The sequence below is a fragment of the Garra rufa genome, chromosome 2, assembly GCF_049309525.1.
Source record: "Garra rufa chromosome 2, GarRuf1.0, whole genome shotgun sequence".
Taxonomy (NCBI): Eukaryota; Metazoa; Chordata; class Actinopteri; order Cypriniformes; family Cyprinidae; genus Garra; species Garra rufa.
The window spans coordinates 38,581,938-38,688,106 of NC_133362.1; the positions used below are offsets into that span (position 1 = coordinate 38,581,938).

Consider the following 106,169-nt stretch of genomic DNA (forward strand, 5'->3'; position numbering starts at 1 on the left):
ATATACGTTTTTTCTATATTAAAATATAAATTTTCTATATTAAAATATAAATTTATATTTATATATATATATATATATATATATATTACATATACACACACACTCAATTATAAATGCATTTTGCATAATGTTTTCATGAGATTTGAATGCTATGCTGGAGGGAAATTTTTTTAGCAATAAATTCACAATTAAATTTTACACAACAGGGTTATTTTATTAACTAAAACCATAAAAAAATTGGAAATTATTTAGTTAACATGAAGTGCTACAATAACAAACTACATCAAACTAAAATTAATAAATAAAGGCAGAAAAAAAAACTATATAGAGAAAACAAAACTATTTTTAACAAAATTTATTATTATTTATTATTCATTTATAAATTCACAATTAAAATTCAGGGGTTATTTTTATAACTAAAACCAAAACCACAGAAAAATTAAAAAACAAACAAATAAAACATTACTTTAAAAAATTGTTAAATGTAAAAAAATAAAAAAAATAAAAATAAAACTAATGAATAAAAGTAGAAAAAAGTACTTATTTTTAAAGACTTTTTTATTTGCATAATGTTTTCATAAACCATAACAAACAAACAAACAAAAACAAACAAACAAACAAACAAACAAACAAACATTACCTGAAAAAATTGTACCTGAAAAGACATTTCACATTTTCTTTTAGTTTAACCTGAAGTGCTAAAATAACAAACTACATAAAACTAAAACTACTAAATAAAAGTAGAATAAAAACTATATAGACAAAATAAAATTATTTTTAAAAATATTGTTATTATATTTATTTATTTAGGCATTTATAATGTTTTCATGAGATTTGAATGCTATGTTGGAGGAAATATTTTCAGCAATAAATTCAGAACTAAATCTCACACAAAATGGTTATTTTTATTAACTAAAACCAAAACCATAAAAAAGTAAAAACAAACATTACTTGGAAAAAAAAATGTTAAAATGTAAAAGTAAAAAAAAACAAATTTGTAGTTTTAGTTGAACCTGAAGTGCTAAAATAACAAACTACATAAAACTAATAAATAAAAGTAGAAAAAAATATATATAGACAATACAAAATTATTTTTAACAAAATTATTTATTAATTTGCATAATGTTTTAATGAGATTTGAATGCTACACTAGGAGAAATATTTTCAGCAATAAATACAGAACTAAATTCCACACAGGGTTATTTTATTACCTAAAACCAAAACTATAAAAAATTTAAAATAAACAAAGAAAAGCTAAACTTACTTGAAAATATTTTTTATGTAAAAAAAACAACAACAACAACAACAACAACAACAAGGCAACATTTTACATTTTCATTTAGTTTAAGCTGAAGTTTTAAAATAAACTACATAAAACTAAAGCTAATAAATAAAATTAGAAAAAAAAACCTATATAGACAAAACTAAATTATTTGTAACAAAATTAGTATTTATTTATTTATTTATTTGCATAATGTTTTAATGAGATTTAAATGCTATGCTGGAAGAAATATTTTCAGCAATACATTCAAAAAACAGGGTTATTTTTATTAACTAAAACCAAAACCATAAAAAAATAAAAACAAACAAACAAACTAAAATTACTTGGAAAAAAAAGTTAAATGTAAACAAACAAACAAACAAAAAAAACACACATACACAAACGCAACATTTCGCATTTTCATTTAGTTTGAAGTGCAGAAATAAAACGATATAAAACTCAAACTAATAAATGAAAGTAGAAAAAAAAACTATATAGACAATAATAATATTTTTGTTAAAATCATTTTGTTTTAATTTATTTTTTCCCCATAATGTTTTAATGAGATTTGAACGCTATGCTGGGGGAAATATTTTCATCAATAAATTCAGAATTAAATTATACACAACAGGGTTATTTTTTATAACTAGAACTAAAACCATAACCATAAAAACAAAACAGAAAAAAAAACAAGCAAAAATTGAAAAAAAAAAAAAACAGTTAAATGAAAAAAGGGATTTAGTTTAACCTGAAGTGTTAAAATAAACTAAAAACTAAAACTACTCAATGGTATTTAAAAAATATATAAAAACTATAAAAAGACAAAACAAAACTACTTATATTAATTAAAAGTAAGTAAAAACAGGAATATAAAATAAACTCAATTTTAGGAAAAGCAATAGTATATAAATGATACTAAAATAACACTAGCTGACAATTTTTATGGATTTTATGATACCTTTATGGTGCTTTTCACAGCTTGACAGCCTGAATTACAATCAAGTATTGTCAACAATATGCTAAACTTCTCATTTTACATTTAATGGAAGAAAGAAAGTCATACTTGTTTAGAACGACATGAGAAAGGAAATAAAAACGTTGTAATTTTTTAGTGATCTCTCCCTTTAACACTCGCGCACATTCATATCTCTCGAAGCTTGCCGTATCCATTATTAAACATACTGTGTAGGTTTTCATTAAATTGTTGTATTCACCGCATGCTGTCTTTGATTTATTAGATTAGCACCTACAGCTAAACATAATTAACCCAGACACCGTTACAGCAGGCCCAATATTCACTAACGCAATTATGTCCAAAGCGTCTCCTCATTTATATAATACAACAGTAAGTTTAATGCAGTCTGACACAGGGCCGTGCAGAGACCTTTAAAGGGGCAGGTGCTCAAAGTATAAAAAGGGCACCTGGAACAAGCTTTAAAGAGCCCCTCGGGTCCATCACCTCATTGTAGGCATCCAGTTACTTACGTAACAAGTAACAAATGTCATTAATAAGACAAATAATGCATTATTCGAAGTTTTAATTGCATTTATGTTTAGTTCAGGACTCAAACAATAGAATTAGTAATATTTTTATCACTATAAAAGGGGCTCTCTAAATAGGGCTGTGCTCAAAACATCAGTGCAGCAATACTGTACTGTATATTGTGACACATTCCTTGCTGATATACTCTGTTAAACACAATAATAAAGAACAGCTGTTATATTAAAACCTGTGTGCTCACTATTGAAAATATATGTTGCCCCTGATGTACTGTATTGTAAGATTTTAGACGGTAGGATATTAAGGCATAAAATGGCATGATTTATAATTCAGATACAGGTTCACACAAAAACAAAATATCTTATACACCTTTATACCATTAAAAGAGATCAATCGAGCTTATCATTTATTATATTTATTTAAAACATAAATATTACTGTCTTCATTGTTTTTAGAAGGCACATTAACTTCTTTCATATTTACAACTCTATGTGACGGCTCCCGTCATTGAGCCTGTGAGATGTGATTGGCGGTTCTACTTGCGGCAATCTGCAGATTGAATGCACCTGCCGCTGCGCTCTGAGTGCTCCTTTAAAAGAGCGATCGTTGAGGCAAACAGAAATGGGGTTTTGGACTTTGGGTTGTATTAGGTTGGAGTCTGGTTAATTTCAGCACTTTTTACACTGCACCATCAGTACATTACAATGTTGCACTCAGGCACCTTGCGCTACACACTGATTCTGACGTATACAGGAATATTATTATGTTTCGTTGTTTCTTTTCAGTGAGTTATGTTTAAGTTGAATAAAGCCTTTTCCAATTCGACCTTATGTTTCCCGTGCGTCCCTCTTTTGTTGCTTCCCTCTGAGCCACGGGTTGTAACAAATTGGGGGCTCGTCCGGGATACTGGTGAGAGCGTGTTAATTAAGGGAATAGGACTGAATGTTTTGTCCGTGCCTCTTCATAAAGTGAAACTTCAGTCTGAGTTGATTCAAGGCAATGTGGTAGTAGGAGTACGGCCAGCGTTACCAATTGAAGGAGTTCATATCATTTTGGGAAACGGACTAGTAGGTGGGGGCGTGTTTGGGCTGACAGTTCACTGTTTCCGATAGTTACTGAAAATATGAATGAAATCGAACACGATGCCGCCTGTGTAGTAACTCGTGCAATGAAGCAGCGAGAGGATGAAATGATTTCTCAAGAGGAAATTCAGTCAAGTAAAATCTGCACTGATTTGTTTATTCCTGATTTGTCTGCACTGTCTTTTCCTGTTTCAGCAGAGGAACTTGGAAGTGAGCAGCGCAGCGATTCCTCTTTGGATGTACTGTTCCAGAGTGCTGTTACTCCAGCAGAAGTGGGTAACCTTGCTCGTGGTTATGTTGTCAGTGATGGAGTGTTGCTGAGGAAATGGATTCCTCATAAAGGTGACTTTGTTGGAGATCCTATTTTTCAGGTGGTGGTTCCTGATAATTTTCGACGTACAGTGATTGAAGTTGCACATGATCAAGCTGGTCATCAAGGTGTGCGAAAGACTTACGATCGCTTGTTGCGATATTTTTTTTGGCCGCGTCTAAAGCGGGATGTTTCTGCTTATATTAAGAGCTGTAAGACCTGCCAGCTTACAAGTAAGCCGAATCAAATGCTGAAACCTGTACCTTTGAAACCAATTCCAGTTGATTGTAAACCGTTTGAACATCTTATTGTCGACTGTGTGGGACCACTTCCTCGTTCTAAGTCGGGGAGTAACTATTTGTTTACTGTGATGTGTTTAAACACACGGTTTCCAGCAGCATATCCGTTACGGAATATTACTTCACGTTCCATTGTCAAAGCGCTAACTCAATTCATATCTATCTTTGGCATTCCAAAAATCATCCAAAGTGACCAAGGTTCAAACCTGACTTCCCATCTTTTTCAGCAAATTTTAAAACAACTGCGCATTAGACATAATCAATCTACTGCAAACCATGCGCAAAGCCAGGGTGCATTGGAAAGATTCCATCAATCCTTAAAATCGCTTCTTCGAGCATATTGCGTACAACTAGACAGAGACTGGGAAGAGGGTTTACCTTGGATGATGTTAGCTGCTCGCGAAGTAGTACAGGATAGTACGGGGTTTAGCCCTAATGATTTAGTCTTCGGCCATAAAGTTTGTGGACTGTTGTCTGTTTTCCAAGATATTGGTAAAACTGAGGAATCTCCAAAAAATTTGACATCCTATGTTTTGGGGTTTAAGAACCGACTGATTCAGGCAAGAGAACTTGCTAAAGTAAATCTTCAGAAATGTCAACAAAACATGAAGCGATTATATGATCGAGCAGTCGAACATAGAGTCTTTGACTCAGGAGATCAAGTTATGGTACTTCGGCCAATAGTATCTTCTCCTTTCGAGGCCAAATTTGAGGGTCCGTTTGTTGTGAAACGTAAAGTAAGTGATGAGAACTATGAAGTATTAACTTCTTCCCGAAAGAAGCCAGTTAAACTGTACCATGTGAACTTATTAAAACCTTATTATGAAAGCGAAAGTAAGTCCGTGTCAAATCAGATACCTGTCAATTCTGTGTTGTCATCTGCATCTGTGGGTGAGGGGAAGGTGAGTCTAGTGGGGGAGGAAGAGGAGACCATTTCACCTGATGACTGTGTGTTTCGTGGTCGTTTTAAAAATTCTGAATCTTTGCAGAACTTGGAATCTTTTCTCGAGTATTTGCCCCATGAAAAATGTCAGGAGTTGTGCCGGTTGTTGCGTAGCTTTCCTGAACTGTTCGGCGATGCGCCTTCGCGTACTGATTGGGTGCATCATGATCTCGATGTGGGGGACGCAAAGCCTATTAAACAGCGTTTTTATCGCGTTGCACCTGAAAAACGGGAAATAATGGAGAGGGAAATTCAGTATATGTTAGATCACGATATTGCCGTACCCTCGTCCTCTGAGTGGGCTTCCCCGTGTTTATTAGTGGGAAAGTCCGATGGTACGGTAAGATTTTGTACAGATTTTCGCAAAGTTAATAGTTTAACTAGACCAGATTGTTTCCCTCTGCCCCGCATCGAAGATTGCGTCGATCAGGTTGGGTCCGCTAAATTCGTCAGCAAGTTTGACTTGTTGAAGGGCTACTGGCAGGTGCCTTTAACAAAAAGAGCGCAAGAAATCTCTTCTTTTGTTACTCCGTCCGGCCTCTATTCTTATCAAGTCATGAGTTTCGGTCTTCGAAACGCGCCAGCTACTTTTCAACGCCTCATGAACCGAGTTATTTTGGGACTTGAGGGTTGTGCTGTTTATTTGGATGATTTGGTTGTTTTCAGCGACAGTTGGGAATCTCATATAAAACGTATTCGCGCAGTGTTGCAGCGCTTATCTGACGCCCGGCTTACAGTCAATCTAGAAAAATGTGAGTTCGCTAAAGCGACAGTGACGTATCTCGGTAAGGTGGTGGGGAATGGAAAAGTGCGTCCAGTGCAGGCTAAGGTTCAAGCCATTCAGGATTTTCACCCTCCGACGACCAAAAAAGAGCTCATGCGGTTCTTAGGCTTGGTAGGATACTACCGATCTTTTTGTTGTAATTTTTCCACTGTCGTGGCACCCCTTACAGATTTATTGAAGGGTACAACAAAATTCGTTTGGTCATCTAGCTGCCAATTGGCTTTCGAAAATGTTAAGATACTGCTGTGTTCCGCCCCTGTGCTCCTGGCTCCGTGTTTTGATAAACCTTTTACGTTGCATGTTGATGCCAGTAAGGTGGGTGCCGGAGCTGTTCTTCAGCAGATAGATGAAGACGCCGTTAACCACCCCGTTAGTTTTTTCTCGAGGAAATTTAATTCGTATCAGTGTCACTACTCTGTTGTTGAGAAGGAGGCCTTGGCTCTTATTTGGGCCTTGCAATATTTTGCTGTTTATCTTAATTCTAGCGCCCCAATTGTGATTTACACTGATCACAATCCGCTAACTTTCCTTAATTCTTTACAGTGTCCAAATCAAAGGTTGATCCGTTGGTCACTGTTCTTGCAGTCTTTTTGTTTGGATATTCGTCACATTCGTGGATCAGAAAACGTGGTAGCGGATGCGCTGTCACGCATTTCAAATGCATTATAATGCATTTTTTCTTTTCTGGTGTTCTGGGAGCTGTTTTTGGTGCTGTTTTCAGGTATACCATGTGACTTTTGTTTTATATTTTGTTGCAGGTCTCTTTGCAGAGTCCCTGTTTTATGGGGAGAGGTGTGACGGCTCCCGTCATTGAGCCTGTGAGATGTGATTGGCGGTTCTACTTGCGGCAATCTGCAGATTGAATGCACCTGCCGCTGCGCTCTGAGTGCTCCTTTAAAAGAGCGATCGTTGAGGCAAACAGAAATGGGGTTTTGGACTTTGGGTTGTATTAGGTTGGAGTCTGGTTAATTTCAGCACTTTTTACACTGCACCATCAGTACATTACAATGTTGCACTCAGGCACCTTGCACTACACACTGATTCTGACGTATACAGGAATATTATTATGTTTCGTTGTTTCTTTTCAGTGAGTTATGTTTAAGTTGAATAAAGCCTTTTCCAATTCGACCTTATGTTTCCGTGCATCCCTCTTTTGTTGCTTCCCTCTGAGCCACGGGTTGTAACATCTATGTGTTTGCTGCATAAAAACGTAGGTCGATAATTGCAATAATTTGACCATGAGCTGAAAAATGTGGAAATAAAAATTGATTCTCAGTCAGGAGGGGGCGCTTTAGGAGCGCTGAAATACTACGGTTTCCATAGGAACGGCTGAACACAAAGCAGCATTAACGCCGTTTTATCAGGCGTGAAATGAAAATGCCAACGACACGTTTCTGAGGACAGACCTTTCCCTTCAGATATATTTATATAAAGACATCAGTGCCGCGTTTTGACTTTGAAACGTGCAGCGTGCATATTTATTCATTGACATCATTGCCTTTTGAAGTTTAATCCAGCCCTATTGCGATTCTCTTCTTTCCGTCCCCAAATGTAAGACCTCCTAAATTATAATTAAGTCTTTTCTTATTCTATTTAACATATATAAAACTTTTTATGGCTTTAAATTTGATACAACCTAATTGAGGAGTTTTTAAGGACCTGCAGGAGCCCTCTACTTTACGATAGCCCATCGGGCAGTCCAGTTAACTATTTTGGTAGCCCGACTGAAAAACATAGTAGCCCCGGGACATCAGGCTAGCGATTTTGCGAGCCATGCATTACATAAACAAAGAAAAAAAAAAACAGACCCAAGATGCCCATGACGTCCTTTTCTCCCCCAAAATGCAAGAACGATTCACGAAGTGAAAATGCACTTTTGTTTACATGACGACATTAACATTATCGACAGCTATTTCAGAGCAGACTACACATGCACAAGCTATAAAAATAATAGAAATACTCGTGCATAATCTCTTTTCTTCACGTCATTCTTATAAGTAACATCAAATCTGGTGAAAACACCACTCACCAGCAGCCATGAACGTGTCTATACTTGGTGTTATAGACGTTTTTCCTGAACACGGAAGTAAGTCCGACTCTTAACTGAAAGAATGCTTTGCATTTCCGGTCTGCATTGTTTCTAGTCAAATTAGGGTATATTCCGAGCTAATAAACTAATGTTAAACCTATTAAAATGTTTTTAAAAAGCACATGGCTCCATAGTATGGCGCCATCACTTGGCAATGTCGCAATGAGCGTCATTTGTCAGTGCCTCACTTTAATGAGTGTGTAGATGACACGAAGAAGCGGACGTTAGCTACATTAAAAACAGATGGACGCTATTTGAATGGGTTCCTATGGAAACCGGAACAGAAAAGCATTCAATCTGACGTTAGAATTCGTAATGGCGGCGCTCCTCGTTTACTCAGGAAAAAGGTCTATAAACGTGATCGGATCGCCCTGAACTTCCGGGTGGGGTCATCACTTGAGGGTCTTTCTATTTACAGCTAAAACAATATTAATTAATTTTACTAATAGATCGATTGGGCAGGCTGTCGCGAATTCGTTATTTTTTATACATTTTTTTATTTTTATATTATTAAAAAATAAATAAAAATAAATAAAATCTTAACAAAAGGGCACTTTGATCACTAGTGGCCAAAAGGGCAGGTGCTCAAGCACCCTCCGCCTGGTCTGACATCACGACTAAAACATTTCCTCATAACAGTGCAGAGCTAATGACGGTGAACCCAGATAAGAGATCAAACTACAGCTTTTGAATTTGATTATCAGCACAGTGTGTATTTGCATCACGGCTCTTTCTTTGACGTGACGTCAAGCTGAGTCGCATGGTCTGGGATGTTGTACTAACAGAGGAGTCAGCCGTGTGATAACCTTTATCAAATTGCAAATATAACTCTATAAAAACAGCAGCACCAATCATTGTATTAACAGGATTTTGCTTTATGCTTTGTTATCCAGCAGATTTGATTTTCAAAATATTATTTTACTGATGTTATATACCAAAACAATATAATATTTATCCAACATTTTAATAGCTAAATGTAGTTTAGAATGCTTTTAATACATGCTTGAAATTACCAATGTATATAAATATGTACATGTAGGCATATAAAATTGTATGTATGCATTTTTTCAATAAATAAATACATTTTATTATTATAATAACCACAAAATAATAATCGTAGTAAGTTGTAACACAAAGTAAATTAAAGCATTTTCAGAACATTTACAGTACTAGTGATGCACTAATAATACAATTATGGCTGAAATAGATAAAACTATCATTATTTTCATGCTTTGGCTGAATACTGATAAATTATATTAAAATCCTGTGTAACGCACATTAAAACTAAAATCAATAGGTTATATCAATGCCACACTGCCAAATCAATGTCCAATACTACTGCTAACTACTACTACTAATAATAATTTTGTTATTTATTTATTTATTTATTTATGTGAATGAGTTGTACCACATAGTGAAGGAAAAGCATGTGAACGTCTTCAGTACTAGGGATGCACAAATAATATTATAATAATAATAATAATAATAATAATAATAATAATAATAATAATAATAATAATAATAATAATAATAATAATAATAATAATAATAATAATAATAATAATAATAATAATAATAATAATAATAATAATAATAATAATAATAACAACAACAACAACAACAACAACAACAATAATAATAATAATAATAATAATAATAATATTAAATTAAAAATAAATACAAACAAACAAACATACTTGGGCTAATGACGGTGAACCCAGATAATAATAATAATAATAATAATAATAATAATACTACATTATGTTATTTATTATTTATGTAGATGAGTTTGACCACATAGTGAAGGAAAATTGTGTGAACATTTTCAGTACTAGGGATGTACAAATATTAAAAATTATGGCTATAATAATAACAACAACAACAATAATAAAAAACAAACGCGAATAAATAAATACAAACAAACATTAATTGTTTTTGTTTTTTATTTGTATAATAATAAATAATAATAGTAATTATTATTATTATAATATTATTATTAGTTTTGCTATTTATTTAATAATACCAATAAAGCACAAATACTTAAAGCACAAGTATAATAAAAATAAATAATAATAATTATTATTATTATTATTATTATTATTATACAAATAAAATACAAACACAAACAAAAAATTAAACACAAACAAACAAAACACTAATTACGTTAAACCCAGGTAATAATAATAATAATAATAATAATATCGAAATAAAAATAATAAAATAACAAAACACAAATGAATGAATAAATACAAACTAACAAACAAACGTTACTTGTGCTAATGATGGTGAACCCAGATAGTAGTAATAATAATAACAATAATAATAATAATAATAATAATAATACATTTCTTATTTATCATCATTATTATTATTATTATTATTATTATTATTATTATTATTATATTATTTTATTTATAATATTATATTATTTTTAAGTTGTTTATTTATTAATTTACGTAGATGAGTTGGACTACATAGTGAAGGGAAATTTTGTGAACATTTTCAGTACTAGGGATGCACAAATATAATAATAATAATAATAATAATAATAATAATAATAAAAACAAACAAAATATTAAATACAAACACTTGGGCTAATGACAGTGAACAGAGATAATAATAATTATTCATTATTAATAATTAATAATGAATAATATTGTTATTATGTATTTATTTATTTATTGACCACACAGTAAAAGAAAACATGTCTTACACACTAGGGATGTACAAATATTAAAATAATGGGTAATGCAATAAAAAAAATAATATTTCCATGACAAATGATAAATGGCAGATTTAAAGGCAGATTTATTAAAAATATATAATATTTTGTTTAAAAAAAATTGCACTAAATTTAAAACCAATAGTTTTTGTCAATGTCAAACCAATGCTGTGATGTCCAAACGTTTGCATATATTTTAAAATGAATCTAATATGTTGTTCCAGATGTGGATTTGTAAGCTTGTACCTGAGGTGAGGGTTTTGCGTGTCTGCAGGTAGCTGATAGCCAGTCTCATGATGGAGGCTTTATCCAGATGTGAGCTGATGCTGTGTGGGAGAGGCAGCTGACGGGCCAGTTCATAAAACACCTCTGTCTCCTTACTGCGCCTGCAGCGTGCCGCATCTCGAGATTTCTCCTTACGCCGCTCTGAGCTGCACCTACAACATACAACAATATGGAAACGTTGGCTTGCTGTGTGATAAAATCTAAGAAAATAGTGAAATATATTGTGCAATATGCAAAAACTTTCACAGACAAAAAAAGCAGAGGACAAAAAGGCAAAGAAAAGCTTTTAAAGACTCAAATAAAGTAAACTATTCACTCTCAGAGACTGCTCTGACATTTTTTTGCGATTTACCCATAATAACTTTTTCTTCTGTTTGCTTTTCAGCTGACCTTGACATGCTTTGAACAACTCACCCTGATATTTTCTCATGCTGTATACAAATACAGACATGCTCAACCCATTTATCATTTCTTGTGAGGCTTCAGAGAATAACAGTCTCTTTGTGCCCTTGACAGTCTTTCTCATTCAACTCCAGTCACTCTTGGAGATTCAGACATCAGGCCCAAAAACTGAGCCAGTGGAGAAAGAGCCAGTGTCCGGCAGGTGCGAATGAATCCACACACACACACACACACACACACACACACACACACACACACACACACACACACACACACACACACACACACACACACACACACACACACACACACACACACACACACACACACACACACACACACACACACACACACACACACACACACACCCTTTCAGAAATACATTTGGCCTTAAAACAAAACAGTTATGTCTCTTGATCAACATAACAGTAGAATCATTCTGCTGGATTAGTGGTTAATACAGTAATAATGACACAGCAAAAGCAGCTCTTATTACATTGCTTGATTCATTCTAGTCAGCTCGAGCTGTCAGAAGCGGACGGGTCAATGCCAGATCTCAAGTGGGACATTCCTGGCTGGTTCAAGTGCTTATGGGAACGATCACTTATAGCTACATCCTGGATTTAATAAACAAAAATATTGTCCCAAATTAGAACACATCTGTTCTGTTCCATGACTAGACATTATTTACTGAAATCAGAAGTTCCCATTTATCTTGTTGGAAACTCTGACAACTCTGTGATTACAGATGTTCAGAAATTATCCATTCATCCATCAATCAGACTGTGGTCGGAAAAGACAGGTGTTTATTCCCCTAACGTGTGATAAATAAGGACAAAAATTACATTAGATTAGCAAAGATAACTAAGAATAAAAAAAGCTAGTTAATTTAGTTAATTTATTGTGACAATTCAAGGACAGTGGAATTCATTGCCAGAGCTTTCATGTGATGTAATAACGAAAAAAAAAATAATTAAATTTTAAACCAAAAAAAGCCTGAGAACAGTATGACAAAAGTGCTAGTTATACACAGAAAAACTTGCAATTCTGACTTTTTTCTGGCAATTCTTACTTTTTTTCCCCTCACAATTCTGACGATTTAGAATTATGTTATATAAAATGACAATTATGAGTTATAAAGTCAAAATAGTGGGATATAAATTAGAAACTGCGAGAAATAAAATTAAAACTGAGAGATAAAAACATGCATTCTGACCTTTTTTTCCTCGCAATTCTGACTTTTCCTCAAAAAAGACTGATATGTTATCATAATAAATATCTTGCGAGTTTATATCTCACAATTCTGAGAAAAAAAGTCAAAATTGTGAGTTTATATCTCAATTCTTAGAAGAAAAGTCACAATTGTGCAATTCTGAGAAAAAAAGTCACAATTGTGAGTTTATACTCGTAATTCTGAGAAAAACAGTCAACTGTGAGTTTATATTTTGCAATTCTGAGAAAAAGTCACAATTTTGAGTTTATATCTCACAATTCTGAGAAAAAGTAAAAAATTTGAGTTTATATCTCACAATTCTGAGAAAAAGTAAAAAATTTGAGTTTATATCTCACAATTCTGAGAAAAAAAAGTCAACTGTGAGTTTATATTTTGCAATTCTGAGAAAAAAAAAATCACAATTGTGAGTTTATACTCACAATTCTGAGAAAAAGTCACAATTGTGAGTTTATATCTCAATTCTGAGAAAAAGTCACAATTGTGAGTTTATATCTCACAATTCTGAGAAAAAGTCACAATTTTGAGTTTATATCTCAATTCTGAGAAAAAGTCACAATTTTGAGTTTATATCTCAATTCTGAGAAAAAAAAAGTCAACTGTGAGTTTATATTTTGCAATTCTGAGAAAAAAAAAATCACAATTGTGAGTTTATATACTCACAATTCTGAGAAAAAAAATCACAATTGTAAGTTTCTATTTTGCAATTCTGAGAAAAAAAAAGTCACAATTGTTAGTTGATTAAAAAATCTATTGTGAGTTTATATCTTGCAGTTGCAATTTATATTCACAATTCTGAGAAAAAGTCACAATTTTGAGTTTATATCTCACAATTCTAAGAAAAAAAGTCACAATTGTGAGTTTGTACTCTCAATTCTGAGAAAAAGTCACAATTGTGAGTTTGTACTCTCAATTCTGAGAAAAAGTCACAATTGTGAGTTTGTACTCTCAATTCTGAGAAAGTCACAATTGTGAGTTTATATCTCACAATTCTGAGAAAAAGTCACAATTGTGAGTTTGTACTCTCAATTCTGAGAAAAAGTCACAATTTTGAGTTTATATCTCACAATTTTGAGAAAAAAAGTCACAATTGTGAGTTTGTACTCTCAATTCTGAGAAAAAAGTCACAATTGTGAGTTTGTACTCTCAATTCTGAGAAAAAAAGTCACAATTGTGAGTTTATATCTCACAATTCTGAGAAAAAGTCACAATTGTGAGTTTGTACTCTCAATTCTGAGAAAAAGTCACAATTGTGAGTTTGTACTCTCAATTCTGAGAAAAAAAAAGTCACAATTGTGAGTTTATATCTCACAATTCTGAGAAAAACATTGCAATTCTCACTTAATTTAAAACAAAATTGTGAGATGTAAACTCGAAATTATGAGAAAAGTCACAATTACCGTTTTATTTGTTATTCAGTGGCAGAAACGGGCTTCCATAGGTTATGATGGTTTAAAAAAAAGACCAAAACTACTGTGGGATTAGCTTAATCTTGATAAATTATTGTCTTAAGAATGCTATGAATAATAAATCAAGCTATAAATCAATAGTCCCTGTTGTAGCTCCTATAGCATTTATTTGTTTTTCAAAAAAAAAAGACCTAATTTTGATCCTCTGGCAGTTCACAAGCAATGAAGCCCAACTTGCTCTTCATAATTTATCAGAAACAATACTCCAGTCCCTCTTCCTCTTGTCCTATTTAGAAGAAAATAAATAGGCACTGGGCAGGTTTCCATAGAGACCGTGTTGAGGAGGTTGACATCCATGTTTCCGGTCCTGCATCCAATAAGACTGCCGAGAACAAATGCGCAGATATGATGCAAACTGTGCCAATAGTTGTTTCAATTGCCAAAGATTTTTTTTATAGAAAGGTCTCTTCATAGTACTTTACAGGCTAAGATGAGCTATACTCAGATACTAAGCCAATGCTGGAAGAAGTGCTCACGATGCACCACTCAACATCTGTAATACAAAGATGCTTTCTAGCACAAGCGTGTCACACACAATCTCATACACAAAAGCAGTCAATACACTCAATCATTTCACCCCACACTCAAAGTAAATGCCGTGTGCGGCATTCACTCCTTTAGACTAGAAGTAGAGCTCTCTGGACGAGCACGGTAAGGTCTGAAGTGCAGACAGTCTACTGCATTGTTAATGCACGGAGCCAGAGGATACCGCAGGACGTTAAACAATGGAGATCTAGAGCTCACTCAGGGCCAGAAAACGTCTAGTGAACCCTCTGAACTCTTTGTAGCAGACGCGGATGTCTACAGCCTCTTATTTAACCCTACAAGACCAAACCACCACCACCAACAATGGAAAACAGGTAGTGACCTGAAGAATAGCTATTGTCAGAGGTTTTGTCACACCAGAGATTACATGTAACCAATCACCTCAAGAGTGCTGAACATGGCGAACGGTGATAGTTTCATTTTCTTAGTCATTTTACCAGATGTCAGGTTATGGAAAACTGACTCATTTTAATCTCAATAATAGTGCATGCAAACTTTAGGTACTTACACAGTGAGGGAAAAAAATATTTGATCCCCTGCTGATTTTGTAAGTTTGCCCACTTACAGAAAGACAGAATAACAACAACAACAAAAAAATCCAGAAATACGCATTTCAAAAAAGTTATAAATTGATTTGCATTTTAATGAGTAAAATAAGTATTCCATCCCCTATCAATCAGCAAGATTTCTGGCTCCCAGGTGTCTTTTATTCGTAAAAAGTTAGACACTCTTAAAGGAAGTGCTCCTAATCTCAGCTTGTTACCTGTATAAAAGGCACCTGTCCACAGAAGCAATCAATCAGATTCCAAACTCTCCATCATGGCCAAGACCAAAGTGCTGTCCAAGGATGTCAGGCACAAGACTGTAGACCTACACAAGGCTGGAATGGACTACAAGTCCATCGCCAAGCAGCTTGGTGAGAAGGTGACAACAGTTGGTGCGATTATTCGCAAATGGAAGAAACACAAAATAACTGTCTATCTCTCTTGGTCTGGGGCTCCATGCAAGATCTCACCTTGTGGAGTTTCAATGATCATGAGAACGGTGAGGAATCAGCCCAGAACGACACGGGAGGACCTTGTCAATGATCTCAAGGCACCTGGGACCACAGTCACCAAAAACACAACTGGAAACACACTACGCCATGAAGGACTGAAATCAGTCCTGCAGCACCCACAAGGTCCCCCTGCTCAAGAAAGCACATGTACAGGCCCATCTGAAGTTTGCCAATGAACATCTGAATGATTCAGAGGAGAACTGGGTGAAAGTGTTGTGGTCAGATGAGACCAAAATCGAGTTCTTTGGCATCAACTCAACTCGCCGTGTTTGGAGGAGGAGGAATGCTGCCTATGACCCCAAGAACACCATCCCCACTGTCAAAAATGGAGGTGGAAACATGCTTTGGGGGTGTTTTTCTGCTAAGGGGACAGGAAAACTGCACCGTATCAAAGGGACGATGGACGGGGCCATGTACTGCCATGGCCAGGGCATTGAAAATAGGTCATGCATGGGTATTTCAGCATGACAATTACCCTAAACACACGGCCAAGGCAACAAAGGAGTGGCTCAAGAAGTAGTACATTAAGGTCCTGGAGTTGCCTAGCCAGTCTCCAGACCTTAATTCCATAGAAAATCTGTGGAGGAGGCTGAAGGTTCGAGTTGCCAAATGTCAGCCTTGAAACCTTAATGATTTAGAGATGATCTGCAAAGATGAGTGGGACAAAATCTCTCCTGAGATGTGTGCAAACCTGGTGGCCAACTACAAGAAACGTCTGATGCTGATATACAAAATCTGCATGGAATCATTTTTTTTCCTCACTGTATGTAGCATTTGAGGTAAAGGAAGTACAAAGCTGTACCTAATAGCTTTTATACTCTAGTAACAGCTTTGTGCCTTTTCTTAAAAGAGCGTAGGATCTGAAGGAGAGGTGGTGTTTCCTTGCCACTGGAAGGATTTGCTGATATTTTCATTCTAAAATGTATTTTAGGAAATCAGCTTGCAATGTATTCAGTTGCCATGATAGTAACTTCACTCGTTCACTGCTGGAATTTGTCGTTCTTTCAGCTAAGGTGAAGAAATGCTCAAAGGAAATGAGCTCAAGTAAGTTGGTCCATTTATGAATGTAAGTGAGAGGTTTTGCTGTCATTGTAAATGTTAATTGCGAACCACATTTAGACTTGAATAGTACAAGAAACTTGAAAGAACAGCTCATACAAAAATAAAATCAGCTGTACATTTACTAACACGGCAAGCCATCAAAGATGCAGATGAGTTGTTTCTCCATCGGAACAGATTTGGAAAAATGTATCAATGCATCACTTGCTTACCAATGGATAGTGAATGGGTGCCATCAGAATTAGAGTCTAAACAGCTAATAAAAACGTATTTGAATATTTGTTTAGAACTGTTTTGGACTTTTTTTTGCATGCAAATGGTGCTTGATCTATGCATATTTATCTCCTGAAACAACCTTCTCCTCCACTGACGAAAGAAATATTAAGGATAAAGAACTTGTATTTCAGCTGAAAGCAAAGATTTGAAGTTAAAAAAAGTCTTAATGATGGATTTGTTTCTTACAAACATGCAGATTTTCACTTCACAAGATGTTTCCAATCGTTGTTTGGTGGTCTTTGAATGCAAATAACGGGAGATGGAAACACATTTGCCAAACAAATTCCTCCATGGGCATAAAAAAACTCATGTGACTTTGCGCTATGGGACCACATAACCTGACTAACCAGTGGGTCAATCAATGAGCAATACATTTATAACAATATTTATTAATCTTTATTAATATTAGTTAATAAAAATACAATCATTCATTGTTTGTCCATGTTAGTTCACAGTGTATTGAAGGAGTAGTACACTTTCAGAATAAAAATTTACAGATAATGTACTCACCCCCTTGTCATCCAATATGTCCATGTCTTTCTTTCTTCAGTCGTAAGGAAATTATGTTTTTTGAGGAAAACATTTCAGGATTTCTCTCCATATAATGGACTTTTATGGTGCCCCCGAGTTTGAACTTCCAAAATGCAGCTTCAAAGGGCTCTAAACGATCACAGCAAAGGAAAGAAGGGTCTTATCTAGCAAAATGATTGGTTATTTTCTAAAAAAAAAAAATACTATTTATATACTGTACTTTTTAACCTCAAATGCTCGTCTTGTCTAGCTCTGTGTGTACTCTGTGTAGAGATTAAAAAGTATTTTAGAAAATGACTGATCATTTCGCGAGATAAGACCCTTCTTATTCGGCTGGGATCATTTAGAGCCCTTTGAAGCTGCATTTAAAGCTACATTTTGGAGGTTCAAACTCAGGGGCACCATAGAAGTCCATTATATGGAGAGAAATCTTGAAATGTTTTCCTCAAAAAACATAATTTCTTTACCAATCAAGAAAGAAAGACATGAACATCTCGGATGACAAGGGGGTGAGTACATTATCTGTAAATTTTTGTTCTGAAAGTGAACTAGTCCTTTAACTGATGTTAACAAACAACTTTTGATTTTAAAAATGCATTAGTAAATGCTAAAATTAACAAACTTTTTCTTAGCAATACTCATTTAAAGTGTAATTGGGAATGATTTCAGCTATATCGCAAATGGTTGATGGATAAGACCTGTCAATAGGTAAAATAACACTAGTCTAGAAGACCAGGAGCAATCTAAACAATGTTAAAGAGGCATGATGCAACAAGTAACATGTCTGTTCACACTAAAAGCAAAAATGCTGCTCTTTGCAAATCAATCACAGACAAACTGAACATAAATGACATTGGTGACATGCATAAGAATGTTTAAATTATGTCTCAAATCCCTGCTTAAAATGCAGAGACAGTTATTAAGTAAATACAATTAAATCACAAATACTACAAATGTTTTGTTTAATTAATTATTTATAATGAAACAAAAAAAATGAAATCATTAATTAGAAATTAAGTATGCAAATGTTCGAGCATTTGTGACTTGAAAAGTCGAGCATTTATAGTATAGTATAGTATAGTATAGAAATGTTATTTGTTTTTTTAGAAAATGACAGATAGTTTTGCTAGATAAGACCCTTATTCCTCAGCTGGGATTGTGTAGAGCCCTTTGAAGCGGCATTTAAACTGCAATTTAGACCTTCAACCCATTGATGTGCACTATATGGAGAAAAATCCATAGTTTCTTTTCGACTGAAGAAAGACATGAACAATTTGGATGACATGGGGTGAGTAAATCATCAGGAAATGTTTATTCATAAGTGAACTAATCCTTTAAGACAAAATGTCAGCCTGAACAATTGGGCTCTATTTATTATAAACTAAACATTAGCAATGCATTTAAATTTTCAACAGGGTTATTTTCTATTTGAGATCACTTTGTAATATCACTTGCACCTTTGTACTTAAGCAAACAGTAACATCAATTCCAATCCAACTTGAACAACAAAATCAAACAAACAACCATCAGTTTGTTCAGTGAAACTCAAAGCAGAGTATCCAACAGAACTTGTGCAAAATTCACATGCTGTTGAACCGTCCCAACTGAGAATTCAAAATATTTAACGCAAGAGCGACAGACGTCAACCTGTCATGAGGACGTTATCTATTTCAGTTTGACAAATGAGCTCCTGTATGAGATTCCTGAAGTCATGCAGCTGAAGCTGAAATACGAGCTGCTTTTGGATCCTAACAAAGCCACGAATAAATAGATTAACCAACTTAACGGAGCTACCGACTTGAACTATGTTTAGCGGGAGAGCGGAACAGGTGGACCGATGGCCTCGCGCTCACAGATGTGGTTAATGATAAAACGGTCGCACGGCACGGGAGCAGCCATAAACAAACACGAAACCTGACTAAGCAGTCTTGACCTATTCAGGCATGCAAACAATGACACCCTACCTTATGACTGGAAGAATGCTCATTTGCCTTGCGTGAAATGCACTAAATTAAGCACTGTCCCCCCAGCTATTTCAGCCCCATAGTGAGCGGGCCTCTCTAGGAACTGACTACTGACCTTCACTGTCCAAAACAGCTTGTATGTCGCACAAGAAAACTGGGATTTTAACAGCAACCGACATAAATACTGATACATATGGAAGCCTGTTTCCACCATTGAATAAAAAGAAATTAAAAAGTCTAAATAAATTGAGAAATAAAAGTCAGAATTGCGAAAAAAAAAAAAATGCAATCCTGACTTTTTTTCTCAGAACTGTGAAATATAAACTCCCAACTGCGAGTTGTAAAGTCCAGTTCTGAGGGTAAAAAAACTGTTTTGTTCTCATAAGTTATCTCACAATTCTGACTTAACTAAAAAAAGTCACGATTGTGAGTTTATATCAGAACTCAGTAGAATTGCGACTCGGTTTCTCCAAACTGTGACTCGAAACTGCGTGATATAAAGTTGAAATTCTGAGAAAAAAAAAGGTCAGAATTGCGTAATATATACTCACAATTGCAAAAAATAAAGTCAGAATTGCGTGGGGAAAAAAACCCAATTCTGACTTTTTTTGTGACACATACTCTGAATTGCGAGTTGCAAAGTCCAATTCTGAGGGTAAAAAAGACTGGTCTGTTCTTAGATGTTTTTATCTCACAATTCTGACTTAACTTGGAGTTAAAAAAAGTCACAATTGTGAGTTTATATATTGCAATTCCATTTTTCTTTCTTCAGAATAGCGACTTTATTTCTCAGAATTGGAACTTTATTTCTCAGAACTGTGGCTTCGTTTCTCAAAATTGCTATTTTATTCCTCAGAATTGTGATGGATTGCAACAGATATAAACTCCCAATTGCAAAAAATAAAGTCAGAATTGCAAGAAAAAAAACAAAAACACAATAGGCTTTTTTTCTCAGAATTGACATATAAACTTGCAATTGCAAGCTGCTAAGTCCAATTCTGAAGGTAAATGTTTTCCAGAATACGATTCCGTTTCTCAAAACTGTGACTCTGTTTCTCAGAATTGCGACTTATATCACACAATTCTGACTTTTTTTTTTTTGTGACACAAAACTTGCAAGTTGCAAAGTCTAATTCTGAGGGCAAAAAAAGACTGGTTTGTTCTCAGAAGTTCTCACAACTCTGACTTAACTTGCAGTTCAAAGTCACAATTTTTTATATCTTGAGTTTATATCTTGCAATTTCTGACTCTTTTTTTCCTCAGAATTGCAACTTCATTTCTCAGAACTGTGGCTTTGTTTCTCAAAATTACAAAAGTCCAATTCTGAGGGTAAAAAAGACTGGTCTGTTCTTAGATGTTTTTATCTCACAATTTTGACTTAACTTGCAGCTAAAAAAAAGTCACAATTGTGCGCTTATATCTTGCAATTCCGATTTTCTTTCCTCAGAATTGCGACTTTATTTCTCAGAATTGCGGCTCCGTTTCTCAAAACTGTGACTGTGTTCCTCAGAATTGCGACTTATATCATGCAACCCTGACTTTTTTTCCAAAAAAAAAGACAAAAAAAGACTGGTTTGTTCTCAGAAGGTCAATTGTGAGTTTATATCTTGCAATTCCGAGCTTTTTTCCTCAGAATTGTGACACAAACTTGCAATTGCAAGTTGCAAAGTCCAATTCTGAGGGCAAAAAAAGTCGGTTTGTTCTCAGAAGGTCTCACAACTCTGACCTGCAGTTTAAAAAAGTCACAATTGTGAGTTTATATCTTGCAATTCTGACTTTTTTTCCTCAGAATTGCAACTTTATTTCTCAGAACTGTGACTTCGTTTCTCAAAACTGTGGCTTTGTTTCTCAAAATTTCAATTTTATTCATCAGAATTGCGATAGATTGCAACAGAATTGCAACTTTGTTTCTCAGAATTGCAACTTATATCTTGCAACTGTGACTTTTTTTTCTCAGAATTGTGTGATAAAAAGTCGAAATTCTTAGAAAAAAAGTCGGAATTGCAATTCTGAGAAACAAAGTCAGAACTCTGAGATGTAAACTTCAGAGATAGAATTGTGTGAAAGTCATAATTAGCTTTAATTTTTTACAGTGGCGGTAATGGGCTTCCATAGATACAGATAAATTAATCTAGTTGTAAAAAATATATACACACACATATATATATATATATATGTGTGTGTGTGTGTATATATTTTGTTATAACTAGATTAATTTATCTATTTATCTCAATAATAAAATATTTTTATCTATAATATCAAATAATACAAATATTAAACTAATTTTGTTTATTTATTTTACTTTGGTTTTATTTATTAAAAAATAATATAAAATTTATTTTTATGTAACTTTTCACCTTAATTATTATGCTTAAATGAAAAAACAATAGTGACTGTGATTTCTGACTTTCAGAAAAGGGAAATACAGCTTAATTTCATTTAAAATGTTATATTTGAAACATTATTTTTGTAAAATATAACCACTTGAATATATTGTAAAATATAATTTATTCTTGTGACGCAAAGCTGATTTTCACCAGACATTACAGTCTTCTGCGTCAAATGACACTTCAAAAATCATTCTAATATGATGATTTGCTGCTCAAGGAACATTTTTTCTTAATATCAATGTTAATAACAGCTGTGCTGCCTAATATTTCTGTGGAAATTTCTGTGTGATACATTTTTCAGGTTTCTTTAATTAATAGCAAAGTAAAAATAACAGCATTTATTTGAAATAGAAATCTTACACACTGTAAATGTCTTTACTGCTAAATAAGTCTTAATTTCTTGCTATATTATAATAAATAAATAACCCAATTTTTAAACAATATCTGTGCATATACTAACTGTAATTATATTAGAAAATTATATAATACACAAAATGATATTCAATATAATGATTATGATTTTAAATATAACTGCAGATGGTTATATATTATGATCATATTTGCAGAAATTACAATATAAATAGTACAACACATCTATATGGATTAAATGAGGAAATTAAATGAATGAGAATTAAATTCCTAAAACCTAAAAACGGTCAAGTATGTATTGAAATGGGAGAATAAATCACGGTGGCCTATCTATCAGGGTAAGCCGTAACACCAGTTTAAAGGAACAGCTTTCAAAGTGTGATGCGGGTCTTTATGTTCGGCCTTTTCTCAAGGAATTCCTAGAGTATGAGATAAATGAGCATCAATGCAGTTTTAGACTTGCACAATGAATCATCATGGTCCACATATTTGAGATCTGATGCATAATACTGATTCTCCCATGAGTGTAACAGCATATTATACAACCTTTACCTGAACCGTATCTTTGTCAGCATCAGAACATACCATTTTCAAACTCAAAGCTGCAAGACACTAATGGTGCATGAATGTAGCGAGACGTAACTTCAAATGATCCATATAAAGCACATAGCACGCATATGTTTCTGTGGCAATTGACAGTCAACAGAAATGACTGTTTTACACTGCACTACATCATTCACCTGGGAAAGAGTCAGGAATTCAACCAACAACAGGTTTAAAAAAAACTACAATACCAACAAATTTGCTAATTGTTTCATTTTAGCTCACTTCACTTAGCACACTTTTATTATTAGTTTTTTTTTTCCGTTTTAAATCTCTGTTTAGCTTTATTTTTATTACACTTTTAGTTTGACTAAATTTAGTAACTTTAAATATGAAATTTAGAAGTGGTGCATTGGCAAATGACTGAAATAATTTTATTTCTTTCAGTTTTTCCATCTAGTATTTAACTTTTATTTTATTCCAGGTTTATTTAAATAAACTACCGGACATTATTTTTTTATAGTTGTAGTTAACAATATGTTTAGTGCACAGACATAAATTAAAGTAAATTACTTAAATTTTAGCCTGTTTTTTTTTTTTTTTTTTTTCAAATTAAGTTTTCATATGACTTAAACAGGATAATAATTAACTAAAATGAAAACCAGAGAACATTTGTTACTTTAAACAAAATAAATGTTAAACACATAAATATTTTTTTCCTCAGCTAACATTTCTTAAATTAATTTAGATTAACCTGAAGTACTAAAATAACTAAAATGAAATAAGCAAATAACTAAACATTAATTAAAACAATAATTTTACAATTTAAAAAAAGTATTTGATAGATTAGAAATAAAAATGTATATATATTTTGCTATATTTTATACATATTTTTATTTGTAAAATGTAGGCATGAATTTTAGAATTTTGTAGTTATTTTTTTAATTATTATAATTTTTTTTTAATATATTTTGTTATATTTTATACGTTTTCATACGTCTTGAACAGGATAATAGTTGTTAACTAAAATGACCAGAAAAACTGAAAAAGTTTTTTTAGCTAACATTTCTCAATTTAATTTAGATTAACTTTTATATTATTAAAATAATAGTATTAAAATAACTAAAACAAAAACAAATAATTAAAAATTAAATAAACCAATATTTTAGAATTGTAAAATTGTGTAGTAATTTTTTTATAGATTATACATTTAAAATATACATTTTGTTATATTTTATATATAGGTTTTTAATAGTAAAATCTAGGCATGAATTTTAGAATATACAAATTAATTTAAATTATTAAAAATAAAATATATACTGTTATACTTTACACATTTTCATATGACTAGTAAAAGATCAAAATTTTGAACTAAAATGAAAAACAGAAAAAAACAGACATTACTTTGAACAAAATTACATTAACTGAAATAAAATGTATTAAAAATTATATATTTTTTTTCCTCAGCTAACATTTCCTAATTTCATTTAGAATAACCTGAAGTACTAAAATAACTAAAACAAAATGAACACATGACTAAAAATAAAAACTATATTTTAGAAGTTTGTAGTAAATGTTTTATAGATTAAAAAGTTTGTAAAATATATATTTTGTTATGTTATGTACATATATTTCATTAGTAAAATATGGGCATGGATTTTAACATTTTGTAGTCATTTTTTAATGATTAGAAATTAAGTTTTCATATGACTTATACGTGATAATAATTGTTAACTAAAACCAGAAAAACAAAAAACAATTGTTACTTTAAAGAAAATAACAATTTAATTTAGTAAAATAGCTAAAACAAAATATAAAAAATAACTATAAATGAAAACTATTTAGACATACTGAAAAAAACTATTAATTAATAAAAACTAATGAAAATGACAAAAAAAAACAATTACTACAACTAAATAAAATTAAAGAAAAAACTGGAAAAAAACTAAATTAAAATAAAATTCAAAATATTAAAACTACAATAGCATAATGATAGTTAGATAAAACTGCTTCATGATGTATATAGACCTTTTTTTAAAAATGGCAGGATGGAAAAAAAAAATCATAGAAATAGAAGCATAGAGCTTAGAAAATCAATAGAATAAATAGGGAGGAGCGACTTCGACATTGGAGAACTTGGACAAATCTTTCAGGTTTTAAATCAAATGAGGGTATAAAGATGACAGAATTTGTATTTATGGAGTGAAAGAAGAGCAGTTTGAGTGAATGTGAAAACAGGTATGTAGTAGGACAGGCCTCACCGCTCACTGATTTGGGACTGACAGGGTCATTACGCCTCCCCCTCCTCACTCGTCTCTCTGCTTGATTTGAATCATATTGTCAGTGGAGAATAGATGTGACTGCGTAGCCTCAGGTAGAAGCAGAAGTGTGGGCCGCAGCCATCTGCTGTCCTGTCACACAACTATTTTCACAGCAGCCAGATGCTAAAAGTCCAGACACAAACCCCCAGGCCCTCCACTGTTTGTGAACAGAGCAAACAGTTGATGGGGAACAGGGTGCAAGGTGCAGCGCTGCAAGCTTTTCACATCTCACCAGTTACATTTTGGAGGGAGAGTTTACCCTAGTCTCAAAAAAATGAAGGAACACAATGAAGGAACACAAAACACAGATTTTATTTTGCTCTTGAATCACATTCATACTTGTGTGTGCAATATAATCTGAACTTTATAATATTAAAGTTCATAGAACATATTGGTTCTAAGGAATAGCACTTATTGTGTATCATTTATGCTTAATTATGCATTAAACTGAAAACAAATATGCTTTTTTAAACTAATATATCTAAATAAATAAAGTTAATTAAATATTATTATTTTATTCTTACAGACTAAGAAAAAAAAAAAAGAACAGCATATTGGACACTAGACACATACTACTACTAATAATAACAATCTGTCAATCTAAATCTATAGATTATAAATTTATTTTTTTTATATTTTATACAATTCTGATTAGTAAAATGTTGGCATGAATTTTATGATTTTGTAGTAATTTTGTTTTATAGATTATACATTTAAAAAATATATATTTTGTAATATATTATACATGCATTTTATTAATAAGCAGATATGAGTTAGAATTTTGTTATATTTTGTACATATATTTATTAGCAAAATGTAGGCATTCATTTTAGAATTTAGTAGTCAGTTTTATAAATTATAAAAAAAAAATATATATATATATATATTTTGTTATATTTTATACATATTTTATTAGTAAAATGTAGACATGAATTTAGAATTTTAGTCAATTTATTTAACTACAAACTAAAATTACATTTTATACATCTATTTTTAAAATATTGGCAAAATTTTTGAATTTTGTAGTCAATTTTTTATAGATTATGAATATAAAAAATATTGTTATATTTCGTACATATATATTTATTAGTCAAACTTAGGCATTAATATATTATTTTTTAAATAATACACTTAAAAATATATTTTGTTATATTTTAGACATCTTTTATTAGTAAAATGTATGCATGCATTTTAGACTTTTGTAGTCATTTTTTATAATTATAAATTTAAAAAGTTGTTATATTTTAAACATTTTTAATAATAAAATGCAGACATGCATTTTAGAATTTTGTAGTTATTTTTTTTTATAGATTTTAAACTTAAATACATGTTATATTATATACATATTTAATTAGTAAAATGTAGGCATGAATTTTAGAATTTTGTAGTCAATTTATTTAGATTATAAATTAAAATAAAATGTTATACATCTATTTTTTTAAATATTGGCACAAATTTGAGAATTTTGTAGTTTTTTTATAGATTATAAATGTAAAAAAATATTTTGTACATATATATTTATTAGTAAAACTTAGGCATTAATATATTATTTTTTAAGTAACACATTTTTAAAAATATATTTTGTTATATTTTATACATATATTTTTATTAATAAAATGTAGAAATGAATTTCAGAATTTTTTTTATAGATTATAAAGAAGAAAAAACATTGTTATATATTGTACATATATATTTATTAGTAAAACGTAGGTATTAGTATTTGATTTTTATAAATACATTGTAAAAAATATATTTTGTTATATTTTATACATATACTTCATTAGTAAAATGTAGACATGAATTTTAGAAATGTGTACTCATTTTGTATTGATTATAAATTTAAAAATATATATTTTGTTATTTTTTTACATATATTTTATTAGTAAAATGTAGACATGAATTTGAGAAATTATAAATAAGATTCTAAATAAAAATATATTTTGTTATATTTTATTTGTAAAATGCATGAATTGTAGAATTTTGCAGTAATTTTTTAAAAAGAGATTATACATTTTTTAAAATATATTTTGTAATTTTTACATGCATTTTATAAGCAGATATGAGTTTTAGAATTTTGCAAAGTAGCCCATTTTTATTTAACTTCATTTATTTCAAATCTTACTAGGTTCAAATGTAAAAATCTTCCTGATGAAAGAGCTACTATCTTGTTTTGTTGCTGTTGTTTTAAGTTTCAAAATTGAATTCGTCTGGTTAAACTGGAACACAAAAAGGAGAGGTAGTTTTAGTTCTGGCTGCTCTCGGCTCACATTCACACTTGCACACATTCAGATCTTGCAACATCAGTGAAGACAATGTGACGTCAAACGGCAGATCTGTGATCTGGTCACTGCCAATTTTGACAAACTTGACCATTCGAAATGACAAGAGGTTAAGCAATTATTTGGATGAAGGATTGCATTTTGCTGTCTTTTTCAATTGGCTTCACATCAGTACAGATAAATAATACTCCAAGCACAGTACGTGTTGTAAACAAATTATCAATAAAAACCATGTGTCCGGCCACATGCAAATTCAGCTGAGGTCCACCACGGCGGACTGGCTTTGTTAATGTATAACGCAGCAGAGGTGAAGTGCAGGTGCAGCGGTTCAGACTTCCCGTGCCTGTGCGCTCATTCTAATGAGAAACACCAAAGCTTGCTTACAGTCTGTTTTCCTGTCGTTTTGGCATCTTGCTAAACACAAACAGAGAACAATGTGGTCCAGGCTAATCTCTGATCCTTTGGAACAGAACGTTCTCAAAACTCAAAACCAAACAACCATCGCCGGGACAACCCTCTCCAACAGAAGAGGACAGATCACAGCGATGGATGGAGTCCACGTCACGCTGACGGCAAAGAGGACACAGGGCGGACAGCGCAATACATACATGTACGCATTAACACACAGCACACAACACTCGCTCAGCTGTTCCAGCACATAGGATTCTTCAAAGACACCATTCAATTCAACTCATGCTTATTTTTACAGCACTTTTCACAATACAGATTGAATGCATTTATCTGTTCTCCATCACTCTGATGAAGTCCATAGGATTCAGAATCACCAATATTCATTCGTTTTCAATATTCAGATATATTAATAATCAGTAAATGACATAATTCAGTGGATTTATAAAAATAGCGTCCAATGTGCATCATTTTAAGCCTAAGGTTGAAAATATTTAGACTTTAAAAAGCTTTTTTAATATGTAAATTTACAGTGCCTGGATATGGATTTTTTCCCCCTTTGTTTCCGTTTTACTCTCCTTCTGGAGCACCTAGAGTTTTTTTTTTTTTTTAATACTAGATTCACTCTTGTACAATACTTTTAATATTTTTTGTATTCTATAAATATTTAGATTATGAAACAAAAAAATTAATTAATATAAATAAAATCAGTATAAATAAAAAAATATTAACGTAATATTGTTGCTCACTACGCATTACAGTGTCTAAAGCAATGAAAAAAAATGAAAATTAAATGAAAGGTTCAACAATAATAATAATAATAATAATAACAATAACAACTAACAATAAAAATAACAACAATATAGTTTTAAATAAAATAAATTAAATTAAAAATAAATGTTCTGTCTTAGAATTTAAATATTTTTGCATCTTTGTTATTGGACATTTACAGCATTTAAGTGAATAAATAATAATAATATTTTTTTTAAATAAAATAAATATTAAAAATATATTTTCTATCTCAGAATTTAAAGATTTGTGCATATTTCTGTTTGGACATTTACAGCATTTACAGCATTTAAGTGAATAAATAATAATAATAATAACAACAACAACAACAACAAAATACAATTAAAAATACATTTTCTATTTGCGTATTTGTTATTGGACATTTACAGCATTTAAGTGAATTAATAATAATAAAAGTAATAATAATAATAATAATAATAATAATACAATATTTTTTATAATAATTAAATATACATTTTCTTTTTCATAATTTAAACATTTCGCATATTTGTTATTGGACATTTACAGAATGTATAATAATAATAATAATAATAATAATAATAATATAAAATTGACTACAAAATTCTAAAATTCATGTCTACATTTTACTAAAAAAATATTATATTATATATAGAATATAACAAACACATAAATATATAATTTAATGCATAACCTACAAAAAACTAAAAACAAAATTCTAAAATTTGTCAACATTTTACTAGTAAAATGTATAAAATATAACAACATTTTTCAATGTATAATCTTTTGTATTTATTATTATTAATATCATTCTTATACACATAAATAATCTGTATAGTTATCTACATCTAAATATATAAGTTATAATTACAAAAATATATTTATAAATTAGAATTTTACCAAAACCTGATCATTTACGATGGCCTACACTTGATTTGATCAATCAACTAAATGTTGATAAGTGGACAATTTTGATTTTGCTCAAAAATTTGCTCTAATATTTGCTATAAATGACCATTTGTTTTCAAAGTTTCTCAGTCTGATTTATTTAGGTTGAACCATTTCAGGAAATCGAACTCTCAAAAATAAGCCCCATAAAAGCCTCAAACTGTTCCTATATTTAAAAGCTTTAATAATAACATATGAAGATTTTCATAAATATTGCTCTTTATCACCATATATTGTATTGTCATAGATTTTTACTGCATTTTACTTCTTCCATTTTGTTGCGGTATATTCTTGACTACATTGACTGACCATTGTAGCCGACAATATTAAAAAGCCAATCGAAATCATGCTTCCTCTGAAAAAATAAATCGAATCTAAAAGCAACATTGCTTGATATCAAATATACACACACAAAAACAAAAAAATGAGAGAACCGACAACTGGGATCACTGAGAAGATGCTCCATTTTTGCTACGCTCACGTTTACTCATAGATCTAATTAGGAGTTCTACGCAATTCTAGGAAATCAGGGCCAAAGTTTACAGTGATTGTCGATGACGTAGTTAAGTGATGGGGACCAAATAAGGGTAACGAGAGTAAAGTTCATCTGGAAGCAGCTGATGGTAGAACTTGACGTGACAGTGAAGTATGCAGCAGGAGGAAGAACGGGGTTAGCTAACAGGAAGCGTCAGGAGACAGTGGTCTGGAGAAGCCGAAGAGTGGAAAAACACTGGTAAAGATCAGTATGCCTTAAGAAAGAGAAGATGGGAGAGATACAGAGTCACAGGCGAGCAGAGAGATTGGAGTACGAGGGAGAAAAACAAGAAAAAGAGAAGGAGAAAATAAGCTCCCAGACCGAGAGCGGTGCCTCGCACCCCTGCCGTTAGCCGAGGGTGGGACTATGAAGTCTCCATTCAGACCCTCTCTAGAGATCCTGTCACAATAAACTGCACATTTCTGTTTAGACAAGTCCTACAGCTGGGAGGCTCTTTGAATTTCTCCACCAAAGTCTCATATCTTGGATTCGCCTATGAAAACAAAGGTCTTAAATGCCCACATCAGCCCTACTCAAATGATACTCACAAATGACACAAAGAGGAAATCTAGCCTTTTGATGTTAAATATTTCAATATAAAAGACACTTGTAAGGGCTTAAATGCTCATGTTGTTGGCTACAAATCATGGCAATATAGTCAAGAACTTAAAATAAGAAATGGGCATGAAGCAACATACTTGAAAAAAATATGTGTGACCACGGACCACAAAACCATAAGAGTCCATTTTTATTTGTCCATGATACAACTTCTGGAATCTGAGGGTGCAAAAAAAAAAAAAAAAAAAAAATTCTAAATATTGAGAAAATCGTCTTTGAAGTTCTTAGCAATGCATATTACTAATCAAAAATTACATATTGATATATTTATGGTAGGAAATTTACAAAATATCTTCATGGAACATGATCTTTACTTAATATGAATAATAAAAACTTAATAATGATTTTTGTCATAAAAGAAAAATCGATCATTTTGAACCATGCAATGTATTTTTGGCTATTGCTACAAATATATCTGTGCTACTTACGACACTTTTGTGGTCCAGGGTCACATATAATAATACAATATGTAGTGATAAAAAGCAATATTTGTCTATATATACACTTTATTAAAAAGTTTTGATATTTGAACAATGCGAGGCTTTTGTGAGACTAGTAATGACTAGGGGTGGGTATCGTTTGAATTTTATCAATTTCGATTCCGATTCCGATTCCACTTATCGATTCCGATTCTTTTCGATTCCCAGTTTCGATTCCAGTTTAGTTAAAAAAAAAAAACAACAAACACAAAAGCCAAACATTAATATATCAAACATGTTTATTTTCAGTGCTAGCTTGCAACATATTTTATTACAGGGGTTCTCAACCTTTTTTATATCAGGGCCCCCTTCTTCTTGGGTCAATTTTGCAAGGCCCCCCTATGCCTGACATTTCCTCTAAAGGTGTTTATTTTTGAATATACATATACAGATTTAAAGCACCTAAATTATTTAATTCAGAAATTCTTCACAACTTCAGAGTACTCTTTCTTAAGTGACTGAATATCTACTGTTTGTATTTATTATAAAATAAACATATAAATTAAAAATACAGTAAATACATAGTAAATCTGTTTATGCTGGTGCTCATATGTGCATAAACACCACTTACCCTTACAAGATCCACCTCTATGGGTAAGTAAGCATTCATTATAAAAAACTCACAGGACATTTATTTTGAAAACTATGCAAATATTTCGAAATTTCACGCAAAAATACTATGGATCAGAGTCCCGAAAGCATGAATAGTTTGTGAATCACCAGCAGACTTATGCGTGCCTAATGTACGACTCCGATTTACAAGAATGAATACATTAGGCTCGCGCGACTTCAATCAAATTCGTTACTATTACTCTGGTCATCTTTGCCTTTACATTAGCGGGAGGGTTTGTTTCATGCAGCCAAGAGATGAAGTAGATACCTGTCTTCCCACGGGGGTAGAAGTTACTTTTATGTGGGCTTTTGCGGAACGAAATAACATATATTCCTTCTGGAGCGGGCGGGCGCAGGACTAAAATCCGTCCCTTGAAGATCTCTAAGATGAAGTTTGCGTGCAGCGGTAGATTTGTCTTCGGTTTTTACAAAGCGTAGACACACTTTTAAACGCTTACCGCATTACCACATAAGGTCCTGGCAGGTTGTACGCGCGGAAGGTCCTGGCAGATCGCTAGATGAAAAAATGCACCCAGGAATCGAAACAAGGAATCGAAATTTTAATTTTATAACAAGTATCCGATTCTTTATCTTAAGTATCCGATTCCAGAATCGGAATCGATTTTCGATTCCCAACCCTAGTAATGACTCAATGAAAAACTGAACGAAAAAAGTATCACACTTTGAACCTCAATTGTACGCACATAAAATAAAATAAAAAATAATAATAAATAAATTACAATAAAATAAAATACTGCTAAGGTAAAAAACATGTGCTTTCCAAATATGTATTCACAGCATAAATTGCAGAAAATCATAAATTTACCCTATAAATAGTCAATTCCTGATAACGTCCATTTTTGTCATTGACTCTATTGATTCTGTTTTTATTATACGTCACATTTACATTAAGTAAAATAGACTGCAAATGAGGTCTCACATTGTCTTTACCATCTTTTTCTAAAAGAGATGCTAAACTGTTATTTAAATTTTACATTCTCTGAAAAATGGTTATTATATGGAAGCCTGTTTCTGCCACTGAATAAAAAAAAAAGGTTGATTGCAACTTCTCACAATTCTGCCTTTTTTCTCAGAATTGTGAGATATAAACTACACTCTTAAAAATAAAGGTGCTGCACGATGCCATAGAAGAACCTTTCTTGTCTAAACGGTTCCATAAAGAACCTTTAACACCTTAAAAACCTTTCTGTTTTACAAAAGGTTCTTTGTGGCGAAAGAAGCTTCTTTAGATTATAAAAAGGTAAGAAAGAGATGGTTACTTGAAGAACCTTTGACTGAATGATTCTTTGTGAAACCAAAAATGGTTCTTCTATATCATCGCTGTGAAGAGCCTTTTAAAGCACCTTTATTTTTAAGTGTAGTCGCAAATAAAGTCAGAATTGTGTGATATAAATTTGCATTTGCTAGTTATTAAGTCTGAATTGTGAGATATAAACTCGCAATTTTGTGAACATATCTATCTTTATTTTTCCTCCTCAGAACTGGACTTTATAACTCACAATTGCGAGTTTATATTTCACAATTCTGAGAAAAAAAAAAAAAAAAAAAAAAAAAAAAAAAGAGTAAGAACTGCGAGTTTATGTCGCAGATTTAACTTTATTTTTTGCAATTTTGACTTTTTATCTAGCTATTCTGACTTTACAACTTTACAAAGTCAGAATTGCGAGATGTAAACTCAATTGTGAGAAAAAAAAAGTCAGAATTGTGAGATAAAAAGTCGCAATTACCTTTTTTATTTTTATTCAGAGGCGAAAACGGGCTTCCATAGTTATATAACATGTATCTACTGTAGAGGTAGTGGTTGTATTAAGTAGTCGACTGATTTATGAGTTTATAATTTTTTTTAACTAGTATTTTGGATCATTGCCAACTAATCATTAATTATACTACCATTCAATTTTTTTTTTTTAAGAAATACGTTTATTCAGCAAGGGTGCATATAAATAAAAAAATACATTCAAAACTATTTCAACTGTTACATTATTATTTAAATGCAAATTATTTGTATGAACTTTCTATTAAAATGCATTATGGTTTTCATAAAAAAAAATTTCACTGCAGCACAATGTTTTCAACATTGATAATAACAAATGCTTCTTGAGCAGCAAATCAGCATATTAGAATGATTTCTGAAGAATTACGTGACTCTGAAGACGGGAGTAATTATGTTGAGAAAAAAAAATACATTTTCAAATGTAAACAGTTGTTTTAAATTTTGTTAATATTTCACAGTATTATTTTTCAGATTTGCATCACAGGAATAAATCTTAATAAAAACATTATAAATAAATCAATTAAAATAAATCAATTTTAAAATAATATAGAAAATATTTTGGGTTGTATAATAATAAAAAAAAAAAAGTATTATGAGAGTATTATGTAGTATTATGAGAATTGCAAGTATTTTACATTTACAAAGTATGTTAGAAACAACACATTTCTAAGATGGTCTGAATTCATCTTGAATGTTGAACACAGTACAAGCCAAAATTCTTGCAAAATGCTCAGAGACCCCTGAAACTACTCAAGTGATGGAACACAACCAACCTTTGAGGCTCTCGGAAAAATGTGCCTCTACCTAAACTTCAGCAAATCTCCAAAAACATACCAATACATACAACTCACTGCAGTTTCCAGCTGAAATGAACACTATTGGCAGTAAAACACCAAAACTTTGATTCCTTTTCATACAAATTGATTACAGGGACAGACAAGACTCAGCTCTTCACACAATATGAAGTTATACTTATAACCTTAAAACACATTTACCATAGTGCATGATTTATAAACAAATATTGATGTTTGCATCACATAATCAGATCCATATGACTTTTCTAACATAGTAAACTTGCTCGATACCTCACCTGGTACAGCATTGCACTTGCATTGCAAAGTACTCGTGAAACACAAGTCATGAAAAAAAGAGCTTGAAGACTTGTTGGAGCAAGCTAAAATGACATAGTTACTTCAGCAAATTAGTTTTATTATGCATTTTCTTTTAGTTTTACAGTAGCGTTTAGTATAGGTGGCACATTATTTTCAAATGCAGAAGCAACAATATCATTTTGCAGAAATGTTTCCGAATCCGAAGCGTCTTTCCAGTGAGCCTTTTTGCAACATACTGAGTTGTCAATACCAAGGTCAGGAACTTTTTCCTTTTGAATGGGCCACATTTATTAACATTTACTCCTCTTTTGGTGTTCAAAAACTACTGCCAGGTTTTACTTAAGACCCACAGTAAAATATTAGCTATGATAAGGCATGCACACAGTTATTTTTGCGTCTTTTATAGGATTGTGCTTCCCTGCCAATTGGCCGTTTAGTAAGCCTGGCCCTTAGACTGCAATTTCAGGTTAGGTAACTAGGCGCAGGTAAGTGGTTATGCTGCAGCAGAGCACAGAACAATGCTCTGAAACAGTGCACAAGTTACATCAGGCTAATGGCCAGCTCTTTCAGCCTGAGGGAGTTAACAGAGCCCATCACAAAACACAGCCTTTCTCTTCGTAAATGAGCCACTGCACCGTTTTGTCGAACTCGGGCATAGAATGAACCAGAGACAAAGCTTGATGATTCAGGGTGACGTAATGAGAACTACAACAAATGATGAGCAAAGAAGTGCCCGCAATGACTATCAAAAAGCCACCCGGGATGAATTATAACGCTACAGCAATCAATTCAGTCCTACTGAGAAGCACACAAATACTTGATTATTACTTTACCAGTGACTTTATTAGATGTTTGCTTCATTTTGCTGTGCCTTGTAGTTGAAAACGGTACATAATTGCACCATATTAGTGATGCTCCAACTTTTTCGGCAACTGAAATTATGAAACTAATACATTTTCTGTTTCATTATTGACTGAAATGACGATTGATTAGTAAATAAACACTATTTTCGACTAAATTAAAAGAGTTTTAGAGCTTCAGTAACGATTCATTTCCGTGCATCACTATATTCTACTAAAACTAATATACATACACTACCAGTCAAAAGTTTTTGAACAGTAAGATTTTTAATGTTTTTTTTTTTTTTAAAGAAGTCTCTTCTGCTCACCAAGCGTGCATTTATTTTATCTAAAGTACAACAATAACAGTAAAATTCTGAAATATTTTTATTATTTAAAATAACTGCTTTCCATTTGATTATATTTTAAAATGTAATTTATTCCTGTGATTTCAAAGCTGCATTTTCAGCATCATTACTACAGTCACACGATCCTTCTGAAATCATTCTAATATGCTGATTTGCTGTTTAAGAAACATTTATTATTATTATTATTATTATCAATATTTAAATCAGTTTTTTTTAAATTCAGAATTCTTTGATGTATAGAAAGATCCAAAGATCGGAATTTATCTGATATAAGGAGTATAGAAATAAAAAAATATAGAAATTAATACTTTTATTTAGCAAGGATGCTTTAAACTGATCAAAGGTGATGATAGACATTTATAATGTTACAAAAGATTTTTACTTCAGAGAAATGCTGTTTTTCTGAACTTTCTATTCATCAAAGAAACCTAAAAAATTCTTTCAACAATTCTTTCAATGTTTCCTACATAATAATAATAATAATAAAACATGTTTTTTTGAAGAGCAAATCAGAATATTCAAATAATTTCTGAATGTTCATGTGAATGGAGTAATGATGCTAAAAATTCAGCTTTGAAATTGCAGGAATAAATTACATTTAAAAAAAATTCTAATAGAAAACAGTTTTTTAAATAGTAAAAATATTTAGATATTTTACAGTTTTTTCTCTGTACCTTGGGTAGTGTATGGGGCCAAAAAGGGGACTCTGGTTATCTTACACAACATGCATGAATACAAACATGCCAAAATAGATATAAAACATGTCGGGGTTGATCTAATCTCTCTCCTTCCAACAGTAAACCACCAAGACATATGGGTTCAGTATAGACAGACAAACAAATACACACTCACACACCTATATACACGTAAACACGTCCCTTCTTGGCCCCTTGGGTTTTATCTTACATGTCTCACAGTCTATGATCGGTGACAGGAAGGATCACCAGTCTTGTGTCTTGAGGTTAAAGGTTTTGCACCGCTTCTGAATCAGAACCTGCTCCTGTGGAGATACATTCTCTTCATTTGAGTTTAGTAGCAATGTTTGGTTATGTTCTGCCACTCTGAGATTCATCAGATAAGGGGGAAAAGCTTGTTAGGGAAGAACCGTCACGAGGATGAGGCAGACTTCAAGGCGCTCTTGGAGCCGTTAGACACACGCACACAAACACATTCTCTATTATTCTCTCATTAGCACTCTTTATTCCACGCAGATATACATGACGTCTTAAAGTTACATAAGTTTTACTCAGTTATACTCAGTTTGTTTGCTGTCTAATTAGTATTTGGTTCACTAAAGACTATATCTTGTTCACTGTAATAAATTTGAACCCATTATAGCTTAAAATAAGTTTAACTGCTACCTTAAATGTGGCGCTACCTTAAAAATTGATACCTCAAAGTCGTGTCAAAGTCAAACTGCAGTTTCAACCACTCTTGAGTTTAATTACTAATAAAGAAAATGTAGTTAAAACTCGTAAAATTGTTAAATTGAGAATTTTTTTTAGTTTTTAATATAATTATGAAAAAACACTAGCAGTCAAAAGTTTTTGAACAGTAAGATTTTGAATGTTTTTTAAAGAAGCGTTTTCTGCTCACCAAGCCTGCATTTATTTGACCCAAGGTATGGCAAAAACAGTAAAATTTTGAAATATGTTTACTGTTTAAAATAACTGTTTTCTATTTGAATACATTTTAAAATTTTAATTTATTCCTGTGATTTCAAAGCCAGATTTTTAGCATCATTACTCCAGTCTTCAGTGTCACATGATCCTTCAAAATCATTCTAATATGCTGATTTGCTGTTCAAGAAACATTTATTATTATTTTTATTATCAATATTTAAAACAGTTGAGTACATTTTTTCAGGATTATTTGATAAATAAAATGATCCAAAGATCAGCATTTATCTGAAATAAAAAGCTTTTGTAACATTACACACTATAACATTCAAAAGCTTGGTATCAGTATAAATTTATTATATTTTATTTTATTTTTTGGGGAAAGAAATGATAGAAAGTAATACTTTTATTTAGCAAGGATGCTTTAAATTAACCAAAAGCGATGATAAAGACATTTATAATATTACAAACGTTCAACTCACTAAAGAAACCTGATAAAATCTACTTAGCTGTTTTCAAAATAATAATAATAATATTAGCCTAATAATAATATTTTTTTTGAGCAGCAAATCAGAATATTAGAATGATTTCTGAAGAATCATGTGACACTGAAGACTTCAGTAATGATGCTAAAAATTCAGCTTTGAAATCACCGAAATAAATTACATTTTAAAATATATTCAAATAGAAAATAGTTATTTTAAATAGTAAAAATATTTCAAAATTTGTACTGTTATTGCTGTACTTTGAATCAAATAAATGCAGGCTTGGTGGTCAAAAGAGACTTCTTTAAAAAACATTAAGCATCTTACTGTTCAAAAACTTTTGACTGGTAGTGTATAACAAAATACAAAACATCATCGGAATTCTATTGCATTTACAATTTCTGAAAATAAATAAATTAAAAACATAATAAAATAGAAAACAGCTATTTTAAATAGTAAAAATATATATCAACGTTTTTACTGTTATTGCAGTACTTTGGATCAAATAAATGCAGGCTTGGTGACCAAAATAGACTTTTTTAAAAACATTAAACAACTTTTGACTGGTAGTGTATATAATAAAATACAAAACATCATCAGAATTCTATTGCATTTACAATTTCTAAAAATGTAAAAAATAAAATAACGTTTCATAACGTTCTCTTACATTCCTACAAAGCATTATTACTAAGAATACTTTCAATATTCAGTAAGGAAATATTTAAATGTCTACTTGCACTCATGTGTATTGGTTAATTCGTGCACTATTTTTTAATTTAGTTTTTTTTTTTTTTTTTGTGCGTGCGTGCGTGTGTGGTCTTTCGAAAGTAGCCTATAATATTAATAAGAAGCAACATTCTCAGACTTAACATGACAAAAACCATACTCTTTTCATTCTTGATTTCGTGTGGTTGTGCGCAGTGAAGTAAGCAGAGAGCGTCTGTGGCTTTGAGATGCAGCAGCAGCAGCGCGTTTGAGTTTCACAGAGATTCACTTGTTGCTGCTGCAGCTCCATAAACCCGAACTGCGCTCAACAGTTGCAGTGTTTACAGCACAGGGAATAATACTCACAGCCCGCTGAACTTACCTCTTCTTCTCCTTCTCAGCTGTCATCTCTGTCCCCTCGTAATTCCCGCAGTTCAACAGCAGGTCCGATCTCCGTGCAAAGAGGACACGCTCCAAACCACCGCGAACGCTCGCGTTAAATAACAGAAAAGGACGCAGAATTGATCGTGAAAACACAATAAAGTCCACCAGCAGGGCAAAAGTGACTGTACAGTCTCAGAACACTGCCAAGGATTGTACAGTCTCCCACTTTTGTAAAATCCAAGCGCGGTGAGGGAGTTTCTCGCTTGTTTTGCGGTCAGTGAAGTTCACAGACCGCAGCGCCGCACTGAAGGGCGCTTGACAGCTGAGCAATCAATTGCAGCTCTCTGATTGGCTGGAGCCGCCGCTGGGAACCGCCCACCGTCAGCGCTGACAAGACATTCGCTCCTGCATTATGTGTTTTGCACTTTTCCAAAGGCTAGCATCAAACTCTGTTTAATCACTTAAGTATTGTGGTTTAGTTGAAAATAGCACCAACATGATTGTAACTAGGTCTATGAACTATGATGGCATGTGAACAAGAAATGTAAGCTAATAGGCTAATGAAAAACATTGAGGGATGAGGGGCACATGTAATAATTTAAAAATCATTGGTACATTAATTAATTAGGACAATGTATGGCTTTCCTGGGAAGCAAAATAGTTTTATATTACAGCTTTTTTAACAACTTCACTATTTTAGAAAACTTTGTCATGTTTTTGGCAATAGATAGATAGAAAAAATATTAAGGTTGTTTTCTGTGTACATGGACCCCAAACATAAAAACAAGTTTGACTTTTAGCATCTAGCATCGATTGACTCATCACTTCAGACTGTAATTTGTGGCAAAATCATGTTCAAAATATGTTTAGTGGATTCCAGCCTGAAAGTGAACCTGAACAAAACAAGGTAAGTTAATATATGCATCTATAAGTACACTACCGGTCAAACATTTGAAATAATTATATGTGACCCAGGACCACAAAACCAGTCATAAGGGTCAGGTTTTTTTTAACTGAGATTCATACATCTGAAAGTTGAATAAATACGTTTTTCATTGATGTATGGTTTGTTAGAATAGGATAATATTTGGCCGAGATATAACTTCAGTGGTCCGTGATCCTTCATAAATCATTCTAGTGTTCTGATTTGCTCCATTATTGATAACAGTCCTTATTATTCTTTTTTTGATAATTGATGATTTTGTAGACACTTTTTTTTTGTATTTTTTGATGACAATTTAAAAAGAACAGCATTTATTTAAAATGGACAGCTTTTGTAGCATTATACATATCTTGACTCACTTTTGGTCAATCTTTTGTTGAGTTGACATTTTCTTTTCTTTTTTTTTAAGAGCTAAACCTACATTTTGGACTGGTAGTTTATGTAGTTTGTAAATTTGAAATGTACCATCTAAGATGGTCTGCTGTCCATTCACAGACAACTTGAGACTATTATATTTTCCCTGTAACACATCTTAAACAACTATGTTTGTCCTATTCTCAATCAGTTATTTATTCTCAAAATACAGCACAATAGAACTTTTACTTTTGTTAAAACTTTAGATTCAACTTGCAGGAAGTTCTGAGCATTCCCAAAATGACAAGCATATGCGTTTCTTCAAGTCCTGGACATCTATAGCCTCCATCTAGAATAGAAGGTCACGTGTGACAGGACTAATCCTTCACTCTTGTTTTGGTCATGATGACCCTTATTTTTGACCAAAGTTCACCCTCGAATTTCTAACTCTTTCCATTAGTTCCTCTACAGTTCATTTATTACTATTTTTCAGTGTTTTAGTGGGGTTTTTTTTACAATAATGAAAGGATTAGTTCACCCCCATGTCATTCAAGATGTCCATGTCTTTCTTTCTTCAGTCAAAAAGAAATGAAGGTTTTTGAGAAAAACATTTCAGGATTTTTCTCCATATAGTGGACTTCAATAGGGATCAATGGGTTGAAGGTCCAAATTGCAGCTTCAAAGCAGCTTCAAAGAGCTCTACACGATCCCAGCCGAGGAATAAGGGTCTTATCTAGCAAAACAATTAGTCATTTTCTAAATAAATTAAAATGTATATTTTTTAACCTCGCCTTTTACCTAGTTTTTACCCCTTTTTACTTCATAATCACATTGGAAAGGTCGCACGTGGTTAGTTCTTCTTCGTCTGTTCAAAAAGATAGGGTAGGGCAAAAAAGTCCATCATATTTTCTCTTTAAAATTGCCTGACACTAGGCACGTTTCCATTACAGATTTGTGCCGAATTTTAGGCTATTGTATAAATGTCAATTAAAAAAAGTACTGCGAAATGACTGCGTTTCCATTAACCGGTGTTATGCGACTGAAACGTAATTGCGTCAAGGCCATTAGGCGTATTTTCAATTTGCACAATTGAAAGGGTAATGGAAACGCAGCTATTGTTATTGTACTTTTTTTTTTAATGGCGTTTGACTTTCTTTGCACGTTTACTTAGACCTGCAGTAGGTCTTCCCAATTTTTTTTAACAACAGTCAAAAAAATATATCTATTTAATGTTTTTCTGGCTAATCTGAACAAAATGAACAGCTTTTATCAATATCCACTAAGAATGTTCACTTTGTAAACACTGGGTCATACTTTCACCTTCCAATGTGATTACATAATGCGCGAAGTCAAGCTAGTGCAAGACGAGTATTTTTGGTTAAAAAGTATTTAAATTCAATTTTTTTTAGAAAATGACCAATCGTTTCACTAGATAAGACCCTTAATCCTCCGCTGGGATCATGTAGAGCCCTTTGAAGCTGCATTGAAACTGCAGTTTGGACCTTCAACCTGCTGAACCCTGTTGAAGTAAGCTATATGGAGAAAAATCCTAGAATGTTTTCCTCAAAAACCTTCATTTCTTTTCAACTGAGGAAACAAAGACATGAATATCTTGGATGACATAGGGGTGAGTAAATTATCAGTAATTTTGTATTCTGGAAGTGAACTAATCCTTTAAACGAAACAATGCCCTAAATTGTAATCTATTTATATCAGAAGCAACCACTACTGTCTTCTCCAGCATTCTGTACAAATTCAGAGTATACACTTAGATTTGTTAAAAACTGCATTTGGAGACTAATTTGGACTTCAAACAGTTGGTTCATTTCTGACATCTTATTTAATAGGTTACAAACCAAACAATGCACATTCACATCCTTTGAGAACAGTACATTTGGCACACAGTAAAATGCGAATAATGACATGACAGTGACTAATGGCAAAGATGTCCAAAAAAAACAACAAAAAAACACTTATGTCTTATGACATACTGTACATATGAAGCTGCACAATAAAATAAAAAATAAGAAATACATACACATTTATGATAATTACAGTGACATGAAACACTTATATAACTTATATTAATATGCACTGTACCTCTGTATGTACAAATATGTATTCCTTTGTGAGACACAGATTCACGTTTAAACCAAAGAGGTACTTTCATCTTTAGCTCGAACATGTCAATGTGTTTCCTACTGTATGTAGAGTCATTTCAAAAACAATAAAAAGAGAAAAAAAAGTTTTGCAAAATTCGCATCAGGGCACAGGTGTTTGGCAGGTGTAGCTGAGAGAGTTTCCCGTTAGTGGACTCCATCAAAGCCAATAGATGCCAGTTCAGAATGGCACAAATAAGGCCAGACATGCTTTAAAAAAATGACCAAACAAATGAAAAGTAAACAATCCCAAAAAATCATGAAAAAGTGAAGGCCTAAAAGTCAACATGAGACACTTTTCACTTTGGTGATCTGATATATAAGAAAATAAATAAATATGTAACAGGAATTGATTGGATTGTGAAAAGTGAGTGTTCACAGCAAAATCAACGCGTTTGGATGCAAAGGGTGACGTCAGCAGAAAGATAAAGTTATTTCAAAGGCTTTGTTTTATTACTGATAATTCTGGCAACAACTGTATGTTGGCAAGAGTCTGCAAAAAGAAAAAGAAAAAAGTTGCAATGAAATGTTTACGATGTTATATTTATTACAAATGCGCTCATTATTTCTTACGTTTATGATGAAGTGAACTGATTGGATTTTCTTGATAAATGTATCTAGTCTTGCTAAAAACTCTACGATACTTCAGTTGTGCTATATTTAGAATGGAAGATCATTTGTATGTATTTTCCTTGTTTTTTGCCACAGAAGATTAATATTTTGTGTCTTGTCTAACTAGAGTATATGAAAAACCAAGGCTAGCAGCTGAAATAAAGGACCTCTGTTGGATATCGCATGACCTGGCAACCTAACGATTACCAACCAAAATGTACAGACTGCAAGAAACGGTGAAAAAACATTAAAGGTGAGATGGAGACGGAGAAAAATAATGCTAAACCAGCACACACACACACACACACACACACACAGAGTATTGCACATAACAGTTTCTCATAGTCTAATAATACACAAGAATATCATAGGCATAACCATGCAGTAGATGATTAGTCTATTTTCAGAGTTCACAGGCTAATGATCAGGGTAATCAGGACTTGTACGTACTTTAGACTGTAGAGACAATTGATTGGCTACTGTCCTGACCCGTTCATAATGATAGGTCTTGTTGCATTGTAGAGAAACCAACTATTTCCACATCCTAGCAACAAAACAATCCAGTAATATAATGAAAAATAAAAACACACAAAATGAAACACTAAAGAGGGTATTTCTGTAACCTTACCCTCACACACACACACACACACACACACACACACACACACACAACACTTGTTTTGGTGACTTGCGTATATGTCAACACTGCTGTTTCAAATGGAAATGGCGCGATGGTCTCATGAAAGGCAGTTCTCAGTCCGTCCCAGTACCGTCCAATCACTGTCTCTGGCTACCAGACCATTGTGTGATCAGATCCCAATGCTGAGTGCTTCAAACTCCCAATTCCCAAATCATAAGCATCGCCTCTGCAATACAATCAATTGTTCTTTACATTTGGTTTTTGCATTTCAAAACGGTGCTAGTGTAAATGCATTGACTCCAGGTGTACCACTGCATGATGGGAGGAGAAACGAAACATCTAATGAGCTCTATTCAGCTGCTTTAGTGAAGTCACATGAGCTCCCTTAAGTGTTTTACATATAATAAATAAACATGACTCTATTTCATTCGGTGCAAATGTGTGAGTGTGCACGCATGTACGTTTTTTGGGGTTCAGCAGGAAAGATTATAATGCCTAACTCTCTACTTTTAAATTAAAGCATCAGATTCTTGGTAAATGATGGTCTACGATCAGCTTGTGGGCGTTCACAGCGTTCGCAGCGCTCGCAGCGCACTTGTGCGCCAAGTACAGCGCAGGAGATGGAGGTTTTAGTATTAGGACAGGATCTCTTCGCCGAAGTAAGAGAAGCCCTTGAACTCATCCTGGTTGATCTGCTTGATAATGGCGTCTTCCACCGGGGTGAGCACCGGCTCCTCGCGGGTGAAGTCCTGGTCGAAATTGTTGACGTCCCTTTTGGTTTTCTGCGGACGGAGAAGAAAGTGTGCTACATTAGCAATCTCAGAACAAGAATTCACGAAAACACATACACGATGCATTATAAGCCAGAGGGTGAAAACTTTTGGAATTTGAAGATCTGGGTAAATTTGACTTATTTTGTCTTCTGGGAAACATGTAAGTATCTTCTGTTGCTTCTGAAGGCAGTACTTAATGAAAAAAACATGATGTTTAGGCAAAATAAGAGAAATGCACACATCTTCATTCTGTTCAAAAGTTTTCACCCTCCAGCTCTTAATGCATGGCTTTTCCCTTCTGGAGCATAAGTGAACATTTGAACTTTTTGTAATAGTTGCATATGAGTCCCTCAGTTGTCCTCAGTGTGAATAGATGGATCTCAAAATCATACAGTCATTGTTGGAAAGGGTTCAAATGCACAAAGAATTTCTGGGACCTGAAGGATTTTTCTGATGAACAACAGGCAGTTTAGTTGTTCAGGACAAACAAGGGACTCATGAACAACTATCACTTTATAAAAAACACAGCTGTGGATCATCACAGATCAACACAGTATTAAGAATCAAATGTATGTAAACTTTTCATTTGTCATTTATATAAATTCAACTATTATTTTCTCTTGTGGACTATATGTAAACGTCTTTTATGTGAAATATCTTATTTAGGTCAGTACTAAATAACAAATAACTTTTATTTTGATCAAATAATTAACATTTTGCAGATTCTAAACTTTTGACTTCAACTGTACTGTACTGTATGTGAACGCTTTGACCGCCCTGAGAAACGCTTTATATTTTAGCAGTTCTTATGTGTTATGTTTCTTATTTCTATCGACTGAACCAGCCATGCCAATCATTCGTATATTATTCATTCTTTTTTAGTCAGTTCTTTCTTTTCAGTGAATTGGCCAAATGGGCTTTCAAAAAGGCAGTCTGAATCGATTCACATTCACGCTCTCTCACTGAATCATCTAAAAGTACATTGTCAGTCAGTAAAACAGAGAATATCAAGATTTTTAAGGAAACAGAGAACAAACAGCGCTAGATGAAGTGGATATTCACCTACTAACAATTGAAACAAAAGGCTTCTTTCTGAGAGATAAATGAGAAAATTCAGCTACTGCTGTGTCATGTGAATAAGTGGCCATTCACACAGAGAGTGTTTTGTGTCCTCCTACGCTGTTTTTTTTAGTTGTTTTTCTATGTGAACATGCACTAGATGGATGTCTTTAACCATTTCCTGTCATTTTTGTATTTTAAAACATTTATAAAGACCATTGCTCTCATTGATCGTTTGATCTGAAGAGTCTTAAGTCTTACAGAAGTTTGGAAAACTTAGAATGCTAGCCATGAAAAAGACAGAAAATTAAAACTTCTCTCAGTAGAATTTTGACCATATATACAGTTGCAATCAAAACTATTCAACCCCCACATTTTGCTGCAAAGAACAAAAATTTGTGAAAGCAATTCAACAAAGCTATCAGTACACTATTAGAGAAAGTTTATTAATACACATTTGAGTAATTCTGCGAACATAAGTTGATGAATAATGAAAAAAAATCTAATTGACTCTAAATGTTCAAGTTCAAAATTATTCAACCCCCAAAAGTCAAATTTGGTGCAGAATCTTTTATTCTTTAAAACCAGCAATAAACGCTGCTTGGAAGTGCTTAGAAGCTTCTGTCACCTCTCTACTGCAATCTTAGCTCATTCCTCGCCTAAAAAAGCTTTAGGATCACTGATAATCTTTGGTTTTCATTTTGACACTGCTTTCTTCAAAATTGTCAGTGAGAAATAAATCTGGAGACTGAACATGCCACTAAAGAACATTCTTTGACTGATTCCTGAATTTGATTTTGATGTATTCTTTGGGATTATTGTCCTGCAAGAAAGTCCATTGATCATCAGCTTCAGTCTTTTCACCAAAGGCATCACAATTCTTGCCAAAATGGCCTAATACTCCACAGAATTCATTCTTGAGGTTATTTTGGTTCAAAGCATCTTAAACTAAGGAATAAGGCTGCCAGTTGTGTCTCTAATGACTTTTAATGTCTTGGAAATCTTTATATAGCCTTAGACTTTCTAAAGCAGGGGTCCCCAAACTTTTTTCTGAGAGGGCCACATAATTTTCTTTTCTTTAATGGGGGGCCGGTCGGTTTATAAAAGAAAATTCCATGGGCCAGATTGACTACTAGTATTATTATTATTTATTATGATTTCACCTGTATTTATTATACCTTTTAATGCTAGAATAGTTATTATTTTGTTATGCACCACACAGATAAATGATCATTTCTTTTCAAAAGATATACAGGTGCATCTCAATAAATGATGTCAAAAAAATGTCATGGAAAAGATCATTTACAAAAAATGACAAAAAACAATTAAAACAAAACAAAAATAAAACAAAATGCAAAATCCAAGCCAAAACAAACCAAAAACAAACAAAAACCACAACACTTAAAAAGCCAAACAAAAAAGCATGAACAAAATGCAAAAACAAACAAACAAAAAAAAACAACAACAGAAAAACAAAAAACATCCTATTTGTCTGCCTCCTATTAGCAGAACCTAAAACTAATAAACAACAACACAACAAAAGCAAACAAAATATGTTAGTTTTGTCTGCCTCATATTGGTGCATACTTCCATCTTTTTACATCATGGATTGGCTGTCTTTTTTACTTCTTTGTTTGTTTGTTTGTTGGTTATCACTTTTCCATATTGGCCAAGTGATTACTCATTGTACAAAACAAAACAAAACACAACACAAAAAGCCAAAACAAAACAAACAAAAAAACAATTAAAAAACACCACAAAAAATAAATAAATAAAACAAAATGCAAAACCCAAGCCAAACACAACAAAACAAACTAAAAAACAAAAAAGCATAAATAAACTGTAAAACAAACAAACAAACAAAAAACACAACACAGCAAAACATAATCAAAATACAAAAAAAAAAAAAAACACAACAAAAGCAAAATAAAAAATATATTCTTTTTATCTTCCTCATATTGATGCATACCATCTTTATATATCCTGGATTTGCAGTCTTTTTGACATATTTTTTGTTTGTTATTACTTCTCCATATTGGCCAAGTGATTTCACCTTGTACAAAACAAAACACAACAAAACAAAACAAACAAACAAACAAAACATAAATGCAAAAACATATAAACAAAAACACAACAAAAGCAAAACAAAAAACTAAATATATCCTGTTTGTCTGCCTCCTATTAGTACATACTTCCATATTTTTACATCATAGATTGGCAATTTTTTTACATATATTTTTGTTATTTATCTTTTCATATTGGCTAAGTGATTTCACCTTGTACAAAACAAAAACAAAGCAGAATAAACAAAATGCAAAACCCACATCAAATAAATAACAACACAACAAAAGCAAAACAACAAAAGCATAACTAAATATATTTGTTTTGCTTGCCTCATATCAGTGCATGTCTTTTGTTTTTTTAACTCTCCAAACATCTCCTTTCCCTCTCACCCTCTCTAAGGGCTCTCATCAGCGTTGTGAGCAGGCGTGAGAATGGGGCGGACAGGCAGGCCCCTTCTCACACTGTCTGAGAGGCATTCCACACACACTTACAGCAGCCAGCATGCATTTCTGTATCAAAGTACAGCGTCTGATGTGTGCTGAGAGTCCAAGTGCATCTCAGATATCCCTCTGTTCACACTACCAAAAACAGAAGTGTGACACAAACACTTCAAAGGACCATGAGGGCTGAAGCACTGTAATGTTCTAGATAACTGCATTTGAAGAGACCTGTGTTTATGTCTGTGCTGAAACAGCCAATATACAGAGTCATATACTCTGTTCTAACCAGACACGACATGATAATGCATCTTTAAAAAAAAAAAAAAAAAAAAAAAAAAAGACAATCTGAAATTTTTCCTAACTAGTCTACAAGTGGAATATAAGAGGTTTACATAAGAGAGATGTAATTTGCCTACGTCATCCACTGGAACGCCACTCTCTCATGAATGTGTATACGACAGTTAGTGGAAGCTAGAGATTATGGCTTATAAAGTTGTAAATATGAATATTTTTCTCACACAAATGCATCGATTTGCTTCAGGAGGCCTTTATTAACCCCCCAGAAATGTGTGGAGTACTTTTTATGATGGATGGATGCACTTTATTGGACTTCAAAATCTCAACACCCATTCACTGCCATTATAAAGCTTGGAGAAGCCAGGACATTTTTTAATATAACTCCAACTGTATTTGTCTGGAAGAAGAAAGTCATATACACCTATGATGGCTTGAAAAGAGTAAATCACGGGCTAATTTTCATGTTTGGGTGAACTATCCTTTAAAGTCATGCCTGGTTAGTGTCATTCCTAAACACAACGGCTATGTTGCAAAACCTGGTGAGCTGCCTTTCTTCTCAGAGTTATTGTTGTTTTAGCGAACTTTCGTTGGCAAAATGTAGTAATTTTAATCAAAGCTATTGTAAATTTTTAATGAGGGCAAAAGATTTCCCAAAACAGATTTCCTAAGAAGTTGGTCATTCACCGCATTGACCAACAAAAAGCCAGTTATTTTGAAAGTGAAAGTCAACATTTACAGGGACTTTCAGGACTTTTCAAGCACTACTTATTGATTTTCAAGGACTTCATTCAGAGATCTGACTTACCAAACAATGTCTTCTCTTTCAAATTATAAAAAAGATAAATAGACAAATAACAATTTGGCAAAAATAAAAGCACACATGTAAAAGCACATGTAAAGTATCACTACTAAAGTACTACAAAAGTATACCACAATTTTCTAAGGGGTTTGAATTTGTGTATTGTTTATACTTTCTTTGTTTTGTTTTTATAACTCTACTGCCTAATAGTTTGATGTTTTCTAATGTTTATGAAAAATTTTTTGCCTAATCGCTCCGAAATCCTGATCTGAATCAAATGATTTGTGAACCCACACCCAGTGTTTATTTTGACAGCAAATTTTGATTTAGTTTTAGTCTTAGTCTTTGGACTAAAATGCCATTTAGTTTGAGTCATATTTTAGTCATCTGAATTGTTTTTAGTTTTAGTCTAGATTTAGTCATCTAAAATCTAATGGGTTTAGTTACAGTGTAATGCATTTATTAAACATTTCTCTAAAATGACCAAACTCATTATGTAGGTTTCATATTAAGGTTTTATCATGATAGACACAGATTTAACTGCTGTGATATGCAACATGCTATATATTAAAATGAAAACCACTTCCCATAAAGAAACAAGAACATATAGGCTGATTATGCATTCTTTATAACAACGTGTTTACCACATTCTTCATTCTTTCAAGCAGACATTTATTTATATAAATACATTTAGATTCATCTTTATCAGGGCTACTAAAGTGACTCAGTCAAGAGCAGTGAGTGATTTTCTGTCTTTTGTTGCTTTTGTCAATGCCACAGACAATAGCAACTAAATTACGCTGTTGTCACTTTAAAATCTTGAATGTTTTATGAGACGTGCAGCAGAGGTATGCCAGCTTATGTTTACGCTCTATCCCACAGGATAGATCAATAGGCTATGATACCATTCATATGTACGCATCTAACCTCCTTATCGCACAGCAGATTCGTTCTTAATGAATCTCTTCCTAAATCATCCCTCCCTAACATTAGTCTCGTTTTTATTAGTTGACGAAAATGGCAATAGATTTTCGTCATAGTTTTTGACATTCAAAACCAGTTTTCGTTTCGTTATCGTCTCGTTTTCATCTGTGAAAAAATGTCACACCGAAGTCCCGATCTGAATCAAATGATTTGTGATCCATGCTCTGAAGTTCCAAACTAAAGCAAAAGATTTGCGAACCCCTTTCGAAGTTCCAATCTAAATCAAATGATTTGCAATCCACGCTCTGAAGTCCAGATCTGAACAATGAATCGTGAGCCATCATTTCAGATCATGACTCAGAGCAGGAATAGCAAATAATTTGACTTAGATCGGAACTGTAAATCGCTTACCATGAATCATTTGATTTAAATCATTCAATTCCTGGTGATTCACAAAGCCATTCTGATCTAAAACAAATGATTCACGATACGTGCTCCGAAGTCCCGATCTGAATTAAAAGGGTCCTATTATGCTTTTTCACTTTTTGAATTTTAGCCAGTGTGTGGTGTGTATGTTTGGGCATAAAAAACATCTACAAAGTTACAAATCTCAAAGTCCACTCCAAAGGGAGATATTTAGTTTTTAAAAAATCCCTTTTCAAGAACTACAACGAACGGCTCCTTTGGACTACAGCGTTTGTTTTCCGGATGCTATGATGTCACATCGTAAATCCCACCTACGGAAATTCAAATCGTTGGCGGGTGGGGAGGGACGAGGTGGGGGATTTGCCTAACTTTAGCGATGCAGTAATAGCCTCCTTTAGCGTTCCGATGTTTTTGTAAGAAAAATATCCATATTTACAACGTAAGAATCACTTTAATCTGGCTTGCGCAGTGGTACACAGAACTTGCTGCTTTGTGAAGGGGCGTGGCAGGACTGAAACGCTGTCTAAGCTGTTTGCCAATTGCAACGCAGTGGGACTGCTAACCAATCACAACACATTTCATTTTTCGGAAGGCGGACCTTCATCAAACCCGGTACTAATTGAGCCATTTGTGCCAGCCTGGGGAGAAAGCTATTGAAATAATGTAAATTATGTGAAAAATAATGCGTTTTTTCAAACCACCAAGCATGAGAGCATGTTCTAGTGCACCCCCAAAACAAAATAAAGATTTTGTAAAAGAGCATTATAGGACCCCTTTTAATGATTTGCGATATGTGAAGTTCCGATCTAAACCAAATTATTTGCGACACTCGATTTGAAGTCCTGATCTAAGTCAAATGATTCGCGAACCTGCTCTAAAGTCCCAATCTAAATCAAATGATTTACGATACGCAATTCGAATGAAGCGTTTTGAAACAGTGAATCATTTTGCGATGCAGTGGTTTCACTGATTTGGAGTTTCGAAAACTCAGTTTCACCCTTCACTACATGCTTTTTAAAATCATTATAAGCATTGTCGAAATTCAAAAATGAATGGCTCTTGTTGATCTGGTTTTTGCTAGTGAATTGCTTAAAATGAATGATCAAAGTCACAAGTGTGAATCAATTGGAGTGGATTCAGTGTAAATGACTCACTTGATTTGGTTCATCTGTTTTTCTTTTCACGTCTTCAGCCATGTTAACATGACAAAGTCACTACACACTGTACTACTACTGGCTTAGCCCACTAGTTTTATGACAATAACTAAAATAAGTGAAAAAGGTTGAATTTTGGCTGAAAAGATGTGTGCTTATTGAAAAAATTAAACACTTATTTCATAGATACATCATCTTTCTATAATTCAAGCACTTTTCAACCTCTTCAAGAATATTGCTATTTTCAAGGGTTTTCAAGGCCTTAAATTTCAAAAAGTCAAATTCACGTACTTCAAGCACTTTAAGCACCTTGTATGAACCCTGCATTTATTAAACCACTATTTTTAGTCAAAATTAATTTATACTACATTGCTAAACATATACAGTTGTGGCCAAACTTTTGAGAATTACATAAATATTGGAAATTGGAAAAGTTGCTGCTTAAGTTTTTATAATAGCAATTTGCATATACTCCAGAATGTTATGAAGAGTGATCAGATGAATTGCATAGTCCTTCTTTGCCATGAAAATGAACTTAATCCCGAAAAAACTTTCCACTGCATTGTTAAGAAGGCTTCAGGGCGTCCAAGAAAGTCCAGCAAGCGCCAGGATCGTCTCCTAAAGAGGATTCAGCTGCGGGATCGGAGTGCCTCCAGTGCAGAGCTTGCTCAGGAATGGCAGCAGGCAGGTGTGAGCGCATCTGCACGCACAGTGAGGCCAAGACTTTTGGAAGATGGCCTGGTGTCAAGAAGGGCAGCAAAGAAGCCACTACTCTCAAAAAAAAACTTCAGGGACAGATTGATCTTCTGCAAAAAGTATGGCGAATGGACTGCTGAGGACTGGGGCAAAGTCATATTCTCCGATGAAGCCTCTTTCCGATTGTTTGGGGCATCTGGAAAAAGGCTTGTCCGGAGAAGAAAAGGTGAGCGCTACCATCAGTCCTGTGTCATGCCAGTAGTAAAGCATCCTGAGACCATTCATGTGTGGGGTTGCTTCTCATCCAAGGGAGTGGGCTCACTCACAATTTTGCCCAAAAACACAGCCATGAATAAAGAATGGTACCAAAACACCCTCCAACAGCAACTTCTTCCAACAATCCAACAACAGTTTGGTGAAGAACAATGCATTTTCCAGCACGATGGAGCACCGTGCCATAAGGCAAAAGTGATAACTAAGTGGCTCGGGGACCAAAATGTTGACATTTTGAGTCCATGGCCTGGAAACTCCCCAGATCTTAAAACTTGTGGTCAATCCTCAAGAGGCGGGTGGACAAACAAAAACCCACTAATTCTGACAAACTCCAAGAAGTGATTATGAAAGAATGGGTTGCTATCAGTCAGGATTTGGCCCAGAAGTTGATTGAGAGCATGCCCAGTCGAATTGCAGAGGTCCTGAAAAAGAAGGGCCAACACTGCAAATACTGACTCTTTGCATAAATGTCATGTAATTGTCGATAAAAGCCTTTGAAACGTATGAAGTGCTTGTAATTATATTTCAGTACATCACAGAAACAACTGAAACAAAGATCTAAAAGCAGTTTAGCAGCAAACTTTGTGAAAACTAATATTTGTGTCATTCTCAAAACTTTTGGCCACGACTGTATATTGATTTCATTTTACACATTGCAATGCATTCTGGGATTCTGTAGGATAGATAAATGCACATAAAAATGTCTTAGAAGGCAGCATAGCCTATGTAGGCAGTGCATTAGGCTTTGTAACAGAGCAACTATCCACAGTATGCCACACATTGTAATACTCACAATACGAGGTTTGAAAGGCGGCTTGATCTTCCTCTGTTCCAGAAGTAACCAATCAATCTCTTTGAAGAACGGATGCACTTTAATAGCTTCCTCCAGTCCTTGGGACACTACGCAACCCAACCGCTTACTAGGGCTCTTCGTCATAAACTAAATAATGGAGCGAAGAAAGAAGAAGAGATTAGAGAAGCATAATGCTGACAGTATGTTAACCAGAGGATGTCTATTTGCGTTATGTCGAGTTGGTATGGTCACTGATGATATATGCATGATATAAAACTGCATCCTGTGGAAGGATGACCTGAGGTGACCACAGTGCCATTGAGACGGATCGCAGTGTGACACGATGCTGTCCAAGACAAACAGGCTGCCTTTCCCACAAAGCTTCGCAAATGGCCAAAGGACAGCCAAAGTAAATCTTGGACATGTGAAGGAAAAAGGTGACACACAAAAACACTGTGTATACACACACACACACACACACACACACACACACACACACACACACACACACACACACGTGGGGTTTACATGTTTTATGGGGACATTCCATAGGCGTAATGGTTTTTATACTGTACAAACCGTACTTTCTATCGCCCTACACCTACCCTACACCTAAACCTAGCCCTCACAGGAGATTGTGCATACTTTTACTTCATCAAAAAAACTCATTGTGCATGATTTATAAGCCTGTTTCCTCATCGGGACCTGAGAAATGTCCCCACAAAGTCAAAATCTACTGGTATTCCTATCCTTGTGGGGACATTTGGTCCCCACAACGTGATGAATACCAGGTACACACACACACACACACACACACACACACACACACACACACACACACACACACACACATAAACTGACAAAGCCTTAGTGCTCAATATCAGATCAATCATCATAATGCTTACTTCATGATTTGGCAGCTATTAACCAGGCGATCAAAGAACTACCGTTATGTAAAATCTTTGGAGCGACGAATGGCCATCTAGAGTGACGTAAATGTCACATGAGTTGTGATATGATTGTTCAGACTAGAAGGTTGCATTGCAAAGCAGTTGTATCTGATTTAGGATCACATATGGAGCTGGCCCAAATCAGCTTCGAAAAGATCAGATTCCATGTGGTTTGTGCTGTTCACACAGTTATTAAAAACAAAAGAAAACACCCGAGTCACAAATGAGCAAAAATAGGAATGCAGATGAGTGTGAAACCCTTAAACAAACACAAAAATGGTAAAGAACACAAGCAGTCATGCATACAAATACACAAGGAAAAACAAGTCAAACAAGCCAGACAAATAAATTTGAGCATTGACTGAAAAGACACTTCTCATTGGAACTGCTTTAATATTTCAATTGTTTCTCTTAGACAACAAGATGAAATAGTGAAGAAACTGAGACTGTTGCTGAAAGGAATTAGAAAGGTTTGGTTGAAAATGTAAACTCAGTCATCATTTACTTTATAAATTTGTCATTCCAAACCTTAATGTCCTATTTTGTTCTTTGGGTTTTGAATTGTTCAGTCTGATATGAACTGGGAAACCAGTTGATTAAAATTACAGTTGAAGCAGAATCTTTTTACCAAAATAAGATGGGTTCATACAAAATGCAGGTTATATTTTATTTAGTACTGACCTGAATAAGACATTTCATATAGAAGCCATTTACATATAGTCCACAAGAGAAAATAATAGTTTATAATATGGCACTGTTCAAAAGTTTACATACACTTGATTTTTAATACTGAATGATCAACATTCAGTATTTTTGTTTTGTGATAGTTGTTCATGAGTCCCTTGTTTGTCCTGAACAGTTAAACTGCCTGCGGTTCTTCAGAAAAATCCTTCAGTTCCCACAAATTCTTCGGTTTTTCAGCATTTTTATGTATTTAAACCCTTTCCACAATGACTGTATGATTTTGAGATCCGACTTTTCACACTGAAGACAACCGAGAGACTAATATGTAATTGTGATATGCAACTATTACAAAAGGTTCAAATGCTCACTGATGCTCCAGAAGGAAAAACGATGCATTCAGAGCCAGGGGTGTAAACTTTTGAACAGAATGAAGATGTGTACATTTTTTCTCATTTTATGTAAATATCTTTTTTTTTTTCATTTAGTACTGCCGTTCAGAAGCTCCAGAAGACAAAATATGTTAAATCTACCCTGATCTTCGAATTCCAAGAGTCCCTCAGTTGTCCACAGTGTGAAAAGATACATCTCAAAATCATACAGTCATTTTTGGAAGGGGTTCAAATACACAAAAATGCTGAAAAACCAAAGAATTTGTGGGACCTGAAGGATTTTTCTGAAAAACAGCGGGTAGTTTAATTGTTCAGGACAAACAAGGCATTAACATCTATCACTAAACAAAAAAACACAGCTGTGGATCATTCAGGTAACAACACAGTATTAAGAATCACTTGTATGTAAACTTTTAAGCTTGTGGACTACAGTGTATGTAAACGTCTTTTCTGTAAAATATCTTTTTCAGGTCAGTACTAAATAAAAAATAACATGCATTTTGTATGATCCATCTTATTTTGGTCAACAAAATGTTCCTCAGCTCTTTGTCATATGCACTTAAACAATCTGTACAGTTAAAAGAGGAGTAACCCATGCAATAGCGGGCTGCTCATCCTGAAATGAGACCTCTGAGATTACACAACTCAAAAATCCAGCAGGGAACACAAACAATCTGTTCTTTTCCCACAAGGAGTGTCATTTTTCGGAACTGTCGTCTTCTTTTGCTCTTGCGTTACTTAACTATTCTTGTAAGAAGAGTGTGAGACAGTAGTAAGAGGAAAGGTTAAGACGTGGCAAGAGATATATTTGCTAACCTATGTTTTCAGTAATAATCAGCAGGGAAAAAATGTATACTTAGATAATTCCCAGAGTGAAATCCGAACACGTACCGCTTTAAGAATGCTGACGGCTTCTTTGCTGAGCCACACGGGATACAAGACGTCATCATGGAGAATAGACTCAAAAAGGTCGTCTTCATTATCTGCTTCAAATGGAGGCTGACCAGCCATCATCTCATACATCAGCACACCTAGAGCCCACCAGTCCACTGACGGGCCGTACTCAAGCTCCTGAAGGATCTGAAAACGACAAATCACAAAAAGAGAAATCTGAAACAAAATACTAAATATCTTCATGGAACTTTACTTAAAATCTATAATTATTTCCAAACAATGTAACCTGTGCTACTTAAGACTGGTTTTGTGGTCCAGGGTCACATTTTAGATACCTTAATCCGACCCAGTACTAAACAAACTTAACAAATGCCTTACTAACTATTAATGAGCAGTAATTAGGAATTTACTGAGCCAAAAGTCATTGTTAATAGTGAGAATTGGACCTTAAAATAAAGTTTGACCGAATAAATCAATGTTTTATAGCTTTAATGAGAACCAAGCAGTAGAAATGAGACTATCACTGGGCGTTTGTGTGTGTGAGAGTGTGAAATACTGTACCTCTGGGGCAATGTAATCTGGTGTGCCACAGAATGTTGTGGTTGTGATGCCATCCAGGATTCCCTCCTTACACATGCCAAAGTCTGCCAGCTTACAGTGACCCTCTGCATCCAGCAAAATGTTGTCTAGCTTCAAATCCCTGGCAAGAAAATTGACGCAAATGTAATAAACAGTAATAATACGGCAATGCACTCAGGAATTCTTATTACAATTTTCTGACACAAGTGCATTGGTTGTTTGAACTGATTGACAACAATGAATAAAACTAACTCTAACATCACTTTACTGAACATCCTAAAAACTGATGCATGACCAAGATTCTGGATGTCTCTATCCAAATATTAAGCAACACTTGAAACACAGCAGGTGAATCATTTACTGACACTCATAGTTTGATCAAGCGGACACTAATATCCTGATGCCAGCCTGCGTACACGTGCAGACAGCAACAGAACAATCTATAACCAAACAAACACCAACGAATAACCAGTGACACCAAACATTATAATAAAATATGCAGTTATTTTTTTAAACTTTAGTAAATTAAAGGTATCGAAATAAAAACTAGTGTGAAAGCAAAAAGGCAAAACAAGAAAAAGCCATGTTTAAATTAACTTTGATCTTTTTAATAGTATTCTTCAGAGATTTCACACAATCTGTATAAAACCGTTTAAATCAACCTGAGACCAATCACAACAGGTCTCATAACACTCTTTTAAAAACAAATGTAATAGTTATGAGAAATTTAAAAACAGTTGTTAGTTTGATTGTCAGCCATGTTCACACTTCACTCAAGTTTGTCAAGTGTCTATAGTTGAATCATATTGATAAAGGAGGTGTAAAAGATAAATTCATTGCAGTGTAATTTGATGAAACTGATAGGTCAACAAAACAGACAAAATGTGAAATATTTAAACCATTCAAAATATGAAAAAAATTCTAATATCTAATAATAAAACCATAAGAAGAATAAAAACACAAAATACCATTTGTTCTTTAAAAATGTTATCGAGTAATTTATTTCAGTCTGTTTAAAATATTTACACATTTTGGCTGCAAGACACATTTCCATCAAATTTAATTGATTTATCTTTACGTGTTACATATTTTATATATTTTGAATCCAGAACAGATGTAAAATATATACAGTTGAGGTCAAACGTTTACATACACCTTACAGAATCTGCAAAATGTTAATTATTTGACCAACAAAAGATTTATTTATTTTTTCTACAATAAATAATAAATTTAATTTTTAAAAATGACCCCGTTCAAAAGTTTACATACACTTGATTCTTAATACTGTGTTGTTACCTGAATGATCCACAGCTGTGTTTTTTTTGTTTAGTGATAGTTGTGCATGAGTCTCTTGTTTGTCCTGAACAGTTAAACTGCCTGCTGTTCTTCAGAAAAATCCTTCAGGTCGCACAAATTCTTTGGTTTTTCAGGATTTTTGTGTATTTGAACCCTTTCCAACACTGACTGTATGATTTTGAGATCCATCTTTTCACACTGAGGACAACTGAGGGACTCATATGCAACTATTACAGAAGGTTCAAATGCTCACTGATGCTTCAGAAGGAAACACGATTCATTAAAGGCCAGGGGGTGAAAACTTTTTAAATTTAAAGATCAGGCTAAATGTAACTGATTTTATCTTCTGGGAAACATGCAAGCATCTTCTGTAGCTTCTAAAGGGCGGTACTAAATGACGAAAATATGATATTTAGGCAAAATAGGAAAAATGTACACATCTTCATTCTGTTCAAAAGCTTTCACCCCCTGCTCTTAATGCATTCTTTTTCCTTCTGAAGCATCAGTGAGTGTTTGAACCTTGTGTAATAGTTGCATATGAGTCCCTCAGTTGTCCTCAGTGTGAAAAGATGGATCTCAAAATCATAGTCATTGTTGGAAAAGGGTTCAGACACACAAAAATGCTGAAAAACCAAATAATTTGTGGGACCTGAAGGATTTTTCTGAAGAACAGCAGGCAGTTTAACTGTTCAGGACAAAGAAGAGACTCATAAACAACTATCATTACCTGATAACTCAGGTAACAACACAGTATTAAGAATCAAGTGTATGTAAACTTTTGAACGGGGTATTATTTTCTCTCTTTCTCTTTTATGTGAAATATCTTATTCAAGTCAGTACTAAATAACAATAATGCAAAACAGTATAAGTTTAAAATAACATATTTCAGGCCAGACTTAATGTCAGTGCAGCAGTATTTGAGCATCCTTAAGAGGATGCACAAGTCACAGATATATATAAAAGGCGCTCTGCATGTACCCACGCAGTGAATTTAACCAGCATAAGAAGAAGGTAAAGAGAGAGAGCGAACAAAAAAAGAAAAGTAGAGCGCGAGATGATAAGGTGCCCCTGATGAAAGACAACAAGGAGTTGGATGAAACCAGTTGGATTGGGGTTTGATGGTTGATTGCAACAAAAATGTCAACATCACTTCGCAGGATGTCATTCAGTCAAAGGTGTTTTCATAAAACCATCCTCACTGGAAAGGGAGGGGAGCTTCGGATGCCTTACGCAACTGTTCCTTTCAGAAAGGCACCCTGGTGCTCGGCACGTTCCTGTCGGTCTAAAAAGTTGGCGCGAGGGGCTTCATTCCTCTCTGTCTTTCCCCACCAAGAGCGTTCAATCACTCTTTACATGCAGAAGTGTGGAAAAAATGCTTGTAATGAATGTTGATATGTTATGATCCACTTCGTCTGAATCTTTATATGTTTTTTTCACTACATTATATCTATATTTCCACTTGAGTCAACAACTATTATTAAAATGTGAAATAAAAAGTCAAACAAAGAAACAGCAGATATGCTTGACCTTAAGTGTAGGTTCACAGAGAGAAAAGAGGTGGAAAGTTCATGAGATGTGAACAGTTACTCTGTATTGTCCTCTATACCCACATCACAAGATGTTCCAGAATTGTCCATCTCTCCATCTGTCTCTCTTTTCCCCCTATATCCATTCCTAAGTCCTGCTGTTGTCTACACACCTTCAAACACAGCCTTCATGTTGCCCTTCCCAAAAAAGAGAGCTTAATTCATCCGGTGAGCTTCATTTGTTGATTTAGATTATGTGACTTTGCTACATTGGCCGCTCTTATCTGCCCTCTTTGAAGTGCATAAATGGAGAATGCTGCTCTCACTTTCGCTTTTATTTTCCAGGATGTTAAGTAACATGGTCTTTGTTTTTTCCAGAGATTTTTTGAGAGTGTGAGGTGAGGCTTTAGTTCACTCAAAATCAAGATAATATCCATCAATATCAGGAATAGATTAGATATGCTGTTTGCTCTGTGTGAACAAAATCCCTCATTAAATCCTCTTAGTTTAAAATCAATACTGATCCTTGCTTGTTTTTTTTATAAATTAATGAATCATAATTAAATGACCCTGTTCAAAATATTCTTAATACTGTGTTGTTGACCTAAATGATAAACAGCTGTGTTTTTTCCCTTGTTTGTCCTGAACAGTTAAACTACCCCCTGTTCTTCAGAAAAATGATTCAGGTCCCACAAATTCTTTGGTTTTTCAGCATTTTTGTGTATTTGAACCCTTTCCAACAATGACTGTATGCTTTTGAGATCCATCTTTTCACACTGAGGACAACTGCGAGACTCATATACAACTATTACGAAAGGTTCAAACACTCTGATGCTTTAGAAGGAAACACAATGCATTAAAGGCCTTTTTGAATTAAAAGATCAGGTCAAATTTAACTGATTTCATCTTCTGGGAAACATGTAAGCATCTTCTGTAGCTTCTAAAGTGATATGAGATTTAGGCAAAATAAGAAAAATGTACACATCTTTATGTGTTCAAAAGTTTTCACCCCGGCTATTAAGAATCATCAGTGAACGTTTGAACCTTCTGTAATAGTTGCATATGAGTCCTTCAGTTGTCCTCAGTGTGAAAAGATGGATCTCAAAATCATACAGTCATTGTTGGAAAAGGGTTCAAATACACAAATTCTGAAAAAAGAAATAATTTATTGGACCTGAAGTATTTTTCTGAAGTACAGTGGGCTCATAAACAACTATCTCTAAATAAAACAAACAAACAAAACAAAAAAACACAGCTGTGAATCATTCAGGTAACAACACAGTATTAAGAATCAAGTGTATGAAAACTTTTGAACGGGGTCATTTTTATAAATTCAACTATTATTTTCTCTTGTGGACTATATGTAAACATCTTTTAGGTGAAATCCTCAGTACTGATCCTTTCTTGTTTTTCATAAATTAATGAATCATAATTATATTAAAATGTTTTTTCATTACTTATTTAAAATGAGTGTTTTGTTTATAAGTGTAATGGAAGCCTAAAAGACATAAAAAAGGTGCTTTTACAACACTAATATGTAAATTACTAAGTAAAACACATGTTTTCAATGAAAGGCAGTTTAAATGAAGATAAAAGAAAGACGTATAAACAACATGAGAAGCTTGAGTTCAGCATGAGCTGTAAAAATACAAAAGGTCTATAATGGATGAGATTAACTATTGTATTGGGTTTCACTGGAGCTTCTTTCCTTTGGAGGAAAGTACTGACATAGTAAGAGCACAACAACACTGAACAACAAGGCAGAGCCGGAGAAAGACAGAGAGAGAGAGAGAGAGGGAGAGATGGCAACAGACTCAATTTAGAGCATTTCCTGTGTTTTTAAGCAAATCTTGAGGAGTGATTTTTCCATTACGTACACAGCAACCTCTCTGCTAAAAAAATCAGCCCCCCCCCCCCCCCCAAAAGACACACCAAGGAAAAACAAGACGTGCACCCTTTTAATATAATGTTATAAAAGTGGAATTAACAGAAATAATTTTTGCTAATATTAATAATTCATAATTATATACACTACCAGTCAAAAGTTTTTAGACAGTAAGATTTTTTAATGTTTTTTTTAACAGAATTCTCTTTTGCTCACCAAGCCTGCATTTATTTAAAAGCAGTAATATTGTGAAATATTTTTACTATTTAAAATAACTGATTTATATTTGAATATATTTTAAAATGTAATTTATTCCTGTGATTTCAATGCTACATTTTTAGCATCATTACTTCAGTCTTCAATGTCACATGATCCTTCCGAAATCATTATAATATGCTGATTTGCTCCTCAAGAAATAATTTCTGAAGGATCATGTGACTGGACTAATGATGCTAAAAATGCAGCTTTGAAATCACAGGAATAAATTACATTTTAAAATATATTCAAATAGAAAACGGTTATTTTAAATAGTCAAAATTGTACTGTTTTTGCTGTACTGTTCATCAAATAAATGAAGCCTTGATAAGCATAAGAGACTTCTTTAAAAAAACATTACAAATCTTACTGTTCAAAAACTTTTGACTGGTAGTGTACAGTTATTTATAGTGTACCATATTTTTTATATTACCATTGTGTGCAAATATTTAGTATGACAAATATACACACATATACTCGTCATATTTAAAAAAAAAAAAATAACATTTTTATTTAGTAAGATGCATTAATAATTTATCAAAATTGATAATAGGGTTACTAGATTTCTTTGGCAAATAAATGTAAATATATCAAAACTTAATTTTTGATTAGTAATATGCATTTCTAAGAACTTTTGGACAATTTTAAAGGAAATTTCCTCAGTATTTTGATTTTTTTGCACCCTCAGATTCCAGATTTTCAAATATTGTCCTATGATAACAAACCATACATCAATGGAAAGCTTATTTTTTTTAAAATGTCACATGATAGGCATTATATAAGGCTTGCTGATTGACATTATCAGTACATCTTCTCAGACGCCTATATGCAGTAATTTACCTACCCTACCAAGGTGAACACTTTGCTCATGAATACTAAGTTAGCTGGACACTCCTGGAAAGTTACCAAGCAACGTCCGCATGATCTAATTAATATTCATGCATAATAGAAAAGAAAAGACTCTTTATAACTAAATTACACCGCAACTAGTTGCCTATGTAGATGGCCTGCAAAGCAGCGGCCCAGAAACAACATCCCAGTTGACATAAGTGAACGGAAAGAAACAAAAATCAACCAATCATCGTGTAAAACACAACTTGCGTACAAGGGTTATGGTGATTAGTAATTATAGGGGCTGTAAGTGAGCCTCTTAGTCCATACTTAGCACACAGAGGACCTTGTTTACTAAATGTAAGAGTCTTTTTTTTCTCTGAATGTGCTCTTGGGTTAATACATATCAGTTAACTCTTAGAGAAATAGGATTACAAGGATACTCATTGTATGCAAGTGAACAGCACCTCAGCAGTCTAATGTTGCTATCATCTATCTGGCAAACAGATCTCAAGGACAAGGTGTGGAAATGCTATAATAACTACTAGCACACATTGTTCAATCGCAAGCCCTTTTGAGGCCCGGTGCTTTCGTGTCCTCCTTATCCCTAACACTCCCATGCTACGCCGTAACAAAATCCCTCAAGAGCCACAGGTCAACAAAAGATGGGTAATCAAGCAGAGGAGCCACATCTATGCCACCTGCTCTTACTATCTATTTTTAGAGCGCTGAATACAAACAAACAACCGAAGCAGCCAATTGCAATCTACAGCAGGGACGTCAAGCTCAAACATGTCCTCTTTAACCAGATCAAACTTCTGCGGTTTCAGTCAAAACTGCCACCATGTCCTTCACTGATAGCGAGAAGAAAGCTGCCCCTGCACATTTTGTTCTAGAATGTTCTGCATTCAGTTTTTTTTTTGGTCCTGGTATGTGCGGCAGGTCATAGAGAGGTAAAATTGGTTCTCATGGGGGAAAAATGCTGTTCTGCCATGCGCTTGCATGCAGAAGCGTTAACATGCAGACTGCGTTTCGACATGCAGGTCTCCTGCAATTCCCAAAACGCAAGGACACCGAAGGCTTAAGGGAGAATTAAGCTTCCACAAAATGACTTCCACAAGTTTCACATGACGTCGTCACAGCGCTCTGCTTAAACTTATTACTGGAGCAACCTAAAGTGTCTTGCTCGAGGCGACGATGATGATGGCACGTGGCTCGCTTTATGCAGGGTAATCAGATTTAAGGCTGACCAGGGCTAATGTCACACTTTTTATCACATTCACATCACGATAAGACTAGGAAATGTTGCTTTAGCAGGAAATCAGCATATTAGAATGATTTCTAAAGGATCATGTGACACTAAAGTCTGGAGTAATGATGCAGAAAATTCAGCTTTGACTCACAGAAATAAATTAGATTTTAAAATATTTAAATAGAATAGTGATTTTAAATTGGAAATATATTTTTTATTACTGTTTTTACTGTATTTTTTGATCAAATAATGCAGATTTGGTAAGAAGAAACCTTCAAAACATTAATAAGTTATAAGTAACATGCAAAATATCAAACCATTGCTTTGGCAAATTAAAATGCTAAGAAATAAGAATATGAGAAATTTATCAATTCAATAATTGTATTAAATTACAACAAACAAAAATGTGACCACTTGCCCTGACCTGTGTCATATTCACAAAAAAAAGATACAAATACACAGACAAATAAATAAATAAATACTATGCTTTTGAATTATATGTTTGGAACAAACGTACAAAAATCAAAAAACGTTTAATTCTGTATAGCTACTAAGATGTTTAATTTCCCAATGTGACAACTAATTCCAATCTATGGAAGCCTGTTTCCGCCACTGAATAAAAAATAAAAAGGTTATTTCGAGTTTTTATCTCACAAATCTCATTTTTTTCCTCAGAACTGCCTTATACGGACTCACAATTCTGACTTTTTTCTCAAAATTGTGTGATATAAACTTGCAGTTGCACGTTATAAAGTCAATTGCGAGATATAAACTCACAATTCTGCCTTTTTTCTCAAAATTGCGTGATATAAACTCACAACTGCGCATTATAAAGTCAATTGCGAGATATAAACTCACAATTCAGACTATTTCTCAAAACTGTGTGATATTAACACTTGCAAATGAGCGTTATAAAGTCAACTGTGAGATATAAACTCAAAATTCAGACTTTTTTTTATCAAAATTGCGTGATATAAACTCACAACTGCGCATTATAAAGTCAATTGCGAGATATAAACTCACAATTCTGCCTTTTTTCTCAAAATTGCGTGATATAAACTCACAACTGCGCATTGTAAAGTCAATTGCGAGATATAAACTCACAATTCTGCCTTTTTTCTCAAAATTGCGTGATATAAACTCACAACTGCGCATTGTAAAGTCAATTGCGAGATATAAACTCACAATTCTGCCTTTTTTCTCAAAACTGCGTGATATAAACTCACAACTGCGCATTATAAAGTCAATTGCGAGATATAAACTCACAATTCTGCCTTTTTTCTCAAAATTGCGTGATATAAACTCACAATTGTGAGTTATAAAGTCAGAATTGTAAGATATTAACTCACAATTCTGCCTTTTTCTCAAAATTGCATGATATAAATTTGCAATTGCGAGTTATAAAGTCAGAATTGCAAGATACAAACTCATAATTCAGACTTTTTTCTCAAAATTTTGTGATACAAGCTCACAATTTCAAGAAATAAAGCCAGAATTGCGATATAAAAAGTCAATTCTGACTTTTTTCTGACAATTGCGAAATCTCAATTCTAATTTTATTTCTCACAATTTTAAGTTTATATCTTGCAGTTGTACTTTTTTCTCAGAATTGTGATATAAACTCACAATTGCGAGTTATAAAGTCAGAATTGCAAGATATGAACTCCCAGTTCTGACTTTTTTCTTAAAACTGCGTGATATAAACTCGCAATTGTGAGTTAAAAAGTCAGAATTGCAAGATACAAACTCACAATTCTGACTTTTTCTAAAAATTGTGTGACATAAACTTGAAATTGCGCGTTATAAAGTCAATTGCTAGATACAAACTCACAATTTAGAATTTTTTCTCAGAATTGTGTGATACAAGCTCACAATTTCGAGAAATAAAGTCACAATTGCGATATAAAAAACTCTCAATTCTGACTTTTTCTGACAATTGCGAATTTATATCTTGCAATTCTTACTTTTTCCTCTCACAATTGTAAGTTTATATTGCGTAATATAAACTCACAATTGTGAGTTATAAAGTCAGAATTGTAAGATACAAACTCACAATTCTGACTTTTTCTAAATATTGCGTGACATAAACTTGAAATTGCGCGTTATAAAGTCAATTGCGAGATATAAACTCACAATTCTGACTTTTTTCTCAGAATTGCATGATATAAACTCACAATTGTGAGAAATAAAGTTAAAATAACATAAAATAGAGAAAATAAACTTGTAATTGAAAAAAATCACAGTGGCAAGTTTATATCTTGCAATTGTACATTTTTAAAAAATTGTGAGATATAAACTAGCAATTGCGAGTTATAAAGTCAAATTTTGAGGAAAAAAGAGATATGTTCCCAGAATAGTAAGTTTAGGTCACAATTCTGACTTAATACCTTGAAATTGCGTGATACTTGCGTGAACTTACAATTCTGAGAAAAAAGTCAGAATTCTAACTTTATTTCTCAAAATCGCAAGTTTATATCACACAATTCTGAGAAAAAAGTCAGAATTCTAACTTTATTTCTCAAAATCGCAAGTTTATATCACACAATTCTGAGAAAAAAGTCAGAATTCTAACTTTATTTCTCAAAATCGCAAGTTTATATCACACAATTCTGAGAAAAAAGTCAGAATTGCAAGATGTAAACTCGCAATTGCTAGAAAAAAAAATCTGAATTGTGTGATAAAAAAAATTGTATTTACCTTCTTTTATTTTTTTATCCAGTGGTGGAAATGGACTTCCATACCAATCTACCCTTTACACAGTATTGAACAATTTCCCTTATAACATATATTCACACAACCAGACAGACGAGTGAAGTGTTTTTATGTCCCTAGTGGGAAATTGGTGTCCAGGACACCATATTATTTTGCGAACCCCATCTCCTGTATGGAGTACCTGCACAATTTATGCTTCCTCTGTTTTTTCCTGTGCTGGACCAGAGCAGAGCCAGAGCCAGATTAGATGGGATTTCTGATCAATCAATCTCCCAGCACGCTTTGCATGAAATGACCTTCAATGATGGCAGAGCATAAGTCCAGCATGTCATTGTCTGGTTGTCACCATCAGGTAATCGACAGAACTGGCGCCGGAGCCGAATTTGAGGTGCATGACTGGAAGTTCATGTATGTGTGTGTGCTGTTATTCTTATAATACACAATAAGCCATTCATATTGACGAAATCACATCCTGTCTACTTTCTTGCCAAAGAAATGTCATTTCAGTGGCCGCAACCGTAAACAAGGGGTCAGACGACTGTGAGGTGGGTAAGAGACATGAATGAATGTCATGGCAGCCATCCAATGCACCATGTTTTTAAATAGAACCTGGTCATGAAGTGAATGGAGAGCTTTTTTTTTCAGGAGACACACTTAGTGCTTTAAATGAGATAAGACAAAAGACCAAAAGAAAAACAACACAAGTTCTGGACAAGTTCTATGTTGTAAATCACATTTTGGTTTCTTTTACCTTGCAGTTTAAAAAAGCGCATATAACCAATGGTTTCTTTTTGTTGAACATACCAATAACATGGTGTAGGAGTCTCTAGAGTAGCTCACAAGGGGAAAAATAATAAACTCAATGTAATTAGAACCACTGGACCTCTGCTTGACCTATTCGCCTTAAGTGTCCTACTTTCATAAGAGCCCCCATTTCGCTTCAGTCTCTAAAAGTCTGGGTTTAGGAAGGCCGGTTTGGGGAGGAGGTGGATTTAATTCAATACAACATTAAACTCCAAATGAGATTCTTCCTGTCTGAGACCAGAAAGAGCTCAGGACCAGGCCGAGAATGGGTGGGTGAGGAAACTCACAGGTCGCTGGGTTCAATGAGGGCCAGAGGGACGACGGGAAGAAGAGGCCATGATGACTTGTACTCACAGCGTTATGCTGCATTATTCTATTGAACCTACTATAAAGTAGCAAGCTGAATCTGTTAAATGACAAATGAATCTGTATTACATTTGTCATTTTACAGATTCAACTTGTCATTTTGTAGTCATACCATCCAAAAATATCATAGGTTTGCATGTTGTTGTAGGTTGTACATGTAAGTTTATTCTGCAGTGCTGCCATTATGCATATGATTTAATAGCGGCTGTATTGCAGATTCATTTGTTATTTTACAGATTCAGCTTGTTACTTTCTTGTAATTCTTTCCAAAATTATAGGTTTGCATGTTGTTTACATGCAGCTTTATTTTGCAGTTCTAGAGTCATGCACATGATTTTTACAGCCAAGTGACCAATCGCTCTGTATTACAGATTCATTTGTCATTTGACAGATTTAGCTCGTCATTTTCTAGTAATACCATTCAAAAAAATATAACAGGTTTGCATATAGTTTATGTGCTGATAAATTTTGCAATACTGGTGTGATACACATGATTTTACAGAAAAATGACAAATGAATCTGTATTATAGATTCATTCGTCATTACAGATTCAGCTTGCCATTTTTTGTCATTCTGTCCAAAAATATAACAGGTTTGTATGTTGTTCACATGCAGCTGTATTTTGCAGTGTGCATCATGAATCTTATTTTACTCTGTATTACAGATTCATTTGTAAATTTACAGATTCAGCTTGCGATTTTCTAGTCATACCATCCAAGAATATCATAGGTTTACATATCGTTTACATGCAGATTCATTTTGTTATGCTGGTGTCATACGTATGATTTTTACAGTGAAATGACAAATAAATGCTTGTCATTTTCTTGTGATTCTGTCCAAAGCTGTTGTTTACATGCATCTTATTTTGGAGTATAGCCATTATGTATATGATTTTACAGCAAAATTACCAATTATTCTGTATTACAGATTAATTTGCCATTTTACAGATTCATTGTCATTTTGTAGTCATACTATCTAAAAATATCATAAGTTTGTATGTTGTTTACATGCAGCTGTATTTTGTAGTGCTGGCATCATGCATATGATTTTACAGTTAAATGACAAATCAGTCAGACAGATTCATTTGGAATTACAGATTCAGCTTGTTATTTTCTTGTCATTCTATTCAAAAACATTATAGGTTTGCATGTTGTTTACATGGCTTTATTTTGCAGTTCTAGAGACATTCATATGATTTTATAGCAAAATGACAAATGAATCAGTATTACAGATTTATTTGTCATTTTACAGATTCAGCTTGTCATTTTCTAATTATACTGTCCAAAAACATTATAGGTTTGAATGTTGTTTATGTGCACACTTACTGTGAAGTTATACATAATACATATGATTTCATACTGGAATGACAAATGAATCTGAATTACGGTTTACAAAAGCATTATAAATTTGTATGTTGTTTATATGCAGCTTTATTTTATAGTTTAGGAATCATGAAGATGATTTTACAGTGAAATCTGTATCACAATCTGTAATACAGATTCAGTTCTCATTTTACAGATTTTTACAAAACTTCTCATTTTGTAGTCATACTGTCCAAAAATATCACCGGTTTGAAGTAGTTTAACAGTATAATGCTGCATGTAAACAGCGTGCAAACTCATGATATTTTTGGACAGTTAAGATGGATTGCCAGTGACAGATAAAAAATGATCCCAAGGAAAGCCTGGCCTTCCAGCCCCAGAAGCACTGCCCGTTGTGTGTGGTTAATGACACACAATTGAGAAGGTAAACAAACTGTCTGGGAACGAATAAATCATTGCACATAGCTCATCAAAGTAAACAACCTGAGGTAAACAAGGCAGACAAGGGCTCCTGTCTCTAGGCAAAATAGCTCCTAAAGATACAACGCACCATGCCAGAGCCAGTTCATGTGATACAGACTCCATTTGATTCGCTTCAGACCTAATCTGTTCAGGACTGCGTGACAGCCCGCTGAGAAAATAAATGATCTGGATTCCGGATTAAACTTGAGCAAACACTTGGAAAGGATGGCCAATTTTCCGTCCAAAAATGATCAGGCTAAAATTTCACTAAATTTGGAATGTATCTTTTGTGCGTTACAATGGTATTTTGGCTGAGGTGTTTCAAGACATTCTATTCTTTTGGTTACTTGACAATGATGCTATGTCTATCAGTGAGACAGACAGAAGAAGTTTAGGGTTTGGAACCAAACACTGCCTGAATGTTCTTTGACCTTTGGCTTTTTTTCAGTGGCTAGTTGCCTAGCAATGAATTTACCTGTAAATGACCCCATTTTGGTGCAGGAACATGAGGGCTGAGGTCACCTCAGCAGCGTAAAACCGAGAACGTGCTTCATCGAATTTGCGCGAACGTTGGATTTGGAACATCAGGTCTCCGCCATTTACATATTCCATGACGAAGAACAAACGGTCCTAAAGAGAAGAAACAGAGAAAACAGATTCATTACAGACTCTATTACTTTGCTAATTATAAAATTCGAACAATTTCTCGTTCAGAAGTATTCAAGCAAACATCACTGCATCCTGAAATCAAAGATATCATTAGGTGTCTACATACAAGTAGGAATGGGAATTGTAAGGAATTGACAGATTCCGGCTCTGATTTTGAATCAAACTATGACTACAATTCCTTAAGGATCCTATTAACAATTATTTTAAGAAAACATCCTACACAAACAAAAATACTAAGTCAACACTACTTTTGGTAAAACATTATATTAATTTTGAGACTGAGTTAGACTGATTCATACAGTACTGATTCACAAATCATGAGATGTAAATTTGCAGGTCCTTTTGCCAACTATAGGCAAACTACTATACAAAGAAAAATAATAAAACTCAACATTATTTTTGGTAATTTTGAGACTGACATGATAGTGCTAGACTGCGATGATAGACTGATTTCAAAAAGTACTGATTCACAAATCATGAGATGGAGATTTGTGTGTCTTTTTGACTACTATCAGCAAATTACTATATAATCGAAAATACTAAAAGTCAAAATTATTTTCGATAAAACAAATTTTGGAACTGACTTGATAGTGCTAGACTGCGATGATAGGCTGATTCATAAAGTACTGATTCACAAATCATGAGATGGAGATTTGCGTGTCTTTTTGACTACTGTCTGCAAACTACTATTGGCAAACTACTACACAAATGAAAATACTAAAAATCAACATTATTTTTGATAAAACATTAATTTTGAAACTGACATAGTGCTAGATTGCGACATATGACTGATTCATAAAGTATTGATTCACAAATCATGAGATGGAGATTTGTTTGTCTTTTTGCCTACTATCGGCAACTTACTATATAAACGAAAATACTAAAAGTCTAAATTATTTCTGATAAAAAAAATCATTTTGAAACTGACTTGATAGTGCTAGACTGTGATGATAGACTGATTCATAAAGTACTGATTCACAATTCATGAGATGGAGATTTGTGGGACATTATAGTGCTAGACTAAGACATTTGACTGATTCATACTGATTCTAACTGATTCAAAAGTCGTAAGGTGGAAATTTGTGAGTCTTTTTGACTGAACTTTTACAAAGAAACATCTCATTCGTTCACGAACTGGAAATCGCTCCAGATCATTTGCCTGAGGCTATGGATTACAGTTAAGAATGCTATAATGTTTTACAATGTTCTGTTTCTTGCACAGACTGATAGTTTTGCTTCGTAAGAACTTGATATATTGTCAGGAGCCTTGGGTACTCGTTTTGTTTTGCCATATGCTTTTTTTGACTCTCAATGTGCCAGCAGCCACTGGTATACTATAATAGGCCATTGTATGAACCACCACTAACCATGGTTTCAGCTAAAAGTCTTCTTTACTGCTCTACTGATAAAAAACAATAACCTACATCTTGGATGACCTGAGGGTGAGTAATTTAACAGCAATTTTTCATTTCATTTTTGGATGGACATTTACATTTTAATACAGCCATCCAACTTTCAAGAACATTTAACAGAACCGAAAAAGTCATAAAAATCATTAGTCTAGCCCTAAAGGATTCCGACATAGGGGTATGAACTTTCAAATGAAAATAATTTTTGAGAGATTATGAAATCCAACTATTAACCACAGCTGGGGTTAAAAGACAAAGACGTAGAATGGAATATGAATGTTGGAAAGCTCAGAGTCAATGAGAGAAGACAAAGCCTTAGAAGCATCCAGCAGCCATTCTCAGAAAACATGAACCCGTTGCCCTGTACGGCTGAATAGAATATATCTCATTATCTTCAATGGGTCATGCGCATTATTTCAAAGAATCAAGATGTATATCAAACCCACACAAACTGCCAGTCCAGCTATGTGACTCATGTCCTAGTCAGCAGACGTAAAGATTGGCTCAAGAAATATGCTGAACTGTGAACGCACATACTCATAGATGTTCATTCGGCTGTAAGGAGAAGAACCCGATTTGCATCTTTCTGCAAAAACACACCTAAAAATGGAAAAAGACACTTTAAAGAATTGTTTGCCATCTGAACAATTAAAAAAGTTTTTGAAAACAAGAGAAAACACCCAGAATAAACACAGGAAGGTATTTCACATGCAATGTGAGGAGTTCATTGAGTTCACAGTGCATTTTTTTTACATATTTTTCATGTCAGAAAATTCAGACTTGGTATGAAAGAAGGCTTTGGGGTGTGGATAATATTTCCTTTAATATCCAATCAGTCTAATCCCATTTTCTTTGCTACCTGATTCTTCCCTCAGAATGTATTCAAGAATGATCAGAAGAGAAGTGTAGGTAATATTTTTAGCTATTATAGGCCTCCCTTACTTTGGTGATATAAATGATATGCTGATATTTTTTTATTGAAATCGTGATTTTATTGTAATCGTATGTCTTATGTAATTGTGGGCCAGTCTGCCCAGCTTGTTCTTTTGCTATGAAAGCGAATTTAAACAGGATGCTGAAATAGTTTGTTTAAAATGTGCCCAGAGTCACAGCAAAGGCCCACCCAATCAAATGCCAATAAACATTTCCTGCCTCTAATTAGAAATGTACAGATACTGGCGTCCCGCGCCGTGCATGAGAAAAGGCCCGATCGACAGATAAACCACCAAGACCAAACAAGCCGGTCTAAAAGAGTGTATCAGCTGGCCTTCATCAGTGCTACATATGAATGAGTCTTCAAGTACAACTTAATGCTTGAAAACGCTGCACTTTTACTTAGATTCTTGCCCTGATTCACAGACTGGACAAGCTGACGTTAGCTGCCGAAAATCAGAGCCAGAGCCAGATTAGAGTTGACAGATTTAATAGAAAATCGCATTGTATTTGACCCTGGACCACAAAACCAGTCATAAGGGTCAATTTTTTGAAATTGAGATTTATACATCATCTGAAATCTGAATAAATAAGCTTTATCAGGATAGGACAATATTTGGCTGAGATACAACTATTTGAAAATCTGGAATCTGAGGGTGCAAAAACATGAAATATTGAGAAACTTGCCTTTAAAGTTGTCCAATTGAAGTTCTTAGCTGTAGCGTGGGGTTTTGTTTTTATGTTCATGTTTTAATGTCTTTTATTTTGTAGTTTGATTCATGCTGTTAGTGTCTTGCTTCCCTTTCCCTCATGTATTCCTGCTATTGGTTCCTTTGTTCAATGTGTCATTGACTGTTCTAGTCATGTTTCTCATTGGTTGGTTTGTGTCATGTGACCTGCATTGTTTGCTATAAGTAGCCCTCGTGTTTCTATTGTCTCTGGTTGTGTATTTAATGTTGTAACTTGCTGTTGGTGAGTCTGTTTCAAGTCAAGTCTGTTTCAAGTCAAGTCTGTTTCAAGTGTAGTCTAGTCCGTTTCAAGTCTAGTCAAGTATGTTTAAGTCTAGTTAAGTCAATTTTACGTCAAGTCCGTTTTAAGTCAAAACAAGTCCGTTTCAAGTCAAGACAAGTCCGTTTCAAGACAAGTCTGTTTCAAGTCAAGACAAGTCCATTTCAAGACAAGTCTGTTTCAAGTCCGTTTCAAGTCAAGTCTGTTTCAAGTCTGTTTCAAGTCAAGTCCGTTTCAAGTCTGTTTCAAGTCAAGTCCATTTCAAGTCTGTTTCGAGTCAAGTCCGTTTCAAGTCAAGTCCGTTTCAAGACAAGTCTGTTTCAACAAGTCGGACCAAGTCAAGTCCGTTTCAAGTCTGTTTCAAGTCAAGTCAAGTCCGTTTCAAGACAAGTCAGTTTCAAGTCTGTTTCAAGTCAAGTCAAGTCCGTTTCAAGACAAGTCAATTTCAAGTCTGTTTCAAGTCAAGTCCGTTTCAAGACAAGTCCATTTCCAGTCTGTTTCAAGTCAAGTCCGTTTCAAGACAAGTCCATTTCAAGTCTGTTTCAAGTCAAGTCCGTTTCAAGTCAAGTCGGACCAAGTCAAGTCCGTTTCAAGTCAAGTCCATTTCAAGTCAAGTCCGTTTCAAGTCAAGTCCATTTCAAGTCAAGTCCGTTTCAAGACAAGTCAGTTTCAAGTCTGTTTCAAGTCAAGTCCGTTTCTAGACAAGTCCATTTCAAGTCTGTTTCAAGTCAAGTCCATTACAAGACAAGTCCGTTTCAAGACAAGTCTGTTTCAAGTCAAGTCGGACCAAGTCAAGTCCGTTTCAAGTCTGTTTCAAGTCCGTTTCAAGTCAAGTCCATTTCAAGACAAGTCAGTTTCAAGTCTGTTTCAAGTCAAGTCAAGTCCGTTTCAAGACAAGTCCATTTCAAGTCTGTTTCAAGTCAAGTCCGTTTCAAGACAAGTCCATTTCAAGTCTGTTTCAAGTCAAGTCCGTTTCAAGTCAAGTCGGACCAAGTCAAGTCCGTTTCAAGTCAAGTCCGTTTCAAGTCAAGTCCGTTTCAAGTCAAGTCCATTTCAAGTCAAGTCCGTTTCAAGACAAGTCAGTTTCAAGTCTGTTTCAAGTCAAGTCCGTTTCTAGACAAGTCCATTTCAAGTCTGTTTCAAGTCAAGTCCATTACAAGACAAGTCCGTTTCAAGACAAGTCTGTTTCAAGTCAAGTCGGACCAAGTCAAGTCCGTTTCAAGTCTGTTTCAAGTCCGTTTCAAGTCAAGTCCATTTCAAGACAAGTCAGTTTCAAGTCTGTTTCAAGTCAAGTCAAGTCCGTTTCAAGACAAGTCAGTTTCAAGTCTGTTCCAAGTCAAGTCAAGTCCGTTTCAAGACAAGTCCATTTCAAGTCTGTTTCAAGTCAAGTCCGTTTCAAGACAAGTCCATTTCAAGTCTGTTTCAAGTCAAGCCCGTTTCAAGACAAGTCCATTTCAAGTCTGTTTCAAGTCAAGTCCGTTTCAAGTCCGTTTCAAGTCAAGTCCGTTTCAAGTCAAGTCCGTTTCAAGTCAAGTCAGTTTCAAGTCTGTTTCAAGTCAAGTCCGTTTCTAGACAAGTCCATTTCAAGTCTGTTTCAAGTCAAGTCCATTACAAGACAAGTCCGTTTCAAGTCAAGTTGGACCAAGTCAAGTCCGTTTCAAGTCTGTTTCAAGTCCGTTTCAAGTCAAGTCCGTTTCAAGACAAGTCAGTTTCAAGTCTGTTTCAAGTCAAGTCCGTTTCTAGACAAGTCCATTTCAAGTCTGTTTCAAGTCAAGTCCATTACAAGACAAGTCTGTTTCAAGTCAAGTCGGACCAAGTCAAGTCCGTTTCAAGTCTGTTTCAAGTCCGTTTCAAGTCAAGTCCATTTCAAGACAAGTCAGTTTCAAGTCTGTTTCAAGTCAAGTCAAGTCCATTTCAAGACAAGTCCATTTCAAGTCAAGTCCATTTCAAATCTGTTTCAAGTCAAGACCGTTTCTAGACAAGTCCATTTCAAGTCTGTTTCAAGTCAAGTACGTTTCAAGACAAGTCCGTTTCAAGTCAAGTCCATTTCAAGTCTGTTTCAAGTCAAGTCAAGTCTGTTTCAAGTCAAGTCGGACCAAGTCAAGTCCTTTCAAGACAAGTCCGTTTCAAGTCAAGTCAAGTCAGTTTCAAGTCAAGTCCATTTCAAGACAAGTCCGTTTCAAGTCAAGTCAAGTCCATTTCAAGACAAGTCCGTTTCAAGTCAAGTCAAGTCCGTTTCAAGACAAGTCTGTTTCAAGTCAAGTCGGAAAAAAGTCAAGTCCGTTTCAAGTCAAGTCAGTTTAAAGTCTGTTTCAAGTCAAGTCAAGTCCTTTTCAAGACAAGTCCATTTCAAGTCTGTTTCAAGTTCTATCCGTTACATTAGCAATGCAAATTATGAATCAAAAATTAAGTTTTTATATATTTACAGTAGGAAATTTACAAAATATCTTCATGGATCATGATCTTTACTTAATATCCTAATGATTTTTTGCATTAAAGAAAAATCTATCAATTTGACCCATACAATGTATTTTTGGTTATTGCTACAAATATACCTGTGCTACTTAAGATTGGTTTTGTTGCCCAGGCTCACATATGATAGTCACAGACTCAGATTTTTAGCATATCAGAAATGTTTGATATTTTAGAACACATTGTTTTCACTTTTATGCATCTTCTAGCAACAATGTACATATTTCTGCTTAAGTTTGTTGTGTCTGTTTGTTGTGATTTTAAAAGTTCTTTTGCATGCTAGAAGAAAAAAAAACACAACTCTCTAAGATGTTGCTTGAGAACCATCATGAAAGTGTATCACCTACAGGAAAGGAGTGCAAACACTGAGTTACTGCAGCTTTCTTCTGTTATCTGGTGTTGGCTGAAGTTGTGCCCCACTTTTCTTCATGATAATTGTTGTTCCCCACAGTGAGATTACCACACTCCGCACTAGCTTAACAAATGACCAGCTTTGTTAGGCTGATGGCAACAGGAAATAATTATAATTTCAGTACAGAGTGTTTTGTGTGTGTGACCCTGGACATTAATCAAGAATGTTTATCCTAGTCCAAAGCCATAGCTTATAAGAACCCCATACAAGAAGTCCAAAAATCTAGGAGTACTTATAAAGCGGTTTCTATTTTGCATATTTTTCTAGTTTGATAAAACATTTTTCAGAGCTCTGTGATCATGCGTGACGATTTCCGTGCTGCTGTGTAAAAAAAACAACAACAAAAACACATTTTTAATGGCCACATCTGTAAAACTCTGAGGTGAAAATGTAATTCATTTATTCTTATTGTTTTAAATGTATTGAAATCCTAAATCTAAAGCATTCTCACTTAAAACAACAGTTTAATTAGTTCTTTTACATTTAAGTGATCCACTACACACATAGACATCTAACGATTTAATATTTACAGTAAAAACTGTAATACTGTGAAATTTAAACAAAATTTAAACCAACATTTTACATTTACTTTGTAAAATATTTTAAAATTAACAGTTTTTTCCACTTTTTACAGTCTTCAGTGTCACATGATCCTTTATAAATCATTCTAATGCTGATTTGCTGCTTAATTATCAATTATTTTTGCTTAATTATTAAAAGTGGTTCTTATTATTATCAGCATTGAAAATGTTTTTGCCTCTTAATATCTTTGTGAAAACTGTTTGAATTTATTTGAAATCTAAATCTTTTGTAACATTATAAATGTCTTTACCGTCACTTTTGATATACATTTAATGTGTCCTTTCTGAATAAAAGTATAAATTTCTTTATTAATTGTACTTAATCATAACTTTTGAATTGTTGTGTATCACGGTTTCTGCAAAAATATTGAGCAGCACAACAGTTTTCAACTTTTATCATAAGAAATGTGCAGCAAATAAGCATGTTATAATGATATCTGAAGGATCATGTAATGCTGAAGTGGAGTAATGATGCTGAAAATTCAGCTTCTCATCACAGTTATACATTGCAATATACAACACATTACATTTAAAATATATTACAATAGAATGTATGTGTACTATTTATTGAAGGAATGATTTTAGTACATAATATAATAATAATATAATTATTTATAAGACCGGTATTTGAATGAAAAGGACCCTTATTGTGTTTGTTATAAGGGCCTTTTCTATACAAAAACAGTAATTTTCTTTCTCTTTGATGCTTGGGGTTCAGGTGAAGGTGAATGCCAGGCGCTGTGTGCTGTATCAGAGACTCAAATGATGAAAGCTGAGGCACTGAGTTTCTAAAGCAAAGGTTTCATTCAGAACAAATAGCCCTCCCTCCAGACCTTTACATCAGTAATCAAGATTAAAAATTCAGATAAAAACGTAAAAAGTAAAAATGGCCCAGATATAAAAAAATACCCCCAAAAATTACAATCTAAGATAACTGATTTCTTTTTAATTATATTATGAAATGTAATTTATTCATGTGATACAAAGTTGAATTTCCAGCATCATTAATCCAGTTTTCAGTGTTACATGATCCTTCAGAAATCATTCTAATATGCTCAATTGCTACTCAAGAAACATTTATTATTTTCTTAATATTTCTGTTACTTATTTCAGGATTCTTTCATCAGCAAAGAATTCAGTGTTTATTTGAAATATATACTATTTGTAACATACCAAATAAAAATGTTAATTTCTTTAAATATACAGTCAAGCCCGAAATTATTCATACGCCTGGCAAATTCTGACTTAAAGTTACTTTTATTCAACCAGCAAGTTTTTTTTGACCGGAAATGACACGGGCTTCTCCCAAAAGATAATAAGACGATGTACAAGAGGCATCATTGTGGAAAAAAATATTTCTCAGCTTTTATTTACATTTGAACAAAAAGTGGCATGTCCAAAATTATTCATACCCTTTGCAAACTGTCACAGTCTGTGGGAAAATCCAAAGTTCTATACCATTCCAAATAGTCCAAGCTGTTCTAAAGCATCCTAATTACCCTGATTAATTGGGAACAGCTGTTTTAATCAACTCAACAGGTGAAAAACAGAAGCTCTTTGCTGTTGGTTTGTGGACAGTCATGGCTAAGACAAAGGAGCTCACTGAGGACCTGCGGCTGCGCATTGTGGCTGCTCACAAGTCAGGAAGGGCTATAAGACCGTATCTAAATGTTTTGAAGTTCCAGTGGCTACAGTGCAAAGTATTATTAAAAAATACAAGACGTTACGCACTGTGAAAAATCTCAGAGGATGTGGTCGGAAGCCAAAAGTGACACCTGAGCTGGCCAGGAGGATAGTGAGAGAGATAAAAAGGAATCACCACCAAGGCCATCCTGATGAATCTGAGCTCTGCTGGTGGCAACATCTCAAGGCAGACAGTCCAACGGACACTGCACACCGCTGGGTTCCACAGACGCAGACCAAGGAGGACACCACTTCTCCAGATAAGGCACACAAAAGCCTGCTTGGCAAATGCTCATCTGGACAAAGAAGAAGACTTCTGGTCTTCTGTTTTATGGTCAGAAGAAACAAAAATTGAATTGTTTGGCCACAATGATGTAGCCTTCATTTGGCGTAAAAAAGGAGAAGCCTTCAACCCTAAGAACACCATCCCCACTGTCAAACATGGTGGTGGGAACCTAATGTTTTGAGGGTGTTTTTCAGCCGGTGGACCAGGGAACCTAATCACAGTAAACGGCACCATGAAAAAGGAGCAATACATCAAAATTCTCAACAACAACATCAGGCAGTCTGCAGAGAAACTTGGCCTTGGGCACCAGTGGACATTTCAGCACGACAACGACCCAAAACACACAGCAAAAGTGGAAATGGTTAGCAGACAAAAACATGAACGTTTTGCAGTGGCCCAGCCAGTGTCCTGACTTAAATCCAATTGAGAATCTGTGGAGGGAGCTAAAGATCAGGGTGATGGGAAGGAGACCCGGCAACCTGAAAGAGTTGGAGCTCATCACTAAAGATGAATAGGCAAAAATACCAGTGGAGACATGCAAAAAGCTGGTCAGCAATTATAGGAAGCGTTTGATTGCTATAATAGCCAATAAAGGCTTTTCTATTGATTATTGAGAAGGGTATGAATAATTTTGGACATTCCACTTTTTGTTCAAATGTAAATAAAAGCTGAGAAATATTATTTTTTCCACAATGATGCCTCTTATACATCGTCTTACTATCTTTTAGGGGAAGCCTGTGTCATTTCTGGTCCAAAAAAAACTTGCTAGTTGAATAAAAGTAACTTTAAGTCAGAATTTTCCAGGGGTATGAAAAATTTCATGTTACAATTAGCTCTGAAAACATTCTAAAATAACTCAAAAGTAACATAATCTAACATTATTTAAAATTATGTTTGTATTTTGTCTTGATTTCATCTTTTATTTCACATTGTTTTTAAGTTTAGCTCAAATTATTCAAAAGAAGTATTTACGGTATCTTCCAAAAATACACTGTTATTTGTTAAAATGTCCTTATAAAGTAAAACATTATGGTGGTAAATATTGGCCCTTAACAAAAAAGTTAATTTCTAACATCAGTAGTCCTGCAGTTTAGATCAATATCTCCATCATTCACAGCTGACAAAACTTCTGAATGCATTAAACACAACAGCAAATGCCAGAAATATAATACACACATTTGTCATAGAAACCTGACAAATAGAGTCGGTCTAGACCGTGTCGAATAGACTCAGTACAAGAGAAGCAGTGAACTCATTTGAAGTAGTAAATCAACACTCACTGCTACCAGTGACTCTTAACACACACTCCTCTGGCCAAGAAGCTGTCGCTCTTCATTTCATGATGCTTGTCATTACAGCAGGAATGTTTTTCTCAGAACAACACACTCTTTGCACAGCTTATATACAGAAGCCATGTTTATCTCTCTTTCTCTCTCTGTCCATCATAATGCACTTAATTGGCCCGTTCAGATCCTTCTTTCAGGTTTGAGCATGCTACTATGTTTTATATATAAAACGTTGTGTTTGAGAACACTCAGTTCTGTAAAGAATGTTTATACATACAGAAAAAAAAAGCTTATTAAGCTCAGTGTAGCAGAGGGTGATGAAACACACAACGCTAGGCAAACAGGGCGTAGCGAGTACCTTATAACTCAATGGCTTGAAGTATTCTGGTGTCTTACAGTACACGGATGCAACCTGATACTACACAAATATGATAACAATGGGATATTTATATACATCGCGTACTGTAAATGCAGCTAGACATGAGCCAGGCATGTTTTGTTATGACAAGAAGTCATGGAATCATAGTTTCTGCTAAAATAAATTATAGAATTCATAGAAAGTTCAACTATCCACCTGCCTTTCTATTATCTGGAGGAATTACACCGCAGGACCTAAATAAAGAATATGTCAGTAGATGCACAGAAACATTGCAAACTTGAACCCACAGTAGGAGGTAAAATGCTGCCTTTTCTTAACACACATGCTTGAGGAAATGTCTTTTTCCTGTTGTGGTGCCCCGCTTTGTGTCTGACAGGATTAAAGCAAGGCACTTTCCTGTAATAGCCGATAAGGAAAATTTACAATAATCCAAAGGAAAGAAAAGAAAGAAAGATTTAAGTCTATGATTTCTTTGAGGTGTGTTTTAAAGGAGTATATTTTAGAAGTAATTTGATTCAAAGGCCGGCCACAGTCCAACACAAAATTCAACAAATTCAACTTCACTTTGTCTGAAGTAATTGTGACAAAATTGATTTTATTAACAAAAATTAGGAGCGGTGATATATTCACCACAGCTCATTGTGTGATTTCAGAAATTTCAGGAACTGTATGTATAAAAAATGCTATAATGATTGCATGTTTTACATTACTTAAATTAGGTTAATTATTTTAACATATTGTTAATTATATAATGTAACGTATATTGGTGATAATTTTAAGCCATCCTGTGGACCCCTGCTTGAGGACCACTGTTTTAAAGTATTATTCCAATATCTTTAAATAATGCCAATATATTTTATATTCATTCTGATACATTTATGTATTTCACAGTCAAAACTCCGTTATAACTTTTCAAATGCTAAATTAAAAGCAATAAAAAAAATGTAAAAATTGAGATTTTCCTGATGATTTACTCACCCCCATGTCATCCAAGATGTTCATGTCTTTCTTTTTTTCAGTCGAAAAGAAATTAAGTTTCTACATTCTAGGATTTTTCTCCATAAAGAACCTTTAACATCTGAAGAACTTTGTTTCACAAAAGGTTCTTTGTGGCAAAAGAAAGTTCTTCACATTATGAAAAGGTTCTTTAAAGAACCTTTGACTGAATGGTTCTTTGTGGAACCAAAAATGGTTGTTCTATGGCATCGCTGTGAAGAACCTTTTAAAGCACCTTTATTTTTAAGAGTGTAGAGCCCTTTGAAGCTGCACTGAAACTGCAATTTGTGACCCATGCTGGCAAAATAAGTAAAAAATTTTGGTCGAATTTAAGGTTTTCGCAAAAATTAGTTCAATAAGCCCTTGTCTAGTGATTCCAATGCTCCACACACTAAGTAAACTTCTAAAATGATCTTTATTAGTATGTTTTCTGAGAAGTGTACATTTTTCTCTGCTAACTTCTTGACGACTAGTGTTTGCCTGCAGCACAAGTTTGGTATAGTTGTAAAGTGCAGCATTTCAGCTTTGTGAATATTCAGTGAATTCTTGATGGCATGAGTTGGAATCAGTGAAATGTGCAGGGCTCTACAGCGCGACCATTTCACTCGCATTTGCGACTAAAAACTACTGTGTTTGCACTGAGGGGAGCTTCAAAGGTTTCTACATGTTTTTGCAACGTTGAGTTGCAGTGCCTTACGCTCCGCAACAGAGCAGCTTCCGTACTAGACTGTGACACAGTTTGTAAGGATGCTTTCTATCGTGCAGCGATAGAAGTTCACCAGGATAGCTGAGGACAGCTGGTTCTTCTTGAGTGTTCTCAAGAAGAACAGGCGCTGGTGAGCCTTCTTGACCAGGCTGGAGGTGTTGGTGGTCCAGGATAGATCCTCTGAAATGTGGGTCCCCAGGAACTTGAAGGAAGAAACAGTCTCAACAGCCATCCCATTGATGTGGATGGGTTCGTGTGAACCTCTTCTTCCCTTCCTGAAGTCCACAATGAGCTCCTTGGTCTTGGTGGTGTTAAAGCTATGGTCTACAATTTCAAAGATTGTTCATTATTAATAACCTCGTTTAGATGCTGGTTATGGTTCTACAGTACAATCCTAATAATATAAAGAGAAAAAAGAATGAAAAAAATCCATTCACTCTATTGGGTGTACACCCGCAGAGAAATTGACCAATGTAAGCTGTCCGGCCGCGCGTTGATCCGACTCAGTGCGGTGTGTACGTCAGAGGAGGTTAGTGTGATGGGTGAGTGGTCGGTTGAGGGAACGATCTTGGTGGCAGTGTCTGTACTGTCTCTCTCAAAGCGAGCATAAAAGTCATTAAGCTCATCCAGGAAGAAGACATTAGTGGCTGTGGGGGTAATCGCTGATGGCCTGGATGCCCTGCCACATGCGTCAAGGGTCAGAGTTAGAAAAGTGCTCCTCTAGCTGTCCCCGCTGGCCACACTTTGATGGTCTTCACTGATGGCTTCCCACGGTTGATGAGGGGTGAATATTTGGGGGTGAGGAACAAAGAAAGGTGGTCTGATTGTCCCAAATGGGGGAGGGGGGTCACAGTATAAGCTTCAGCCGTGTTTGTGTATACATGGTCTAAAGTTTTGTTTCCTCTGGTGTGACAGAAAATGTTTTGGTGAAATTTTGGGAGTACTGTCTTTAAGTTTGAGTGATTAAAATCCCCCGCAACAATAAATGCAGCCTCCGGGTGAGCAGTTTGTTGTTTGCTGATGGCCGCATGAAGTTCGTTCATAGCAAGCTTGGCATCAGCGTCAGGAGGAATATAAGCAGCGGTTATTATGGTGGAGGTGAATTCCCGCGGCAGATAAAACGGTCTACACTTAACCATGAGAAACTCTAGGTTAGCTGAGCAATGTCTCCCAATAATAACAGAGTTCGTGCACCAAGCTTTGTTAACATAAATGCATAATCCTCTGCCTCTGGTCTTACCGGAGTCATTCGCCGTTCTGTCTGCCCGGAATGTGTGGTGATCAGTTAGAGCAATAGCACTGTCCGATATATCGCTGTTTAGCCATGTTTCAGTGAAGATCATGACATTACAGTTCCAAAGTCTCTTGCTGTGGTTGATGCGGAGTCGAATCTCGTCCATTTTGTTCACTAGCGACCATACATTAGCGATGAAAATGCTGGGTAAAGAGAGCCTGTGTGGTGTTAGCTTTAGCTTAGCTCTTAGTCCCATGCTTCCCCCGTCTTTGTTTACGGTCGCGTCGCCACCTACGAGCACTTCCGCCCGGCCGGGTAGAGTGCGCAGCCTCGGGTGATCTTGCGATTTCAGGGACGAGTCGAAGATTGCTGATAAAACCGTCGGGAATGTCCAAACCAATATCCAAAAGCTCCTGTCGGGTGTACGATGTAAAGGCACTACTGTTCTGCACGAACAGACCCGAGATGAGCAGATAAAATGCTGCAAATTTGCAGAAACTGGAGAGACACTGAGCCTCGCGATGTGTACGCGCCGCCATCTTGGTCTATTTTAATGATGCTCTTACTACCTTTCTGGGCCTTAAACGTGTTGGTTGCGTTGCTGTCTATGCAGGTCAGAAAGCTCTCTGATTTCATCAAAAATATCTTAATTTGTGTCCCAATACTGAGCGAAGGTCTTATGGGTTAGGGTGGCATGAGGGTGAGTAATTAATGACAGAATTTTCATTTTTGGGTGAACTATTCCTTTAAGATGGCCTCTGAATAAAGTTATAATAATAACTCAATAACTAATAACTAATTTTTTGATGCATCATCATCCTGCACTTAATAAACTGCACACTATTCATTTTTTTTTTTGATTACACTAATACTGCAACTACAAAACCAATTCAAAATCTGTCATCATATATAAACCACATTCACTGCAAACTAATTCTCTTCTTTCGTCACTTTGTAAAGCCCCCGATGAAGACTTACTTAACAAAGACAGATCTCTCTCCACATACAGAACTCATCATCTAGGAATTCAGTCCAGTCCATAAAACAAAAAAATGTTTTTTTTTGTTTGTTTTTTTTGCTTGTGAGAACAAGCTGTACTCGAACATTTAATTCTATTCCTCAGGAATAAATTCCTCCTTATTACTATGAGAAAGAAAATAAAACAGATAAAACAAACAAATGTACAAAATCCATTTATCACTCAAGAATATTCCATTAAGAGCACTGAAAAGACAACACATGCTGGATCTGATCCATTAACAGAGTCACTTCTCACTTGTTAATGGAGATTTAAAGAGACAGTTCACCCAAAAATGAAAATTCTCTCATCATTTATTCACCTTCCACTTCTGAACCTGTATGAGATTTTTTCTTCTGTTGAACACAAAAGAAGATATTTTGAAGAATGTTGGTAACCAAACAGTTGACCGTATTGACTTCCATACAATTTTTCTACACTAGGAAGACAATGGCTACCATCAATTGTTTGGTTGCCAACATTCTTTAAAATATCTTCTTTTGTACTCAACAACAGAAGCCACTCAGGTTTAAATTGACATGAGGATGAGTAAATGATAACAGAATTGTCATTTTTGGATGAACTATCTCTTTAAGGACTGTAAATCAAAGCATGTATCTGTGATATGTGTGAACTATTCAGTGTCTTCTTTAGTTGAAGTTCTGACAGGTACGGCTGCCTACAGATGTCACAAAGTGAGCGGCTCAATCTGACTGCGATTAATGGAGCGACTACAGAACACAAATGTGAGGGATCCTGGCCAAGACATCTGGGAACGCTCCAACCTGCTGTCCAAGAGCAGAGATGAGCCAAAGACAGGAAGAAATGTCATTCCACGACCTCGGTTAAGAAGTTAAGTGTGGGAGTATAAACTAATCAGATTGGAACAAGTGTCCATAAGAACTTTGAGAACGGCATTTCTCTCGCTCTCTCGCTGCATGGAGTTTTTCAGCTCCATAAGTTTCCATATGGCTCCACGGCTGCTTGTATAATGTTATTTACATTGCTTAGTTGTAATTAGGTGGATAAGAGCTGTACTGTGATCCTGTGGCTGATTGCCGTCTGAAAATCATGATAAAACTCTAGTTCATTAGCAGTGCACATTTCAGGAACAACCTTTCTGCTCGTGTCATGCTTTTACTTTATAAATAAGGCATCTCCTCTGAAACATCAACATTTATGCAGTCGCTGCCAACTTTATCCAAAAAGGTGACTTGCATTCATGGCATTCGTTTATTAGTCAGTGTGTTCCCTAGAAACTCAACTCGTGACCTACCAGTTTTTGGAGAACTATTCATGTATCCTGTGAACCAGCTATGTTCAGCTTAAACCAACTAAGACTAGCCTAGATTTTAGGTGTTTTTTTTACTGAACTAGTTTTATATGGTATTAGCTGGCTTTGCTAAATCTGCTAGTTTTAGCTGATTTTTAGCTAACTTTTCTAAATCAGCTAGTTAAACTGGCTTTTAGCTAAATCAGCAAAAAAGTTTTTTACTGAATCAACTGGTTTTAGCTGTTTTTTTAGCTAGCTTTTCGCTAAATCAGCTGGTTTTCACTGGGTTTTAGCTGGCTTTTTGCTAAATCAGCTGGTTTTAACTAGTTTTTAGCTGGCTTTTTTATGGAATCGGCTGGTTTTAGCTAGCTTTTTGCCAAATCAGCTGGTTTTAACTGGCTTTTAGCTGGCTTTTTGCTAAATCATCTGGTTTTAGCTGTTTGTTTTACAGAATTAGCTTGTTTTAGCTGTTTTTTAGCTAGCTTTTTGCTAAATCAGTTGGTTTTAGCTGTTTGTATTACAGAATTAGCTTGTTTTAGCTTGTTTTTAGCTAGCTTTTTGTTAAATCAGCTGGTTTTAGCTGTTTGTATTACAGAATTAGCTTGTTTTAGCTTGTTTTTAGCTAGCTTTTTGTTAAATCAGCTGGTTTTAGCTGTTTGTATTACAGAATTAGCTTGTTTTAGCTTGTTTTTAGCTAGTTTTTTGTTAAATCAGCTGGTTTTAGCTGTTTGTATTACAGAATTAGCTTGTTTTTAGCTAGCTTTTTGTTAAATCAGCTGGTTTTAGCTGTTTGTATTACAGAATTAGCTTGTTTAGCTTGTTTTTAGCTAGCTTTTTGTTAAATTAGCTGGTTTTAGCTGTTTGTATTACAGAATTAGCTTGTTTTAGCTTGTTTTTAGCTAGTTTTTTGGTAAATCAGCTGGTTTTAGCTGTTTGTATTACAGAATTAGCTTGTTTTAGCTTGTTTTTAGCTAGCTTTTTGTTAAATCAGCTGGTTTAAACTGGCTTTCTGCAAAAATTAGCTGTTTTTTACTGAATCAGCTTGTTTTAGCTGGTTTTTAGCTAGCTTTTTACTAAATCAGTGGGTTTTGACTGGCTTTTTACTAAAGCAGCTGGTTTAAGCCGTTTCTTTTTTACTGAATTAGCTTATTTAGCTGTTTTTTTTAGGTAGCTTTTGCAAAATCAGCTGGTTTTAGCTGGCTTTTTGCTAAATCCTTTTAAACTAAATCAGCTGGTTTTAAGTGGTTTTAGCTGGATTTTTTATTCACGTTAGCAATATGTTAAATCAAATTAAAAACAAGTTAGCAACATGCTTATCATTTTAAAACATGCTAATTTTGTTTAAAACATGGTAACTTGCTAATCATGCTAAAACATGCTAACCATGCTAGAAACATGTTAGCAACTTGCTAATCATGCAATGTACAAAACATGCTATCAACTTCCATCTAATCTATCTATTTTTAAAACATCAAGCTTTAACAACTGCTTTAAATTGTCATAAAATCTAGTCACTAATCACTAACATTTGTGACTTTTTTAGTGAAAGTAACACTTAACTTCATACATACATTTTAACCTAAAACCTTGACTTATGGACATTATATATCAGCTAAATTAAAGTCTAAGTCAATAAGATTTTTTTCTATTTATTAATATCCATCAAGGATGCAATATATTGATTTAAGCAGTGAACAATAAAAGACATTTATAATTCTACAAAATAATTATATTTAAAATAAATTTTGTTCTTTTTACATTTTTTATCATCAAAGAATCTTTTCACAACCGTTTCACAACCGTTTCAACATTGATAATAATAATAAATGTTTCTTGAACAGCAAATCAGCATATTAGAATGATTTCTAAAGAATCATGTGACACTCAAGACTGGAGTAATGATGCTGAAAATTCAGCTTTGTGTTTTAAATTATAATATTATTTCACAATATAAGTGTTTTTACTGTATTTTTGGTCAAATAAATGCAGCCTTTATGAACATTTAAAAATCTTACTAACCTGAACCAGCTAATACCAGAGTTAATTTTTTTTGCACTCCTTTCCCTTGTTTGATATACACATCAACTAATTATAGAGCACTGTAAGCGATGGGTTGAAGAGTATCTATGGGGAAAGTCCATCAGAGGGTTACAGAAGCGGGGATCAACGCAGGACCTCGGCTCTTTCGATGCTAAGGCTGTTTCTGAAGGTGAGGGGCAGAGCAAGTCCGGGCAAAGGCGTCCTCAGTAGTGCCTGATGGCAAATTAGGCATTGAGGGAACACGAAATGGAGCGAGAAACGGAGCATGTCAACAAGAGGTCAGCCTGCCATGCTACGTGTGAGGCAACAAAGAGCTGATGAGAGAAAACAAGAAAAAAAAGAAAGAAAAAAGAAAGGAACACACACCTGCATTCATTCAGTTCAAGATCTGATTAAACGCGAAACGCTGCAGACCGCAAGTGTGTAATCTGTGTCCAAAACCAAATATGCGGATAAATCAAATCTGCCATCATTAGGTCTATAAATGTACACTTCGGACCAAAACTTTCTTAAATTTAGTTTCTCAGTTTTTTCCTCATATCTAACAATGCAGCATCAGGTGTTGTCGCATTAGTCATTATATGTAATGTAAAATATTTGGTTCAAGTGGGCCAAAGCAAGAAGTAAGTGCGTGTGTGTGTGTGTGTGTGTGTGTGTGTGTGTGTGTGTGTGTGTGTGTGTGTGTGTGTGTGTGTGTGTGTGTGAAGGAGAGTTCAAAAGAAAACAAACAGCATATGGAATACACATCAGGCCTGATAATCATCAGAACCACATTATGTAAGGCTAATTGCAATCACCTTCTTCTGGTACAAAATAAACACAAGAACAAATACCTCCAAAACAAACATTGCTTCAAAATATTACAGATAAATGCCAATAATTATTATATTTTCTAAGCATGGTTAAACGACTACATTTCCTGTACGGATCGTACCAAAGAGACAGTGTCACATGATCCCCCAGAAATTATTCTGACTCTATTATTTCTGTCTATTTTGTCTTGCGAATGCAAGTTTGTAACTCACATTTCTGACTTTTTTCTTAGAATTGCAGAGGTGGGACCAAGTCATTGTTTTGCAAGTCACAAGTAAGTCTCGAGTCTTTGCATTCAAGTCCCGAGTCAAGTCCCGAGTCAAGACGGGCAAGTCCAAGTCGAGTTGCAGAAATAAAGACTTGCCGAGTCACAGGGTTCAAGTCCAAGTCAAGTCTCGAGTCATTGCTGTCAAAGTCTTAGTCGAGTCGCAAGTCTTCTCTGATTATGTCAAGTCAAGTCACAAGTCATCATGCGACTCGAGTCCACAACTCTGCAGATTTGTGAGATATAATCTTGCAAATGCAAGTTATAAAGTCAGAATTGTGACTTTTTTTCTCAGTAATCGTGTGATACAAACTTACAATTGTGAGAAAGTCAGAATTGCAAGATAAAAACTTCGGAAATTTATTTTCTTGCAAATCTAAGTTTATTTCTTGCAATTCTGACTTTTTTCTTGAATTAATTTCTCAGAATTGTGAGTTTATATCTCACAATTGTAAGAAAAGAAGTCAGAATTGTGAGAAGTAAACGTGCATTTGTGAAAAAAAGTCTATTTAAAAAGTCGCAATTACTTTTTTTTATTATTCAGTTGCGGAAACAGTCTTCCATAGTATACAGTATATAAAGAGCTGTTTTTTTAAAATATATTTATACTACTGTATACCACCTTGGGTGTGCATTATCTCTCATTATCTCCCCTCTAATAACTCATTTATTAACTGCAGTCTGCTATCAACGGCTCAAGCCTCTTTTACTAGGTCTAAAATGACATTTTGGAATTAGCAACAGAGGCGTTGCATGAGATGCATAAGAAATGAATCCTACTTACAATAGCATTTTAAGGACAAAAACTAGACGAATGCCTTGAAATATATAATCTGATCGATGTCTTAAGGTGTGGTAACCATAGTATAAGCGGAATAATTAACTTCGGTCCACTGAATTCTTGGTTGGTCGTCGCCAATTATTCCTTACAGTGGGGAAAATAATTATTTGATCCCCTGCTGATTTTGTATGTTTGCCCACTGACAAAGAAAAGATCAGTCTATAATTTTAATGGTAGGTTAATTTGACCAGTGAGAGACAGAATAACAACAACAACAAAAAATGCAGAAAAACGCATTTCAAAAAAGTGAAATAAGTATTTGATTCTCTATCAATCAGCAACATTTCTGGCTCCCAGGTGTCTTTTATACAGGTATTGAGCTGAGATTAGGAGCACTGTCTTAAAAGGAGTGCTCCTAATCTCAGCTCAATACCTGTATAAAAGACACCTGGGAGCCAGAAATCTCAATACCATGGCCAAGACCAAAGAGCTGTCCATGTCAGGGACAAGATTGTTGAACTACACAAGGCTGGAATGGGCTACACGACCATCACCAAGCAGCTTGGTGAGAAGGTGACAACATTTGGTATGATTATTTGCAAATGGAAGAAACACAAAATAACTCAGTCTCTTTCTGTCTGGGGCTTCATGCTAGATTTAACCTTGTGGAGTTTCAATGATCATGAGAATGGGGAGGAATCAGCCCAGAACTACACAGGAGGATCTTGTCAATGATCTCAAGGCAGCTGAGACCATAGTCACCAAGAAAACAATTGGTAACACACTACGCCGTGAAGGACTGAAATCAGTCCTGCAGCACCCACAAGGTCCCCCTGCTCAAGAAAGCACATGTACAGGCCTGTCTGAAGTTTGCCAATGAACATCTGAATGATTCAGAGGAGAACTGGGTGAAAGTGTTGTGGTCAGATGAGACCAAAATCAAGCTCTTGAACATCAACTCAGCTTGCCATGTTCGGGGGAAAAGGAATGCAGCCTATGACCCCAAGAACTCCATCCCCACTGTCAAACACTTTGGGGATGTTTTTCTGCTAAGGGGACAGGGCAACTGCACCACATTAAAGGGACGATAGACAGGGCCATGTACTGTCAAATCTTGGGTGACATAAAGATCATTAAGGTCCTAGAGTGGTCTACCCAGTCTCCAGACCTTAATCCCATAGAAAATCTATGGCGAGAGCTGAAGGTTTGAGTTGCCAAACGTCAGCCTCGAAACCTTAATGACTTTGAGAGGATCTGCTAAGAGGAGTGGGACAAAATTCCTCCTAAGATGTGTGCAAACCTGGTGGCCAACAACAAGAAATGTCTGAGCTCTGTGATTGTCAACAAGGGTTTTGCTAAGTCATGTTTTGCAAAGGTGTCAAATACTTATTACACTCATTAAAATGCAAATCAATTGATAACTTTTTTGAAATGCGTTTTTCTGGATTTTTTTTATGTTATTCTGTCTCTCACTGTTCAAATGAACCTAGAATTAAAATTATAGACTGATTATTTCTTTGTCAGTGGGCAAACATACAAAATCAGCTGGGATCAAATAATTTTTTCCCCTCACTGTACCTTCAAAGTGATATATGAGTTTTTGGAATCGGAAAAAAAAAAACTGAGCTACAGTCATTTGAAAGCAATAGAATAAGCAGAGTTGATTTAGAGAAAAATCGAGGTAAAGTTTTCTGAAGATTCCAAAGCAAAATCACCAAGCAACGTTGCATATTTTCCTCCAATTCTTTTCTTAATAATAAATACTAAATTATTAAACACAATGTATCTGTTTTTTTATTTTATCTTTGTTATTTAAAAAAAGAACAAAGGTGCAAATAAACAGTTTTCAAAAATATTTTTAAAAAATACAATTTTAATCAAGAGCCGCAAATGATTCCGTCTGTTTGATTTTCATTGAGACAGATCTAAATTAAGCAGCAGTTGTCCAGAAGTGAGCAGAGAAAAAGGTAGTCCTCTCAGAAAACCTACAAATAAAGATCATTTTAGATGTTTAATTACTATTTGGAGCATTGGGATCGTTAGATGAGGGCTTAATGAACTCATTTTTGTGAAAACCTCAAATATGACAGTTTTCACTCCTTTTGCCTGTAGCTTAAAATTAGACTGCACATTTTGACTCATTTTGCCAGCACGGGTCTGTATAGTTTTTATTATTTTTTAATTTATTTTTGGTTTGAGTTATTTTAGCTGAAATAAAAAGTTACTCATTTATTTAAGTTAACTTTTTTTCTCCCAAGTAATGAAAATGTTTTTTAATGGTTTTAATTTTAGTTTCAGTTTAAGTCTTAGTTAACTCCAATAAACCTGTAAAGGCCTGTTCACTACTGTTGGGCGATATGCACAATTTTCATATCGTCCTATCGTCAGCCTGTGAGATCGCGATACACGATACTAGCATGCTAATTTATTTAATGATATATAAATATGTCAATATGTAATAAATTCCTTATTCGTTTTGTAAGGGTAGTGCATGTGACTAAGTTGTGCGTGTACAGAGCGCTGACGGTAGTTCTGTTGGATAGGTTCAAGTTTACTTTCGGTTTCATTCTCTGCTGTCTTCTGTGAGCGGTAAATGTGCGTGCTTCAATGCAAATGAATGTATATTTCTTTGTACCCGTCATATTGCGATAATGTTACCGCTGTATGTCTGATCTTTGTCATCAGTTCATGTTGTAGTTCAGTTCATATAGAATGCGGAGAAGCGATGTGCGTGTAATTCACGTGCATATGTTTAGCGCAATTTTATCGCATCGTAATTCTAGTTAACGCATACAGATGTTAGTGAGGTGAATGTTTGTTTACTATATACAGACGGATTCTCATATATCGTATTTAATTCAGCCTAAACCACATTTTACTACCTCTGTTATCCTAATGACTGTCTACACTTAATCTATGTACACTGTATGATGAATAAATCTCTTACCCATTTTCACTGCACGTTTATACCGCGGCAAGTTTCTGAGGCATCCTAGAACCGACTCTCCGCGCTGCATCGCTAAAGTTAGGTGCCTTTTTGACGCATAATAATAATAATAATCGTCTTACTATCGTCAAAGGCATCAGCAACAGGCGATATCTTTGACTATCGTCGATACACGATACTATCGTCTATCGGCACAACCCTACTGTTCACACCAATAACGTTAACTATAAAGCAGACAATATCGTCTGTTTATTTTAGGCACATGCTGTGTCTGCCACTTTAAATTCTCAAGCTCATGATATCAGCATTGATTCTGATTGGGTGTCAATGTTTTTATCATTCATCAGCTGGAAAAAATCCTTCTGAAAGTGATTTCAACGATATCGTTTCTCTGTGCCTTTATAGCTGTGGTGTGGACTCTGCTATTCTTTAAAATCCACAATGATTTTTGTATAAAATATCTTTATCGTTTTCTTTATAGTTATCGTTTTTTGGTGTATCTCATTCCCCCATCATTTTCTGCCCTATAAATACAGCAGAAGTGATTAAACAGCGGTGACTATCCTCAAAGTCACTGAGTTAAAGCTCATCACTGCTCGGGTCTTTAAGGACTTTCAGAGGTCATCTTGTCCTTCTCCACCCTTTCTACCTTCTTTCATCCTGCACTCGGCCTTTTCCTCCTGCCCGCGCTCGTTCCCCTCCTCTTCCCCGCCTCCTCCCACTCGTGTTCGCAGTAAAGGACACAGTGTTCTTTTTGCTTGTTTGGGGAAACTGCAGAAGTAAATAAATTAGAGGAGTGGAGGATGCCGTCATGATGGCTGACTCCAGGTTTTAGTGGAGGAAAATAAACACGATGTTCATGTGAGGTTAGGCCTGGCCGCAACTGCTATTCTCAAACAGTCGGCTCTATCTAAAACAATTATCACACCAGCAGACCGAGAGAGACTGAACGTGACCTAATGCGGATGGGTTTATCTGATGTGGGCTTATTATAGACCATAAAAGAAATGTTCCCTTCAAACAGGTGCTTGCCCTTCTGTGTTAAAGAACACTTGTGCAGATGTACAGACAACCTGACCAAGCGTTTGTGTGTGTGTGTGTGTGTGTGTGTGTGTGTGTGTGTGTGTGTGTGTGTGTGTGTGTGTGTGTGTGTGTGTGTGTGTGTGTGTGTGTGTGTGTGTGTGTGTGTGTACCTGGTATTCATCACGTTGTGGGGACCAAATGTCCCCACAAGGATAGGAATACCAGTAGATTTTGACCTTGTGGGGACATTTCTCAGGTCCCCATGAGGAAACAGGCTTATAAATCATGCACAATGAGTTTTTTTGATGAAGTAAAAGTGTGCACAATCTCCTGTGAGGGCTAGATTTAGGTGTAGAGTAGGTGTAGGGCGATATAAAGTACGGTTTGTACAGTATAAAAACCATTACGCCTATGGAATGTCCCCATAAAACATGTAAACCCAACATGTGTGTGTGTGTGTGTGTGTGTGTGTGTGTGTGTGTGTGTGTTTGTATTTGTGTGATCAGCTGCAGGGTTCAGCTGATCCAGTTTGCGAAATAAATAAGAACATTTAGAATTATTATGAGTCATTTCAATGAATAATCCATTTACCACCTATAATATTTTACTGACTGGGACTTATGTGTCTTCAACAAATCACTATAACTGGATATTAAATAAAGATAAATGTAATGTAAAAATCATCATTGTATACAGAAGATATTTACAAAGAACAATAATTACAGGAACATTTCAGAGCTGATCATAATTGTATAAATGTATTGTCAGTATAGACATTTTCGTGATATTTTCAGACCTGAAAATAATTTTACAAATTTTTATTTTATTTTCATTTTAAAACAGAGCTCATATCTCAGACCAAAATTGTTCTTTTATATTGAGTAAAATTATTTAACTTCATTTTTAACAAGGTTACATTAATAATATATAAATATTATTAATATTATCATTATGTCATTACTATTATTTAATAATAATAATAATAATAATAATGAATAAAAATACATAAAATAAATAAATAATAGTATAAAACAACAACAAAACAATAATAATAAATAATTTAATATATAAAATAAAAAAATAATATTATAAAGCAGCAACAACAACAACAATAATAATTATTATTATTAGAGATTTGCAGTTTTTAGCATTATTACCTTACTTATCTGTATGTTTTTATTGAATTAGTCTGGTTTCATTTGGCAAATGAACTATTTTTTAAATTATAGTTATAATAATAACAACAATATTATTATTATTATTATTATTATTATTATTATTATTGTAAAATTATAAATATTATAAAATAATAATAATAATAATATACAATTGTTAAATTACTATAAAATAACAACAACAACAATAAGAAGAATAGTATATTATTATTAATATTTCATAATAATATAAATAGTATTAAATTAAATAAAAATAAAAAATAATTTAAAACAACAACAACAACAATAATAATAATAATAATAATAATAATAATAATATTGTAGTTGTTTTATAATATTATTATTTTTGTTTTATATATTATTTTTATTAATTTATTATTATGCAATAGCTTTTAGTTTTGGCATTATTGCCTTATTATCTGTATGTTTTTATTTAATTAGTCTGGTTTTATTTGGAAAATTATTTATTTTTAAAAAAGGGTTATGTTAAGAGTTATAATAATGATAATAACAACAACAACAACAACAATATTATTATTATTATTATTATTAAATTATACAATTAATATTATAAAATAATAATAATATAACATTATTAAATAGATATAAAATAGCAACAACAACAACAATAATAATAATAATAATAATTATTATTATTATTACAGCTTTTTATAACTATTATATAACTTTTTCGCTTTTTTGCCTTTATTACCTTACTTATCTGTGTGTTTTTATTCAATAAGTCTGGTTTTATTTGGTAAATTAATTATTTTATATTTATTTATTTATTGTTTAACATTTTTCATGATTACAATAACATTTTTATTTTGTATTCAACCTTTTTTACTTTAGGTATTTAAAAACAAAGTACATGTAGGTTAAGGAGCTTTCTATAGCTCTTCTGATAACAAGAAACTGAAGCACATCAATAAATATATCATTTTATTCATATTTTATTTAATTTTCAAGACACAATTATCACAGAAAGTTCTAGCAGTTTATTTTAGTTTTATTGTATTATTCTCATTTCAATAAAGGAACCTATTTCTGTTTTTATGGCTGGCTTTCATTTGAATTAAAAGCCTTGTTTTTTACATTTTTGTTTGACATTTTTAATTTAGTTTATTTGATCATGTTTTTTTTTTTAACTTAGTCTTTTTTTTAGAAAAACAAAGTACATGTAGGTTAAAATGCCTTTTATAGCTCTTCTAATAACTAGAAGACATAGAAATGCATCAATAACAAATTTACTTTCAAGGCACGAAATTACAGCAGCAACTTTTAGCAGTTTACTTCAGGTTTATTGTACTATTCACATTTCAATATAGGAACCTATTTCTGTTTTTATCTTTGGTTTTCATTTGAATTAAAAGCCATTTCAGCTATAAGCCTGATTATCCAATCATTATAAAATGTCTAAATGTTTAAAACACATCCCTGATGAACTGACCTGTTTTTGTGGCTATTCCCCATGCCCCTTATCTTTCCCTCTTCAGATAAAGAGCTAAACTGCTGTCGGATCTTCAAAATGGAACAAATGAGCATCAAAGCTGCAATCAAGAGTTGCTTTCTGAATCCCTGACAGCATGTAATATTACAGCTCCATCTAGTGGCAGTCTGCAAAACATCCTTTCTAAATCAGCAGAATATCTAGCTACTTGTGCCTGACTTGTTTATTGTCCATTCAGCTCATTATTTTAGAGTTTGTAATGAGAATGAGTGGACGTTAGAGCAGAAACGCTGTCTCTTACCTTGGTCTGAAAGCAGCAGTAGAGTTGGGTCAGGTAAGGGTGTTTTCTGGCCAGTGCTAGAATGCGTTTTTCAGTCATAGTGCAGTCAACATCATCATCCTGGAGGATCACGTCTTTCTTCAACACTTTCACTGCATAAACTTCATCAGTGCCTCTTAACTCCGCTAGCATCACCTGAACACAAGACAATTGGGCCTTTATTACACACCAAACTATATATTCAGACTGCTGACGAGAAAACAAAACTGGTACTTAAAAGTATAGTTCACCCAATAATGAAAATTACCACATGATTTACTCAGCTTCAAACCATCCTAGGTGTATATGACTTTCTTTTTTCAGACGAATACAATCAGAGTTATATTAAAAAATGTCCTGGCTCTTTCGAGCTTTGTAATGGCAGTGAATGGGTGTTGAGATTCAATAGTCTAATAAAGTGCATCCATCCATCATAAAATGTATCCACTCGGCTCCAGGGGTTAATAAAGGCTTTCTGAAGCAAACTGATGTGTTTGTATAAGAAAAATATCTACAGTTGAAGTCAAAGGTTTACATACACCTTGCAGAATCTGCAAAATGTTATTTATTTTACCAAAATAAGAGGGATCATGCATGTTATTTTTTATTTAGTACTGACCTGAATAAGATATTTCACATAAAATACATTTACATATAGTCCACAAAAGAAAATAATAGTTGAAAATAAAAAAAGACCCTGTTCAAAAGTTTACATACACTTGATTCTTAATATTAAATGATCCACATGTGAGTCATGAGTCCCTTGTTTGTCCTGAACAGTTAAACTACCTGCTGTTCTTAAGAAAAATCCTTCAGGTCCCACAAATTCTTTGGTTTTTCAGCATTTTTGTGTATTTGAACCCTTTCCAACAATGACTGTATGGTTTTTTCACACTGAGGACAACTAAGGGACATATGCAACTATTACAGAAGGTTCAGACGCTCACTGATGCTCCAGAAGGAAAAAGATGCATTAAGAGCCGGGGGTGAAAACTTTTGAACAGAATCCCTCAGTTGTCCACAGTGTGAAAAGATACATCTTAAAATTGTTGGAAAAGGTTCGAATACACAAAAATGCTGAAAAACAAAAAGAATTTGTGGGACCTGAATAATTTTTATGAAGAACAAATAAGGGACTCATGAAAAACTATCACTAAAAAAAAAAAAAAAAAAAAACTGCTGTGTATAAATCAGGTAACAACACAGTATTAAGAATCAAGTGTATGTAAAGTTTTGAACAGGGTCATTTTTATAATCAATTTAACTTATTTTCTCTTGTGGACAATATGTGAATGTCTTTTATATAAAAAACAACATGCATTTTGTATGTTCCCTCTTATGTGGTTAAAATAATTAACATTTTGCAGATTCTGCAAGGTGTATGTAAACTTTTGGCTTCAACTGTATATTTAAAACATCAGCTGTAATCTCTAGCTTCCGATAACAGTCATATGCACATTTATAAGAGAGTGGCGTTCCAGCGGATGACATAGAATGCATGCAGAAGTGGAAAGAACGAGCAAAACAAATCACCAGTCACAAATTAAAAGTATAAAATGGGGATTTGTAAAGAAAAAAAGCTGGAGAATTTTGATATATTAGCCAAAGGGAGACTGGTTTTCCTTTACTGTAAACACAACTTGGTTTTTGCGAGACTAGCGTATTCTCAACGGAGTTTACACTATGCCTATACGCCGGAACTCCACTCTCTTGTGAATGTGCATATGATAGTTAGCAGAAGCTAGAGATTGCGATTTATGAAGTTTTAACTATGAACATTTTTCTTAGAAACGCATCGATTCGCTTTAGAAGGCCTTTAATAACCCCCTGGAGCTGTGAGGAACACTTTTCATTAAAGGATAAATGCACTATGTTGGACTTCAAAATCTGAACACCCATTCACTGCCATTATAAAGCTTGGAAGTAGGGCTTCACGATATTGGGAAAAAATTGCATTGCAATATATTTTTTTCTTGCGATATATATTGCGATGTGTACAAATTCATTTATGTTCATCAGGTTGTTTTGAACTGCTTAAGAATCAAATAATAATTCAAGAATAATTGGGGTAATTTTGTAAGCATTTTCAAAGAATAAAAAAATGTAAAATTACAGTATAATCAAACCCCTGAAATAAAATACTTGTTAAAGCTTATTTTGGGTAGTTTCATAAACAGTTTGACTCACCTTATTCACTGTCAATTCAGGCAAATCAAGGCTCTAATATGAAATTAATAATGAATGTTGCTTTTACCCTGATGAAAGGGGAATCAGCTTCTTCCTTTAACGAAAAACATTAAAAGCTTAGCCAAGATGGAGGAACAGCTGATCATAGCTGTTACAGGGATAACATTTTTTAGCATCAGAGCTACTGCAAGCTATTTTGGAAATCCATTTATCTTTGTTTATTTCTCTTTGCTGAAACTTCCGCGTCTTTAGGAGAGCGCGGGTCATGGTTGCTTAGCAACGGCAGACGCCACTGGAGCTCAAGTTACAGAGTGCTTTGGAAAGAAGGAGAAAGCGGCGCGCCTAGCGTTTTCCACGCGTTTTTAGGCGCGACATGCGAACGGTCCCTTAAATTCGTAGTGTTTCCGCGAGTTGTGGCAACAACTGCCAGGCACTCCCGACAAAGCACCTGTTTTTTGGTCAGCAGCATCCTTTTTGTATCCAAAATACTTCCATATGACCGACGTTGCGTTTCTTTTTGCGACCAAATCTTCCATTTCGGCGCTTTTCTCCCGTCCCGCGCTCATTTCGCCATGCGCACGCAGAGACTGCATGCATGAAGTAGGTGAAGCAACGTGTGCATTGTAGTTTTTAAAGAACCCTTATACATGAGTTAATTACTTTATTTTAGACAAATATAGATCCGTAAATAGAAAGTTTAGAAATATAGAAAGTACATTTTTAAATCAGACACACATAATTATTTTTTTGCCCTGCAACGTGACTGCCACGATGTGACTATCGCGCATGCGTACATCGCGATGACGATGCTGAAACGATCTATCGTGCAGCCCTACTTGGAAGAGCCAGGACATTTTTATTAACATAACTCTGATTGCATTCCTCTAAAAAAAAAAGAAAGTCATATACATTTAGGATGGCTTGAGGGTGAGTAACTCAATGGGTGATTTTCATTTTTTGGGTGAACTATCCCTTTAAATGCATTTTTACAAATTTCCACCTTTCCGAAGCTGCCTTTCCCAAGCACTTTGATGAAGGAGAAGTCTTCCAGTGTCATCCTTTTGGTCTGGAGCGTCTTCACCTCTCCGTTCTCTCTGGCCTTCCCCGTCTCCTCTGACAAACCCTCGGTCAGAGAGGAGGACGAGGCTGGCTTCAGATCCTCACCACGATGGTCAAACGAAAGTGCCTTTCTGATGTTCTCCAGGTCCTTTATATCTGCAGATCACAGACCAAATCTGTTTGTTAACCATTATTAAACCATCTATTATGTTTTTTACAGTTTAGAATTTTAATTTTTGGTTTGTCTGTCCCTTTAAGGATAAGTCAAAACGTCTGCCACACAGCTGTTGTATATAATGTATTTAACCCAAGAGTCATCTGCAGAGCTGTGAGTGTGTGTTTACCCTGGTCACATGGCGATGTGGGTGCAGATTTGGATCGATCGTCTTCTAACTGCGGGGATATGGGTAAGGGCTGCGGATCTGGACCCTGAGAGATCTGCGTTAAAAACAGGAGCAAATCATCTTCATCATTCAATCATCATTATGTTTCAGGAGGCCTACTCAAGTACCTAAGTGCTGCTTGCTGTAAAGACCATTATGTCATCAGTGATCATCAGAGTGTATTTCCTATTATCTACAGCTGCATGGAGGAGGCTTTTGACCTCTCAGTCCTATACGCCCACTTCTCTAGTGCAGACTCTCATTCTTCATCATTCTCCTTCTTACCTTTTTTCTCCTCTGGACGCTGCCCGAGAGTTTATCTGGAGTGACTCCAAGGTCAGACAGCACCTTGGCGATGCCCCTGGCGTCCACCCCACAGTTAGGAGCCACATTGCTTTCACAACGCTTGTGCACATTCATCTTACAAACTGAGGACAGAGAAATGAAGGGAGAAGTTATAATATATTTCATTGCAGGTCAGTTTAAGTTTGTTTGAATCCAAAAGCATAAAAAAAATTAAAAAACAAATAAATGAAAATAAAAATATTACTTGAAATAAAATTTGAAAATGAAATTAAACTTAAATGAAATGAAATGAAATAAAATATATAAATTTCATTTAAGGTTGCTGTACTAAACTAAAACTACTTAAACTAAAATATAAAAAAAGTAATTAAAACTATTTTAAAAAATAATAAAAATGACAAAATCACTCAACAAACTATTTCAATTTTAATTTTAATTAACATGAAAACAGAAAATATAAAAATAAACAAAAAACTAATTTAAATATGAATAAAAACTAAGACAATATCCAAATTATACTAAAACAACACTGGGTTAATTTCTGGACACATTTTCATTTGTAAGTCAATAACCTTTTTTTTTTTTTAGATTAATATATTAAATAATAAACAATAAGACTAATGGCCAGTTTTACACCAGCACTCAAAAATATAGCTTACAAAAATATTTAAAAAATGTTTTATTTCAGAAATTTGCCACTGCAACATTTTCCATTTTCATTTAAAGTTGCAGTACTAAAATAACTAAAAATTAATTAAAAAAATTAAGTCAAACTATTAAATATAAAGACAAACCCAATCAACAAACTACTTAAATTTTTATTTTATTCAAAACAAAAACAGAAAATATAAAAATAAACAAAAAGAATTTAAATATGAATAAAAACTAATACAATATCCAAATTATACTAAAATAACACTGGGTTCATTTCTGAACACATTTTCATTTGTAAGTCAATAAACTTTTTTTTTTTTTTTTTTAGATTAATATATTAAATAATAAACAGTAAGACTAATGGTCAGTTTTACACCAGCCCTCAAAAATAGCTTTCAAAAATATAAAAAAAAATGTTTTATTTCAGATATTTGCCAGTACAACATTTTCCATTTTTATTTAAAGTTGCAGTACCAAAATTACGGTGACGCATTGCTGCCACACACTTATTTTTTTTCCCACTCAGCTATGTCGTTATAACGAGATCTTTTCTCGTAAAAACGACATCTTTTCTCGTAAAAACGACATCTTTTCTCGTTAAAACGACATCTTTTCTCGTAAAAACGACATAATTATCTCGTTAAAACGACATCTTTTCTCGTAATAACGAGATCTTTTCTCGTAAAAACGACATAATTTTCTCGTTAAAACGACATCTTTTCTCGTAAAAACGACATAATTATCTCGTTAAAACGACATCTTTTCTCGTAATAACGAGATCTTTTCTCGTAAAAACGACATCTTTTCTCGTAAAAACGACATCTTTTCTCGTTAAAACGACATCTTTTCTCGTAAAAACGACATAATTATCTCGTTAAAACGACATCTTTTCTCGTAATAACGAGATCTTTTCTCGTAAAAACGACATAATTTTCTCGTTAAAACGACATCTTTTCTCGTAAAAACGACATAATTATCTCGTTAAAACGACATCTTTTCTCGTAATAACGAGATCTTTTCTCGTAAAAACGACATCTTTTCTCGTTAAAACGACATCTTTTCTCGTAAAAACGACATAATTATCTCGTTAAAACGACATCTTTTCTCGTAATAACGAGATCTTTTCTCGTAAAAACGACATAATTTTCTCGTTAAAACGACATCTTTTTCTCGTTATAACGACATATCATGTCATACGATCTGATGTTCCTGTTATAGACATTATGTGAGGGAGCTAAACGTTTGTCCGCGCTGCCTTCGCCACAGTTCTGACCTAAAGGAGGATGCACGCTGCTGGAGTTAGAATACACTAGCTATATAGCCTATAGAAATACACTGTTTAATAATTTTAATGTAATTGTTTCAATTGTAGCAGCATGTTTATTAGGATTAATCTCCATACTAATCTGCCCTCAGACCCAGAGGATTTAAGATGATCAGATCAAAACTGTTATTTCTGACTCTGAGCTTGGAATATTATTTGGATGAAAGTTTGATTTTACAGAAAATGTAAATAGTATCAGAAATAAATAAAAGAAAAATGACACACGGTTTGATCGTGTTATGATTATGATGATTTCGTTCTGTTTAAAAAATGAAAATAAATAAAGCCAGATTTTTTTTTCATGAAAAGAGAGCTTATGCTTTAATATTTGTGCGTGAGCGGCCCGGAAAAGCCACTTTTCGACGGTCTGTCCCATCATGCAGAATAAATGTTCGTCTGATGTACCGCTCTGGGCTGCGTTCTCCGATAACGTTGTCTCTTAGCGTGCTACGAAGACTCAAAAGGTACACCTTAACTACAGCTATACCTTTCCTACGTGTGTTCTCCAAACTATACCTTAGGATATTGCTTAAGGTAAACCTTCTTAAGTGCGACCTTAGCAGGTGCTGTCCATGGTGGAGGTGCTGAATAGGTTGATATCGATGCCTCGGTGATCGATTGTGCGCTCTTTCTTTCACAGCGGTATAGGTAAAGTATTGAGAAAACAATGTTTTTTTTTAATAAAGAAGCGTTTTAGAAATAGTACAAACTGCATTTATCGGGGCTCAATGAAATATGTACATGCAGAAATACATGTGTATGTGTTTCAACTTATTCACATCATTTTGCGTACGAATAACACGACTTTGCAATAGCGTGTAATGCATAAGCCAAAGTCCAATTTTGCGTGCATATGATACGCCAATCCTTCCAATTAACTTCAATGGAGAGAGGATGCGTATAAATACCACGCATCATCTTTTATATAGATGATATAAAAGATGATGCGTGGTATTTGTATGCATCCTCTCTCCATTGAAGTTAATGGGAAGGATTGGCGTATCATATGCACGCAAAATTGGACTTTGGCGTATGCATTACACACTATTACTCTCCACGCACGGCGCCGTCTTTGATTTAAAACAAGTACTCAAGGTCTCGCTGCCATAGCTATAAAGTTTGTGTAAACTCATCTTTCTTTATATAGACTCATAGCCTTTTCTGTCAAATGGTTCGCCCGCTGATGTGCCTCGAGATAGTAATTAAAAAAAGCTAACAACCATGGAAACTTTATTAATGAAAACACTTCCATACACTGGCCAGAACTGGTCCCCCGACTGAGCCTGGTTTCTCCCAAGGTTTTTTCTCCATTTCTGTCACCTGTGGAGTTTTGGTTCCTTGCCGCTGTCGCCTCTGGCTTGCTTAGTTGGGGACACTTTCCAGCGATACCGTATACTATTTGAACTGAACTGGATGATGATATCACTGAATTCATTGATGAACTGCCTTTTACTGAAAATTGATTGTTTACAATAATGCGTTACTTACACACTATTGTGCTGTTTAAATACTGTGCAGTTGCTTTGATACAATCTGTATTGTTAAAAGCGCTATATAAATAAAGGTGACTTGACTTGACACTGGGTGTAGGCTATAACAACTTAAGTATTTTATGTGTAAATTTTAAAGTAAAAAATGCAATTTTAATACTAAATCAGATTTTATATTAAATGTTCATATAAAATTTTCTATTTGTAATTAAACTGCGATGTAAAAAAGCTTTTTGCGTGGTGCCCACTAGCGGTATGAACCGTCAGCAGCGGTAAGGTATAGCTAAGAGCGCTCCAGACCAACCTTACGAACGTATGACTTACAGAAGGTATACTTAACTAAGAAGGTTTCGGAAAACACATATTAACGATAAGGTACTTCTTAAGGTACAACTTAAGAACGACGTAGCGTTAAGGTGGTTTCGGAGAACCCAGCCCTGCAAATTAGTCACAATAACGTTTCTTTGCAAGTCTCATATAAAGCTCACTGCACTTTTCGGGTCGGCGGTACCAGCGCGATCCCTTACTTTGTGATTACAGAGGAATGAAATATAAATGTCTGCTTTATTTTATGTACTTCCACAATAACAACAAAACGTTACAAATTGCCTTTGTAAAAATACAGGGTGCGCTCTCGCAATTTATGTCTCTCTATGCAGCTTGAAAGGTCTACTTCAATAAAAGAATCGAAAACAAAATTGTGTTTACTTAATTCGTATAAATCCAACAAGAGGTAGTGTACAGTCTTTCCCGTGTGAGTTCATTATCTGTTACCTACCATTGTGCTTACAGCCAGCGCAGCATATTTCCACAGTAGGCTATAATCCAGATGAAAAACCGGATTCGTGGCTTGATTCAGCTAAAAATAAAATTTAATAATATATAATAAATAATGTATAATTTGTATATAATCATAAGTATCAAGGCCACCCAGGCATGTTAAATTAATATTCAAGCAATAAGCTCATGTGTTTTACCCACGAACAAAAATATGAAGAATCAAGCTTTTCGTTTTTCCGTTTCTCAAACAAAATGAAATAATAATAATAATAGGCTACTCAAATTGTTATTATGCTTATTATTATTATTATTATTATTATTATTATTATGATTATTATTATTATTATTATGATTATTATTATTATTAGGCGTATTATTATTTTTATTATAAAATCTTTTTGATTGATTTAACAGCAAATCGAAATATGAGCAGAAATAAATAAATAGAATTCATAATAAGGAAAATATAATAATAGGCCTAATAATAATAATAATAATAATAATAATAATAGCTTATTATTATTATTATTATTATTATTTCGTTTTGTTTGAGAAACAGAAAAACGAAATTAAGCTAGATTTGTTTGTATTTTTGTATTTGTATTTATTCTGCATGATGCGATAGACATGAAGACAGGTTGAGTTAAAAAAGTGACTTTTCATTGCCGCCCACATATAATTATTAAAGCATAAGCTCTCTTTTTACCCACAGACAAAAATACTAAACTGATTTTTTTTTTCATTGATTTTGTCCATTTTTGAAAAGGAACGAAATTATTATTATCATAATGCAGCCAAACCGTTTGTCATTTCTATTTTATTTCTTT

At 34.1% G+C, this 106,169-nt stretch overlaps 1 protein-coding gene across 1 annotated transcript; it reads right to left on the bottom strand.

The window, feature by feature from the left end:
• Positions 1-42,519: 42,519 nt before the first annotated feature.
• On the bottom strand, positions 42,520-101,221 carry LOC141326442 (protein kinase C epsilon type-like). The gene is made up of 9 exons (XM_073835186.1): positions 101,074-101,221; positions 100,750-100,843; positions 100,347-100,561; positions 97,142-97,315; positions 70,477-70,631; positions 57,273-57,411; positions 56,709-56,897; positions 53,795-53,941; positions 42,520-44,878 (listed from the first exon to the last, which is right to left on the bottom strand). The coding sequence occupies exons 1-9, from the start codon at positions 101,206-101,208 to the stop codon at positions 44,732-44,734; spliced, it is 1,395 nt and encodes a 464-aa protein (XP_073691287.1). The 5' UTR covers positions 101,209-101,221; the 3' UTR covers positions 42,520-44,731.
• Positions 101,222-106,169: the final 4,948 nt, after the last annotated feature.

Coding starts and splice junctions, on each gene's coding strand:
- LOC141326442 (XM_073835186.1), bottom strand. CDS start 101,208: ATGAATGTGCACAAGCGTTGTGAAAGCAATGTGGCTCCTAACTGTGGG. Junction 70,632..97,141: donor ACTGCTGCTTTCAGACCAAG/GTAAGAGACAGC, acceptor TCTTCTCTTTAG/GACCGTTTGTTCTTCGTCAT. Junction 56,898..57,272: donor CAGATTACATTGCCCCAGAG/GTACAGTATTTC, acceptor TGTCGTTTTCAG/ATCCTTCAGGAGCTTGAGTA.